At 38.5% G+C, this 144179-nt stretch overlaps 8 protein-coding genes and 2 long non-coding RNA genes across 15 annotated transcripts in view; 6 read left to right on the top strand and 4 right to left on the bottom strand.

Moving 5' to 3' along the window:
• Positions 1 to 40979: 40979 nt before the first annotated feature.
• Positions 40980 to 41458, top strand: LOC147503507 (uncharacterized). Its single transcript, XR_015220200.1, has 2 exons — positions 40980 to 41069; positions 41161 to 41458. It is a non-coding gene; the product is annotated as an uncharacterized LOC147503507 (long non-coding RNA).
• Positions 41459 to 48936: 7478 nt separating this feature from the next.
• On the bottom strand, positions 48937 to 49294 carry LOC147503506 (uncharacterized). Its single transcript, XR_015192750.1, has 2 exons — positions 49155 to 49294; positions 48937 to 49031 (listed from the first exon to the last, which is right to left on the bottom strand). It is a non-coding gene; the product is annotated as an uncharacterized LOC147503506 (long non-coding RNA).
• XERICO (RING/U-box superfamily protein) lies at positions 49012 to 51257 on the top strand. 2 transcript variants are annotated; one of them, XR_015192749.1, is made up of 3 exons: positions 49027 to 49330; positions 49991 to 50937; positions 51243 to 51257. XR_015192749.1 is itself a non-coding variant. In XM_086556817.1 (2 exons), exon 2 carries the CDS (start codon positions 50154 to 50156, stop codon positions 50622 to 50624), a length of 471 nt encoding a protein of 156 aa, XP_086412943.1. In that variant the 5' UTR covers positions 49012 to 49330; positions 49991 to 50153; the 3' UTR covers positions 50625 to 50844. The 2 variants fall into 2 exon arrangements, 1 of the variants encoding a protein (XP_086412943.1); XM_086556817.1 differs by lacking the exon at positions 51243 to 51257 and having other exon boundaries at positions 49012 to 49330; positions 49991 to 50844.
• Positions 50934 to 62591, bottom strand: LOC147503504 (Phototropic-responsive NPH3 family protein). Of its 4 annotated transcripts, none has more exons than XM_086556813.1 (7): positions 62100 to 62591; positions 55495 to 55606; positions 53944 to 54106; positions 53799 to 53868; positions 53284 to 53682; positions 52425 to 53159; positions 50934 to 51620 (listed from the first exon to the last, which is right to left on the bottom strand). In XM_086556813.1, the coding sequence occupies exons 3-7, from the start codon at positions 54000 to 54002 to the stop codon at positions 51099 to 51101; spliced, it is 1785 nt and encodes a 594-aa protein (XP_086412939.1). In that variant the 5' UTR covers positions 54003 to 54106; positions 55495 to 55606; positions 62100 to 62591; the 3' UTR covers positions 50934 to 51098. The 4 variants fall into 4 exon arrangements, with proteins under 4 accessions (XP_086412939.1, XP_086412941.1, XP_086412938.1 ...); XM_086556815.1 differs by lacking the exon at positions 62100 to 62591 and adding an exon at positions 55824 to 56351; XM_086556812.1 differs by lacking the exon at positions 55495 to 55606 and having other exon boundaries at positions 62100 to 62590.
• Positions 62592 to 66028: 3437 nt separating this feature from the next.
• LOC147503503 (uncharacterized) lies at positions 66029 to 71787 on the top strand. The gene is made up of 2 exons (XM_086604868.1): positions 66029 to 66053; positions 71243 to 71787. The coding sequence occupies exon 2, from the start codon at positions 71245 to 71247 to the stop codon at positions 71785 to 71787; it is 543 nt and encodes a 180-aa protein (XP_086460994.1). The 5' UTR covers positions 66029 to 66053; positions 71243 to 71244.
• Positions 71788 to 87809: 16022 nt separating this feature from the next.
• On the top strand, positions 87810 to 95711 carry LOC147503502 (uncharacterized). Its single transcript, XM_086603964.1, has 4 exons — positions 87810 to 87933; positions 88544 to 89103; positions 95037 to 95111; positions 95461 to 95711. Exons 1-4 carry the CDS (start codon positions 87867 to 87869, stop codon positions 95560 to 95562), a joined length of 804 nt encoding a protein of 267 aa, XP_086460090.1. The 5' UTR covers positions 87810 to 87866; the 3' UTR covers positions 95563 to 95711.
• A 634-nt stretch (positions 95712 to 96345) lies between these two features.
• On the bottom strand, positions 96346 to 107038 carry LOC147503501 (SMAD/FHA domain-containing protein). Of its 2 annotated transcripts, XR_015192748.1 has the most exons (3): positions 106214 to 107038; positions 96896 to 97882; positions 96346 to 96673 (listed from the first exon to the last, which is right to left on the bottom strand). XR_015192748.1 is itself a non-coding variant. In XM_086556811.1 (2 exons), exons 1-2 carry the CDS (start codon positions 106630 to 106632, stop codon positions 97048 to 97050), a joined length of 1254 nt encoding a protein of 417 aa, XP_086412937.1. In that variant the 5' UTR covers positions 106633 to 106761; the 3' UTR covers positions 96346 to 97047. The 2 variants fall into 2 exon arrangements, 1 of the variants encoding a protein (XP_086412937.1); XM_086556811.1 differs by having other exon boundaries at positions 96346 to 97882; positions 106214 to 106761.
• Positions 107039 to 129304: 22266 nt separating this feature from the next.
• On the top strand, positions 129305 to 129841 carry LOC147503500 (uncharacterized). Its single transcript, XM_086604867.1, has one exon. The coding sequence runs from the start codon at positions 129305 to 129307 to the stop codon at positions 129839 to 129841; it is 537 nt and encodes a 178-aa protein (XP_086460993.1).
• Positions 129842 to 129869: 28 nt separating this feature from the next.
• Positions 129870 to 130802, top strand: LOC147503499 (uncharacterized). The gene is made up of 2 exons (XM_086604865.1): positions 129870 to 129954; positions 130075 to 130802. Exons 1-2 carry the CDS (start codon positions 129870 to 129872, stop codon positions 130800 to 130802), a joined length of 813 nt encoding a protein of 270 aa, XP_086460991.1.
• Positions 130803 to 142791: 11989 nt separating this feature from the next.
• The window catches only part of LOC147503498 (uncharacterized), a 2607-nt gene continuing 1219 nt past the window's right edge, over positions 142792 to 144179 (bottom strand). Inside the window, exon 3 of the mRNA XM_086604864.1 lies at positions 142792 to 144179. This exon is cut by the window's right edge and continues 210 nt beyond it. Within this exon, the coding sequence (XP_086460990.1) occupies positions 142792 to 144179 (1388 nt within the window).

Genomic DNA, 144179 nt, shown 5'->3' with positions numbered 1-144179 from the left:
CTACTTATTATCACACCACCCTACTCCTAATTGAGCTAGAGGTCTTTATTAGGTATTGTGGGGCTTAGGTGATAGTGTACAAGAAAATGGAAATGGATAATTAAAATTTATGAGTATGAGAGAATAGGGTCTTCATATATTTACACTAGAGAAATCTTTGTTTTCTTTCCTTCTTCTCACTGAGTTTTCCAACCTTGTTCTTAAGCCTCTAATGGGATTTTTTTTTTTTTTTTTTTTATAACTGGCTTAAGAACATGATTCTATTTTTCTTTCCTGAAGCAAATAACTGACTTTTATTTGGGACAAGTCTTTCTCTTTATTCTTTCCACATTTCATCCTATTTCTCATACTAATCACTTAGGTAGGTTCTTTTATTTGGTTTAATAGATGGGCAAGAAATTTTTTTGGTGAAAGTGAAAGGTTTGATGAAAGGTTCAGTGGAGTGACTAGCGGTAAAATTTGTAATAGGTAAGAATTTTTAGCTATATCAATCCAAAGATGGCCTAAATTCTCCTAGGGTTCGGGTGGTGATCAAGTAAGTAGATGCGTGATTTTCTCTAATCGGGAAAACTACTCCTTTGTGTCATCACACACAAATCACTCATGTCAAGGTTTTTGGTTAGATTCTCACAGGATTTATAGTTTAAGTAACTAACTGTTGGTTCCATAAACTTACTGCTATGTACAATCGATGATACTCAGTACATGAATGTTCATGAAAAGATGTATAAACTATTGCATACATATTATCTTAAGTTTCTTAAAAACAACTCCTAATTCGGATACTAATGTGAGATTTCTAGACAATTTTCATCATTGAAAAGGAAACAAGACTTTGTCACTAAGTACAATTATTAACATGAAAATAAAAACTATATACAGGTTACAATTTGCCTAATATTTGCTCTGAGGGTTAAAGCACCCCAATGAGAATGATGCTTAGTCCTCGAAGTATCAATAATTAAAGAGAGAAAGTACCTGAGAACCGTGAGCAAAATTAGGGATAGATTGCTGGAACAGAAAGGTTGGAGAACATAATATATTATTTAGAAAAAACAAGAAAATGTTCAATTGCACACTAAACATAGCACACGAAATAAAAACAATAGCATACGAAACATGAAAAATAATAGCACACCAAACATAAGGTTTAGCTAGATATATGTACAATGACAAGCTCAAGTTTACCATCCAGCAGGATGTGAAGTTCTGGCATCCTCTTGAAGGAAATGCATTTCCTTAGCATCGCGCCAAAAGATAATAGTCTGCCAAATTTCTGCCCAGTCTTTGTTTCCAGATTTCCTCAAATGTGTCTTCATATTTTCATCCTTCGGGTAACAACGAACATGCCTCAGGTACCGAGCGGGACGCTTCCATTGTCGAAACCTCAATGAACGAATGATTCTGTTTGCTGGGCACATAGCATCTACCTTAACCCAGTCATGAAAAGTAGCTGCAAAATGTGGGAAATGTGTCTTAATGATTCGGCAAGCGGTGACCGGTAAAAGTATATACTGATCCTGAAAAGTGCGAGCTCGTTTCAGGTTGGAGATAACACAACCTATGATGTTAAACAATGTATGACCTTGAGCTAGGGCACCGAATACAACGCAAGCAGCCTTATTGGCAGTAGAAAAATGCCAATCTCCCATAATGTTCAGGAGTACAAATAACATCGCAGTCCCCATGTTCATGGTCATGCTTGCTAAGGGAATGGTGACGTCACGCCATGCCACATGGCCATTTCCTTCTCGTTTAATCTCAAGACCATCACCGTAAGTTTCACTCTAAACGCTTCCCAATTGAAAGGCACGGTAAAAATTATGATAGATGTAATGCCATAATGTAACAGGATCGTGATATGGAAGATCCAAAGTTAGTGCAAGTTGTTGTTCAGAAAAGATATGAGGTATGTCACCAACTTGGATTGTGAACCCGTCTAAGTAGAAACCATGCGCATGGTTGAATGCTGGTGTGTCTTCCATATTAGCATAAAAGTATGCAGCCAAACTCGGAGAACAAGTTTAGTCAGGTTGAAGAATTAGGGAAGACCATCCGATGTTCGTAATGTAGTCACGGAAGAGATGGGCATAGGTATTGGAATCCATCATAGACTGAAAGGATTGCTCAGGAATGAGTTTGGGAGGTACCATGTTTGATGAAGATGCAATTGATGAAGACGCCATAGTGGATGAAGTATGTAAGAGAATAGACCCTCCTGTAAGCACATGTTAAATTATATTAGTCACAACGCAAATGATGACAATCCTATTAAGCATTTCATACAAAAGAAGACACAAAAGTAAGACAAAATTCATAATACGATGAAAAATGTAATAACATATATGAGTATTTATTTATGGACTTAGTAATAGTAGAAAATTATGGATTGTTATGTTGATCTTGGAGACGCATATCGTGCACCGTGATGTTTAGGTCTTCCATTTGTTGGTCGAAGTTGCATCCGAATGTCCCCTTGGCGGGCAGAGAGTACAGTTTGATTTTCCATTAGAGAGGCGTGATTTTGCAAGGATCGAGAATGATTTTTCAAGATCTCCTCTGTTCAACATCATGCATTGCTTGACGATCTTGGAAATCTGAAGAGTTGTGATGATGATATTACGACGAGTGTGTAGTTCCCTCAAACCATGATGAAGAAGTTTAATGCTTTCCATGGGATTAATAATGTTCAAAGATGGCATTTTCATCAAATAAATGGTCGAATTTGAGCTTGGGTCGATTCGTTCCTCTATCGAGTATCGGGGAGTCAAAACCAACGGAGTAATCTGTTTGGAGTACTTTTATTTGTGCTCTTTGAAGGGGTGTCTCGGAGAAATTATCTTGGATAACCCCAACGCGATCATAATCTGCGTTACTAAAGTGGGTAGTGGGTGCTGACCTTCTTGTTTTCTTGGTGATTACGTTCCAGAGGTGTTGGATTAGACAAAAGTCATCTCTTTGAGTCTGCAAAATCCAAAGTAGGTGAAGTTGAGGCTTTGTGACTTCTGATTGGTGTAATGTACCTACCACATTGTGTCCCAACCAGTGGAGCATAACACGTTGATTATGTTTCAAAGAGCGTTGAAGAACAATGTGATGTGTATTTCCGACTTCATCATGAGATACGGTAGCTCATAGTAAAGTTTTGGCGGAATCAAATGATGACTCTTGAAAAAGGGACCCCTAGGTATTCACTGGGATTTGAAGTATGTCGGAGATCATTTCCTTAGTCAATTCCGAACGTTGTCCATAGGCATTGAAGTAGAATTTTCCATTTTCAGATCCGCTAAATTGGTAGAACATCAAAACCAATTCTCGGGAATAACCAGCTGCTGAATGATATAGAAGAGGAGTCCATCCGCGACGTATCATTTCGGTGTCAAAATAAGGAGAAAACCGGCCATCTTCGAAAGTTTTCAAGTAGTCTTTCTCTACCGTTATTTTTCTTGGTTGATCCATTGGTAGTATTACCGAGGGAAGGATAGTGAAAATTGTTTGAATAAGAATGGCTGAAAAAGAAGAGATTTATAGCCAATCTATGAGTCTGTACCAATCTGGATTCCAAGTGTAGTTAATGACCCATGTGATTATGAACAGTATCATAGGGGATCCACAGTAAGTCTTGTCATGTCAGATATCCAAATACAATTAATGAGATGGTTCAATGTTAGAAAATACGGAGGAAAGTTTCACAGGGTAGTTAGACTTACACGTAATTTCAGAAATGATGATCATAACTCAGTAATAGAATATGGATAGAATAATCGAGCTGCATGTGTGACAAGTGTTATGCGTACCTTGTAGCGTACACGATCTTCTCTGAACACCATATGTAACAATTAATTATTTTGGTGAGTTTTGGATGGCCTTTCTTTGTTATGATTTGTTTATTTATTTACTTATTTATTTTATGATTATTATTATTATTATTATTGTTTTGTTTTGTTTTTTTTAGAGAGGAAAAGACAACTAATATACACAAATATTTAATACGGAACTTCTCCATTTAATACATAACCCGTACAAATGTGTGAGAATTATTTAACACACCATACTAATATACAAAATGAAAATCAGAAAAAGAGATGGTTACATAGATCTAGATGTTCTGGATCATGTTATGCATGAGTGACAGGAGAATAATGATAAACATTGTTATCATGAATACTGTGATAGCCCATTCGCGTTGCTCCTTTTCCCATCGCTCTATTTGATTCATTATGTTCAAGAAATTGAGAATATGTGAAAAAGAATTTGTGAAGAGGGAGAGAAGGGAATGAGTGAAAGTGGAAAAGGAGAGTTGTATTTATAACTTGATTTCTGACCGTTGGGCATCTGACCGTTGGAATCAGTCCATTTGGTTCTGACCGTTGGGCTTTGAGAGTAGGCCCAATGCATCAAGGGACAACTAATACAGTAGGAATTACAATAATTGCATAACTTAAATAATTTCTCATTCAAACCGTCTGGAGATACAAAATTATGAGAAATCAACTGATATATAATATTTTTATCACAAGAAAACTAAAAATGCAATGCATAAGGGAAATAAACAGCTACTGGGAATCCTTCGGGTTAGTAGAAGATGAACCCGGATTTCTACGTCGTCGGCTACGATGAACTTCTGGCTGAGCTAACTGGTCTGGAATATGGCCTATAGACTGTAGCAATCGATCTTGGAATTGCAGCTGATTTGCCAACATCATTCTCTGGAAACGGCCTTGGCGATTGCGCATTTCTTGCTTGAAGTCATTTTGGGAAGTAATCATCTCTTCCTTACGAAGAAACATCCTGCGCATACTAGTGTTCATGTGTCTCAAGGCTTCCATGGGAGTGTTGATTCGGTGTATGGTAGCCTCATTAAAACAGTCGGGTGGTGAAAGGGGAGGAGGAGGTACGTTATCACACTCAATGTCATCTCTAGCTACTGGGTCCTAGTGGTCCAGAACACAAGTCTCGAAAATTCCGAAATTCTCGAAAGACCTTGTTGGAATGAAAGGAGTAGCGGACTGGAACCCTAAATTAAGCATAAGCTGAGTAACAAGTACAACAAGAGGAGTTGACCTGTTTGACGCGGTGTAGATGATATTTTGAGGGTGGAAATAGCTAGTATTCTTGGAGGAGATGGTGCTGGAGGAAGGGGATTCAATTTGGTGGAGTTTGGCCAGCGGCGCTGGGTTGAATTCACTCACTGTGTGTCGGAGCGTCTTGTGGGGAGTGTGAGGGAGACCAAGATCCGGATTTTTAGGGGGAAGAAATGAGAGGGTTGGACGCATGGGTGCCCCGCGTGTGGGTTTTTGTAGCCGGGTCAGTGATTTTGGGTTAGGTCCAATTTTTTTTTTTTTTTTTTGGATTTTATTTATTTACACTTTTATATACAAATGTACAAGATGAAAGGAATGTGTCAATAACACCGAAAATCCAAATAAAACAACACATCACAACAGCTTAACTCAGGCAACTTTCATGTCGGCTCTGGGCGAACCCAATCCAGCTAGACTGTGGCTCAACCTTTATGTTATGGGAGCCTAGGGTTCAGGACGGTACCATCCCTGACCAATGTGCAATGGTCTAGTAATAATATTACCCTTAGTACATATGGCATAGCCTCAAACCGCCCCTTGATACAGTCACATAGAAAATCGATCGGGGTTGGCCTGGTGGAATCCATTGCCCGCACGAACTAGGAAATGTCCGATGTTGCATATCACGACTCTCTTTGGGCACCATGCTTGGTGCTAAGGGAAAAACGATTATATACATGTTGAGTCTTTTAACGTCAGATCCTCAAGACGAATGTGAGTTTTTTAACATCAGATCCTCAAGGCGAATCCCAACCTGTGGGAACAACGGGACGACGACGAAGTTTATCCTGCTGAGCTTGTGTTAGACAATAATATACCTTATACCGGCTCATCTCGGATAGAAGATCAAGACCTGGACAGAAAGGAGTTTGACAGTTCATACACCACCCCATCCTTTTCGCTCGTCGCTTTTGAGCAAAAGTACTACGACCATTACCTATTCGAGATGGGTGAGATTTGGACCAAATGATGAGTTGGAGTTCGCGAGGAAGAGAATAGAAAAGGGAGGAGAAAGAAGGAGTTGAAATTTTTGGTACCCATTGTTTTCGGGAGGCACGCGTTTGCTCGATTATCGAAGACATTTATACTCGGTTCTGAAGTAGAGTTTTTGTGGACTATGGTTCCGGCGCTTGCAACCACACACTCTAGGGATTTAAAGAAAAGAAAATAGAAGAGCGCACGGTGATAAGAGCCCAAAACTGTAGTTTTAACCCTGCAACAGTCATACTTTTAGACCAATTATGTGAGTAATAATTAAGAGTTAACACTGATTACGTGTTTTATTGCATTTCAGGTTTCAAAGTTCATTATGTGCAGAAATGTGCCACTTTAGCGATAAAGGAGCTAAGGTCGGTTACTAAGGAGTTCCATGATTAAAGGCCAAGATTCAAGAAGACAAATCCTTTCTAAAGCCCGGTCAAAAGCTGAAAAGTCGACGAGGGTTGAAACAGCACACAAGTCAGCAGAACTTCCAAAAGCCGTATCTTTGGACTCAGACCTCGGAATGGGGCCTACCTTATGTCAAAACGACCGGCTCGGAAAGAGCTTTCCAATGGCACAAGCCTTGACTCAATCAGAGGAGCAAAAGTGGACGAAAAGTCTGTTGAAGCCAACTGCAGCAGGGAGAGGCCTTTTTGGACTGAAAGAATTGGGTTTTGGGCCTGATTCTCTGGCCCAAAACATGGCTCCAAGCCCATGCACGATTTTTGGATCTGAAAGTATAAAAACCAAAGTTTAGCTCTTTGTTAGGAGTAGCTAGTTAGACCTAAAATAATATAGATAATTCTAGATCTGTTTTCATTAATTAAATTAAGCTTTAGTTCTATTTTCAATTCTTGTTTTAGATTAAGTCTTTGAATCATTGTTCTTGATTGATTAGATAAAAAAAATAGTTGTTTTCTCAATTTCGAATTGTGTTATTTCAATTTATAGATCTGATTTTAATTCCTGTTGATTATTGATAAGAGCCCAAAAATGTAGTTTTAACCCCTTAATAATCATACTTTGTTAGACCAATTATGTGAATAATAAGTAAGAGTTAATATCGACACGTGTTTTATGCATTTCGGGCTTCAAAGTCCATTATATGCGAGAAATGTGCCACTTTTAGCGAGATAAATGAGCAAAAGTCAGCAGAACTTCCGAATGCCATATCTTTGGACTCAGACCTCGGATTGAGGCCTACCTTATGTCAAAACGACCGGCTCGGAAAGAGCTTCGCAATGGTCTAAGCCTTGACCCAATCAGAGGAGCAGAAATGGACGAAAAGTCTGTGGAAGCCAACTGCAGCTGAAGAGGCCTTTTTGGACTGAAAGAATTGGGTTTTGGGCCTGATTCTCTGGCCCAACCCATGGCTCCAAGCCCATGCACGAATTTTGGATCTGGATGTATAAAAACAAAAGCTTAGTTCATTGTTAATGGTAGATAGGGTAGATAGTTAGGTTAGAAAATAAATTAGATTAGTTAGCCTCCATTAAACCTTAATTCTAGATCTAGTTTTCATTAGTTTAATTAAGTTTAATTTCATTTTCATTCTTGTTCTAGATTAAACTCTCAAATTATTGTTCTTCATTGGAGTAAATCAAATAAGTAGTATTTGTTATCAATTCCGATTTTGTTAATTCCAATTCTAGATCTAATTTCAATTCATGTCCTTAGTTCAATTTAGTCATTAAATTAGATTTCATTATTGTTAAATTAAATAAATTTCAATGCTTTATATTATGTTTAGTTTTAATATAAATGGAAATGATTATGAATGATTCAAGGCTAAACCTCCATTAGAGGGGTTGTGAAGCGCTTGATGAAAGCTTGATTCGATTATCGTAGAGTCGCCGTAATTTCCATTCATTTCTAGAAATGATTAGTTCACCATGAGAATGGGTTTAATTGTTCACATGCTAGTTATAAATTGGTAGAAATGCCATGTATAATTAGGGATTAGGAATAACCAATTGTTCTCGCGATTTGATTCAGATTCTGACGATTCGTCGTTAGTGGATTAAGTTGAGTTAAGGTGGAATCAATCCCCCTCTAACTCCTTATCATAGAATCAACGTAGCATTCCCTTAGTTGACTGATAAGCGACTAGTTGCATCTTGTGGGTAGTTGCATCGTAGTATAATTCCCTTCAGTAAAACTTCTGCATAGACTTAAAAACGACTAGTTAGATTAGAAAACATCCATGCTAGAGCACTAGGAGTGGAACGAACTCTATCTACTCCACTATACCTCAATTGGTTGAGAGTAGAATAAATCTTTGATAAACTTGTAGCAACATTAAGTTTAGTTTTACTTGCGTTGAGAATTCATCGTTCATCTCGTAGGTAAAAGCTAGTCATTTTTGAGTTTATCAAATGGCGCCGCTGCCATCTTAGTTGCACTTTATCATTGTTTTCATAATAGAATTAGTAATTTTTAAGTCCCATTTCACCCACCCACCCTTGTTTGATTCATACTGTGGTTGCCGTTTCAGTTTTGGAAAAATTCCGCGAGAAAACGCACTGAGCGCGCCCGCGCCCAAAGAGAGCGCGACCCGCGCTATCTTACTGGACTTCTCGTTTATACACTGAGCGCGCCCGCGCCCAAAGAGAGCGCGACCCGCGCTATCTTACTGGAGCTCGACTTTGCCTTGAGCGCGCCCGCGCCCAAGATAGAGCGCGCCCGCGCCCTTCTCTGAAAATTCAGGATTTCCACAGTTTGATTCGAACTTCGAGTTGTCAAGTTTTTCAGTGTTCTATTCTCTTATATACACTGAACACGCGTAAACAAGACGCTATTCAAACGCGTAGCAAGGAGGCATTCGGTACTCTCCTTCTTCTTCTCCTCGCGTCTTACGTCGGAGGTTTTAATTCTAGTATAATCGGGCCCGTAGAAATAAATACAACACGCCTATCTAGAATTTCACACACTACACCTGATATTATGGCTGAAGAAAAGAGACTCCTCTCTCGACTTTTATAAAGCTTTGGCGATAGCCCTAAATCTTGCATCGTTCTAGCGGACCAACGGGATTTTTGAATTCCCCAAACATATTTAATCGTTACCCGTTTTCCATGGTCTAGACCATGAAAAACCTTACCAACATCGTAGGATTGAACAAGTCCTTACAACATTCCATCATCCTACCGTTAGTGCGGGCATTAAAAGAAGGGTATTTCCCTTCACCTTACCCGATAAGGCGGCGTCTTGGTTAGCGCCTTGGCGCTAATTACGTGGACTCGTGGGCCAAACTTGTTGTTGTTTATGGAACATTTTACCCACCCCTAAAGGCGGATGAGATGCTTTCCAAGATTCATTTCTTTCGAGAATCCTCATGAATCATTTTCTCGAGGCTTGGAATCGTTTCACCGATCCGCTTATAGAGTGTCCACACCATAACCTAGCAAAAGACACGTTAGTTCGGTGCCTTTTTCAAAGGACTTCAACATCATCATAAAGAAGTCCTTGACATAATGAATGGGGTAGTTTCCTAAGTAAAGGAGCCATGAGGCTTACAAAATTTTAGAGGATCAAACTAAAGCGAAATAACGGCCCCGGGGGTAGTGGCGATTACTCCGCTCGCTAGTTCTTCTTCCACGATTAAGGCTACCGGTATGTTTGAGGTTAAACCCGATCTAGAACTTAAAAATTTAATCGAATCTCTAACTAAAAGGTTGAGGCCATTTACGTACAACAAAAGCCTATCCCGTCATGAATGTAAATTCAAATCCATGTAGTTTCGATTTGGAGTCACGAGCATCGACTCCATCGTCGTCCTATAGCCTATGAACATTCTTGTTCAATTAATAGTGAACCTAAGCCCTTGGAGACAAAATCCCAACCGGTTGGAGAAATAACCAACAAGTCACACCTCCGAGGTACAATAATCAATATGTTAGGCCACCACGATTACAACCAAGCTACACGGGACAAGGGGCGGTCGGGGGTAATTATAATAATTATAACAACCAAGCACAACCTCGACAAGGTCAAGCACAAGGTCAATATAGTTATAATAATTATAATACTAATAAAGGTATCGTTAGGTAAATAATAACTATCACAATCCGCCTATAAATAATCAACGCGACATAGTTCGATCCACCACCACCGTGACTATTACACCCACACAACCGGATCGTCTTGACACCTTCATACAAGTGAGCCAACAACTCTTCCAAACCATGGCTCAATCTAACCAACACATTCTACAATCTGTTAATAATTTAAACCAACAGTTAGCCCAAGAGAAAGCCCAACCAAAGGTGTGTTTCCGGTCAAAAGCGATACCCAACCCTAGAGCAGCAAACCGCCTTTGGGTAAGCGGTAATACTAGTGCGGAAACTACAAGCGTGGGTGAGCTAAATGCCATCACCACTCTCCTCCGCGGAAGAGTGGTTGATAACAAAGTAACTATGCCTATAGTTACCCCATGATACTCCTACAGCGGATATCGAACTAGATGCGAAATAGAAACCTGAAGAGCCTACTGTTGTAGAGGTACCGGTTAAACCACAACCTAAGAAACAAAAGCCAAGGTTAAACATCTGTTGATCCATATGCTAATTATAGAGAGAAAACACCGTTTCCCCAAAATTAGCCATGTTAACTAGGGATACAAATTATGAGGAGATTAGGAGCGTTTTCAAAAATCTAACTATAAACCTTCCCTTTCGAAGCTATTAAAAAGCTACCACACCATGCTAAGTTTCTTAAGGAGTTGTGTACTACTAGGCGTAAGACCAATATACCAAAAGCGCCTTTTAACGGAACAATTCAACGCTTTATCGAAAATAATGGAATTGTTAAGTACAAGGACCACGGTAGATCTCTTGTCTGACAATGCACCTTAGGAGATTCTCACACGACGATTTATTATTAGACGGGGGCTAGTGTTAACTTACTCCCATTTTATTTGTATAAACAAATAGGTCTAGAGGAGATGCAACCTACTAAAATGGCGTTGCAATTAGGCGACCGGTCTATTAAGTATCCTAAGGGTGTGGTTGAGAGCGTCTTTGGTTAAAGTCGAAAATTTTTACTACCGGCCGACCGTTATCCAAACCACGAAGTCACTAACGACTCTGTACCTATCATTTTAGGGCGTCCTTCCTTTCTTGGCTTGCCAGCGGCTCATAACCTGCCCGATGGTTCGATGTCCTTGTCCTTTGGCCATCTTTACGTTGAGGTAAATGTTTTCAAAACGAGGACCGCGATATCGATTCACCTACAAATGGAGAGGTTAGCATGATCGAGAGCTTAGCTCAAGATTACTTCAAAACATGTTTTCGAGAAACAAATTTTTAACAAATTCCTTTCCCGAAATTCCGACTTTAACAATGACTCCACGGTAGTAGGCGAAATCGAAGAAGAATTCACGCAACTCTTTTGCACCACTTCTTTACCCTTCAGCGAGTCCCCTTGCCAACAACCATTCATCCCTTGATGCTATGGCCGGAAGATGAATTTTTCAATCTTTATCCCGGTGATCCTTTTGACCCACCTATTGAGGAATGTCTTGCATATATCAAGATTTCGATGATATGGACTTGAGGCTTAGGCGAGAATCATTCACCTTCCATCACCAATATCCCCACCCTCCACCTTTTCAAAGGAACCTCGAGTTTGCACTTTCGATCCTTTAGTTTCTCCTGTGCTTCATGATTTTTTAAATCCACCTAGTAAACAAATACTTCCCAAGGATAAACCACTAGACACCTTCATTTTAGACTTGAGGCGGGTCCCTAACTACACCATGAATGAGTTTTGTGCTAAACCCACATCCTCATTTTTTCCATGCTTTTCTCTAAAACTTATCCCAATCCACCATATCTTCCACAACCATTCACTTTTCCACACTTATTCACTAGGACACCCTCTCGTTCAAAGATGAAACATAAGGTGCATGCTCCGTTATGTTATAGGTCTATTCGATTTAAGCTTTCATTCCACTAGAATTGCGTCGTAGGAAATCTTGGTGCTTGATTGTGTTTGGATATGTTTTCTGTGATATTTATTTATGGAGCGATCCACAACTATTTGGTTGTTGATATATGATAAACTGCATGTTCATACATATGTTTAGATAAAGTCTCGAGTATCGATCAGAACGACTCAATTTCTGTGTTTGGTGCACTTCCTTTCATTTCAATATATTATTGAGTGCACCATTCAGGTAACCGGGCCCTCCCTATGGAGTGTGTGGCTGTAAGTACGGATCCTAAGTCCACGTTTCACATAATTCACGTTTTCCACTCTTGCATGTTTTCTCGGTTTTTGAGTCATGTTTCTCTATGGTGTGAATTATGTCTTTACTGCTTATTGTTTTCCTTTATATTAAACCTAATTCATAAAAAGTAAAAAAGTGTAAAGATATATAAAAATAGTAATCTAGCAAGTCTCGGGAATCTGACTTTAAAAGACCCACGTTTTAAAACAAATTTTTACAAACCTGTTTTCAAAAATTTGTTTGGGGGTGGGGTGTTTGGTTTTTCCATTCTTGATCACTCAAATTCCTATTCTTACCCCCACCTCGCTCCCTTGAAGAGTAGCTAGATTTCTACTTGTTTGTTGTTTTGATGTTGTCTTTTATTATTTTTTAGTAGATAGGATGTTACGTTGTTAAATTCGTAGTTAATTTTGACTTTTGTAGTGAAATGTTGTTTGAATGACAATATGAATATAATGTCGTTATTTTCATTGTCGTGATTAGTTAATGTTGATCCCACCTTCCCAAACTGTTTGGGGGTGGTGTTATCTATTCGCATGATTTTATATAAACTTCATTCATTCTACACTCACAACCCACACTACACCTAACTTCCATCACTCACCTTTCACTCCCGTTTCGTCTCATTTTTCAATTTTCAGCAACTCGGCGCTTTTCTACCTCTGCTTTTCGGCATCTGTATATTTTATTCTGAATTTTGCTCGAGGCGCCAGTTTTGCAAGCTGAGCGACCAGCCGCCCTCATCATGGACCTAAAGCGCCAGCATAGAAGTTGGCGACCAGCGCTAAAACAACTGGAATTCTAAAAATTTCAGAGCGACTCGCGCCTATCTGGCAGCGCCAGCGCGACTTCCGTGGACCAGAAAAATTCCAGTTTTCTCACGGATAGTTTCGAGATCATTCATAGCTATTCTAGAGCGTAATTTTGAGATGACATCTCCTATAATAATACCGAGAACAGTCTTTCAAAGATTTGTTCCAAAGCACTACTTATGGTGCTTGGTTTTTGAGGTGATCACACCGTAGGCTAGGAACCTCTTATGGGTCTTGCTAGCAATTGTTCTTGGACTTGCCATGCCGGCTGAAATACAAGACCCATGATGCTATTGGGTAGATAATATGCATGTCCGGGAGTGGAGGTAAGTTTTAGTTTACGTTAGTGTATGCGCTTATGTCCCAAGCAATTTTAACATTAACCCCATAATGGGTGGAACTCTTATAAGCGTTCGTCGGTTTTTATTTCCTATATTGATGCGTTCTAACCTTGTTTTGCGGATGTTCCACAATTTTGGCGTTTCCATGGTATTTTCCTACCCTCTTTATTTAAATGCTTTGAGGACAAAGCATGCTTTTTGTTTGGGGGGGGCATAGAATCACGTGTAATTAAGACATCTGCTAGGATATAAATATATAATATGCATTTGTTTTCTAGTTAAAATTTCAAAAAATTTAAAAATATAAATAAATAAGTTATGCTATACACTTAGGAATATTGGTATTGTTTATTTCTCCATGCTTTTAACAATCTAGAAGTCTCACATAGTATTTGCATCGGAATAATTGTTAGAAACTTAGTTTAATCGTAGGTAATAATCTTTGCATCTATCTATAAATATATTACATGAGTATCTATGATTGTTAGCAGTAAGTTCTGAAATCTAGGCTAGAGTACTTATTCTACAAATCCTGTGAGAATATAGCCTAAAGCCTTATATGAGCGAAACATTTGAGAAATGACACAAGGGAGAAGTAAAATCCGGATAGAGAAATCACACGTCCACTTGCTTGATCACTAAACCATATCCTAAGTGAGAATTTAGGCCGCTCTTTGGATCGATATAGCCAGAAATTCAAACCTATGAATTATTTTCCGCTAGTCACCACTCTGAGCCTTTTCTTTAGCCTTCCATACACCACAATTCCTTTACCCTGTTACAAAAACAAAAACAAAATAAAAAAAAAAAAAGAGAATAAATCAACCTACCCAATTTAGAATAAGTCTGAGAATAGAATGAGTGAAGAAAGAAGAAGAGAAAAACCTGTGTAAACAAAAAATTGTTACTTGCTTCAGAAAATAAAGAAAAGAAGTTTCCATCCAAAGAAAAGAAAAATAGAAATAAAATAAAAACTCAAAAAAAATAGAGATGAAAAGGAGTCAAAAGCCAAAGAAAAAAAAAAAGAAAAATATGGCTAAGGATGGAAACAAAAGTATAGAAGCAAAAAGAAAATAACAAGGTTTTCTCTAAGTTACATAATCTGAAGACTCTATTATCTCGGACTTGTCCTTTTGAATATCCATTTCCTTCCTTCTTAAACCATCTCCTAATCCCTGTAACACCTAATAAAGACCTCTAGCTCAATTAGGAATAGGTTAGTGTGATAGTAAGTGGCGGATGTGTTTGATTGACCCGGCTTCCTTGTTGTCATTGAGATTGTAAGGTAAGTGTGCCCATTTGTACACTTTGGAGTAGCTTAAACTTGAGTGCAAAAATCAGAGTGTTGTTTCTTGACTATTATTGTGAGAACCTACTTAAGGGACTTTATTCGGAGTTTTGAGAAGCGGACTGCTAAACATTTGATAGTACTACTCATTGTATATATGTTTATTGTAGATGATTGATTATTATGCATATATTAACTTAGGGTTTTGACTGGTTATTCTTATTCAATTGCTAGAGATGTATAGATAGTTGAGCATGAATAAAGGAAACAATAGTTTTATTTTCTTAGTCGTTGTAGTATAGATGAAGTTTGTGAGTACCTTCACTGGAAAACTCTCACGAGGCTATAACTTCGTCCACTAGGGAATTCCTAGTGGTTTAAGGCCTTGTTGCATATGGTCAATGCAATCGCGACTTTCAGTAAAAGCGAGAGTAGTTAGAACTCCATTTTGGTCACTTATTCTAATTTCTCATATTTGCTTGAGGACAAGCAAAATCTTTGTTTGGGGTGGTTTGATAAGAGCCCAAAATGTAGTTTTAACCCCTTAATAATCATCTTGTTAGACCAATTATGTGAATAATAAGTAAGAGTTAATCTTGATTACGTGTTTTTATGCATTTCGGGCTTCAAAGTCCATTATATGCAGAAATGTGCCACTTTAGCGAGATAAATGAGCAAAAGTCGTGAGAACTTTCGAATGCCATATCTTTGGACTCGGACCACCGGATTGAGGCCTACCTTATGTCAAAACGACCGGCTCGAAAGAGCTTCGCAATGGTCTAAGCCTTGACCCAATCAGAGGAGCAGAAATGGACGAAAAGTCTGTGGAAGCCAACTGCAGCTGAAGAGGCCTTTTTTGGTAAAAAGAATTGGGTTTTGGGCACGATTCTCACGGCCCAACCCATGGCTCCAAGCCCATGCACGAATTTTGGATCTGGATGTATAAAACAAAAGCTTAGTTCATTGTTAATGGTAGATAGGGTAGATAGTTAGGTTAGAAAATAAATTAGATTAGTTAGCCTCCATTAAACCTTAATTCTAGATCTAGTTTTCATTAGTTTAATTAAGTTTAATTTCATTTTCATTCTTGTTCTAGATTAAACTCTCAAATTATTGTTCTTCATTGGAGTAAATCAAATAAGTAGTATTTGTTATCAATTCCGATTTTGTTAATTCCAATTCTAGATCTAATTTCAATTCATGTCCTTAGTTCAATTTAGTCATTAAATTAGATTTCATTATTGTTAAATTAAATAAATTTCAATGCTTTATATTATGTTTAGTTTTAATATAAATGGAAATGATTTGGAATGATTCAAGGCTAAACCTCCATTAGAGGGGTTGTGAAGCCTTGATGAAAGCTTGATTCGATTATCGTAGAGTCGCCGTAATTTCCATTCATTTCTAGAAATGATTAGTTCACCATGAGAATGGGTTTAATTGTTCACATGCTAGTTATAAATTGGTAGAAATGCCATGTATAATTAGGGATTAGGAATAACCAATTCTTAGCGAGATTCATTCGATTCAGATTCTGACGATTCGTCGTTAGTGGATTAAGTTGAGTTAAGGTGGAATCAATCCCCTCTAACTCCTTATCATAGAATCAACGTAGCATTCCCCTTAGTTGGTGATAAGCGACTAGTTGCATCTTGTGGGTAGTTGCATCGTAGTATAATTCCCTTCGTAAAACTCTCATAGACTTAAAAACGACTAGTTAGATTAGAAAACATCCATGCTAGAGCACTAGGAGTGGAACGAACTCTATCTACTCCACTATACCTCAATTGGTTGAGAGTAGAATAAATCTTTGATAAACTTGTAGCAACATTAAGTTTAGTTTTACTTGCGTTGAGAATTCATCGTTCATCTCGTAGGTAAAGCTAGTCATTTTGAGTTTATCAATTATCATTCCGTAGTTTAAATAGATTGAACCATTGTTAGTTAATTTAGTTAAGTTAGAATTTTAATATGATGTGTAGTTATAATGAAATGGGAAATGATGGTTTAATGATTCAAGGCTAAAACCTCCATTAGAGGGGTTGATGAAGCCTTGATGAAAACTTGGTGGTATAGTGTAGAAGCATTGTAGAATCTATTCCAATCTAGAAGGTCATGATTCGCCATGAGAATGGGTGGACGACCTCACATGCTAGTTAGTACTCGGTAGAAATGTCATGAACACTAGGGATTAGAACTCGAATTTCTTGCCGTAAGAACGTAAGAATCGATATACAAGAATCTATACTAGGTTATTAAGTTGGATTCGAGGTGGATTCAATTCCCCTCTAATCCTTTATCTAGATTCAAAACAATCATATTTCCATAGCATTCGTAGTTAAATTCAAGTAATCAAATTCAGTAAGTATCGTAGTATCTCACCTTCGTAAAGCTCTCATTGACTTAAGACCGACTAATTGGATTAGAAAACATTCCATGTTAGAGCACTAGGAGTGGAACGAACTTCCTACTCCACTATATCTCAAGGGATTGAGAGTAGAGAAATCTTTGATAAATTAGACACTTAAGATTAGTTTAGTTTACTTACGTTTTGATTTCATCGTTCATTTCGTAGGTAGACTATTCAATTTTTATCTTTATCAAATGGCACCGCTGCCATCTTAGTTGCACTTTAGCATTGTTTTCATAGTAGAATTAGTCATTTTTAAGTCCCATTAAACCCACCCACCCTTGTTTGATTCATACTGTGGTTATTCGTTTCAGCGTTGAAAAATTCCGGGACGAATTACGGGCCTTGATCGCGCCTATAAAGGAGCGCCTCTATAGTTCGGACTCGGCGAACGCCCGCCATCATCTTCGCGACCGCCCTCACTTACTGGACTTCGAGCGTGACCCGCCCTCATACCAAGCGCGACCTGCGCTCACTTATCGGACAAGAGGCGTGACCATTCTATGCAGGCTTAAGCATACTCTATACAAAATTTTGCGGATTTCTACTGAGGTTTGTTTTGAACCCGATTTTTAAGTTTTTTTCAGTGTTCTAACTTGTTATTTACTTGAACAGCGTAAACAAGACGCTTATTCATAAAGCGAAGCAAGGGCGCTATCGGTATTCCTTTCTTCCATACCTCGCATCTCGGTTAGAGGTTCATACTAATATATCAAGATTGTTTGGATTGTTTTCGTGTTTAGACTTAGACTTGCATGAGATTAAGGTCTGGTGGGAGAAAAACACGAAGCGTAATTAACCGTCAACAAACAAACATATCGAGTATACCAATCACAACACCTCTAACTACTATCCCACCAACCATACGACATAATGGGTGAAGAAAGAAAGACTCCTCTCTCCGACTTCTACAAAGCTTTTTGGCGATAGCCCTAAATCTTGCATCGTTCTAGCAGACCCGGTGGGGATTTTTGAATCCCCAAACATATTTAATTTGTTACCCGTTTTCCATGGTTTAGGCCATGAAAAACCTTACCAACTTTCGTCGTAGGATTGAACAAGTCCTTACAACATTCCATCATCCTACGGTTGGTGCGGAACAAATTAAACCGAGGGTATTTCCCTTCACCTTAGCCGATAAGGCAAAGCGTCTTGGTTAAGCGCCTGGCTGGCGCTAACTCTGTGGACTCGTGGGCTAAACTTGTTCAGCTATTTATGGAACATTTTACCCCCCTAAAGACGGATGAAATGCTTTCCAAGATTCATTTCTTCCACGTAACCCTCATGAATCATTTTCTCGAGGCTTGGAATCGTTTCACCGATCGCTAATAGAGTGTCCACACCATAACCTAGCAAAGACACGTTAGTTCGTGCCTTTTTCAAAGGACTTCAACATCACCATAAAGAAGTCCTTGACATAATGAATGGGGGTAGTTTTCTAAGTAAAGGAGCCTCAGAGGCTTACAAATTTTTAGAAGAACAAACTAAACGCAATAATAATTGGGGAAGTGATGATATCCCCGCTTCGCTAGTTCGTCTTCAATGATTAAGGCCGCCCGGTATGTTTGAGATGAAACCCGATCCGGAACTTAAAAATTTAATCGAATCTCTAACTAAAAAGTAGAGGCTATTTCTATTCAACAAAAGCCTATTCCGTCATGAATGTCAACTCCAACCCATGTAATTTCTGTTTGAGTCCCGAGCACACCGACTCCTATTGTCCTCTAAGCCTATGAACAACAACAATTAGAGCAAGATAATGTTTGCTCCATTAATAACTATCCTATTCCTAATGCCCCATGGAGACAACATCCCAACTTTAGTTGGCGAAACAATCAACAAGTTACAACTCAGGGGTTTAATAACCAAAATGTTAGGCAAACAAACAACTATAATCAAGCTCCACCTAGCAAGGGCGGGGGACAAGGTCGAGGGAAATTATAATAATTATAACAACCAAAGCGCAACCACGACAAAGGTGTAGCACAAGGTCGAATAATTATAATAATTATAATACCAATAGAGGTATCGTTAGGTTAACAATAGCAACTATCAAAACCCACCCATAAATAATCAGCGTGAGATAGTTCGGTCGCACCACCTGTGACTACTACACCTACAACCGGACCGACCGTATCGGCCTTTATACAGGTTACCCAACAACTTTTCCAATCAATGACTCAATCAAACCAACGGATATTACAATCCATAAATCGGGGCATACAACAGTTAGCCCAAGAGAAAGCCCAACCAAAGGCGTGTTTCGGGACAAAGCGATACCAAACCCTAAAACAACAAACACAGCCTTTGAGGTAAACGGTAATACTAGTACGGAAACGACAATAGTAGGTGACCTAAATGCCATCACCACTCTCCGCTCTGGAAAAGTGGTTGATAACAAAGTAACTATGCCTATAGTTAACCCATCAGTACTCCCTACACGAATATCGAACTAGATCTTGAAATAGAAACCCGAAGAACCTACTACTGTAGAGGTACCAGTTAAACCACAACCTAAGAAACAGAAAGCCAAGGTTACACATCAAGTCGAGCCATACGCTAAATATAGAGTGAAACCACCATTCCCTCAAAAATTAGCCATGCTAACCAGGGATACCAACCCGAGGAGATTAGGAACGTTTTCAAAAATCTAATGATAAACCTTCCTTTTCTCGAAGCTATTAAAAAGCTACCTAATCACGCTAAGTTTCTTAAAGAGTTGTGCACTACTAGGCATAAGACCAACATACCTAAAGACGCCTTTTTAACTGAACAATTCCCAACTTTATCCGAAAATAATGGAATTGTTAAGTACAAGGACCCTGGTCGTCCTACTGTAAAATGCACCTTAGGAGATTCCCACACGACGACCGCTTTATTAGACTCTGGGGGCGAGTGTTAACTTACTCCCATTATTACTTGTATAAACAAATAGGTCTACAGGAAATGCAACCTACAAAAATAACGTTGCAATTAGCGGACAGTCTATTAAGTATCCTAAGGGTGTAGTGGAAAACGTGCTTGTTAAGGTTCAGGATTTCTACTATCCTGCTGGATTTTGTTATCCTCGATGCGGAATTGCTAATGACTCTGTACCCGATCATCTTAGGGCTTTCCTTTTTTAGCAGCCGCCAACGCGACTTATTAATTTCGCGATGGTAAGATGTCCTTATCTTTTTGGCCATCTCACGGTTGAGGTAAATGTTTTTAAAATGATGAAACAGATTACCGGATTTCGTCTATAGATGGGGAGGTTAGCATGATCGAGAGCTTAGCTCAAGATTATTTTAAACAACATGTTTCTGAAAACAATATGTACAAATTCCTTTCTTTTGGAAAGTCAGATTTTGTAAATGACTCCTACTTAGAGGAAGTCAACACCATCCTTGAGTCCACACCAATTGTAGACACTTCGGTTGCTCCACATATTGAGTATGAAGACTTGCTACCTAAGCAAGTATTCATTATGCAAAATGAGGACCCCGACAAAACTTCTATTGATTTTCCTTCCACCCCAGTGCTTAAACCCCTTCCCCCGGAGTTAAAATATATTCAACTAGATCCGGATGGTAGTCATCCGGTAATTATATCTTCTCTGTTATCTATGGATGAAGAGACACGTTTAATCCGGGTGATTAGGGAACATCGGTCTGCGATTGGTTGGTCCCTAGCTGACATTAAGGGAATTGACCCTAATGTTTGCACTCATCGTATCCATTTGGAGGATAACGCGAAGACTTCTCGCGAACCTCAGCGTCGCTTGAACCCTGCCATGAAAGAGGTGGTTAGGGAAGAAGTCTTACGATTACTCGATGCGGGTATCATATACCCCATCTCTGATAGCGAATGGGTAAGCCCCATTCATGTAGTTCCTAAGAAATCGGGAGTTACCATGGTTAAGTAGCGGAAAGGGTGACTATGTTGTCACACAAGGTCCTATGAAATGGAGGATCGTATTGATTCATGGGCGTTTAAATGCTATGACACGAAAGGATCACTTTCCTTTACCTTTTTATAGATCAAATGCTTTCGAACACCTAGCTGGTCATGCTTTTTATTGTTTTTTACGGATGGCTACTCGGGCTATTTTCAGATTATTATTGATATTGATGACCAAGAAAAGACTACCTTCACATGTCCCTTTGGAGCGTATGCCTATAAAGCGAATGCCTTTTGGCCTTTGTAATGCTCCCCGGAACCTTCCAGTGGGTGTATGCTTCATATATTTAGTGACATCGTAGAGGCTTTTATGGAAGTTTTCATGGATGATTTTTCTATCTATGGAGACTCCTTCATTGTGTTTGTCTAACCTATCTAAGGTTTTGACAAGGTGTGAAGAAAAGAGCCTCGTTTTTTAAACTAGGAAAAGTGTCATTTCATGGTGAAAAGGGCATAGTACTAGGTCACATTGTATCTAGTGATGGCATCGAAGTGGATAAGGCCAAACTAGATAAGATAGCGACTCTACCCTAAACCACGGATCCGTCCGGTGATATTAGAGCCTTTCTAGGCCATGCAGGTTTTATAGGCGATTTATTAAAGACTTCTAAAATAGCTAGGCCTTTAACTAATCTACTTTTGAAAGATAAAATCTTTGATTTTAATTTTAACCGTGAAGCAGGCTTTTGAAACTTTAAAAGCCCTAACCTCTGCACCAATTATACAAACCTCGATTGGTCTAAACCTTTCGAACTCATGTGTGATGCTAGTGATTATGCAGTTGGTGCAGTCTTGGGACAAAAACTAGATAATAAGTCCATTGTCATTTATTATGCTAGTAAAACATTAAACGATGCTCAACGAAATTATTCAACTACAGAAAAAGAATTCTTAGCCGTCATTTATGCTTTAGATAAGTTTCGTCCTTATTTGGTTGGTTCTAAAACTTTAGTTTACACGGACCATGCGAGCCCTTTAAGTACCTTCTTGCAAAGAAGGATGCTAGCGTAGATTAATCCGATGGATCCTTCTCCCGCAAGAGTTCACATTAGAAATAAAAAAGACAAAAAGAGGGTCGAAAACGTAGTTGCCGACCACCTATCTAGACTCACAAACGACGATCGATCGATTCGAGTCCATACTGGGACTCTTTTCCCCGATGAGCATCACAGATGCCATTTTTCAAACACCATGGTATCGCGACATTGTAAATTATCTAGCGGCTGATGTAATGCCTTATAATTGGCCAAGGAATGAACGTAAAAAGTTTTTGGCGAGTTAAGTTATACACTTTGGGATGAGCCCTACCTTTTTAAGTATTGGCGGATCATTATTCGTCGTTGTATTCCCGGTGGGAATATAATGAAGTTCTATCGTTCTACCATGACAAAGAGTGTGGTGGACATTTTAGTGGGATGAAAACAGCCGCTAAAGTTCTGCAATGTGGATTTTATTGGCCTACCCTTTTAAGGATGCCCAAATGCATTGCAAGACGCGTGTATCGTTGCCAACAATTTTTGGGCTTAATTTTTTAAACATAATATGATGCCATTAAATCTAATCTTGATCGTAGAAATTTTCGACGTTTGGGGCATTGATTTCATGGGTCCTTTCCCGGTTTCCCACGGTTTCATTTATATTCTAGTTGCCGTGGACTACGTGTCTAAATGGATAGAGGCCCTAGCTTGTCGTAGCAATGACCATAAGACCGTTGTATTTTTTATTAAAGAAAATATTTTCTGTCGGTTTGGCATTCCTAAAGCCATCATTAATGATAGTGGAACACATTTTTGCAACAGAGTTATTGCATCCCTAGTGAAAAAGTATAGAGTTACACACAAAGTAGCAACTCCTTATCATCCACAAACTAGCAGACAAGTAGAAGTTTCTAATAGGGAAACCAAAAAGATTTTAGAAACAACTGTAAACCCTGATAGGAAAGACTAGTCAAAGCGTCTATCGGATGCCTTATGGGCGTATAGAACTACTTTCAAAACTCCTATAGGTATGTCTCCCTTTAGACTTGTTTTGGGAAACCATGTCATTTGCCCGATTGAATTAGAGCACCGTGCTCGTGGGCTATAAAAGCCTTAACTTCAATATTGATGAGGCAGGTGTCAAACGCAAGTTGCAATTGAATGAGCTTGAAGAAATCCGTAGCGATTCGTACGATCTCATGAAGGATTATAAAGCTAACATGAAACGTGTTCATGATAAGCATATCTTGCGCAAAGAGTTTGTGGTCGGTCAAAAGGTTTTGCTTTACAACTCCCGTCTACATGTTTTCCCAGGCAAACTAAAAACCCGTTGGTCTGGCCCTTTTCTAGTTACTGAAGTCACCCCTTACAGGGCAATCATCTTGGTAAATCCAAATGACAACAGTACCTTTCAAGTTAATGGTCAACGGTTAAAACATTTTCCGCGAACTTACGTCCACGATGTATGAGGAAGTCCTTTTACAGGACTTATGTCTATGAGGACTGACCCTTGTCATTTGGTGTACTTACTTTCATTTCCATATACTGATAAGTACACCATTCAGGTAACCGGGCCCTCCCTATGGAGTGATTGGCTGTAAGTACCGGATCCTAAGTCCACAGTTTACATAATTCACGTTTTCCACTTTTGCATGTTTTCTCGATTTTTGAGTCATGTTCCTCTATGGAGTGAATTATGTATTTATTGTTTTTTGTGTTTCTTATAATAAACATATAAAAATAAAATTAAAATTCTTAAAATCATAAAAATAGCAATCCAACAAGTCTTGGGAATCGACTTTTAAGCGACTGACGCGTTGTAAACAAATTTTGTGTTTTAAAATTTGTTTGGGGTGGGCGTCGATCTTTCCATCGGGATTGTTCGAACTTTCCATTGGTTTTGTTTAGGCCCATTAGTTCAATTGGGTTGACATATTCTAAACTAAGATTTTCTTCGTTCGCGATAACTTACGTCACACACGCGCGCCGAGGCGTTCTTCCACCCTCTTATATGTCACCCATGGTTGGAATTGAGTGTTTTATGGATCATTGGATTGGAAATTCTACTGATCATTTCCATAACTCATTCGCCAAAATCGGGCCGAGAACGAAGCGGCAAATTGAGTTTGAATTTTGCGAAAAAATCGGAAAATTTCGAAATTCAAACCGGGCTTGGGGCCCAACCCACGACGCGACGTTACGCGTCTCCTTCCTTCCCACCCCCGCACGCAGTGTTTTCCACTTCAATCCCAATCCGCGGTTACAAGTTAAATTAAATTTTGGAAACCAAAATAAAAAATAAATATAGAGAGAGGGAAGAAAACCTAACTACACCTACACCAAGGAAATCAAATCCACTTAAATCTTCTAAAAACAATCATCACCACCAACCCAACTTGAAAAACAGCCAACAATTATAGTTTCCACCACCACCACCACCGCCACCAACGCCGTTTTAGTAGTTTTCTTCAAAACTCGCCTCCCCACGGTCTACAAACCATTAGTAGTCTAAGAAATTTCAATGGCTTTACGACGTAGAATTTTTCTTAGGAACAGCGTTTGCTTCCGAGCCGGTTTAGCCGCCATTTTCTGACGCGGAGATGTTCAAGAGACATTGGAACGGTGGTGGTACTCAACTGAGGAGTTCTATCACTATGATTTGGTAGAACAGGTTTTATAAAAAGCGAGAATTGGAAGGGGATAGGATTTTCATAAAGTTAGGAGGAACGCGGAGAGAAATGCTTAGCGGTTGTTGTTTTGAACTGTTAGGAATTACGCTTTGAAAGCAACCTAGTAACAACAATTCAGGAATCGATTATCTTTGGAGTTCCCGCTTTGATGAAGGATACCGTCGTGGAGGGTGAATACAATCCGACATCCCATTCGTCCCGCGGACCACCTCGAAGAACCAATCAACTGGCTGTAGCTCAGTGGATTGGTAGGAACGTCCTTGGGAAAGACAAAGTCAGTGATATCGGCCTGCAATGTCTGCACGTTCTCTGGATTTTGCAAACAAAGAAGTATAATTTCTGCATCCTTGATTTAATGTTTAATGTGATTCGAGGGTGGGGAAGAGTCTAGCGCCTCTTCCCGTGTATTGATCACTAAGATCATGCTCTCCTTTAGAGCTATCGCAAGATCTGCTCCTATTAAGATCAAATTGCATTCTAATGCAAGTATCTATACGGATTGCATCCAAGAGACTTGGCCGTTGTCTGAAGAAAAAATGGATGAGTCGGAGGATGAAAGGGAAGATATGACATGGATGGATGAAGATGCATTAGAAAAGTGTAATTCTAATGTAGAGCGCATGCAAGTGTTGCAAAACCGCCTTGCGGTCGCGTTTATGGTATTTGTGGAGATATCCGAAATAGGCGGTAGTAGTTCAAAAGAAGCAAAGGAACGGAGGAGATTTGAAATGCTTTCGAAGGGTTCCGGACGATATCTTGTATAACATGGAGACTATCCACCAAAGAACAACAAACCCATTATCGACTTCGATGCGAGATGGAAGCCCAACGCTTGTTCGAATAGAGATGCTACGACGCATGCCACCCGTGGAGGACTCTGTTTCATCCGAGTCCGACCGGGCATGAGCGTCGTCGCCAAAGGACGAGGGTTCAAGCCAATCTCCATCTCGGGGTCCATCATCATCACAAAACTAGGTGTTCACCCGGTTGGAGTTTATTTGTTATTTCATAATTTCGCTTTTTATTAGAAGGATTTTAATTCAGTAGTTAAATTTAAATAGTAATGTGTTTATTTAATGTTGTTTGGATTTATATTTTATTTTATTTTTAATATAATTGGTTATTTTCGAGTATTGCTTGTTTTATCATTTATCCCACCTTCCCGACTTGTTGGGGGTGGAAATATTTAGACCCAGAGCATAAGTCGTTATATGATCATATATATGTGAAGTTGTCTTGGAGGAAAGGTTGATAATTTGGCCGATATCGGCATATCTATGACTTGTGTGGTGGTAGCATGAAATCTAGGAGAGTTTAGAAGTTCCTATTCTAAATCCAGTATGAAAGATACCAGGATTTTTAGGAAATCATGAAAATGGCTTGTTTCCGTTTTCGGTTTTGGGAATTTTCCTATTTCCGGAAATTGCGTTCAAATAAATAGGGAACTTCCCGATTCGTTTTGGAAGCTCCTAACCTATTTAAACTCCATCCTTTCTACACTAACAAACCACAATACATCCCACTATCATCCCGCACCATCCACTCCAAGTTTTACCTTCTTTTTGCTCTAAACTCCGGTTTGGCGGTAACTACTAGCGCGCTAGCTTTTTTTTTTTGAAGAATTTTGTCAGAGCGCGACAGCCCTCATACTGAGCGCGACCCGCCCTTAGCTACTGGACATAGAGCACGACCCGCCCTCATACCAAGCGCGACCCGCGCCATAACACTATGTAATCGTTTTACTGAAGCGCCGCGGCATACGCCTTCAATGAACGCGGAAATTTCCAATTTTCACGGGGTCATTCCAAGATTTTTGTGGAACTGTTCAAAGAGTAGTTAAGATGACATCTCCGTAGTCATACGAACAGTCTTTCGAAGATGTGTTGGGCACCGAGACCTATGGACACCGGTTAACCACGGGATCCCCGATTAGGATGGCGTCATCTATCGGTAAGTGATGACGAGTCATATTCACCACAACTTCTTGCTTATTTCTATGACCACATTAAATTCTATTGTAATCGGGATGGAGATCAAGAATTCTCCGTCGTGAGTCGATGACACGACACATGAATTCAATAAAAATTTGGTCGCCTTAGTTTTAGGAATACCAATACCGATCCTGTTCACACATGGGCATATATGGTGATAATGCATATCTTTATGATTATACATATTTCCATGATTATTATGGGGAGGGTATTTCGAGTAATGGACCGTGGGCGATATAGCATGGCCCTTGGTAGCCTTTTCCCTAAGCGTAGGCACCACCACCATGTTATTCATCGATGAATATTTTGGGGAATGGCGGTTCATTTCGCAAAACGATCGCTGGTGACATTTTCCTCGCTTTAGGCGGGGCGTCGCCGATATGACATCCCCAGAAGTTTTAGTCGCTAGTCTTAAGAGAGCCCAAAGCATGAGGCATAAGTATCTTCTTATGCCTGTTTTGGTAAGCCGCATCATGCATAGTTGTTTACGAATTATGTGCACAATTCCACAGATTGGAAAAGGGTTGAAGTCATGAGACCCACCAATAGGGTGGTTAAGCTCATTCGCGAATAATGACTTGGCTGGGATGGCGGTGCAGCCTCATTTGGTAAGCCCTGTACATCCCATCGGACATAATAACACTTAACGAGGTTAGCATTAGTAGATGATAAATGGCGGCAAGCTTGGCAAATTACAATGGTGGCGGGGATCGAAGGAACCTCATATCTTTAATGAGGAGGAGGATGTTTAAAGCGGGGAGATAAGGTAAGTTTTCGATAAAGTGTGCGCTTATGTCCCAAGCAATTTCATTTTTGTTAACCCCATAATGGGTGGAACTTCGTATAGAGTTCGTCGGTTTATTTCCTATAGTAGAAATGCGTTCTAACTTTGTTTTGCGGATGTTCTGAATTTCACACGCGTTTCAATGGTATTTTTCCTACCCTCTTTATTTACAATACTTTGAGGACAAAGCATGATTCTTGTTTCGGGGGGGGGGCATAGAAACTCATGTAATTGAGGCATCTGTTAGGATATAGATATGTATAATATGCATTTGTTTTCTAGTTAAAATTTTAAAAAAAATTCAAAAATATAAATAAATAAGTTATGCTATACACTTAGGAATATTGGTATTGTTTTCTTTCTCCATGCTCTTAACAATCTAGAAGTCTCACGTAGCTTTTGCATCAGAATAATTGTTAGAAACTTAGGTTAATATATAAGTAATAATCTTTGCATCTATCTATAAATATATTACATGAGTATCTATGATTGTTAGCAGTAAGTTTTTGAAATCTAGGCTAGAGTACTTATTCTACAAATCCTGTGAGAATATAGCCTAAAGCCTTATATGAGCGAAACAATTGAGAAATGACACAAGGGATAAGTAAAATCTGGATAGAGATATCACACGTCCACTTGCTTGATCACTATGCCATATCCTAAGCGAGAATTTAGGCCCTTTTTGGATCGATATAGCCAGAAATTCAAACCTATGAATTATTTTCTGCTAGTCGCCCCTCTGAGCCTTTCTTTAGCCTTCCATAAACCACAATTCCTTTACCCTATTACAAAAACAAAAACAAATTAAATCAACCTACCCAATTTAGAATAATTCTGAGAATAGAATGAGTGAAGAAAGAAGAAGAGAAAAACATGTGTAAACAAAAATTAGTTAGTTGCTTCAGAAAAAGAAAAGAAGTTTCCATCCAAGGAAAAGAAAAAAAATAATATAGAAATAAATAAAAACTCAAAAAATAGAATAAAATGGAGTCAAAAGCCAAAGAAAAGAAAAAAAGAAAGATATGGCTAAGGATGGAAACAAAGTATAGAAGCAAAAAGAAAATAACAAGGTTTTCTCTAAGTTACATAATATGAAGACTCTATTATCTCGGACTTGTCCTTTTGAATATCCATTTCCTTCCTTCTTAAACCATCTCCTAATCCCCATGACACCTAATAAAGACCTCTAGCTCAATTAGGAATAGGTTAGTGTGATAGTAAGTGGCAGATGTGTTTGATCGACCCGCTTCCTTGTTGTCATTGAGATTGTAAGGTAAAGTGTGCCCCGCATTAACCTGGAGCAAATAAACTTGAGTGGAAAAATCGAGTGGTTTTGTCTTGACATTTATGTGAGGACCTACTTAAGGGACGCTATTTCGAAGTTTTCATAAACGAACCTCGCTAGGCATTTCATAGTATTACTCATAGTATATATATTTGTATCATAGATGATTAATTATTATGCATATATTAGTTTAGGTTTTTGACTTGGTTATTCTTATTCAATTGCTAGTGAGATGTATAGATAGTTGGGACATGAATGAGGAAAACAATAGTTTTATTTCTTAGTCGTTGTAGTATAGTTGAAGTTTGTGAGTACCTTCTTTGGAAAAAACTCTCACTTGAGGCTATAACTCGTCCACTAGGGAATTCCTAGTGGTTTAAGGCCTTGTTGAATAGAATCAATGCAATCGCGACTCAAATAAGCAGAGAGTAGATAGAACTCCATTTTTGGTCACTTATTTTAATTTCTCATCTTTGCTTGAGGACAAGCAAAATGCTGTTTGAGGGTGGTTTGATAAGAGCCCAAAACTGTACTTTTAACCCTGGAACAGTCATACTTTTAGACCAATTATGTGAGTAATAATTAAGAGTTAACACTGATTACGTGTTTTATTGCATTTCAGGTTTCAAAGTCCATTATGTGCAGAAATGTGCCACTTTAGCGAGATAAAGGAGCTAAGGTCGGTTACTAAGGAGTTCCATGATTAAAGGCCAAGATTCAAGAAGACAAAGCCTTTCTAAAGCCCGGTCAAAAGCTGAAAAGTCGACGCGGGTTGAAACAGCACACAAGTCAGCAGAACTTCCGAAAGCCGTATCTTTGGACTCAGACCTCGGAATGGAGCCTACCTTATGTCAAAACGACCGGCTCGGAAAGAGCTTTCCAATGGTCCAAGCCTTGACCCAATTAGAGGAGAAAAAGTGGATAAAAAGTCTGTTGAAGCTAACTGCAGCAGGAAGAGGCCTTTTTGGACTGAAAGAATTGGGTTTTGGGCCTGATTCTCTGGCCCAAAACATGGCTCCAAGCCCATGCACGATTTTTGGATCTGAAAGTATAAAAACCAAAGTTTAGCTCTTTGTTAGGAGTAGCTAGTTAGACCTAAAATAATATAGATAATTCTAGATCTGTTTTCATTAATTAAATTAAGCTTTAGTTCCATTTTCAATTCTTGTTTTAGATTAAGTCTTTGAATCATTGTTCTTGATTGATTAGATAAATAAAATAGTTGTTTTCTCAATTTCGAATTATGTTATTTCAATTTATAGATCTGATTTTAATTCCTGTTGATTATCATTTCGTAGTTTAAATAGATTGAACCATTGTTAGTTAATTTAGTTAAGTTAGAATTTTAATATGATGTGTAGTTATAATGAAATGGGAAATGATGGTTTAATGATTCAAGGCTAAAACCTCCATTAGAGGGGTTGATGAAGCCTTGATGAAAACTTGGTGGTATAGTGTAGAAGCATTGTAGAATCTATTCCAATCTAGAAGGTCGTGATTCGCCATGAGAATGGGTGGACAACCTCACATGCTAGTTAGTACTCGGTAGAAATGCCATGAACACTAGGGATTAGAACTCGAATTTCTTGCCGTAAGAACGTAAGAATCGAGATACAAGAATCTATACTAGGTTATTAAGTTGGATTCGAGGTGGATTCAATTCCCCTCTAATCCTTTATCTAGATTCAAAACAATCATATTTCCATAGCATTCGTAGTTAAATTCAAGTAATCAAATTCAGTAAGTATTGTAATATCTCACCTTCGTACAGCTCTCATTGACTTAAGACCGACTAATTAGATTAGAAAACATTCCATGCTAGAGCACTAGGAGTGGAACGAACTTCCTACTCCACTATATCTCAAGGGATTGAGAGTAGAGAAATCTTTGATAAATTAGACACTTAAGATTAGTTTTAGTTTACTTACGTTTTGAGTTTCATCGTTCATTTCGTAGGTAGACTATTCAATTTTATCTTTATCAGTACACTCCCAGATGAGCATACCAAGGCCAGGAAGGTTCCGCACCAGGCACGTAGCCATTGTTTGGTAAATGACAGGTTATTTCGCAAATCCGCTGGGGGACCTCATCTAAGATGTATTAGTCCAGAACAAGGTCAGTTAATTTTTGTTGAGATTCATGAAGGAGAGTGTGGAAACCATGCTGGAGGTCGCTCATTGGCCCATAAAGCTATCTCCCAAGGATACTTCTGGCCCCGTATGCAGATCGATGCCAAAACATATGTCCTCAAGTGTATCAAATGTCAAACATTTGGGCACAACATCATTCAGCCAGCCCGCGAACTGATCAACATCGCGAGCCCTTGGCCGTTCCACATGTGGGGCATGGACATTATGGGACCATTCATCCCTCAGAAGAGCACCGGCTTTCGCTTTGTCTTGGCTGCCACAGATTATTTCACTAAGTGGGTCGAAGCAGTTCCGTTGGCACACGTCAAAGAGTCACATGTCAGGAATTTCATTTAGACTCATATCATCACCAGATTTGGCTTACCGCACACACTGGTGATGGACAATGGTTCCCAGTTCAAGGGCAAAACAGTCAGAGAGTTCCTAGCCAAGTGGAAGATCGTTCATGCATTCTCCACTCCCCAGTACGCTCAAAGCAATGGACAGGCGGAGGCCAGCAATAAAGCCATTTTAGAGAATTTGAAGAAAAAGATTGAAAAGAACAAAAGCCCGATGGCCAAACCAATTTCGAGAACATCCTATGGGGCTCGCGCACCACTTCGCTCCAAAGAAAGGCGAATCACCATTCTCCTTATGTTATGGCACAGAAGCTGTCATCCCCAACGACCTGACAATCACGACAACTCGATCTGAGCTTGTCGAATCAGGGCATAATGACTCAGTACTAGCTCGGGAGGTCGATCTGCTGGAAGAACGGCATGACCTAGCAGCTATCAGAGTAGCATCTTACCAACAGATCCTAAAGCGGTCCTACAACAAACGAGTACATCCTCGATCTTTTCAACCTGGGGATCTAGTCTTGAAAAAAAACTCAAGATGACTCTAAACTAGCACCAACGTAGGAAGGCCCTTACATAGGGGAACGCGTCGTTAGCAATGGAGCGTACTGGATTAAAACACACGAGGGGAAGTTATTGCCACGACCTTGGAACACGTACTTGTTAAAGAAGTTTTATCGTTAGTATCATTATGTTGTGTAATTCATGTTTCCATTTGCTAAAAATTCAAGTATAGGTTACTTAAGTTTGTTATTATAAGATACGGCATTTACTCTCATCTCCAAGCCAAGCCTTTCGCGACATGGCAAGCACCATCAATACACCATCGATCGACAACATATCTAGTAGCCTCTGCGAGTCAAGCTAGTTGAGGACCTATACTCCTAGGATCAACTTCTGGCGAGAACGCCGAGAGCATAACGCCCTTAGGGGCTACATACGCTCTCAGCGAGCAGAACGCTCTCAGGAGCTTACAGGCTCATCGCCTCTCCAAGTCTCGCTAGTTGAGGACCTATACTCCTAGGATCAACTACGCGAGAATGCTCTCAGGAGCATAATGCCCTCAGGGGCTACATACGCTCTCAAAGAGCAGAACGCTCTCAGGAGCTTACAGGCTCATAGCCTCTCCGAGTCTCGCTAGTTGAGGACCTATACTCCTAGGATCAACTATGCGAGAACGTTCTCAGGAGCATAATGCCCTCAGGGGCTACATACGCTCTCAGTGAGCAGAACACTCTCAGGAGCTTACAGGCTCATCGCCTCTCCGAGTCTCGCTAGTTGAGGACCTATACTCCTAGGATCAACTTCTGCGAGAACGGCTCGGAGGCAAAGACCCTCGGGGGCTACACGCTCTCGGCCGAGCGTAGCGCTCTCAAGAGCTTACAGGCTCATAGCCTCTCCAAGTCTCGCTAAGTTGAGGACCTATACCCCTAGGATCAACTCCGCGAGAACGCTCTCGGAGAAAAGACGCCCGGGGGGGGCTACGCGCTCTCGGCCGTAAGCGAGCGCTCTCAAGAGCTTACAGGCTCATAGCCTCTCCGAGTCTCGCTAAGTTGAGGACCTATACCCCTAGGATCAACTCCACGAGAACGCTCTCAGCGAGCAACACGCCCCCAGAAACTTGTAGGGTCATGAGCCCCCTAAGTCTAAACTAATCGGACACTTACATCTCAAGATCGCTCTCCGAGCAATACTACACAAACATAGCGGCTTTTACGAGTACATCTCAGAAACAAGCCCCATAAACAGAGTAATAGCTACAAGTAGTCAAGCAAAAGATAACATTAAGCATACATTTACCACGAAGCTACGACCCGGTTTGGATAATCGGTTCTAACCGCGTCTGGCGGGTTTACCGAGAAAAATCCGGATCGGACCGGTCAACAAAGGGAGAGAAATTAACGAACTGCCACTTTCGTGGACACCAGTTCTCTGTATCAACAAAGGCGAACTGCTCAGGCAAGCCTGAAAACACAGCTCTAATGTTTAACCTTCGTAGGGGCGAAGAACAGACACAATAATTACCAGATGAACCCAGTTTCTTACCAAGACAAAGAAGAGAAATCACCATCAAGGAGCCGCGACCACATGTTTGTCGAGGGAGCGATCTTTGGTCGAAGGAACGTGCCTCGCAGCCCAGCCAGAAGAACAGCGTACCATCCGTCCCCGAGCCCGTGCGCCTTTTTTAGCTGACAACACTTCTCGTCCAGCTTGGCATACTCGCTACAGGCCGTGGTATACACACTTTGAGCTTTGCGAGCAACCCCCTGACATCGCTTGGCGTACTCAGTGACTTCCGCTACCTCCATTTGCAGCTCAGCCATTGCAGCCACCAGTTTAGCGTTCTCATCGAAGAAGAAAAGACGGTACTTCTCGTCATCGCATCCGGCTTCCTCTTGTCGGACCCCATGCAGCTTCGCAAACATCCATTTCGACTTCGGGAGTTGGCGTCGATATCGCCACGTTGAGCGGTGTTCTTGACTTGTTATACCCAGCCAGAAACTACAAGGACAAAATCATAATCAGAATCACTTAAGAAACAAAGCGGCAAAGCTGAGGATAAACACTCACCAAACAACTAGCCATGTCCATGGTCCCCAGCAACGTCTCCATATCTTCATCCTCGACTTCAGCTTTGTCCCCGTCTAACACGGTCCCCTTCAGCAGACTAGTCGCTATGGGCGCCGAGTGGAAGCTGCAATCAGAACGCTTTACAACACGCTTCTTCCCCGTTTTCCCCACATAGTAGAATTCACTCCCCACGTCCCCGACACGAAGGAGCGAACTCTCACCAGCAATGTGATGACCTTGCTCCAGGTCGTCGCTTCCATCAGCAGCACGATGGGTACCATCCGCCCGCTGAAGCGACCTAAATACAATGCCGCCAGTCGAGCGACCTGCTCTTCTGGATCGCTTGCTCTTCTTGACCCCCGATGCCACAGCTTTTCTTTTGCCACGATCCCCATGCATATGAGGACGAAACTCCATCTCCTCCATGAGCAGAGGGGAATTCTCTCTTAAACTCCCTTCTCCCCTAACGTACGTAAAGCACCTAGCCATAAGAGAAGCTGAACACAGAAAACAAAAGGAAGCTGGTTAGAGCGGTTAGTAACCGTCTTCATAATCTAAAAGAAGAAAAGAGAAACGTACCTGAGTAAACGGGAAGGGAAAGCGAAGCAAAAACAAGAGGGAAGAGAAGCAACCGAAGCAGGAAGAACAAGAAGAGCAAATGCCATTGCTCTCCCAAGACCAGTCATATTTATGCCCACGAAATGTCTCTTCCCAAGGCATACCATTATGGCATCGAGACACCAAACGCCAGCCCACCTGGCAGCCATCATTTCATATCTCCCGACCGCCCACATTCCAACACGTGCCACGCACACACTATAAATCAAGTAGCTCCAGAGTGCAGAACGCCCTGGCGACCTCATAGAGACGTGCGACCTGCACCGTTTAAATTGTGACAGCATGCACATGCTTACAAATGCAAACAACATATCATACACAAGACTAAGTATAGAAAGCAAAAGCAACAAGGTTCACATTCATAAAAGGAGCTACCTAACGACATCAGGGAAGCCCCAGTTCACAGACTAACCGTGCTGCTGAGAACACTCAGGAAATCGAACACAGTTAGTTACTAGTTATCATAATCAATGGCAAAGCAGAAAAACGAGCTGGCCAGGTCAACCCAGGAAACCAACTCTATTGTTTACGGCCAGAGGCCCATTACAACCACAAACAACAACAAGCTTTCTACACAATATCATCAAGATCTTCCCCAAGAGCGACATTCAACATGGAGACGAAGCTCGGATCACCAGAGGATGCCACAACTGCCTCAACAGCAACCACGTTGAGCTCGCCGGACCCCTGAAGCTGCTCACTCACCACACCAGTGAGGGGGGATGGCACGACTGCAGGAACAGTGCCAGCATCTTCGGGTAGTTCGCCTTCGAGTTCTCCCGAAGTTTGGTGTTCCCGCTCCTCCTGTAGGTCGTCCAACTTCTTCTCCAGTTCCTCCACCTCAGCACGGATGGTGAGATAGGCCTCTTTCGCTTGCAGGGTGGAAGTCTTACATCGTTCAGCATAGGTGTTCGCCGCGACTAGCTGGCCCCTCAACGCCTCCACCTCATGTTTCAGCCCGATCGACTCATTCACTGCAGAGGTCTTCTCGAGTCAGGTGTGTGGAACGGGGCCTCGGCGCATCGATTCGGCTTTCACCGGTTGCCGCATTTCGTCCCTCAGCGACTCAACCTCCACCTTCTCCAGGTCAGCGATCTGCGCGGCCGTCTTCAGCTTCTGGTACGCAGCGATCAGCTGTGACAACTCGCACAACATATCACGTAAGTATCAAACAACAGCATGTAACGCGATAAACACAGTCAAGTTGAGCGCAAATGTTACTTACCAGACACATCGCCTTATCCATCCCCCTCAGATTCGACTCCAGCTCCTTGGCATCCAAGTCCTTCCTATCACTGTCCAGGGTCATACCCTCTAACAAACAAGTAGCTATGGGTGCAGACTTGTAGCTGCAGTCCGACCTCCTTACATAGCGCTTTTTCCCAGTCACCTCATCTACGTACATCAGGTTGCGTTCCAGCTCGTCTTTTCCAGTACTGGAGTGCCCCTTACCAGTCTCCCTCACACCAACCTTTCCCTTCATCTTTCCAAAGGGATCTCCAACAACCCTGGGTTGAGCGACCTCCGGGGCAACCTCCGGGGTGTCCTCACCAAGGACGCTGAAATCGGGCATCGGTCTCGCCCTCGAGTTGCAAGCCGCCCTTCCCCCAGTTCGCACCTCACCACCCCCCGGTGCGACCTCAGCCACCCTCGCAACCTTTGCAGTTCGAGACTCCGGGACTTCGAAGAGAACGTCCTCCACATCGAATGGAGCGACCTCTCGGCCCTTCCCCGCTCCAGACCCAGAGGCCCCAGCACCTCCAGCGGATCGCTTCACCCTAGTACGACCGCGGTTCCTATCTTCCTCGTAACGGATCACTCCTACGCTTCCTCCATCCGCAGTCTCTTCGGACGTCCTCCGCTTCACCTTATCCCGCACTCTGGTCTTTTGCACTTGCCTTCTCTCCCTAATTGCAGGCCCTCCACGTTCTTCAAAGAAATGAGCAACTTCCGGTAGCTTGGCTCATTTCTCAGCTCGCGTCAGCCTAGCGAACTTCTCGATTACATGTCGGCTCGACCCCTTTTCCAAGTGGATATCTGCACAGACAACAAAACAACAGTTTCAGTATAAGATCAACCAAAGCAAGTTTGATATTATCAATCAGCGTACGGGTACCCACCAGTAAAGTCGCATATCTTATTGTCCACACTGAACCCGCTAGCACAGTAGTTTCCAACAAGCAGCAGTGGTCGTTTATCCCACACCTCGTTGCTCTTACCATCCAGAACGCTCGACAGCGTAGCTCGAGTTTGCAAGCTAAAGTTCAGCGACTTAGATCGCTTTACGAGGTAGTGCTCGATAACATCAGCGACCTCAATTTGGTACTCACCGCTTACGTTCAATAGGTCAAAAACCTTGAACAATTGCCACGTGTTATCCACAAACTGAACAGGCGCCTTGCCACAGCGGTTCAGGAACTCACAAACCAGCTTGGAGAATGGTATCGTCATGAACTCCCTCAGCTGCCCCTCACAGATGATCACCCCATGATTTGGTGGGGTGTACCTATCGCTATAGACCAGAGCGTTCTAGTCAGGCTCATGGATCTCCAGACCGCTTACAGTTATCCCATATTTCTCTCTCAGATATGGGAACGCCCTCAAAGCATGTCTATCCACAGCCCTAGGTGGCAGGTCGCTCGACGACGACCTCTCGCAGCGACCTAAAGTGCTAGCTTCAGCAGCTACAGACGCAGACCGAGCCGCATCTTCCTCACTACTAGCCCCCTCAACCGCATCATCTTCATCATCACCCTCAACCACCCCACACACAGACTCATCTTTCTCTTCCTCTTTGTCATCCCAGCCAAGAGAAACTTCACGAACCTCATTAGATCGCGTGTCATCGGAGTCAGACATTTTTCTTCTAACCCTAACAAGTCTAGCCACTAGTAACTAACAGGGTATCCTAACAACTTTAGAACATAGGCAAAGCACGAAACAAGAAGCAAAAAGTTCAACAATGGCAGAGAACTAACCTGAAGGATGATGCGGTAATGAAGTAGTTTCTACCAGACGAAGCAGCCAAATGAAGTTTCAAAAGAGCAAGCGAAATTTTTGAGCAACCGCCCCTCCAGTTTCCAAGGCATCATGATTACACCCCAGCCCTAGCTACCCACGACTTCCAACCAACTGTCCTATCTTTTCACATCCCGAAAAAGCGGGCGGCATTTTTTTCTGCAGAATCGCCGGATCCTCGCCACTTGGTCGAACCGCGTCAAACGTCTGCACCACCAGCTCACATGGTTAACACGAGCCGCTCCTCACAGATCGCTGGAAATTTCCACCTCTAGCATGCTCCACGCGCGCTACCGATCTCTCTCAGCAGGTCGTTTTCACAACCTACTGAGAAGGGGCTGTGTAGGGGAGTGATATTCGCTATCCAACACGCGCCTAACATGGTGGAAATGACGCATCGACCTATGGATCCAGGTCGCATCCATGAGCTAATAGAACACTACGGACAGGTCGCAGTATCACGCGAACTACGCTAGGAAGTGACTCAGATACCCCTTCCAGAAGCAATCATGACTAAAGGTGTACTTGCACAAATCTTGGCGTCCATCGGTCACCGCCGCCAAGTAAGCTACTTGTATAGATCGCCACTCCACATCATTCACAGGACCTATGAGGGCCGGTTCTCACATGCTATCCTGATGTCCACCCCTCGTTTGGGACACCCTTTACACATGGTGGGCAAGGATACACTCTCAATGTCTATAAGTACCTCTCCTATGAACTACGCCAGACCTGATTCTGCTCTCCCCCACAAAAACCAAGAGCAAGATCGTGGCGGTCGGGCTCCCCAAAACTAACTTCGGTCCATCCAATAACCCATTCCAGTCCCCAATCGACTGTTTGTAAGGGAAAGCTAAATCACACCTTTACAGGTTGAATCATTTGAGCAATTGAATTGAAGAAAGAGCAGCAGGGTTTTGATCAATTGAGAAAGTGGTTTTGGTTCAGACCAATAGGTTTCACTTTGAAATTACTTGATGTACCCGTCCAAACTTTGTTGTTTGCTTCCATTTGGATTATATGGGAATTAGGATTCAAAAGGTTTATTCATTTATTGGTAAAGTTTTATTATTGTAATTCTTTTTGGACAAAAATATATATGTTTGATATAAAAAATATATATTTTTATACAAATTAAATGCCGCTCCGCGGACGCTCTAGATAACGGAGCTTCTCAACTTGGGCGCTTTTGTGCTCCTGTTTCCGCTCTCGCTCTCGCTCCCGCTCGACGATTTGGTGACACTAGCATGCAACAAATACTTGATGAGCTTGCAGCAAATACTTGAGTGTGACAGATGAGAGGGAGGAGAACTAATAATTTGTAGGCTTGGTAAAGAAGACGAGATGTTTCTGTGTGTTCTTGTTTCTTTCTGGGTGCTCATTTGTTGATTAGTTGAACTGGCCGGTTCATTGGTAGAACCCGAAAAAACCAATTTGAGAACTTAGTTGCTCAAATTCTTTCCAAACCGTTAGATCTAGAGAGATCCAAAGGCTTAAATCTTGAGTGACTTTATGTGTTTTATATGTCTCTTGAACCCTCCCTTAGGCTAAGTCCAATGGTTTGGTGTAGCAAAACACCAAACCACAATAGTACAGTGGATACCGTTAGTAGGATAGCGAAATCAAACCCAATGGTTTATTTTTTCACCACAAGACATCGGGCGCAAAAGCCCAAAATATTTAATATAATATCGACTTTTGTTACCCCGCCATCGTGAGCAGGCCAAGCCAAGAAAAAAACCAAATTTTTTTGTACGCCACTCCCACAGGCGTGTAGCTAATTATCTCCCCATTTTACCCTTTCAAAAAACACACCCGGAACACACAAAAAAAAAATCGCTCTCACTCTCACTCTCACTGTTCAACACCACCGCGCAAGAAAAATAGAAGTCCAGAAATTGGCGCCAAATTTTGGATTTTTCATCGCCACTTCCCACAAAAATGGTTGGAAAGAAAGAGGGAGGCAAAAAAACTGCAGCACGTAATTCTACAAGCTTGTTTATAGTACTCTTGTACTTTACATTGTTGTAAATGTGAATCAAGAAATCCCTTTGTTTTGATTTATAGTTGTTTTTGTGATTGCACACCAATTGTTTGGTCAATTTCCTTCAAAGCATGTTTTTATGGTTAGAATAGACACTAGCATGTTTCCTTCAAAACATGTTACCACTCTGAAAGTAAAACATGTAGAAGAAAATAGACAGTAGCAAAATCAAATGTAAATTTTGCTTATTTAAAATTTAAACTAATTTTCAGATCACAAGAATAGTGCAAAAATCTCATGCTATTTAAGGGAGTGCATATACATTCTCTTGCAACATTGTACATATAAATGCGTGAAACTTGGGCCAACTTAAAATGAGTGAGTGAGTGAGTGAGTTGACTAGTCGGCGATGCATCTTGTTTGGACCGTTAGTAAATGTTTGGTATTTAGGAGAGCGTTGTCGTCGCCAAGTCATTGGCGTTCCTTCAGTTCCTTGTGATCCCCCTTCGCATATGAATCTTAACGGATGCCAGACTTATATATTGCTCCAATGGTACAACAGTGGCGGCATTTCTGCTGATGCCTTGATTAGACAGGTTAGTGAGCAGCAATGCACTGACTATTGGGCTCGTGTCTCAGTGGGGATGCTTCTACCCCCAACTTATAGAGGTGTGAATGTGGACTTTGTTGGTGCATCTAGTCTTAAGGAAGATGTAGGTATCTCACAGCCGATGGGGGCAACCCTTAATCACTCATCATATCCCCCATTGTCACAAGTTGAGGCAGTTGTTACTCATGAAGCCAATTGGGTTATCCCTATTACTTGTCGTAATGGTGAAATCTTTAATTTACGTGTTCCACCAATTGACAAAGATTTGGTGCCACATCTCCCTATTGATGCCAACTTGACACCAGTAAGTAAATTAAATAGTTTATTTTATTTTATTTTTTGTATCAACATTTAATTTATTTAATTATGGTATCAATTTTTGAAGACGATGTTAGAGGACTACATGCATGCCACGGCTTCTATGGCTAGTCTTATTTGCAAAATGAATAGTGGGTTGCTCCCTAATAAGGATGATATATTGGAATGCGCTCATCAAGAATTGAATAGTCAGGACATTTCATATTCGAATCTGTTGAAGTAGTTCGCGACTCGGATGACTCCCACAAGTTCAGACTCGGCCATCTATCTCAAGGGAGAATGTATATGTCCCTCATTTTGTGGGTGAATCAACTGATCCATCCATGCGTTACTCGAGCTCACAGGGAGAAGGAAATAGCAGTTATGGTTTCTATTAGTATTTCATTGTGAGTAACTTAATTTATATATGTTTTTGTATTGGTTGAACATGTTTAAGATCATATTGATTATGTTGTGTGATTGTTGCATTATGAAATTGAGTGGTGCACTGATGTGATCAAGTCTAAGTTTACATTTTGTAGTCCAAGTTTGCATCCAAGCCATTTTGGTTTGTTGTCATGCACAGTGAAAACAAATGATATGATGTTGGTTATCTATCTTTTTTCACTGATTAGAAGTGTGGTTGCTCTCCACAACCTAATCAACAACAAGGTAATGCATGTTTCTTTACTAACTTTAATCATGTGTTCTTTATTATTCACTTTCTATGTAGCTGATAATTGTGATGGTTGGTTCATCATAGATGCTTAACAAAGAACACGAGAAGGTTGAAGATGCGAAACCAAGCGCTGTACCAGCTGCCTCAGGGAGTTAAAAAGGGTTCCCAGCTGTTGGAAAGTTTTGTGCTATGACTTGAAATCTCAAGTTTCTGATGACAGCGTGAAATGCATGCTTGTCCATGAGTTCTCGCTTTTGAGAATTTTGTATTCTAAGAATGGGATGTAGCAGGTCTCTCTAACTGAAATCAAAATGTTTCCATATATATTCTGACATTTAAGAGTGTTAGTTTAGTCCACAGTTAATGCAGTTCAGTTGCTCAACTGATTTGTTGAAATTGCTTCCATTTGGTTGCCTTCGAAAAGTTATTTTATTTGATAATGTATTTGTGCACTCGTGATTCTATGGAAGCACAAGTTTTAGATCTGTTTGCAATGTGCATTGTTTACATAATGAGATGTTTGAAGCCTTTAACACGTGTTTTTGCCCAATGTATGGTATATTCAAATCATAGAGGAGATTTCTTCTGCTTGTAACCTGGAAAAAGAAAGGTGGGTTAAAAAGAAGAGATTAATTGCCTTTCCTCTAGAACTTACATATATGATGGGGTAATGTATAACACCCATATGGTTCATACTAACTACCGAAAATGTTTCAAGAACTGTCATTGTATTCTCCGATAAAGACTAATAAAAGTGCACTCAGATAAAGGAAATGTGCACTCTGGCTGTATCAATTAAAAAAAAGGTTTAATTATTACCCATTTGACTTCGTCTAGCAATATTGTGTTGTGGTAAAATCAGTAATCAAGCATTAGCTATTATATTCATGTGTTGCAGCTAAAATACATGTGGTCTTCCGGCCCTTGTCACAAATCAAAACACCTTGATCTTTTCCAACCCCCAAGGATGTCCCAAAAGCTTTTAAGTTACTTTAATATGGTACGAACAATTTCCTTCTCCTCTAGCAATTCTATTATTAAAACAGGAGCGAAAGCTTCCAGACCACTTCTAGACAAAGTTGGAAAAATCCCGGCTACATATCTAGAGACGCACTAAGTTGGTATAAGCAAGTTATTTCTGGGTATCCCAGCATTCTCTGACTTCTTTCCAAGCACTCGTAGTTCGAAGTTTGGAACAGTCCCACTACACTAGGCAAAATATCCTTAATTTCTTAAGCTGCTTGTATTTCTTAAGTGCAAGCTAGTGTTGTTCATGTTTACTTATTCTTTGTTATCGAAAAAAATATATATATATTCTTTTTCAAAAACTAGCACAAAGGAAAACAACATATTACTTGAATGGAGCAGGCACTTAAAATGCACAACATAAAAATACTACCATTCCCATAAACGCACGAGTAAATATACACGAGTAAACGTATACTGGAAACATATAAGAAATGCACGACATAAAAACATCTTAATTCTGATCACGCCATCAGACGCTGCTCTAATTCCACATGCTCGTGCCTATTATGCACATATGCCACGTGTTGCAAGACTCGGCGAAATTCAGCAGAATTGGGATTTCGGTCGGGAACAATTTCTACTATATTAGGATTTTCAAAGTAATCATGGTTAATAATAGGTTCAGAGTCTCCATAAACGTAAGTGTTCAAATAGTTATGTCGTTCTTCCTCAACAATCATGTTATGCAAAATAATGCACGCCGACATAACATCATGGAACACATCTTTGTCCCACAAGCGAGCTTTGCCTCTAACAATTGCAAAACGAGATTGAAGAACCCCAAATGCTCGTTCAACGTCTTTTCTATAAGATTCTTGCATCAGCGTAAAAAATTTATCTCTTCTTGATTTAGGATTTCTTTTCGCCTTCACTAGTGTAGACAACTGAGGATATATACCGTCAGCCAAGTAATAACCGACAATATAGTCCTTATCCATGAGAGAATAGTTTGCCGAAGGGGTTAAACCTAATGTTAGTTTGTGAAAAAGATTAGAGCACCACAAAACATTAGCATCATTATTAGTACTTGGTAAACCGAAGTAAGCATGTCATATCCACATGTCGAAATAAGCAACTGCCTCGAGTACAAGAGTTGCTGATCCATGTCGTCTAATATATTGTCCTACCCATTCCATTGGACATGCTTGCCACGTCCAATGCATACAGTCTAGACTGCCAAGCATGCCAGGAAAACCTCTTAACTCAGCAACACGGAGCAATCTAACAATGTCTTCTTCATTTGGAGATCTCAGATATTGTGCACCAAATCTCTCCACCACATGTTTGTTTGCAAAACATTTTAACAAAGGAGAGTGTTGTTGACTGCGCAATACAAAAATACTGATCCATTGAATCAGCTGGGCTTTCGTTTGCTAGCATTTGCAACGCACACATTATTTTGCCGCGTGATGACAAACCGGGTTTATTGGCTGCATCATATTTCTTCATCCAGAAATCACTATGCTCCTTAAGACCACTCCTAATCCTCGATAATAGGTGACTGCTCATTCTGTTGCACTTCCGAAATAAAACTTCATCATATGTGGGATTGACACCGAAATAATCGGCCTTTAAGAAAGCATTTCGTCCTGTTGCCCTATTACGGTTCCTATAAGCGCGTCCTGGGACAGACCCAATACGGAGAGTTGGTTGATTAGAGTTTTCAATGATATGAGCTGCTGTAACAAGATTCATTTGAATTGCAAGTGCAGGTGTTGTCAACACTTCTTGTTCATGCATGAAGTGTCTTTCAATACGTCGTCTTCTCTGGGAATCAGAATCATAATCATTATCACTATCAGAATTCATTTTGCTAGTAAATAAATTATGGAACAAAAATTGAAAATATTAAAAATTGTGTGAAATAGCAAATTGGTTTACTTTCTTACGGAGAGTTATGTTATATATGTTGGTGGAGGGCCAGGAGAGTACACATGCAGCATGCGTACTCTAGATAGATTCCATGCATTTCTTACACAATTCTTTATCTTGCACACACCCCCAATAAATAGATTCCATGCATGCATGATTCATTTCAATCTTGCCCACAATTCTTTATCTTGCACACACCCCAATAATTTCTTACATAATTCATTACAATCTTGCCCACAACCCAATGACCCTAATCAATAGCGTACAGACCACAAGAAAGTAAAATCCAATAATTCAATCTGACCCTATAAAAAGACTGTCTTTTCCTCTCTCAAAGGCACATTCCCGTAAACATCAGTAATTTTTATTTTTGTATTATCAATAATACTGTCTTCATCTCTCTCTCTTTCAGTAACAATGTCAAGCAGGGGATCATCATTTAGCATTGATGAAGACACAAGATATACCACCAAGTATGGTTGGATAATTCAATTGATCCAATTTACGGAACAAATCAATCGGCAACATATTGTGGGATAAAATTAAAAGACAATTTGAGAATCGAGGATGATACGGGGTTTTCTGAATAATCGAACTATGAGAAGTGTTACAAGTCGTTGGCAACTTATAAATAAAGCGATTACTTTATTTCGTGGATGTTTGAATCAAAGTCGAGGATATTAACAGTCGGGGAACTAACAAAATGGACATTGTAAGATTATATATATATATATATATATATATATATATATATATATATATATATATATATATATATATATATATATATATATATATATATATATATATATATCAATTATTTAGCTAGAATATAATTGATTAAACTCAAACTAATTTTTTTTTTCTTTTACAGATAGAGCAAGCAAAGAAGTTGTATGTCACCAGGTCTTTAGATAATAAACCCTTTAAATTTGATCATGCGTGGTTTATTTTGAAAGACTACGAAAAATGGGCACACCATTCAATTCCAACTACACTTGGTTTCTCTCAAACTAATTTTCATAATGGGTCTCCAACTCCATTAAACGAACAAGATGGCATGGGGGGAACACCTGATTCTAAAATGCAAAGACCTGGTTCATCAAAAAGACCGGATTGTGGAAGAGACAAATCAAAACAAAAAAAAAAGTTGACAGTCAAAACAAAACTTCTCTCAAAGAATTGACGCGACAATCTCAACGGGCGATGGAGGCCATTGAGGCAGCAACTGACCGTGGGAAAAAATTATATGAAAGTGAAGCGTCTAATCCTTTAAGGATTAAACTTGCGAAAAAAAAAAAAAATTTCATGAGACATTGGCATGGGAAAAGGAGATCATTAGCACAAATACATTGACTATGACACCTCAAGGAAAAGAATGGTACAAAAACGCAAAGAAACAAATTTTGAAATATCAAATTTTTCGCAATGCACGGACTCTTTCAAGAAATTTGCACTTTGAAGAATACGGAGAAAGCAATTGATTAATTTGATTAATAATTTTAAATGTTTCGTACTTATTTGATACATTTTTAATGTATTTCCTTTTAATTTGTTGTTTTTTTTTATTTTCAATAAATATTTTATTTAAATAATTAATTAAGTTGTTGCAAATCGGAATAAATTTAATCTTAAAATTGAAATTATAACAAAGAAATACAACTAAATCAAAAAAAAATTAAAAGGGTAGGATAAAATGGTAATTGCATAAATTAAGTTATTAAAAAAACAAAAAAATAGGAATTAATTCTAACCGCTATTGGGAGTGGCGGATGGAAATAATAATTGAATTCTAACTGCCATTGGGAGTGGCGTGTAGGTTATTAATTGAATTAAATCAAATTTCTAACCGCCACTGGCTATGACGTGCAGAGTTATTTGGATTTTTTTTACTGGCCGCCACTGGCTATGGCGTACAGAACATATGCTATAGCGTTAAAATTGACTGCATAAATAGAGAAATTTATAAAGATAGCGTTGGCGGTATAACGTTTTAGCGTACTATTGGATCACATTTTACGTGAAATTTGGTGTTTTGCCGCATTATTGGACTTAGCCTTGTCAATAACTTATTATGAGTTTTGTCGTCTAAGGAGAGAAGCCGGAGAAAAGAAAGTACTTGAATATCTATCCATTTAAGATATTTTTTCATAGTTAACATTCGAAATAAGAAAATTGAAACTAAGGATGCCTTGAATTTAAGCAGTAGGTGATTGAGGACATAGCAAGTGGTTCACCAAAACTTCGTAGAAAGAAAATGCACGGTTAAATCCAGGAAAAAATTTTGAACTTTTTTCAACTGAATTTTTTACAGATCTCTTGTAAGGATTTTGGTGGTGGAACAACCTACTAGCCCACGTAGACAAATTTGACCATGAAAAAATTAAAGTAAAACAAGCACATTAACTTTGTGGTCTTACAACCGAAGTTAAAGGAAATATCTCCATCTCAACATTCGTAGTTTGCCATGTCTAGTAGATTGTATCGAATGGACTTTGAGTTATCAATTATCAACTGGGACCAAGTCAGGAATCTGAGATTTGGGGTAAGTAGTACATTTTCTTTTTAAATAAAGTTGGAAGGGCGAAGTCCAGGCCTTGTTGTTCATAAACTCTTACCAAAATAGGATTTTCGAAAGGGGAAGGGGTTAATAGTAATGACTAAGAGAATTTCTAATGGAGAGTGTATATATACACCACATAAGTGTTATATAGGTGCCACTAGGATTGTATGACCCCTTTTATACACTAATAGTTTTCACACCCAAAATGGTATTTGAGACAATAAATTTTAAGAGTTTGTAAAATTAAAAAATTGAGAAAAAACGACGGTCAAAGAATGACTGTCAAAGTCCGTCGCAAGTGGTTTAACTAAAAAAGAAATAAAAAGCACGTCACTTTGAATAACATCTATAGTTTACTTAAAACTGACCCAACCAATAAATAACGGTCTTTGTCCGTTGCAAACATTACAATTCTCAAAAAAAATAAAACAAGCGTGAGTTTAAATGAGGTCCGAAATGTTTATTAAATAATAGCCGGATGGGAAATTCCCCACCCTCTCTATTAAATATTAGTTTATCACCTGGGATTTACACCCTCCATTGAAAACATGTTTTTGACATTTAGAGTATAAATTTTACACTTTAAACAATTTACATTCCCATTGGAGATGCCCTAATGAATGGTAGTTACAACCTACGGGTAGCTTGAACAAATTTGCCGGAAGCTCTACAACTCATTTATATACTTGATTTATACTTCTATATGGTGTAATGGACCACCCCCTACTATTGCTAATCTAGTTTTGAATGATATGATATTGACTGTTGTATGTACTTTCCGCCAATATTTAATAAATAAAGAAAATGCAGTTACAAAAAAAAAAGGGGGTATTGGGGCTCCGACAACCACGTAATAACTTGTCGTTGAGCAAGAAATCAACTGCAAATTTTTTAAAGATTTGGAAAATATATCGATGTATAGTGATATCACTCTAGTCTAAATTCGAAATGGTCATTTGGAGTTGATTATTCAATTTAAGTTTAGGGTACTTGTTCAAGTTTTTATCATATACAATCAAGGAGTTTTGGATTGGTGGCAGAAGGAAATATGAGGTGGTGTTCCTCACTTTCTCTAGTTATTGTACTTCTCAAGCTAGTATTTTCTGTATGCCATTTGTACAAAAGGACATACTGAATGCCCATTAGTCTATTTATTTTTAGATTCCATTTGAGGTATCTCTATCTCTTTCCTTGCTATCCAAAGGCCAAAGCACCCCACCAACAACCGTACCATGTGTTTCCATAATTTCATCTGGGCATGCATTTGTTGCTTTGTTGGTAATTTGGTTATTTTGGTATCCGTGACACGTCTCTAAAGAAAGTGAAACACATGGGAGGGGGGCAAAATTCTGAATAGTTAGTTTTTGGAGCTCTACAGGACTAGGTGTCATGTAATACGAGGGGAAGGGGGGCAATTATTGTTCAGATACAAGTTCAAATGGCTACAGCAATGTGCCACGTGTCAGATAATTTGCTTGTGTAAAAGTTAGGAACTCAAGATTTAGGTACATCACTGTCATAGTCCAGCGACTGAACTTTGGATGAGTTCCAGCTCACTATCGCATCTTTCAGAATCTTTACTGAATGTTGGTACGAAGACGGTGAAGATAAGTGCTTTCCTAATTAGTGCTTTTCATATTTTTGGGTTTATTGTCAGAACTCAGAACTCTCTTTTGATCTGGAAAAAAAGGTCCATCCATGGCCAAAGGGTTTACGAGACACAAGTCTAGTGTCTAGAAATGACAAATGACACAATCCTATACGAATAATAATAGTCAAAGTAGCAAAATTGTTTTGGTCTAATCTCTAGACTCTAGCTAGATTCAGTGTTTCCTAACACATTGGAGCAGTGCCATGATGCCATCACAATATCACATTCATATCTATCCCCCATACCTTAAAGATGTGGGGATTCTTCGGCTGGGCGGTTAAAGTTTCTTGAAATGAAATCGTTTGAGCGCTTAAAAGTTAAGGGAGGGGTTCTTCTCTCTGTCTCTCTATAGTATGCTAGTGTTGTAGTTGGGACTTGGGAGGATAACAATTAAATTCTGAACCGGCCGGTTAATTAGTTGAACCGGTTTAATATGAGAAAACCAGCTTGAGACCGTTAGATCGAGAGAGATCCAAAGGCTCACATCTTGAGTGGATTTATGTGTCATTTATATATGTCCCTTGAACCCCTCCCTATTACTAATCCCCTATAAATCTTATCTTGAACTGAAAGGCGGTGATACTATCTTCGTCTCAAGGCATGCAAATGATAATTAATGGCAAGGAAAATATGCTGACTAGTAAATCTATTTTCCATTTCAAAATATTAAATAAAACATTATCCTTGTTGGTCCACTTGTTTTTTGTGTATAGCATTTTCTAGTCATCTATTTGCCAAGCAAAAAAGAAAGAAAGAATAGTATACCACAGTCACTCAGGACACAAGCGCCTAGTATGCTCTAACATTCTCTTGACTATCCAATCGGCATAACTAAATCCACTGTCATACAAAAATACAATGTATTGGTAGAGAATCATATAAAACATGAACAATGATAATGTTATTTGATTAGGAGAAATCTCTATTGTTTATACTTTGAAGGATGGTTAAGTCAGAACTAACCATGGTCAGATAGGTGGCTGGCTCTGTATATAACGGCAGAGGAGCAAGGCATCAGAACAATTCTTCAGTAAATATCTTGGATCCAACAACACAAACTTCAATCCCATCTTCAGCAAGGCCACCTCAGATTGCAAGAAGAACCTAACCATCTAGTCCAGATCTTTACATCTTGCATTGTAAGTTTCTCTCATGTTTTTTTCTCTTCCTTTTATGACTTTTCTTTACTGTCCTTTTCCTAGTTTTCTTTTTTCTTTTTTGTTTTAAATATTTTCTTGTCTTTCAAAGCTAGTGATCACAGATCTTTTTGTTGATATACAATTCTAATTCATCATTTCTTTGGTGGAGTACTGTTTTTGCTTATTTGTCAGAGTTATATCCTTGTGTTGTATGTTTGAATTGTTCAGGTGACTACTATTTTCTTAGTATGTTGCTAGTTCCTTTTTCTTTCGTTGATTTGATTCTTGATCGCGTTCGTTTAAGCTTTTGTATAATCATTTTTAATAGCATATTACATTCCCCTTCATTTTCTAAAACTTTTGATCATTTGTCATAAGTTTATAATATCATTCATATTACTTTCATCATGTATAAACTTTGTTTATTTTAATCTTATTCATGGACCTAATAAGGATCTCTTTCTGTGTATTTTTTTTTGCTGAGGGTTAGTTGATTATTGCAATACTATATCTGTTTCAAAGTTGTACTACTTGTCTGTCTTGATGAATGTACCTTTGGGCTTTAGAAAATTTAGTCCTAGTGAAACTTCTAATGAAAATTTAGGACTTGTGTTTGTCTTTTGAATGCCATCTTATGGATGTTTGGTTCTAATTTTACAGATATCTTCTAATGATCCGAAACCCCGTGGTAGAAGGCGTATACAGTATCTCTCTCTAGCATTTCTTTCCTCTGTTTTATCCTGGTTTGCAAAGTTTTCTCCACTGTTTCCACAACAAGGCCTAGCTAATTCAAACTATTTGGAGCTGCATAATTTTTAAGAACATGGGTCTCTATAGTCTCCCTACTCCAGCGGAAGGAGTCCTTTGTATAATATTAGTGAACACAGCCATCTCCATCTCTATCTTCAAAGGCATAGTTCGATCAATCCTTCATATTGTTGGAATTCATCTTTCCTCACAATCTGAATCAGAGGAACATTCATCAGAATCGTGTGAACTCATTCTACCTCCTTCAGACTCCTTTGCGGAGGAATTCAGGAACCGAGTTCCAGCCATCCGCTTCTGTTCAGTTTTTAACTGCAACAGTTTCAATCAAGAATGCCTAGTTTGTCTGACCTGCTTTGAACCCGATTCTATGATAAACCACTTGTGTTGTGGACATGTTTTCCATAAGGTATGTTTGGAGAAATGGTTGGATTATTGGAACATCACTTGTCCTCTCTGTCGATCTCCTCTGATGCCTGAAGAAGAAGTCCCTTCTGTAAGTGACACTGAGTTGGTGGGATCTACATGAATTACTAGCTTTGAGTTAGTGTACAGACTATTGTAGTCTACAGGAGTAAATACTAGTAGTGCCATACACATTTGGTTGATGCATGTAGTAGATAGAGCGTTTTCGTAGTTGTACGCCTTATGCATGCTGTTGACTAGTTTGTCTCTCACAGACATTATCTTGTAAATATTCTCTGTTCCAACTTCTTTTAACATGCCTTCTGGCGTTTGCCATTGACAAATTTTTTTTTTTTTTAAAGTAGTCCCAAGTAACACAACCAGATACATTTTGGTAAAATTCATCTCAAAGATCAGAAAATACAGCAAGAACTGAGGTAAGGTTGAAAGGCAAAATCCATTGAATGTGAAATGTATGATCAAACATTACTTTCTGGTATAAATGAATGCTTATGAACATGAGTACATGACTTATTCCTAACTGACCAAATAATAAATTATCCATCCATAGTAAAAAAATCTGCTGATATTCCTTCTTCTAAGTATATCCTCCTTTTTTATGGCTCTGTTCTGATTTGTTTTTCCTCTTTATTTCCGGCTTGCTACCAGATAATCCTTCTTCTGTAATCTCCATGTCCTTTGTTTCTTTCCTGATAATGTTTCTTTCTGGTTTTGGTGGTAGCTCTTCATCCTGCTTCCTTATTGTTCTCTCAGAAACTTGTGTGGTGTCTTTAACTACACTCTCAGCTCTACTAGATGGCTGCCCATGTGTTCCTTGAGACCCTTGCCTCTGTGGACCTCTTATTGGAATACTGAGATCTTTTTTTGTGGTTACTGGTCCATTATGTTCTCTTTCTCGGATGGTCTCACTATGTTGAATGAAGTCGTGGCTAGTCATCTTGGAACGTCTCTCTTGATCAAAGTAAAGGACTTGCACTACAGTTCTCAATGGGAGTCGCTCATTCTTTATTGCATGTGCACATACCTCATGTGACAATTTCTGGCAGTCCAAAACTCGACACAGTTGTTTCTTCTCTGGTTTACTGACATCTGGGTGCTCCTGGTGTTGTTGGTATGTAAAGATCAAAACATCAAATTAAATTATAAATAAAACACATAAAAGTAATATGAAGCAATATAGATGTAAAGCGAAGACATCTAATTATGGACGATGGTGTAATGTAGCAGCAAATGACGGTAGGAAATTATCACTGAAACATATATGGATTATCCAACTGCAAACAAGGACTTATAGGGACATGTATGAAGTAGAAGTCTCTACCTAGAAGGGTGCTGTTAATAGTGTCTATAGATCAACTCTGTAAAGCCAACATATTTGCTCAGGGACCCAAATTGTCTAAAGGAATGGGTCAGAATCTGATTATAATGTATTTTATGGTAGTTGGAAGAACTATGGGCTTAGGTTCTTTGAGACGTCAGAACTTCATGCACTATGGTCTGAAGATTGTTTAAAAAAGATAAATGAAAAAGGAAGAAACTAAAAGGATGGTGTATGAGCAAAATGAGCATCAGTGAAAAATATCATAATCGTTGGAGTCTAACTTGACTTCCTCATAGTAATTTATTCTGAAAATCAATTATTTTTGTACGTTAGAATGACCAAATCAGCAGAGTTTCCACTTGTGTCCACCCATATATTGATCTGTCGGAGAGATAATCTGGATTCATTTTATTAAATTTGGGCATCCAACTCAAAACCAATTGGTGATAAGTGGAGTGGCCCCATGATTTATATATTGACTGGCTAGGCTTTACACTCCCAATAAGGGGTTAATAATCTCAACAATAGTCTTTGTGCCTTGTGTATGTTTTGAAATCTCATTTAGTTTTAAGAAAGATTCACCTTAAGATAAGTGTTGATAGCCTTGTAAAGATCATCATGCTCCTGTCGGGCAAATTCTGGCAAGGATTCAGCAAGGCCAACTATCTTTGAGACTGGCATGTTTATATCCCTAGCAACAACTTGCAGATAAGAATCAATTAGCTTGGCCACCGTTCTCACGGATCTCTGTGACTCTCTGTCTATAGGAGATGTCTGTCTACGCCACTGAAGCAAGAAACTCTCTAAAACCGACTGCAGTAGGTCTATATCATAGAAGAACTGATCTGAAGATGAGCAAGATGGAATGAGCAAATCATTCGTCTTTGCTTCAGTTAATTGCCAACTTGATCTTCGTATAAGTTCAGCTTTTGTTGAGTGAGATGCACCTAGAAAATTTGCAGTACTGAGGAGCCTCAATGAGAAACCAACTGAAACTGATCCATGGTCGGGTGGAATCATGGTCACAATGATTTCAAGCACCCTCTTCAGCTTCCCCGCATCTTCTTCTGTTTGAGAGACTGAACTCTCTAGGGGGCGACCTTTTGATGTGTCTGGAAGCCAATGATAAGCATACACGTGCAAAGCCTCACCTATTAATGGTGGAGGTAGTATATTTATTGATCGCAGAGCAGATATTATACATCGGAAAAGATCAATGTCAAGGTCTGCTATGTCCTCTGTCCACCAATCCTTTGGGACTGAATGGTCTCCTTTTTCAGTATATCCTGGTCTAGTGTAGGTATAGGACCATGTTACCTACAAAATAATATGGTTACAACTGAAGGAGGTTATATGTAAATCCCCTTTTTTGCAGAAAGTTTCTCAATCTTCTTGTTGGAAATAAAGATACTGCAAAGTTGATACATATTTTCAAAGTTACCTTTGATGGGTGTGTGAGAATTTTCTCTACTATCGAGTCGGTGCACCTTCTGATGATTCCAAGACTTTCTGACCATTCAGGTAGCTTTGTGGTGGTTTGCAGTGTTAAAATAGAATCCTTCCAACCTTCAAGGATGCATGAATTGAAAAAAGCTTCGAGTTTTTGTACAAAGTTCCCCTTCTCGACTGATTCAGTCATCCTGAGGTACTTTGCAGCACAAAATGCTGGCACAAAACTGGTTGCACTTAGGTTGATTGTAATTCCATAACAAAATTTAGCGCAAAGCTCGAAAGCTTCTTCACCACCAGGGATGTCATGAAGTGCAATTGAATCATTACTAGAATTGTCAGAAACAGCACAAAGGCGTTGGACAAGGCCGCACTTTGGAAGAAGTGGAAACTACAATTAAGAGATCGGCATTAACAATGATAAAGTTCATTCAACAGGTGAATATATAGTTGTATCTTCTTCATTGAGAAGACAGAAGAGCAGTGAATAGTAAAGTTGCAAGTTACCTTGTGAAGAAGATACTTAGTGTTGTTGATTTGTATAACAAGGTCACTAGGCACATCTGATGACACAGATCTGCACAGTTGAATGAAATAGCTTAGATTTGAAACTCATCAAAGTTTATGTTTATTTGCTTATAATGAATATTACCTGGTAGCCTCTTCTGTGTAGAAGGTGTCTGGCCTGGTTCCAAGTTTCATAAACTTCATTTTTGTGTTTGTTTCTTCCCCTAATAAATATCATATATACTTTCAATTTCTTTTGCCAATGCTCTATAGATTTTATTCATCCGGTTCTACCACTACAAGTTCCTCTGTAACACAAGTTGGTCATAATCAATATTTAACTTGCAAAGTAAATCCACACCAATTATCTGAATTATGATCACAAAAGCACCTTATTTGAAACAAAAAACACACCTAATATTAATCCTTTATAACACATGCAGAAGAATGCACGGTCGCCCTTATGAGATAGTGCATCAAGTAACTATAGTTAGATATAGATAAAATTACTGTATCCAGATAAAGGACTTAAATAACCACTCTAGATTTCTTCTAAGGATAATTCCGTTCGTATTTGAAAAATCTTAATCATCTGGAAGATCTATACTGCTGCCATTGTGCACAATGGAAACAGTGAGCAGGAACTCAAGCCCGGTTTACAATCCCTACTTAGTTCACTCGCAAATATAGCAAAAGTTTGTTGGTCAAATAAGGAGGGAAGTCGAGTATTTCAGAGCTTTGGTTTTCTAGGAAGAGATTTTTTTCTACCTCAGTAGAAGAGAATTTTTCTACCTCGGTAAAAAAATTTAGACAGATTAGAATATATCTTGTTCTTTTAGTTACGACAAGCTGTCATCATGGAGCCCAAAGGGTAATCAAAGAAGGAGCCATTATTGGTCTAAAAACTTCTGGCCTACACACTAAATTATTATGGTCATTCCCACCTAAGCATCCAATCTCACTATAAATGACGTGTTTACCTTTAGCATAAACGACGTGCAGTAGATCATCAGTAGTTGTTGCCAAACAAATTAACTACAAAAAGTTGATTGATTTTATATATCAAGAACAGACCACAGCCTGAGTACGTTGAAGCACTCTTTTCATAGGCAAATCTTTGTCTCCGTGCCAAGTGGATTTTTTTTGTAATGAAAGGCTCTGATAATGACTGTAAGAGTTCGGGAGCAATGCCAAGGCAATCATTGCAAAAAAAAATAAAAAATCACCCATTAAAAGGTTGTCTTGGATTTTGAAGTACTCATGGACAGAAGACTCTACGACGAGTAAGGAAATAAATTCAAATCTGTTTTCACCAACCATATCGACTACAACAACCAATTCTAATAGGCTCTTGACGCCTCATTTCGTTAGAAAATATATATCTAGTTAATGCGCCGACAACAAACATATGGCAGTTTCTGATCGAACCACAACAAAAGGAGCCCTAGAAATCATCTAGAACTTGTTTACAAGGAAGAACATGCATAATTCAGGATTTAAAATGCCTACTATATAAGTTCCAAGAGAGTTAAACTTGATGTCTAAACTTAAAGCTTGCGATTGGGTTTTCTCACAACATTGGTACAAAACCAAAGAGTTTAAGAAAATCATCAAAACCAAACCAAAGAAAAATATAAAAACAACTATAAAGAATATTTACAATACCATATTGATCTCAAACTTACAGAGTACATACTTGAATTTCAAATGCTTCAATCTCTACAAAGCATGCAGGAAGAAAGTGGAAGCTCAAAGCGATTTCAAAATCTTTAGAAATTAATTGAGGGCGACGAAGGATCAAATGTTTGCTGCATTATGCCACAAAAGGGATATGATGATATCTTTCCAAAGAATATTACTAGGAAACTGAAATAGAAGGCTAAACATTTTTTTTTTTACCAAAGAGTTGTATATATGAAAAACAAGAGAAGAAGATGGTAGGGAAAATATCATGATTCGTCAATCCATAAGTGTTACACACAGGCAACTCATTAAAACATCTACAAATGAGAAAACAGTGCTTACCTTTCATCCAACAAGGATTCCATCATCTACAAATGGGAAAACAGTGCTACACATACAAGTTAATATGATTCCAAATATGGGAAATGATCGAGAAGAAAATTGCTTAGTTTATTTCTTTTTTGGGTTATTTTGCAACTTGAGACAGGTTCTGCTATCTTGCAGAAGAGGGTTGGAGAAAAAGAAAACAAGAAAGGGTACTACTGTTACAACTCTCAGTAGCCTCTCTTAATCTGTCTCAAAAGGGGATGTACAGTCTTTGTGCATGCAACAGGCAGCCTTTTGGATTTCTCCAGACACAATCTGTTTTTTTTCGGTAACACCAGAGACAATCTGTTGGTGTTTTGAAATAATAAAAAATAAAACAGAATGATAGCATTTAATAGTTAAATATTTTTGGTGGTTTACAATAATCAACCAAATCTTTCAGAAAGCAAAAAGTAGAGTATTTAATAACAATCTCCATGAGCATTATTTGCAGAAAAAATAGGTGTAAAATTCACCTTTAATTTAATCATAAATAGTGAAATGATCATAATAAGTTAATAACAACAACATAATAAGTCACATTTCCATTTTTCAAAATAGTCACATTGTCCACTTAACTTCGCGTATTCGTGTGGAGATTTGAAGCATATTAAATTAAAGTCGTTTAAGGAACAAGAAAAGAAAGTGACTTTTGTTTAATGTTTCAGTCGAGAGAGGCTCTTAGCCAATGTGGAAGAAGCAAAACATGGACATCAACTATTCGACTATATATCATATCTATAGCTGATGCCCAAAAAAAAGATATTCAAGGATACTTTTTTGAATTATTTCATAAAAAAAAAAAGGAAAGTTGTTTCTATCATTCAATTATTATTATGTTGGACTCGAGATCTCTACAACCGGGTACAGAGATCATTTCTATAACTGTGTTATCTCGCCGTTGATCCGAATCCAAGATATGTATGTGCCTCGATACATGTGTGTGTGCTCCAAAATGTGTGTGCGCCGAGATACAAGATGTGTGTGTGGTACCCGGTTATAGAGGACCGCACTCTATTATGTTTACGATCTCTTCTTCTTGATAGTTGATGCTTCACATTTTCATTTATAGCACACAACACTACATCACAGCTCATCTTTAAAGAAATAAATAGGATACAATAATAAAAATCATCAGTTATCAGTTGAACTATTTGCAAGTAGGCTACATTGTCCTTGTGTTTGTTTGTGGCTATAGCAAGTAGGTGTGCCTTTGTCCTCAAGTTTTATGAACATCCTTCAATTTGTCTTGATATTCAAGTTTTTAAGCATTTTCCATCTAACCAAGAATCTACCCTGTACCCACACATGATTTGATTGACCACCTTTTATGATTTTTACTTGATTTCAGTCATGGATGAATTCAAAAAATACAAAATATAAAAGAAATATAAATATAAAAAACAACTGTTCACATTGGGACAGTGGGTGGTATGGTGATTCCGAAATACATATAGACTCCATGATCCTCTGGCCCATAATTTGCAAAATGGGCCGTACATTTGGACCATTAGACTTAGTAGACTATTTGAGAGAAAATGTTTATCACATGACATGGCCCATTGAGGATTGACGTATGCCTACCACGGGAGCAGTCTACCACTACTAGGAAACATGGCATTTCCAAAAAGTTGATTGATGGAACAATGTGAAGACTGAAGACATTTGAATCAACAAAAGGCAAAACGTGGAGAATAAGTTAATGTAAAATTAGAGTAGGACTTAATTTTTATGTGTGTCTGTATTGTAATGGTTTTTCTTTGATGGAATTCATATTAGCCACGTGATCAGATAATTAAAATCAGCTCCAAAATCTAGATGACTAAAACCAGCATTAGCTATATCATATCAAGAATTCAAGATCAATAGTGTGTATGAGCATATTTAGCAGTGATATCAACCTAGCATCAAACACCAGAATTTGGTGTTTTTTCAACTTCAGCAGTACTACATGTTGATAAAAACACCAAACCAAATACCAAATCGACCAATATTTTGTTCCAAGTTTGATGTTGTATCAAATCACTTACGCGGTTTGAGAAACACCGCACGGTTTTGCCAAAACCGCGTGGGCCTGCGCTGCTAAATGGGCTTCCATGGCGCGGTTTTCCTAAAACCGCGTGCTCTCAATTACACCAACGGGCAAAAAACGGCTATATCTTTCTAACCCTATAAATTGAAACACTCACCCCATATTTTTACACTCACTTCTTTTTTCTATTCTCTACTCTTTATTCTCTACTCTTTACTCTCTATTCTTAAAACAACAATGAGTCAATAACCAAAATCAAAATCAAGAGGGGCTTCATGGATACAAGAAGAAGATATTGCTCTCACCAATAGTTGGCTACAAGTTAGTCAAGATGGTGTAATAGGAAATGAGCAAAAGTCGAACGATTTTTGGGCTAGAATTATAAATGCATTTCATGCAAATTTAGGAAGAATGACCGAACGCAACTTGACGGGTATGAAACATCGCTGGTCTATTATTCAAGCTAATATCAACAAGTTTCATGTTATTCTTTCTAAAATTCAAGCATCTCCTCCAAGTGGCTATAATGACAATATGATGGTAAGTATTTACTTTTTATTTGTTATTTTGATTAACAAATACATTTTTCAATTCTAATTTAGTTTTTGCTTAATTGGTAGGTTGAAGAAGCAATAAGTGCATATGCGATGCATAATGGGGTTTGGAAGTGGATGCAATGCTATAATATGGTGAAAGACTCACCCAAATGGAAGAGGCTACAGTTGAGAAATGATTTGCATCCCAACAAAAAGTCGAAGTCAAATAGTGGGGAAGGAGGTTCATCAATTCCAATATCAATTGCGACAACTCAACCAATGGATTATGATCCACACCAAGTTCATGGGCTTGAGGATAGACCTCTTGGAAAGAAAGAAGACAAAAAAAGAAAGCAAAAAGAGAAAGAATAAGTTGATTCTAAAGTGGAGGAATCCATTTAAGAAACTTGATGCTTTTTCTCGATAGAACTTTCTAAAACCACCAAAGAAGACTATGAATTGGAAGCTCAAAGACAGTTGAAGAAAGACGAGATGGAATTCGAAAAACTTCAATTGAAGAAAAGTTCGATGGATTGGAAGCTTCAAATCCAAAAAGAAAAACTTCAATTGAAGAAAGATGCGCTCCGAGTTCGAGAAGATGAAAATGATGCGAAAATATTATGAATGAAATTAGAAGGATTACCCGAAGACGAGCGCGAAATTTGGCAACTCAAAAGGGCAGAAATTTTACAAAAAATGAAGAATCGACTTGGCAATAATATCACTGGTAGTAGTCAAAGTAGTGCATAGTCTAAATTTGAGTTTATATGTCTTTTAATTTGAGTTTGTATGTTTTTTAATTTGAGTATTTTAATTTGTCTTTTAATTTGTCTTTTAATTTATGTCTTTTAATTAATGACGTACTTTAATTTTAGTTTGTATTTTAATTTTAATTAGAATGTACTTTAATTGAATATTTTCTTTTAATTTAAAGTTGATACTTTTTATCATTCCAAAAAAAATTTGTATTTTCAAAATTCTCATATATATAAATCCTTTCATAAAACCACAAATACATAGAAATAAACTTGGAACACAAATACATAGAAATTGAAACGATAAATAAACACAAAGTCTAAATGAAGTGCAAATAAAAATAGAAATCAAGTCCGCCCACGCCTACTCCACAAATGCTCGATCAAGTCATTCTTCAATCTATCATAAACAACTTTTGAACGAACCCTCTCGACGCCAGATGCCCAACGAGATAGAACAAAGTGGCGTTGATCTTCAGGAGCACCTTCTCTACTTAGTATTTCCAAATCAGGAATATACTGCGGGATATCTGTTTCGCGTTCATCTTCCACAATCATATTGTGTAAAATAATGTAAGCCTTCATAACAGTAGCCATGTTCTCCAAATACCATAACCTGCACGGATTCGCTAAAATAGCCCAACGCGACTGTAATATACCAAACGCCCGCTCTATGTCTTTTCTAGCAGCTTCTTGCTTCTTTGCAAAATGTTTGTCTTGTGCAATAGTCGGTTTAGCAATCGTTTGAATCAAAGTGGCATAATTAGGATAAATACCGTCTGCCAAGTAATAGCCCATATCATAATGATGGTCATTCACAATATAGTTACAAGAAATAGCTTCATCATTGACTATATCATCAAATATTGGTGAGCGGTCAAGTACATTAAGATCATTGTGAGAACCTGCCATTCCAAAAAAAGCATGCCAAATCCATGCGTCACGATCGACAATTGCCTCCAAAATCACTGTTGGTTTATGCTTATGGCCAGTGTGAGACCCTTGCCACGCGGATGGACAATTCTTTCATTGCCAGTGCATGCAATCAATGCTTCCTAGCATTCCAGGGCATCCGCGTTCCTCAGACTCTTTAAGCAAACGTTGAATATCTGCAGCATTTGGTTTGCGCAAGTATTCACCTCCAAAAATTCTAATAATTACATCACAGAAATAGCGTATGCATTCATGAACGATTGGCTCAAGAACATGTAACATATCATCTACTAGATGTGGCAAATCCCATAAGCAAGCATTCGTGATAGCAAAGAATTACTTTTATTTTTGGGTTAATCCCAAACTTACCCGCTCAATTAATCGCTTGTTGAAAATATGGTACATTATGATTAAGATGATTGAAAATACGAGTAAATAATGATCGACCCATACTGAAATCGGCGGCCGAAAAGTCGTGGGGTCACTTAAATATAGGATTTCATACCAAGTAGTTAGCATTTACACGAGCGGTGTTGCCTCAGATCGACGATTCTTATATTTTCTTCCTTTCTTCAAACCACCATGTAGTCTATAAGAAGACTCCGCTTCTTGCTGACGCAATAAACTCAGACGATGTCGAACCAAAGGTAGAGCAATAGCCACTGATTTACGAGTTTTAACTGCAGTGTTATCATTTGAAGAGCTCGAGCTCGAACTCGAGCTTGATGAAGAATCAGAAGAAGATGAATAAGAAGAAGATGAATGATCCATTGAAAAAATCTTCAAGAGTTTTGGTAGTGTTTTTTTTTTTTTTTTTTTTGGCTCAAGGAGATGAGTTTAGATGAGAGGGAACATGAAAAATGAAGAGAACATCGCAAAACCAAGGGAGTTAAATGGTTATAGCACGCGGTTTCTGGAAACCCACGCGGTTTTGGAAAAACTGTGTGGGCTTGGACCTGTCAGATTTACTTTAGTGGCGCGGTTTTGGCAAAACCGCGTAGTTGCTTGGTGTTTTTTTGATATTACTTCTGAAGTTGCTTGGTGTTTTTTTGGTTTAGTATTTTTTTGGTTCAAAATTTTAGTGTTTTTTTTGTTGCACTGCCAAAGATGTTCTAACCCTATTCAACAATATCAAAGGTTCAGTTATATGATCCCATTTTGTGAGGTCCCATAGATGTTTTAACAGTTGGATTCATTTAAGGATGGGCCTAATGGCCTATAATTGGATATGACCTTCCACCTAATCAAATGAATTCGTTTGATGATACGCTTGTAGTTACTAGGATGCTGGTTTAAGGAGGAAAGGTACGCCGACCTAATGGCTTGTAAATTGTAATCAAATGTCTAATCATCAATGTCATCATTAAGTGGTTGAATACAATGAATTTCTGTCTTGGTGAGTGTTTTATTTAATCAGTCGATGGTAATAAACGAGCCACATTGCTAAAGCGCAGCTTTGTCGGTTCAAAAATATGGATAACAAAGATAAAAAGAGATAAAGAAAAAATCAGAAAAAAAAAAGTTGATAGGTTCTAAAGGTTGGTTTTACATCAGGTTCCTCTCAGCCCACTAGTAAAGTAGTTTTACTGGCTCCCACAGTCCCACACCGTGGGGGCAATATTCATATGACCAATCAGAGAAGGCATTGGTCATGCCATCATGATGACTAATTATGTAAGATGAAGTATAAGATCGAGACGATAGCTAGGACATTAATTTGGTAATCAAATATATTAAGTTCGCCTTGAGCTACCACGATGATCTTACAAATTTTTCAGAAAGAAGTTTAGATATAGTCCTTAATTAAAAGTATGGTTTTCTCCAAATCGTATGGAACATTTGCATTATCACCTTTTCTCAAACAAGCTGTAAGTATGGTACACAATTCCAGCTATCATCTCCCTATACTATACATCTTCACACGATAAAGGAAATGGAAAAAATAGAGATATTTCATAATATGTAAGAAGAAGCAGAAGAAGAAGAAGATGCATACCACAAACTTCACCCAGCTGGTTCCGTTCGGGTTTGCTCAAAGTTGAGGAAGAATCCCAACATCTATACTAGCTACATGTTCAAAGCTGAAAATCTTTCTGCTCACAACTCCACAATAAGAACAGAGACGACAAGAGACCACCTTAACCAAGACCAGCCGTGCCGCACATATAATATTATGTATTCTAGTGGTACATTGAGTATCACCTCTTCATTAATTCATGAGAGGAAGACCAGCAAAAGATGGTAAGCTTACCAAACAAAATAAGAGGCTGCAGAAATTAAACTCCTAGAGCACGTTTTTGTTCTACAGTGATACACAGGATAGAGCCTGACTTATAAATAGTATGGAAAGGGACATGAGGACGGGAGTGTTGGTGTTAGTCAACATAGCAATGTATGGATCGTGCATTATTTGCATACTCATTATCAATGGCAAAAAGCAACTCTTAATTTCTGTTTCACTTTTGCATTTTATTTAGTGTTATATGATTGAAATTGGAAAGCATGTAAGTTGGATCTACACACCCTTACTACTACTAACTAAAGAAGTGGGGATAACGACTAGAAAGATCCCCTGCGCACACCCATCATAATGCTTGCTCCCACTAACTCGAAGGTATATTCTTGCTGCTTCAAGGGTCTGTGGTGGTTACTCTTGATATTTTGTCGCCTATGTGTCAGGTTTTCTATGGCTTTCCATTCGTGCTGGGAAGCAATATGAAACGGATTGGGCCAATGAATTGACGATGGAACTGATTGGGCCCATCCATTCCTCGTGGTCTTGTACAATATATAGACAGTAGTTGACATGGAGTGCATTCGAATCAATTTGATTGTTGGTTAGATAGGGAGCCAAATACAGGCAAGGATCTTTCAGTTTGTGACTTTGTGTCATCAATCACTAGTGTCAAGAGTGTCAAAATGAACCACAACCGGACCGACTCAGTCCTTATAGTTAACTGAATAAGCTTTCAAAAGGAGTGCTGTATTAGGCGCCACTGAAATTAGATTGGGCAGCCTCCAGCCTAAGTCCAAACAACAAAGTCCAACTAAAAGCCCAGTACACCCCCCACCAAATCGCCGAAACCGGAAAAACCCCTTCAACCGGTCATCTCTATCGCGCAAAATTCTTCGACGTTATCGCGAAACCCTAACAAAAAATACCCAAAATCAATTTCGTGAATTGAAGCAATCTAATCCATAAACAATCGCGAAATTACAACCTCACAACATAAACAATCAAACAATCTATTGTTTATTATAAGAACTTGAGCAGGTTAGTTCGAAATTTGATGGATTGAAGAACTTGAGCAGGTTGGTTCTTCGCGATTGAACTGATTTAGTTCTTCTCACAACAACAATCTCTCGAAATTTGATGGATTGAAGCCCAAAGAACAAAGTTAGTTCTTCGCGAAATTTGATTTAGTTCTTCATCTTTCGAGACCTGCATAGTGAATGCAAACACGAAATTGACTGTTTTTTATGGATTAGAAGGAAAAAAAAACACGAAATTTGATGGATTTGATGGATGCAAACACGAAATTTGATGGATTTGATGGATTAGTTCTTCATCTTCTGCATCTTATTTTCTCTTAAATTTCACGTCAATTAGAAGGAAAAAAAAAATATGTAGAATGTTTTAAAGTGTTGGTTGTTTTTTGTTTATGCAGTTTGCATTTTTTATTTGGGAAGAATTTTGAGCGTGCAACTAGAATAGTTGATCAAAGAGGTGTTAAAAGAATTTCTGATGAACCCAATTGGTCGATTGCGCTTTTTTGGTACATTACATAAATCTTAACTTTTGTTTTCTCCAGTTTTGTTGTTTGTTTATGATATTATGATGTTTGAATCTTTGTGTTAAGGAGAAGTAGTTGGGTTTTTTTACAGTTCATGAGCTTTTACTTCCTCCTTTTCTTTATGACCTTATTTAATCCTATATTTTGCTGCAAGAACCATATTCCAAGTGATGTTGTACACTTGTACATATTTCATGATCCCAAGTATTCCAGTTTATCATGTTAGGCCATTCCAATTTGATTAGACTTAGAGACTGTAGATGATTGTCTAGAGCATCGATGATAAGAGTGTATATAAGTACCTAGAGTTCTGTTATTAGGTACTTATGGTTTTGGCTTTAATAACACATAAAAGATAGCAGCTATAGCATTTTGTCAATGTAACCTAGTTTCAAGCAAATAAGAGAGGGAAACTTTTATTGGCTTGACGTGATTGGATTGACCATGCTACCTCCATGTAGAGATTCTGGATTTGAGTGTTCAAATGAGGTAACAGGAAGGAAAGATGTTCTCCGAACCTTAGGAATAAATATCTTGGTAAGAGATGATATCCTTGACACAATAGACTTTTCTCGAACTCCCGCAGACGACGCACCTACTGACAAGATGGCAGCTTTTTCTATCTCTGAAGTAGTATTCCTGAACTTGAAACTAAGTCGCGGCAATAAAATTTTTATGGATGATTTAGCTCTAGATGTGGAGGGGGCAGGGGACTCACTTAATCTAGCAGAAGTAGGATCTGAAAGGCTGGGGGGCAAATTACTCTTTCTTGTGGCATTGTTGGGCTTCTTTGTTGGGGCATGTCTATTTTCATAAACTCTAGAGACGAGACACCCAAAGTTCTTGGGGGTATATCTAGGTGGAGGGTTTGTTGTCTCTGTTGTTGACCCAATCTTCTTTCCTCAGTTATTCTAGTTATATCTTGAACCTACCAAAGAAAAATAAATGCAACAGAGAATTAATAATATATAGAAATAACACTACAGCTTTTCAAAAAAATTAGCAAACCAAATCATTAGGCGAGTCACACTTTGTCCCTACACACTTGGTGGAAGTGGTAACCCCAAGTGTTATTAAAATGTTATAGCTGCTATCTTTATGTCTAGGCACATGCATGTAAATATTTTGTAATTTCTAACCATACAAGATGTGGTCACCAATTATATTTAGAGGTCACCAATTATATTTAGAGTACTCTTTATGTTTAACAACTTCTAAAAGGGGTAGAGGTATGCAACTTGGTTGAGGTATGCAATTTAGTTTATCATAGATTCTACTTAGGAGATCATGCCTACAAAAACCAACCGTATCTATGCTTTTCTAATGGGACCAATTCAACGACAATGAGTTTGTTTATATGTCAACCTTCCACTAGCACTGAGAACTCTTCCCTGAGTCCTTGATGACAAAAATCGATTATTAATCCTTGTTATTGGCCCAAGAACTCCATTTCAACGACCTTGGATTAAACTTCCGATATTGTTCTAAACTTAGTGCGTAAACACAAGTTCCATTAGAAATTCAGTTAGGAAGAATTTGGTCTAAAAGTACTGGAATGTGCCGAAAAGTGTAGGAATCACTGAAAATTTAGGTCTTTCTTGTCGGAATATAGAGACTTTTGGAAATTTTGTATCTGAAATTTTGAACTTGCACCTTAAAATAGGATGGCATTCATGGTATCAATGTATCATACATTATTGTAAGTCTTTATTAAATGTCTAGACTCTGAAAAGAGAATGGCTACATTTGAGCTTTTTGTCTCTCCTTGATAATACAAGTAGACCCACTTTGATTGAACTATTGAACACCACTAGGCAAGACTACAAAAGATTTTCCCTCAATTGATGTAATTCTACTGCAATCTTTTGATTCAATAGCCCTAGCAATCTTAGCATTCTACCGCAGCAGGTTAAACTTTTATAGTGCTCATCTTTCATATATACCTAGTATTTTCCTTTAGGGCCTGATGTTATAAGAGAAGATACTTTTACCATTTTATGATTAGTGTTTATGTACATTCTGTTACTCACCTTTCATACTGCTTATGTTCTTGAGTCTTGACTAATGAATAATTACCTTGATCACATGCAGCTTTTACGAGTACTTGCTAAAGGTCCGGATCTGAGGGAACAAACCGAAGCGGTAAAGCATTATAGGTGAGAAGCTCTTTCTTTGGTTATCAAATTTACTGAATGTACAATCAAGGTGGTTTTGGGTGGTTTTCCCCTATGCTTGACGAGGGGACGAGTCAAGTTCATTTTGTTGTAGAGAGAGTCCGGTTATTTTGTTGTAATACTTGATGTACATAAATGGCCGGTTCATACGTAAACTTGATCTTGTATATGCGGCTAGAAATTGTATTGTGGGTTGAATATTTTATAGGGTGTTATGTACATATGGTTGTTGGAAGGATGTCATTATTGATTTCCAGGTTATGACAGGTTTAAGTATACGAAATGTTGACTAAACAGAGGAAACTCTGCCCAAAATTCGATAGAATTTGGATAGTGTAACGCCTCATTCTATTTCTTCATATATACTTGGAGTTATCATAGTATAACACCCCGTTAATTTTCTTTATTTTTCCTTATTATTAGGATTTAAAAAGTAATAATAATATTAAAAAGAAAAGAAAAGGATAAAGATAAAATAAGATAAGATAAAAAGGTGGGAGAGTTAGAAGGGTTTGGTTACAACCGAACTCTCCCCTTTTGTTGGGTTTTTCTGGTTTTTGAAAAAAGGAAAATAAAATAAAAGAAAAAAAAAAAAAAAAAAAAAAAAAAAAAAAGAGAAAAGGAGAAGGAGGTTTCTTGCTGGGAGAGTTGCTGGCAACAAGAGCGTATCACGGGTGAGTAGATCTTATATATACGGATTGAAACGTGATTTAAACTTTATGGATTATTCGTTGGGATTTCAAAATATATGATCCATCGTTCTCACGTTTTTTTTATGAATCGATGTGCATGATAATACATAAGGCATTTGTAGTGTTGTTAAGCTGTAGGAGCCGTTTTTATCGTGATCTATATATGAATATGGGAGCTAGCCCCTTCTTAACTTAAAGGCTGATTTCTCTCGAGGCACGTTTGGAATAACTAACTCTATTATAAAGTGTCACATTAGATACTTAAAATATAGGTACTTGCATGGCGATTGCAGTCCTTGTAACATCTTGATTTATGTGTTTTGTCTTTGCTGCAATTTGATTGTTATATTGGATGATGGATATTATTGTACCTGTTTTTGGTTGTTGTGTGTTGAGTCCCGCGTCGAGGGGAATTATTTTCAGTATTAATTCATTATCTTTCCTGAAAAAAAAAAAGAAAGAAAGAAAAGAAACATAATTCATTTGGTTTCCAATTATCTCTTGGTGTGGACTTGGTGGTGATAGGCCACAACCAGTTCATGCTCTAGACTAAAGCCATTCTTCCTATTGTAGACCGCTTCATATACTATGTTGATAGACAAAAGAAGGAGGATATTATGTAACCCGCTTTGCAGTGAGAACAGTTTGTCTTATATTGTTTCCATAACATTGAATTATATTATCTTTAAACGAAGATGTAGATTAATGAGAGTCTATTGGCTTGTGGCCATTGCTGTGATTCAAATATTGTAGCGAAAGATTCAATGTGTCCGTGGTCATTCTTTTTTTTTCTTACAAAGTTATCAGCCCTCCCGTCCTCAAGCATCGGGTCATCCAAGAGACAGCTTATTTCCAACTTATATATCGTCCAAGAACATGAAATGCTTGGCCATAAATAGTGGGAGACAACGTTTCCAAGATCAAACATCTTCCCTTTAATGGAAAAGTCAGCTTTTAGTCAAAAAGTGAAAAGTCAATCTGATGGTACTGAATATCAACCTTCTTTCTGAGATAGGCCCTCCAGTGATTCTTGATATCGTTTTCTGTTATCCCCGGCACTGTACCTGTGTACAAAAAAAAAAGAAAAGAAACGAATTCATTAAGGTAAACCGTGAGAGTTTTGTCCAAGTTAAAATTCAGTAAGATGTAAACTTGCATTGGGTAACAAGTCAACTATATAGTTAGAATTCAAATAAAAGAGTTTGGGCCAGTTTGAGTGTTATAAAGTTTGAACTAGTTTTATTTTAAAACACGAAAAAGTAAGGTCTGGAAGTCTGCTTTCCAACCCAATCGACCTCGATGCATTCCGAGGTTTGTGGATATAGTTACGGTGTTCAGAAGTTAGCACGTCAGAATTTTCTGACTGTAGAAATCCGGATCTGTGCCTGTTTTCGAACCACGTTTTCATATAGTTAGGTTCGGATTCAAAACCTTGCCAAAACATGAAAGAGTGATTTTTCTGAGTCTTCTTTCCAACCCAATTGACCTCGACGCATTCCAAGGTCTGTGGAGATAGATATAAGGTATGGAAGTTTGGTTGACAGAAAACAGTGCGTCAGAAATCAGTTTCTATGCACTGTGATCAAGTACAGTTTTAAAATAGTTAGGGTGAGAGTTAGAATTTTTATAAAACATAAAAGAATAAGATTTGGAAGTCTGCTTTCTATTCCAATTGGCCTCATCGCATTCGAAGGCCTGTGGAATTAATTATGGCGTTTGGAAGTTTAACTGGTAGAAAATAGTGCGTCAGAAATCAGTTTCTTCACACTGTGTTCGAGCCTAGTTTTGGCACATTTATAATGAGATTGGGTATTTTTGTAAAACATGAGGAAGTAAGTTATGTGCGTCAGCTTTGCCACACAAAAAGCCTCGATGCGTTTGGATACCTGTGGAAAGAGTTGTGTCATTCGGAAGATAGTCCGTCAGAAATCTAGTTTGCTGAATATTAGGATTTTTACCGTTTTCGACCTAAGTTTTCTTCTAGATGGGCTGAGGTTAGGAGTTCGAGTTCTACTTTAAAAAGTATGTGTACATACCTTAGTTCTAAATAATTAAGTTACATGTCATTTGAATGAATGTAGGAAAAACTATAGCATTGACTATGTGGCTAATAAGAACTACGAAGGCTTGATTCCAATTTTGAAAGATTTGGATACGTAGGCAGCTTTGAGCAAAAGTGCAGCCACTATACTATATTAAATATTATATATTAGTTATTGTGGTAACTATATGTGAACGTGATTGTGTACGTGATTGTGGTTATTTAAAATGTATTCACGGAACATTTAACTAATGTGTTATTCCTGATTGAACCTTTTGATATTTATGATTTATATAATTGATAATAAGGTGAGTTGATTAGTTATTGTGTTTGGAATCTTTAGTAATGAATTATTGTTTGGGATGATGTTTGTTTTGTAATAAAAATATTATAATAAAATGAGAACTCATGAGTGTTAAAAATCCGGTGTAAAAGTGTCCGGTGAAAGTTTAATGTGTCGCCCACATCTTTAGAACTCTCCACGCCTCAGGATTTGGTAATGAAAAGAAATGTTTATGACTTGTGATGTCATGTGATAGATGGGTATTCATTGAATGTGCCATGAATGACCCGGGTATTCATTGAATGTGCCATGAATGACCCAATCGTTTGGACTGCCCTAGAGAGAAACTAAGGTATTCGCCTTGCGGGTTGGTCGTATTCCTTGAATGTACGGGAATGTAGGTTTGGGTATTCCTTTGAATGTATGGAATGACTCGGGGCATTCATTGAATGTGTCATGAATGGCCCGTTAGTGTTATGATGGGTATTCCTTGAATGTGGCGGGAATGACCCAAGATATTCATTGAATGTGCCATGAATGACCTGATGTTTTGTTATGCCCAAAGAAGGCTTTGTGATTTTGTGTATGGAAAGCCCAGAGATGGTGTGGACTCACAAGTTACGAAGTTTACAAGATGAAAGTATGTTTCCTGGAGGCGATATCCCGCTTGGGACATATGTCTTGTAGTAATTTTCGGTGTGAGTGAGGCACACGGATATGTGTGATTTGGCAAATGTGTGTAGTGCAAATCGTGGAGTAGGAACTAAAGGTTGGGCTGTGGTCTTTGAATAAATGAGTCAACGAGATAATTAATAAGCAAAGTAAAATATTGATTTTACGTGTGATGGAGTTATTGCATATGATGTATATGATTTCTTATGATAAATGCTTACGTGGTTTGTATGAGTTGATACTCACAAGGGATGAATGTACTCCTTGGTTGTGACTTTTCCTCGTTCTCATAAGTAGACGAGTGATACTAAAATAAAAGTATATGAATTGTGTAATGTTATGGATATGAAGTGTAACAGTAAATAATATTAGTAAATGATTGTGATTTCTATGTGACTGTAAAATGACTATAACTTGATATGTTATTACGAAACTATTAATGACTTGTGATAGTCTGAGATCTATGGTTATGCACGCAGAAACTTTATGACGTAATGATGCCATATGAATGACTACCCTTGATGAAGGTATTATGATAAGTGGTATTCCCCGAATATGCGGGACGAACCAGATAATATCAATTAGACTTAATTGTCTTAAATGAGATTTGGTTATGAATGGAATTTGACTGGCTGAGATAAATCATTTTATTATGATGTCTAACTCTGTTTTGCAGGAGGGTAGGATCTATTAATCTTTTCTGCAGGGACGTAAATATCCTACCCTAAGACGACGTGTTGGCTTAAAGGTAAGGTATACTAAACTCATATTTAATTAGGTTATCATATGTGCAGTTAATAAATGGAATGTAAGTGGTATTGTATTGTGAGTTATTTTGGAAAGTGGGAATGACGAGTACTATTATATGAGATTCTTGGAATTTGTATGTTGGGGGGTGAAATCTTACTTGGGAAGAAACTACACGCCGTTTTTGGAAAACGGAACTATATTATCTTCCAAGTTGATATTGTTTGTAATGTTATATTAATCATTTGAAAGATTATTATATATATTTTGTTGTTAGTCTACTTATACCAGCAAATTCAATTTGCTGACCCATGTTTGCTTTGTTTTGCAACGTGGGTGTGTTCTTGGGAACATAGATGGTGGAGTGCAGTGGATAAGGACACGTGATTTGGAGTTGCTCTTGGAGTCTTCTGGTTTAAGATTTTCTGAAGAGTTGGTTAGTTTTTTTATAATTTAATAATGTGATTTAAGAATTTTTCCTTTTCGTTTCTTTTGATTTCAGTTTTTGTATATATCGTGTTTGATAACAGGGTTTTGGGTTTTGTTTCATCCCGGGTTTCCAGATAATTAAATATAATTGTTTTATATATTGTCTGGAAATTTGGGGTGTGACACATAGCAAGCTTATAAGTATATTAGTTTTACGACTGGGATGATCTCTTTTTTATAGTGGTTTTCTTTGTACACTGTTTATTTAAATATGGTTTACTAATACTTGTTTTATTTTTCTTTGTAGCGATGGGTCCTCGATCAAAGAATGTGAAGAATGTAGCGAAAACTACATTCAAGGGTGTTAAGAAATTGTTTGGTGGCGGTTCCTCTAGCGGTGACGCAGTTGGAAGAAAAAGACAAAGGGCAAACGGCTTAACGGCATCAGCGCGTAGAGGGGACCATTTGGAAAAAGAGGTTCATGAGGTTGATTCGTCTAGTGAAGATAGTGTAGATAGTGTAGATAGTGATACTAATGTAGGTTTAGATGTAAATATGGACAAAGGGAATAGTATAGTAGAAGAGGAGAGTGAGGAGAGTGAGGAGGAGGGTGAGCAGGATGATGAGCAGGATGATGATGTTGAAGAATATGTGGTAGAAGACGTACCACCAGTGGAAGAAGCACCTCCGGTATTGGATTTCGTAAGAAAATCCAATGATGATTTGGAGTTTCAAAGAGGTGTATATGGGGGAAGCCCGTATGAGTCAGAGTTGTTGTATGACTATGCGGTGCATGTCGCTCGCGATGTTTGGGAGAGAAGGGTAATATTTTGTTTTTCTTGTGTACTTTGATTTTCTTTTACAAAATCTTTTGTTTCTGTTCATATATATCTAATGCGTGCTTTCGGTTGTTTTCGTGAGGATCGCGGAGCGTTGAAGTGTGTTTCACACTTAGTGAAGTTATCCCAATGGGATTTCAAAAATGAATGTGAAAGGTCTCCGAGATTTGCCGTGCAGTTGAGAAGGACTGGGTTGTTTGATCTCATGGAAGGTTATCACGAGCATATGGATCCACCATTGATCTCTACGTTTGTAGAGAGATGGCATCTGGAGACCAACACCTTCCATATGCCAGTTGGGGAGATGACTGTGACTTTGGACGATGTTGTCCAAATATGTGGAGTCATAGTTAGAGGAAGAGCGGTGCAAGGGGACAGTGAGCTGAACTTACAACAATCGATAAATCTCCTACATCTTGGTCTGGGGCTCCTTATTGATTTGATTAGGGCGGAGATGGAAGCTAGCAGGTTCACTTCAAAAGTAAGGCTAGAATTCATCTGGAAGCATTTTGCGAACAAGGTTCATGATAGCCCTATATGTGACGCTGCTGGGAAGGTGGTGGAGAAGGCCTCGAGTTTTCAGGATGTTCAACGGACTGTTAGAGCTTTTATCCTGTTTTTCTTTGGATGTGCCGTTTTTACTGACAAGTTTGGGACTGGAGTGCCTATATGTTATCTGAGGCCGTTGTTGAAATTCAGTGAGATAGAAGAGTATGCATGGGGTGCAGCAATTTTGGCGTTTTTATATAGAGGTCTCTGGAACATACATGCGAAGGTGAAAGGGGTTACAGGCTATATGACTCTTCTACAGGTAAAACTTGAGTATTTTAGAGTTTTTTTTTTTTTTAATGTTAATTTTATTACTCTATCAATATGTTAACTATTTGTGTATATCTAGGCATGGATCTATGAGTATTTTCCGGTATTCATGACAGTCCCAAACTTCAACTATATCTCGTCTCAACCGCGTGCTCATAGACACATCCCAGTCGCTCCACATTATTACGATACAATGTATGCATTGCAGTTTTATCGAGCGATAATTGATGATTTGAATGAGTTCAATGTAAGTATTAAATTCAATGACAATTTGGTATTTAAGTTTGTTTATTTTTTTTTTTTAGTAATTGATCATTGGAGTTGTTAATGACACATTTGATTTTGTTTCAGTTGTTTGGCATCCCTACAAAAATATCAGAGATACAAACCCGATCGATGACATTGCATTTTTTTAGGGATTGCTATGTTTTTTCAACATTGTCGAGCTTTACTACGCCGCAAGGGTGGTGCGTCGGTTGGGTCACACGCAGCTTGTACCTAAAGATCCTCCAATACCAAATTGGAGAACAAGAACTGCGGGCGTGACGCCGGGTATGAGGTGAGCCGACCAATATTGGGCCACTTTACTAGGAGTCGTGGCAGAATCACGTGATCCAGCCCTGCAACCGAGGACCTATTTCGTCTTATCCATGGGAGTGTCATCAAAACTACATGACTTGGTATGTGAGGAATTCTCATGTAGTTTTGGTGAATCCTGAGCTTCTTCCTATTCATCCCTCCCTGGAGACACTGCCTAACTGTTCACCGATTGTAAGTATTATGATTTTTAATTGAGTTTCTCTAACTGTGATTTTTTGCATTCGATTGATAACTTATTTTGATTTTCCTTTTTTCGACAGAACGACGTCATCGATGAAACCAGTCGTTTGCTAGAGAGAGGTCTGCAATTGGCTGGGAATGATATGCCAGAGGAAGCAAGGTCCTCCTTCGAACAGGCGTACAACTTGACTAGGTGCAAGTACATTGGTGGGCACTATAGTTGATTTGTTTCAGTTTAGGGTTTTTAACTTTGTAATTTGTTTGATGGATGGATTATTTGAAACTTTGTTAACTTTGTTTCAGTTTTAGTTTGATGGATGTAATTTGTTTCAGTTTAGGGTTTGTAATTTTGTTAACTTCGAATGAATGGATGGATATGATGTTTGAATGAATGTTGGATGTTTGAATGAATGAATGATGTTTTAATGTTTGAATGGAATTTGATGAATATGAATAGATGAATTTGATGAATGAGTGTTTGATATTTGATGTTTGAATGGAAAAGTGGAATTTGATGAATATGAAAGTGTTGTAAAAACAAAATGAATTTTGAAATTTTTTTTTTCCAAACAGCCCAGCCGCATCGTTTGGCATAAAGGCCAAACGACCTCAGCAGATCGTTTTCCCTTTATACCAAACGACTTCGGCAGATCGTTCTCTTTTAATCCCAAACGACCCATTCACATCGTTTGGCCTTTATACCAAACGACATTGCCACATCGTTTGGTCTAAAGGCCAAACGACTTCGCCATATCGTTTGACTTATATACCAAACGACATGGTCACATCGTTTGGTATAAAATACAAAAGACTTGTTCATGTCGTTTGGCTTTAATCCCAAAAGATGTGGCTGGGTCGTTTGGGATTAAAGCCAAACGACTTGACCGTGTAGTTTCGGTCATTATTGACAACATACGAACATTATTTCAAATCACTCGATTGCCATCCGAATCAACTAGTCGATCACTTGATTGTCATCCGAATCAACTTAGTCGATCATTCGATTTCCAAATCACTCGATTGTCGTCCGAATCAACTTAGTCGATCGCTCTATTTCCAAATCACTCGATTGCCGTCCGAATCAACTTAGTCGATCACTCGATTTCCAAATCAAATCAAATAAAAGTCCTAACATTATTTCCAAATAACATAAAAATAAAATCAAATTACACTTGTTCCAAATTACATCAATATATCACTTAGTCAATCGCTCGATTTCCAAATCACTCGATTGCCGTCCGAATCAACTTAGTCGATTACTCGATTTCCAAATCAAATCAAATAAAAGCCCTAACATTGATAACATAAAAATCAAATCAAATTACACTTGTTCCAAATTACATCAAAATACAAATTATATCAAAATATCATATCGACAACATACAAACAACTTAGTCGATAACATGTTGGGTCTTCAACGAGTTCCTTTTCCCATATTAAATTGGGAATGTTCAATGCCATAAATTGCAATTGCCTTGCTCTCAAGGCCAAATTCCAACTTTCAGCAATATCATATCGAGCTCTAAGCCATTGGCGCATTACTGGAGGAACCGAACAATCTTCAACAAGTTCAACATTGACAAAATGATTTCCACCAACATATGCGCTACCCAACACTTGGGTCACTCTCTCATAATTTGCTTGGGTTCTCAGTGGCATGAGAAGGAAGCACTGACGAGCTCCTAAATGCATAAGGACAACATTAAATCTTGAAGCAAATAAGTATCCAGCAAAAGGCATGCTCATCCACTTATTTAAGGGTGTGTAACCTTCTTCATGTAGGATTTCCTTCATCGAATAAAAAACCTCACTTTGATTGTACAAAGTACAATAAAGGGGGAGGTTGTCAGTAAGCTCTTCGTACAACTCCCTTCTCATCTGTGGCCATTCTTCTTGACTTCTTCCTAATGCAATGCAGAAAGCTCTATAACCGCAGTTGTCATCGCCAATAGGGTCATGGACTCTAACAATGTATTTATGCATTTCTTCAGGAATATCCAACCCGTAATCCTTAGAATCCCTCGTCTTTCCAAAGTCTAAGCCATCTCTCACATTTCGTTGTGTGACTGTTTTTGGAGAAGGCTTATTTCTTGGTGTGGTTGTTTTTGGTGTTTTGGGAGAAGGTTTATTTCTTGGTGTGGTTATTTTTGGTGTTTTTGGAGAAGGCTTATTTGTTGGTGTGGTGTGGATGTTTTGGGTTGGTAGTTTTGGAGAAGACTTCTTTCTTGGTGTGTTGTGGGTGTTTTGGGTGGGCGTAGTGTTTGGTTGTGACGAGACCCACTCTTCATGGTCACGTTGAGAATGTTCAAAATGAGATGGATCTCGCTTTGAAGAGTTATCATCTCTAGTTGGAAGCTTTCTGCTGCAGCTACCTTTCGGCCGACCTTTGGTTTTTGCTTCCTCACGAGGCGGTACTAGCCATATACTTTATGGTACGGCAATCTCCATAAGCTTCCTAATCATAACCCTCTGCTCTTCTTCAGAAACCATTGCAAACCTATTCATGAACAAGTTCATCGAAGGTGCAACATCGGGACCAACACCCACTGACATATTGGGAGAAGCAGACAATATTTTCCAAAAGGGGTCGATAGCAATCAAAGGGATGGACCGCTCTTGCTCTTCAAACTCAATTAATTCATGAGCACATGGCAGTCCATGGCTCGTGCGCAAATAACACCAACACCTTATCTCTCCATCTTTAACACGCTTTACGCGGGTATCTATTTCTTCAAATAACAAGTCCAAACACTTGTGTGAGACAAGGCCTCTGAGTTCACGAAACAAAGGAATCCGGTGGTGGTGCTGAGTTACAATCATACTTCTCTCGAAGGTAGCTCTAATCTCGGACATCTGGATCTCTAGAATCGGGTGGATTAAGCTAAACATACTCAAAAAATCATGACAGTTTGCATTTCCTAGTACACGCTTCACCGAGCATGATGAGACCCTTCAACTCTATTGGTCGTTGTACTTTAAAGTGAATGTGTTGGTCAGTCCAACAACATACGAATCGATCCTTGTGAGGAAACCAAGTTTCTCGCAAATAACAAACAAAATTGGAGTACTCAACCCTGTAATATTTTTCCAAAGCATCCCATCTACGCTGGAAAATAGCCTCTGTCTTCAATTTGACTACAGTGTTCCACGAGAACTGGGCCTTCTCTACAAGTTCTGTAGTTGGAAAAATATCGTAACATTTTGAAAGGATGCACGTAGCGATATGCCATCTACATAGATGCCTGTGTGCGTTAGGAAAAACTCTGTCAGCGGCACTCATCAAGGCTAAGTCCCTGTCAGACACGATCACAGATGGGCTTATGTCACCAAGCAAGCCACTAAAATGATGCAGGGCCCACTCATAGTTGACTGTTGTTTCAGACTGAAGTAGCACCTGACACACGGTGAAAGATTTCCACGTTGAAGTCACCCCAACAAACTGTACGAAAGGCCACCGATACCTGTTAGTTTTGTAGGTAGCGTCTAACATGAAAACTGTTGGAAAAGTCCGAGCCAACTTAACACCTTCTGGATGGGCCCATAACAATCCCGTTATCTCCTTGGTATTCTCATCCTGTCTCAACTCCTCAAAATAATGTTATTTTGCTAACAACTCACGCAATCTCTGCAATTGTGTGAGACCGTTCATATCCAATTTCCTCACCTTCTGCCTTGCAGTGTAGACTTGGGATATACTAGAGATGTTATCATAATACCTATTCTTGATGGAATCCAATATTTGTTTAGGTTTTATTCCACACTTACTCATCTCTGACAAATACTCGAACTCTGGAACGGTTAGTCGAGTAGCAAATGCATGTCCTTCAAGGGTCTTCGCCAATGGATGGTTGTGAACACCATTAAGAATCCGACAATTTTCCCAACTATTTAGCGGCCGCGTTGGAAAACACCTTTTAACTTAAATGGACATCCCGATTTCTTGGTTCCCGACCTTCTCTTATTAGCCCTCTCTTCGCCTTTCTTTTTGTGTGACCGATACACACCCGAGCACTCGCAAGCCAAATTCAATCTTGCTACTCGGTTTCCTTTGGCACACTCCGACTTTTCAATGACTACAACAACATTAACTTGTCTTCCTCTAGCAGTTGCCCAACCGATTGCCTCGCTACGTGTATGAAAGACCTAAACACATAAAAAACAACAACTATTATTAATACACTAATAAAATTATATTAAAAAAAAATTAAAAAAAATGAAATCAATATGCCTACTCAATCATACCTCTTCCGTAGTAAAAATTTCTATTGTATCACTTAAAATCGGTTGACAATCCACATCATTCGAGTTTGCAGAGGATTGGTTCCCGGATAGCGGCAAAGAATTCTACATATAGAAGAATAAAACAAGAGTCTCAAACAATTTGCATTTAGTTTCAAAGTCACAAAAAAAAAACTTTTAATTAAATTTAGTCCAAACGACCCAGCCATGTAGTTTCATAGATGGTCCAAACGACCCGGCCATGTAGTTTTATAGTGTCCCCAAACGACCCGGAGAAGTCGTTCTATAGTTTTACCAAACGACCCAGCCATGTAGTCCTATAGTGTAATCAAACGACCCGGACATGTCGTTCTGTAGTGTTCTCAAACTACACCGCTATGTCGTTCTGTAGTGTTCTCAAAAACTACACCGCCATGTAGTTCTATAATGTTCCCAAACGACCCAGCCATGTCGTTTGGGCTTGGGTTTTGCATTCATTCATTTTGCATCCATTCATGCATTCATTCAATCAATCAAGTATTTTGTATTCATTTTAATAAAGTGTTACCTCATTATTTAGGTTTGCACTTTGTCATCGACGATTTCTCGGCATTTCATTTGCTCGACTTGTCGCATCTTCAAATTCTTCACCTTGACCTTCAACATTTTGTTCCACTTCTTCACTTTCAACATATCTTCTATTTTCTCCTTCTCTAATTTGTTGTTCTTCTCTAATTTGTTGTTGTACCTCAAACATTACCTCAAATACTTCTTCTTCATCTTCATGTTCCATTTAGAGAAACTTAAGTATTATAATATGTAGAGAAACTTGAGTATGTAGAGAAACTTGAGTATTCTATGTAAACCCTAAACTCTAAACTGAGTGAATGATTATTCTATATATATTTGAAATTTTGATATATTTCAAATAATTGAGTGAAATATATTTGTAAACCCTAAACTCTAAACCCCCCAAACTAGTTTATTATTTACAATTGAATAAAAAAAAATAGAAAATAACAAGTTTATATATAAAACAAATTATTATTTTAGATTTGGATAATTGAGTGAAATATGTTTGAAATTAATTTTTTTTTTATGTCGGTACGAAATTTGTAAACCCTAAACCCAAACCCCAAACCCCCAAACTAGTTTATGATTCAAAATTTGAAAAAGAAAATAAAAAATAATAAGTTTATAAATAAAACAAATTATTATTTTGAATAATTAAGTAAAATATGTTAGTACGAAATTTGTAAACAACTCTAAACCCTAAACCCTAAACCCTAAATTCCAATCTAGTTTATGATTCACAATTTTAAAAATAAAATAAAAAATAACAAGTTTAGATATAAAACAAATAATTATTTCAAATAATTAAGTGAAATATGTTGGTACGAAATTTCTAAACCCATAACTCTGAACTCCAAACCCCAAACTAGTTTATGATTCACAATTGAAAAAATAATAATAATAACAAGTTTAGATATAAAACAAATTATTATTTTAGATTTTAGCATGTTTGATTACATGTAGCATGTTTGATTACATGTTTTAACTTGGTTATAAAGATAAAGAGTGCATGTAGTTTTATTGATATAGTTTTATTAATGTAACAGATAAAGAGTGCAGAGTGCATGTAGTTTTATTGATGTAATTGTGTTGTTTCTAACCCAATTTTTTAAATCGGATTTCAATTTTTCTAATTCAATTGAAATCATTTAAGTACGTTTGGAATCGTTTGAGTGCATGTCCGCGTCGTTTGAGTGTACACTCAAACACGTGACCAAGTCGTTTGAGTGTATACTCAAACTATATGTCCAAGTCGTTTGAGTATACACTCAAACTACATGACCAAGTCGTCTACATGACCAAGTCGTTTGAGTGTATACTCAAACTACATGGACAAGTCGTTTGAGTGTTACTCACACTAACACTCAAACTACGTGGCCATATCGTTTGAGTGTATACTCAAACGACTTGAAACGACGTGGTCATGTAGTTTGAGTATACACTCAAACGACATGGCCGCGTAGTTTGAGTGTACACTAAAACGATATGGCCGCGTAGTTTGAGTGTTAGTGTGAGTAACACTCAAACGACTTGTTCATATCGTTTGAGTATACACTCAAATGACTTGGTCATGTAGTTTGAGTGTAACTCAAACTCAAACTAACACTCAAACGACATGGTCATGGTACACTCAAACGACTTGGCCAAGTCGTTTGAGTTTACACTCAAACGATGTGCTCGCGTAGTTTGAGTGTGCACTCAAACGACATGACCATATCGTTTGAGTGTAAACAGAAACGACCCGGAGGGTTCGTTTTGGCGATACCGGTTGAATTGGTTGCTGGGCTTGGGCTTTGATGGCAAACTTGTAATATGACAAATTTGTAAAATTTCTTTTTTTTTAGGGGTTGCCCAATCCAATTTGATGAGTGCCCGATGGAATCACCTTCAAAAGTCCGGCCGGTCATGCTCTCAAACTGATGAATAAGAAAATTGTATTTTAGATTTTCTTATAATATTGAAGAAATCATGGTTAAGCTAAGATGGTTGTGAAGTGAATATAGGAAAACCTTGTGGTGTGAATAATGCTATGAGTAAATTAAGCTACTATGAGTAAATTAAGCCCTATGAGTAAATTGGGGATGTAGCTCAAATGGTAGAGCATCACAATCGCATTGCAAAGGAACGAGGATCGATACCTTGCATCTCCATTTTTTTTTCTTTATTTTTCCAATTTGAGCATGCCTAAGTTCATATATGGTTTTAGATATATCACAACTTGGTTCATATGTTCTTTAAGACCATCTAACGTACCCATAAATAAATTTCTAGGCCTATTTAGGAAATTCAAATGCACAAAAAATAGGACTTGAATTATCTTTTCCCTTAAAAAAAAAACTCGCCGGAGGCATGCGTGTGTTGATGTAACTTAAACCTTTCCATTGGTAGGGTTTGGGAATTGAGTCTTTGAGGTGAGAGAAGCAACTAATAGAGCAACAGCAGAGAAAATTGAGAAACACGAGGAGGCTTGTAGAGCTAACCAGCATTGTTTCATTCCTTTCAGTTTTGACACTTTTGGTTTCTTGGCACAACAATCTGTTGAGTTCCTTAAGAGATTGCAGAAAGTTATGGACTGCAACGTAATGACAGGTTCTAACGAGTTTGTTTTTAGGAGGATAGAATTTGTCATTTATAAAAGACTTGTGGCGCAGCTTGTTGCACGCTTGTCCTAATTATTTGTAAAATTCGTTATCATTATTAATAAAATTTCCACTTAAAAAAAAAAAAAAAAAAAAAAGTTTAGACACAAAGCAATCATTTGTTTTTGTTTCTCTTTTTTGTCTTTCAAATAATTATTAGTGAGAAACCGTATGTGGAATTTTCATTAGTACAAAAAATATAATTGATTTTGGAAACATAAGTTATTAATAAATTTTATTGTTTAATTGGAGATGTAGCTGAAATGGCAGAGCATCAGAGCATCATCAACGCGTTTTTAAATTTCGTTGTGACACATCATCATTTTTAGGAATCAAAAATTTCTAAAACGAAGGGTTGAAACAATGCGGGTTGGTTAAATTTTGTTAAAAAAATTTGAACGGGTCAAGTTGTCCCGTCCCACTCCAAATTTTTTTTGAAACGGGAGTAGTTGTCCCGTGCACTCTATTAGCCCATTTTATTTGAAAACGCGCGAACAATGTTCCAGTAACATTTGCCCCGCAAGAACTCACCAACATCTCAAAATCCAAACCTTCAATCACCCAATAAAAATTCGATTTTCAACCAAATTTGTTTCTGTTTTTTGCAATGGATCAACGTCGTCGAGCTGGACGTAAGAAGACTATTATGCGTGGCTCGGGGAGTTCAAATCCTCCGGAAAATGAGAGTGAACTCGTACCGGAAAATGATTTCAATTTTCCACAGAGATTGAGTATTGTTGATCATCCGACATTGGCTCCCGATCCAGACATGCATGTTTCGTGTTTATATAACACTGACGGAGTAAGTATGAGTTTATGAACGTTGTTCAATTGATTTTGATTTAAAATCGTGTTTAAAATTTAACGTATACTAACTGTTTGATTAAATGCCTCAACGTATAGAAAATGAGTTCGACGAGATGGAGATCGCTAATGCCGAAAGTATTAAAGACTTTCGGAGTCATCTAGTGGAAAGAGGGGAGGAAATGGAGCACGTAAGAGCTCGAATTTTGGGAACACCTTTTGGTCCATTGATATCGTGTACGAGCATTCGAACTGATCGTCCACTGATATTTGCATTGGCGGAACGATGGTGGCACACCACGCACACTTTTCACCTTCCATGTGGTGAGATTGGTATCACACCACTTGACTTTACAATGCTAACGGGTTTAAGTGTGGGCGAGAAGAAGCCAGTTTTGTTTGATTCAAGTATCGAAGATGATTTTGAAAGGTTGAAGACTCTACTGCCTTCGTTGTTTGATGTTGAAGGTAGACTTGTTTCAGAGAATATGGATGGCAGATACATTTTGAACCTGTACATCAGATAAAAATTCATGCACCGATTGAGTATTGAATATTGTTTAGAACATGAAGTTGACGCCCTATATTTGGACCCAAACTCTGCGGAGGAGGATGAGTTTATCAGGATATTTTTGTTATATTTTTTGGGCCAAGTTGGTTTTACAACAGGAAAATCTGGGGTTCGGGCTGGTTGGTTAGCATCTTTGGTAGACCTTGATAGCTTGGAAGATTTTGATTGGGGAGGTGCTTTCATGGCACATTTATATACAGGGCTTGATTTGTTTGTACAAACAAATCAAATGGGGAAGCAATGCAACGGAATTACTTGGATACTACAGGTAATTCAATAGGATTTAACTTTTAAGATATAAGTTTTTATTTTGTTAGTTAAATATTATATAATTTAAATTAATTAGATACACTTTCATTTGATTATTTCAGTACTGGTGGTATGAGTATTTGGCTTGCTTAAACCCTATACTGAAAGAGGATTGGGTTAAGGACTTATGGCCTCGCCCTCAGGGATGGGCTGTTTTTGGTCATGCTAGATTAAAAGATGAGGTCCATAATGATCTTCAAGCTGCTAGGATCCAAATAGAGACGAAAAGTATGAAATCTATTGTTTGGAGTCCGTGGCAAGATTCTCAATTTGAGAATATGCATATCTGTCAGCATAGTACTCTAATGTCGTTAAAAAGATTCATATTGCAAGCCCCTGATATACGTGCTTGGTTCCTTGGAGATAGGGTGACTATGCAAACCATTGGATATACATATATTCCTGCTCCCCCACCCACAGATATGCGTGCCATGGATGTTTTAGAGAATTTGATTGAACGGTATCGCGTTGAGAGTGCGTGGTCGTGTTTTACAGATTATGTTGATGTGAACTCCAGTCTTGATTATGAGACTTATTGGCGGAAAGTTTTCTAGGGAAGCCTATCTCATGGGTCCATGTATAGAGGTGCAAACATGGATGTCGCGAACTAGTCGAGTTTTAGGCGAGACGCCCAATTCCCAGAACCCGCAAGTTCCACAAGAACATCCGAGTATATCATGGTTATACACCCCACCTAGTGATCCATATGACCCATGGTCATACCGCGTTGTTAGTTCTCGGGGAATGGAGACCACATTTCACTTGGGCGTCCGGTGCTTGTGCCGATCTACAACAGTTTTAATGAGGTATATTTATATTTCATTATGTTAATTTAAACACACTATGTATATTTAACTTATATACAATATTGACACAATGCAGGAAACGGATGAAAGGCAAATCAACCGGGGCTTCGAGCTAGTTTAATTGAGCACACTCAAAAGATATTATGGCTATTTAGACGAAGAACGAAAGCAAAGAGCAAACGCTGAGCGTAGGATGGCTGAGATGACAAACGAATTGGAAGCCTTGGTAATTTTATTATATGTTTTACATTTTCATTTTTTTTTAATATATATTCAATTTTATATTTTAATTGCATTGTGTTGATGTTTCAGAGAATTGCTACTGATATCATGCAACAAAACAGTGCTCCTAATAAGAGAGGGCGAAAACGGAGAGGGAGTGGCCAGAGCAGTCAAGTGCTCCATAGTGTTATATTGCACTATTTTGTAATAATTTAGTTATGTCATTGTTTTTGTTGTTGGTTGTTGGTTGTTGTTATTTTTTAGGGTTTGAACAGGTTTTTGAGAATCTTAACAGGTTTAGGTATATGAATTATGTTGATTAAACAAAGGAGGCTATGTCCAATTTTTTTTATGCATTAAATTAATTATTACATTACGTTAATTTAAATTCAAGACATTACGTTAATTATTACTTAGAATCTATACATGCTTTTTATTATGTAGACAAAGAAATTCTCATGTGAACAATCAAGCCCATGTGAACGTGACTAATAAGCCCATGGGCCTCAATTTATTATTCTTCCAATCAATTTATATCCGTTGGCATTATTCCCAAGGGGGGATCAATTTATATCCGTTGGCATTTATTCCCAACGGATATATTTCTATCCGTTGGGCCTTTGCATATATATTCAAAGTCATTTTCATTCCTCACTTCACTTCTCATTTTCATTCTCTAATCTTTCTCAACTTCAACTACCAATATGGGCGGATCAAATATTGTCCACATTTCTACACTTGAGATTTGTCGGTGGTGTAAGGAAGTTGGTCATTCGCTTACTTCATGTCCATACATTAACATCAAATGCCCAAAACCCCGAATGCAACGGCATGATGATAGTGGTCATAACTATCAATGATGATGGAACATTGGAAGACAAACTTCTAAAGTGTGATGTTGATGATTGTCCCTCAAATATCAACATCTATCATTCAAAAAAGGTTGACATACCTGTATGTCATTTTTGCAAGAAAGCAGTAGATTTCTGCCCTAGGTGTGGCTTGTGCGATCAATGCAATCCTTCAATGTAATATTTGTATTTTGTTTAATTCCCTAGTGTATTGTCTTTAATTGTTTTGCATGTGTTTTAAGTCCGTAGAATTTTATAAGATGTTTTGTGTTTTTATTTCAAATTAAGTTGTAATGTTTTTCATTTCTAGTTGAGTTGATTTGTTTTTAATTTCAACTTATAAACAAACACATTTTTTCAAGAAAATATACTTTCATTAAAACAAAATACAATTTTATTTAAAGAAAAACATACACGTAAACAATAAAAATAGATTACAACATAAAATTTAAATAAATTAGTACGCTAAAACATAATCTAATACCACCCAAATACATGTTCAGGCCCAACGGTACAAAAGCGACACGGTACAATTTTTGCAAATCTTCTCAAATCGTTCAGGCCCAACCCAACGGTACAAAAGCCCAACAGTATAATTTTTGTAAATCTTCTAAAATCGTTCAGGCCCAACAGTGAAAAAGCCCAATGTTAATAAAGCCCAAAGGTACAAAATCGAACTGTTTGAATTTTTTAATAAAAAAAAACAAAAAAAATTTGACGACTAAAAGTAGTCCCGCCCCACTCTTGGGACGGGTCAAGTTTTCCGTGCACACCATTTCTATTTTCTTAACCAATTTGACTCCAGTTTTGACAATTCTTATAATAGAAACGATAATTTGACAACGCGTTGGTGATTAAAATTGCTATAAACATTGTCAACTGTCACATTGAAAATCAAAAATAGCAACGCGTTGATGATGCTCTCACAATCGCAGATTGATACCTCAATTTTTTATTATTATTTTTTTCTCTAATTTGAGCACGCCTAAATTCATATATATGATTTAAAACCAACAAACATACTACATACCCAAAGCTTTTTAGGAACACTAACGTAATTACAGAACAACATACAGTCTCCATTGACATACCCATAAATTTCTAGGCCAATTTAGGAAATTCAATGTAAATATAAAGAAAATAGGACTTCTTTTCCAAAAAAAAAGAAAAAAAAGTAAATGAGAAATATCAATACAAAGCAATCATTTGTTTTTGTCCCTCTTTTTTGTCTTTCAAATAATTATTTGAAATAATTAGTAGTGAGAAACCGTATGTGAACTTTTCAATAATGGTACAAAAAAATATAATTGATTTTGGAAACATGAATTATTTATAAATTTTATTGTTCAATTGGGGATGTAGCTCAAAGAATTGAGCATCACAATCGCTTTGCGAATGGACGATGATCCGATACCTTGCATCTCCATTTTTTTTCCTTTTATTATTTCTCCAATTTGAGCACTACCTAGAACTTTTCAGGTTCTAGCACTTTCAGAAATACTAGTGTAATTAATATTTTCAGTCTCCATTTTTTTCTCACTTATAGCACATCTTAGTTCATATATATATATATATATACACGGTTAGGCTATAGTGACACCCTTATTTTGCCACCCTTATCTCATACCCTTCCTTGTCCGTGAGATCTAATCTAAGATGATCATATCTAATTCTTCTAAAAAATGCGAAATTTTGAAATTTCAAAATATTTCACATGGGAGTATTCACGTCATTTCGTAGCTTCTTCTCAAATCCAAAATTAGATTTCGTAGCTTCTTCTCCAGCAAATTTAGATCTGAATATTTGAAGAAGTTGCCACCAGATAATCGGAAGGCAACAATTTGAGATGGCCAACGAATAGTTTTTGTCAAGTTTGCAATAATTTCCTCAACAGATGCTGAGATGGTTCCAGCATCATCAATTCACCATTTTAAAGATGAAAAAAAAAACATATAAATATCCATTTTAAAGAACAAGAAAAAGGTGAGTCGGAAGTCTACCATGTTCTTACAATATATAATATCCATGCTCTGCATCTGGATTATATTACTCGATTCACTAAAGAAGGCAACTCTCTGTCTGGTGAAGCATGAGCGCGTGCGCGCTCTGGATGGATGTTAGAAAAGCGTGCACGTGCTTTTCTAACACCAGACGCAACTCGATACTCATGCTTCATGCTTCACCAGATGCAATTTTTCGAAACCGTAATGCCCTCATACACAGCTATTACACCAGATGCAACTCGATTACTGATCTTACTTTAATAATCCTTCAACTGATTTTGGAAAGTTTGTATACTTGGGTTTCGAAATGAGTTATCTGCTTGCCAAATTCGTCACAATTTGGTTTTATAATGTAACTGTCATTATTCTCGAGTTGTTGATCCTCTTAAATATTATTCTCGAATTGATCCAAATCTGGTTTTTTTTTTTTTTTTTTTTTTTGTTTTGAGAAGATGAGACATAAAAGACATTTTTACCCCCACTTTGTTGCTTGAAATTTGGAGTGTTAGATCTTTTGAGAGTTAGATTAGATCGGACGATTCAGGAGAGGTGTGAGATTAAAGTGTCACTATAGCCAACCGTATAATATATATATATTCAATAATTAGTTCATATATTCTTTAAGACCAGCTAACATACTGATGCCCGTAAATTTATAGGCCAATTTAGGAAGTTCAATGTAATTATAAATAAAATAGGACTTTCATTATCTTTCCCAAAACAAAATAAAGAAAAAAACAGTGTTATCCCGACTCACTTATTTGACCTACTATTTGAACATACCTACTACTGATGTGTACTGTCAAAAGTCATAATCATTGATTTGCATAGAGATACGTGTCAGCGTGTATTGCAATGCAAACCAACGTTATCCAAATAGTGAGTTGCAATAGTAGGTCTAAAAAGTAAGTCCGTATAGCACGACTCAGAAAAAAGAACATTAAAGAGAAAATCAATACAAATACGTCAGCCATTCTACATATATTTAGACACAAAACAATTATTTGCTTAGGTTCCTCTTTTTTGTCTTACAAATAATTATTAGTGAGAAATCGTATGTGAACTTTTCAATAATGCAAAAAATAGAATTGATTTTGGAAACATAGGTTATTTATTAATTTTATTTTTAATTGGGGGTGTAGCTCAAATCATAAAGTATCACAATCGCTTGCGAAAGGACGAGGATTGATACCTCGCATCTCCAAATTTTTTTTTTCCACTTTCAAGAATACTATTGTAATTAAAAAAATTCCTATACATTCAATAATAATAATAATAATCATAATCATAAAGTGGTCCTCGGACAAATTAAGAGTTAGAACGTTTTAATGCATGCAACAAGAGAAATACTCAATCTCAACTACTGAAGCAGTCCTCACCATCTGTTGTGAATTCCCCTTATACTTCTAAATCTCCCTATCTCACAAACACACATGTCTATGCTTCAATGATATAAACAACAAAATTGACAGAAAGTAACGTGAATATAACTCCTGCATGTTTATGTTGAATTTCTTTATGAAATCAGTCATGAGTTCCTCTGGCTCAGAGCACGGAAATGAAGGTCCTCTCTCTCTCTTTTTCATTCTCATTGTTGAAGTTTGATTTCTTTTAGAATCAGTATCTCTCTCTGCTAGATCGCTTGCATGATTTGAAAAGCTTTAGTTGTAGTATCATTCATCTCTTGTTTTCTTCGCAAGACTTCTATGATATGGATTCTCATCAACAAATCTTGAGAACCATATATGATAGTCAATTCCTCCACTTCAACCTTGACTAATTAAACAACATCAAGTCACAACTTTGAAATGCTGTATTTGGTATTCAGTTTTGTTTCGTAACTACTAAAGCTAGTACGTGATTTATGTATTTGGTTCTATGATGATGCATGTCCTTATAGACTAGTCTAGTTTGTGGTTTGCCTCTCTCTTGTGAAGAGTGAAATCTAGCTTTAATGACATAGTTTTCATGAACTATCTGAGACTCTAACCTCGTATTAAAATCTTCAAGATCGAGTTCTTTGAAGACACATAAATATCAAACAACAATTACAACATTTTGCCTTCATAGATCTCAAATTTTGTTTCAAAATATGGTTAATAAACTAAAACTTAAATGTGTTTGTATGTTGTCAATTCCTTGTTTGTTTAATTACTATTTCTCATACATACCAGGAATGGATTTGGATCTTCACTCTGATGCCCCATCAACTCCTTCAGAAATGGACAGCATGTTTGATCCAATGTTCAAATCCTTAGAGGGAGAACTTAAGCCTATGCATGTCCGAATGCCAACTACTTTCGACATGAACATGCAAGGAGAAGAAGATTTTGAAAATCGGTTGTTCGATTCAATTCCAGTGAAGCCTGAATTGCTTCCACTTGGGGAAAGTCCAGAAAACTGGGAAGTCAGTGGCGGAATTGCAGAAAATGGTTTTAGTTTCTCACTAGGCAGTAATGGAAGTCCACGTTTTACCCGAGGCGGCGAAAGTTTTGGTCCATATCAATTTCAGTTGAATGGCGTGGAAAATGAAGTAGAGGCTGGAAGAACTGTTAGCTATGGTGTGGATGATGGAGAAGGCATGTACCCATATTATCCTCGGCATCAAACATACAGAAATGTTAGTGTTGGAACTCGGAATCGTGCTCCTAGGCCTCAAAATGTGACTGAAAGAAGACAGAAAAGGATGATCAAGAATCGTGAATCTGCTGCAAGATCTAGGGCTAGGAGACTGGTATGTATCTTTCATAGATTTTTCTATGTTTTTTTCTGTCTTTTTACCATCTAAAAATTACACACTATCTCTGTTTATATGCACAAGAATTTAGCTTGATTGGCAAGCAAAACAAAACCAATTTTAAGTTGAACTCCTAGCTAGTTAAACCTTAAACAAGTAGCAATTTTATACTAAGCTACGATCATTGGGATATGCTTTAAGATTTGTTCTTTCTTTATTTAAAATTGTACAACTCCAGATCTGGCTTTTCGTAGCTCAGTAATAGCAGATGTACGTTCTATCTTTTTGGCATAGAGCAGATTGTAAGAGTGTGGAAAAAGAAAAAGAAGAAGAAGACATTAAACGCGGACTGAGGAGCAACACAACAGAACAACCTTGAAACTAGTTGCAGCGAAACTAATCAACGAACCTAATTTAGTCGGACTACACCATGGCTGATCTTCCAAGTGATGGTAGAATATTGAGCTGCATGTATAGAAAGGAAACTGATTTAAGATCTTAAACGTTTCATACTCCAATTAAAATCAAGACGAGCTTCAGATTCCGCCATACTTATACTCTATACTCCATAGAGGTGTATTACCTACCATGTACAATACTAGACTCTGGATAGACTTCCTTCTTCATATTCACTCACTTGCTACGTACTGCTTTTTCAATTGCAAGTTCTTATTGATTGTCTCACTCTTGCCCAATAACGAACACTACTAGCAATAAGGAAAAACTGCTGTATAGGATTTCATGAAAAAAGGAGCGAGCCTCAGCCTTCAGGAATGTCTAGAACACGAGGATCAACTTTAAACTGGTAAATCATGAAATATTTTCTAGAAATGGAGAATATAACATTAGAACGATTCATTAAGCCCCCTGAAACAACCTCATGAAAATAAAACTTGTTGAAGTATGTAGTGTCGGTCTCACACATTCTATAAGTGTGAGACCATACCTTATTTAGCTTGTTGCGGGCTATTTAGGTTATTCCATCTCTAGTATAAATATATGAATTGTAGGTTAGAGTAAATATACTCTAAACCGTACCTTCTTGTGCGTCCATCCTTTCTTCTTCTTCTTCTACACACTCAATCCCTTTAACCTAACAAGCTAACCACCATATGTATCTCCTAGCATAAATAACATGTCTCGCAGTTTTGCAGTTTCGTATTCTTTTTCATCAAGTGAGTTTTTCTTCTCTTTACAATGACTGATGTTGTTTCAAAATCCGATGAATTCGGTAATACTATGGAGAAAGATGTTTGTAATACTGTGCGGTTTTTTAAAACCTCGAAGGAGATTTTGGAGTATCTACAAGAATCATACTCTCAATCTCAGAATACTTCTCGTATCTTTCAGTTGTATGAGAACATCTTTGATCTCACTCAAGGAGATATGTCTATCTCTGAATATTACAATTCTCTTCGTAGCAAGTGGGAAGAACTGAATATATATCACCCACTTACTACAGACATAAATCAGTTGAAGAAACAAATAGAGGAATTTCGAGTCTCCAAATTCCTATCTGGGCTACGTCCCGAGTTTGCTAATGTGAAAGCCCAAGTTCAAGTTTGAATCTAAGCTCCCTACTGCATGCCCCGAGGCTTACTCTGCGTTTGTCTCAGATATTCGCGCACCTCCTCCAAGGCACAATGACAGTGCGGCTTTATTGATCCCTCCAAGCAGTAATAACAACCCCTCTTCTGGTCGTGGTAATGGCAGTAGAGGAGGTAGAGGTGGTCGTGGCCGTGGGGGTGGTCGTACCCAAGGGAGTGGCCGTGGTCGTGGTATTGGCAGTTTTGAGCCTTGTGAGCATTGTGGGCGCACAAATCATAGTGCTGATTTTTGTTGGGATATAACAGGACGCCCACCTTTGCACAAAGCCAACAATGCCACAGTAGTTTATAAGAAAGTGACTGATTTTCAACGCGTTCAAGAAGACTTTTGCAATACGATGAAGCGGATACAAGCTATATTCGGTTCATCGAAGTTTGTCCGACTACCCCATGCGACCCTAGCCGATTCGGGTAAAACATGTCTTCATACAAGTGGTAACAACTCTTGGGTTATTGACTCGGGGAGCTTTCGATCATATGACGGTAATCCCTAGTTGTTTTCTAGTCTTTGCGTATACTCACACACCATCATATGTCACATTAGCAAATGGGGCTAAGGCTAGTATTCTTGGTCGGGTACTATTGGTTAACTTCGTAATATATCACTTGTCTCAGTCTTGCTTATTCGAAATTTCCCCTTTAATCTATTGTCTGTTCATCGTCTCACCCAATCTCTTCACTGTAATGTCATGTTTTTTTTCCACTCATGTTGTGTTTCAGGATCTACAAACAAAGACACTAGTTGGTGGGGGGTATGAGCACGGGGGCATCTATTACTTTCAAGATGATTATGGGCATTCTCACCAGAAGCAGGCTCTTACAGTCTTAGTCTCTCCTGTTCAGTGGCATAGACGTCTTGGTCATCTTCCTCTGGCTAGTTTGCGAAGTTTAGTTCCCAGTATTTCTTCTAGTATTCAGTCTTTAGGTTGTGAGGTTTGTGAGTTAGCTAAACATCGTCGTGCTACTTACAAAAATAGGTTAAATAAGTGTTCTAGTGCTCCTTTTCAGTTAGTCCATTCAGATGTCTGGGGTCCTTGTAGAACCACTGGCCTTTTTGGAGCCAAGTATTTTATTACATTTATAGATGATTTTTCTCGTGTTTGTTGGGTCTATATTATGGAAAATCGTTCTCAAGTATTCTCTGTTTTTCAAAAATTCTATGATGAGATTACTAATCGGTATTCTGTACACATGCATGTTTTTCGAACTGATAATGCCAAAGACTATACCTCTACAATATTCCAGAGTTTTTTAGATGACCATGGAATTACACATCAAACCTCCTGTGTGGATACACCTCAACAAAATGGGGTTGCTGAGAGAAAGAACAGACCCATTCTTGAAGTCGCCCAATGCTTAATGTTTCAAACAAATCTCCCAAAGTTTTATTGGGCAGAGGCAGTCCTTATTGCCACATACTTGATTAATTGTATGCCCTCTTCAGTATTAGGGGGAAAAACACCACACTCTGTTCTTTTTCCTGGTCAACCTTCTTTCCATCTTCCCTCTCGGATTTTTGGTTGTGTCTGCTTTGTTCATAATCTTCAACCGGGTCGTGATAAGTTAGACTCTCGTGCTATTAAGTGTGTTTTCCTTAGGTATTCACGTACACAGAAAGGGTACAAGTGTTATAGTCCTCATCTGCGCAAATCATTTGTCTATGCTGATGTTACTTTTTTTGAAGATGTCCCGTTTTACTCTTCAGAAGGGAAGATGTCCTCTGAACTATTTGAGGATTGTGTTATGCCATCTGGTGTTACTGGATATGATCTTGGTGAAAATGAGGGAGCTCGTGAAGAAGGAGCGCGACTTGCGCCCATATATGGCCTTACAGAGCGCGACCTGCGTTCCCTTGATGGTCTAGTTCCAGGCGATGGAGCGCACCCTGTGCCCATTATTGGCCTTCCTGAGCACGACCTGCGCTCCCTTGATGGTCGAGTTCCAGGCGATGTAGTGCAACCTGCGCCCACTGATAGCCTTCCAGGAGCGCGGGCGCGCCCAGTACCTTCAGTTGCCATTCCAGATGTTGAGGCCGAAAGTTCAACTGCTCCACTGCCCCGACCTCTGCCCACTATGTCTGTGGATCCTATTGCCATTCCATCTGACCTCGATGTTCCTATTGCCCTCCGAAAACTTGACGTCCACCTACAAGTATGCGTTTTCCTAGTAAGTATGCTCAGTATTCTATGTCTAAGTATGTTTCCACTGATCATTTACCACCATCTGTCAAGTCTTTTGCTACGTCCTTGTTGTCTGTCTCTGTCCCGTCTAACTACAGGGATGCTCTATCTCATCCTGGCTGGAAGCAAGCAATGGACGAGGAGTTGAGTGCCTTGTATTCTAATGACACTTGGGTTCTTACAAATCTTCCTTCTGGGAAGAAAGCAGTTGCTTGTAAGTGGGTTTTCACTATTAAGCATAATCCGGATGGTACTATTTCTCGTTTAAAGGCTCGTCTGGTTGCAAAAGTCTTTACCCAGACATATGATATTGATTACTCCGAGACGTTTTCTCCGGTTGCAAAGCTCGCCTCTGTGCGTATTGTGATTTCTCTTGCTGTTCATCATCACTGCCCTCTGTTTCAGTTGGATGTGAAGAATGCCTTTTTACATGGCGATCTTCTGGAGGAAATCTATATGGTTCAACCTCCTGGTTTGGTTGCTCAAGGGGGGAAAGTATGTCGATTAAAGAAGTCTCTTTATGGGCTCAAGCAATCTCCTAGAGCTTGGTTTACGAAGTTTAGTCAGGTTTTGATGGATAATGGAATGACTAGGTGTGAATATGATCATTCCGTATTTTACCAAAAGACCCAGCAAGGGATTATTGTCTTAGTTGTGTATGTTGATGATATCATTGTCACAGGGTCTGACAAATAGGGTATTGATCGACTTAAAGTCAATCTCTCAAGACAGTTCCAGACCAAAGATCTAGGAGAACTGAAGTATTTCTTAGGCAATGAAGTTGCCAAGTTCCCTGGTGAAATTCATCTCTCACAGAGAAAGTATGTATTAGACCTGCTCAATGAGACAGGTAATTTAGGAGCTCGCCCAATAGAGACTCCTATGGATTCGAACGACAAATTCCAGTCGGATGTTGGAGAGATGTATGCCGATATTGAGGGATACCGTAGATTGGTGGGAAAGCTGATCTATGCTACTATTACTCGCCCCGATATCTCCTTTGCAGTCAGTGTAGTATCTCAGTATATGCATGCACCACGGATTCCTCACTACCGTGTTATTATTCGTGATTCGAGGTATTTGAAAGGTTCTCCGGTCGTGGATTGGTCTATCGTTCTAATGGAAATTTTGATGTTGTTGGATATTCGGATGCCGATTATGCGGGGATCGGTTCGGATAGGCGTTCCACCACCGGTATATTGTACTTTCCTTTGTGGAAATTTGGTGACATGGAAGAGTAAAAGCAAAAGCGGTTGTGTCAAAGCCCGAGAGGGTGAGTATAGAGCTATGGCTCAAGGGACCGCGTGAGTTAATGTGGATTAAGTAATCGCTACATGAGTTAGGTTTCGAGGTACGACTATCGATCCCTCTTCATTGTGACAATCGTGACCATTTATATCGCGTCTAATCCAGTATTTCATGAGAGAACTAAGCACATAGAGGTAGATTGTCATTATGTCAGACATAAGGTTGAAACAAAAGAGATAAGTACTCCTTATGTGGCTTCTCGAGATCTGTTAGATGATATCTTCACCAAACCGATTGATTCGTCGGTTGAAGTTATATTGGTAACAAAAGTTGGGCATGGCGATATCTATGCTCGGCTTAAAGGGGTGTTGAAGTATGTAGTGTCGGTCTCACACATTCTATAAGTGTGAGACCGTACCTTATTTAGCTTGTTTCTATTTAGGTTATTCCATCTCTAGTATAAATATATGAATTGTAGGTTAGAGTAAATATACTCTAAACCCTACCTTCTTGTGCGTCCATCCTTTCTTCTTCTTCTTCTACACACTCAATCCCTTTAACCTAACAAGCTAACCACCATATGTATCTCCTAGCATAAATAACAAAACTGATTCACTATATAATTGGCCATGACGATAATGCTGCTGCAACCACAAATTCATACCCTCATGACCTTGATCTGAGTAAGAACAAGGGCATCTTGGTGGACTTAAGCACCATGAGCAGCCACCAAGACAAGAAAATTTAAAACTGAATCTCCCACTTAACGAACAAGTACTGCGAGGTATCTACATTGCATAGTCTTGTATAATTCAGTCCATGGAATCATGGACCAGTAACACCGGTACCTTGAATCAATGTTGCTCACTGTTTGCTGTATATTTTTATTTTTTAGGCATTCAACGCTCAGCAAAAGCTAGAGATTCAGAGGCTCAAAGACGAAAATGAGTTTCTGAACAGGGTGTTACGGGTAACTATGATTTCTTCCTTCTCTCTACTGTTGTTCTTTTTGTCTCCCCTCTTTATGCAGTTATGCCTCTTTAGTGAACCTTCCCATAATTCCATCTCACACAAAGGCTCTACAGTTTGGATAGTGTGGTGAGTAGGCGTGTAGGGAAGTACTTCACTACTTAATCGAATTCTTGTTCCCAGAGTATGCCAATGGCTTCTTCATGAAGCCCAACACCCAAGACTCAAAGCTTTATATTGTTCTGCAACTGCAAGCTCTTATGTATGCTGTCATCATACTTCTGTTAAAATTGTAATATTCAGTTAGAACATACATGTCATATGCTAATCGACTTTCCATATCCTTGTAGACTCTTATGCACGTAGTGCAGATGAACATTGAAGAAGAGCTTCAGATGAAGGGAATTCAGAGGACCTTCTCGGCGCCATTACCACTGGAATCTGAGTTATAATTATTTATGGATGATATTAGATAATCGATCCTCATAAGACTGGTATGGGGACACAAAACTAGAGAATAACCACTAGTCAGGAGTCTGGTGTGGTGTGTTTATGAATAGTGCTTTAATTGTGTCTAAGCATGTATTTTTTCGTTACTAAATTAGAATATCTTAATTTAAATACATAGTAAAGTGCGTTGTTGCATACCATTTATGTGTTCATTTTTATAGCAAAGAAGGAGACCTTAGATTAGCAATTTGGTAAATGGCGGTCTTCCTTCAGCATAACGTTGCAAAGGGTTAAAGACTAGACGCAATAAGTTTATGCGAAAAGGAACACCAGTTTCAAAATTGCAAATTTGTTTTCTTATAATTTGATGTACCCAGAGTTGGCAGCTCGCTAATAGTTCACCTAACCCCGAGTCTAATTGGCGTAGCAGTAGAGGACCTCTCCTTCCCGGCAGCTCGCTAATAGTTCACCTAGCCCCCAGTCTAATTGGCGTAGCAGTAGAGGACCTCTCCTTCCCACCACACCAGGCACTAAGGCTTATGAAGTTTCACAGTAAGGTGAGATTTCAATATCACTAAGTATGACATTAACAGCTTTTAGTTGACAAGACCAGTTCATTGGCTAGGTACTTCTGCATTCTCTTACAATTATATCGTGCAAGAATGTTGAGTCCTAGATGTCACTGTAGTTAGTGTTTCCTCGTATATTAGTGGCTTGTTAGTGCCTCCTACTTTTTTTTTTGTGAACATAGATAAACAGACCATTTACCTCTCCACACAAAAACAAACAAAAAAAATATTAGACCGAAATGGAATTGGTACAACTCTTTCAATGAGTAGTTTATTAGCACGTCTCAAAAGATTACAACTTTCAGATTTCAGCTCAATCTCTCACCTCAGTGACATATCACATACCACTTTAGAAATCAACCTTGGGATGCTCAGACTCCAATATCATCCCAAACCCACAATATAGTTGCCAGACCACGATGCATCAAGCTTAGGGGGTCTCCACGTTTTGTCCTTCAAGTTTGCAAGACTCATTATAATGCGCCATAAGTACAACACGCACACCAGCTTCTAAACTTGTCTTCAAAGCAAGCTTCTGACATCGCTACAAACAGAACCACGTGTACAGAGGATGACATGCCAACTAAAAGCACTAATCATAAAAAGAAGCCAAAAAAAGCATGGCTGCATGCGCCATTTGAATTTAACTCAAATCTGACTTGAAAGGTATTGATACATCACAACTAACAACGGCTCCAAAAAGTTTCCTACCAATATTTAACTTAAAAAGTGACATTGGATTGGACATGCAACCTCAAAAATTTACCTGGTTACTGGTTCAAGTGGTACATGATCTTGAGAAAGTATTTTTGCATGTCCAATATGAAATCCTCCTGAATGTTCACCGTAATATGCTTTCCACCTCCAAACATCAGATTGGCAATTACAGACAACAAAGATGGCTAGAAGGTTTCTTGTTCAGTCCAATGAATCTCCAAACAAATCGTCGTTGTCATACCCCAGACTAGCATCTAGCGTTCCCCTTGATACTACATAAGACTTGTCTTCCAGGGCATTGGCTGAAGCCACTTGCATGTCACCAGTACCAGCAGAAGCATATGCCCAGGAAGAACCTACTTTGTTAGGAAGTGATTCTCCATAAAGATCGTCATAAATTCCACCAGTCTTTGGAGCACCTTTTACCTTGTTTAAGACCTGCTGAAGCTTATCGGTCACACCTTTTGGAGTTGCATTCTCTTCCCTCATGGAGATTGCTTCCTTTCCTTTGGGTATAATAGTTGTCTGTACAAGGGATTCATACTTGCCAACAAGACTGCCTTCTTTTACACCAAGAGGACCAGGTTCAGTACTGACATCTGCACCATCTGATACCCCAACGACTTCAACCAACTCTCCCCCAGCTTGATCCCTGAAAGATACTCTTAACTTCTTTAACCTCTTAGTGGGTCTCTCTGACAGCCTACCCTTGTTGCTGCCTCTTGACGAATTGCCAATGCTATTGCCGGATATAGATGGTATATCCGATCTGCTAATACCGTAACGATTGAGAATTGTGTTATAGGCCAAAACAGCTTCTTCATCAGAAGGATCAGGAGGGGGTGGAAGATTGACCTCTGCGAGCAATGGAGGAGGAGGGAAAAGAGCTGCATTGTTCTTCCTTAAAATATAACTTCTTGTTGATGCAGCAAACCGCAAGGACTGGCCCACTTCAAGCTCTACAGGGCTTTCTTTAGATAGCCGTTCATTTGCAACAAATGTTCCATGTACAGAACCCAAATCAATTACGTAGACACTGTAGGCAGACACGAACAACTATTAACACAAGCTCACTGAAGATCCATTGACCAAACATAAATTAATAAATACAGTAAGGGTGTTTTTGGACAGACTAGAATGTTCTGATTTTGTTGGAGTTTTATTAATTTCTGTGCATACTCTCCTTAGTGCCTACTAAAATATGTCACTTAGCCTCAAAACTCTACAGCTTGAAATTTATATTATCATAGTAAAAAGCTGAAACTGTTAGAGACATTGTGACAGCTTGTAATGAAATTGAGTGCTAATAAGCAAAGCGTTAGATGTAGTATATAACAATTAAATATCATGGTTTAGAATGGTTTCTTAGCTCAAGTAATTGTTTTCGGTTCCATATTACTTGTTTCAATGTTTTTGTTGCTAGAGAATATTTTAGGAAGAGAGCATAATGTCCAAAGGATCACTACAGCATTAAAGAGCTCCAACACAACAGCTAATTCAAACCTATAACATTCATAAAAAGCCTCCCATCATATCATATTCCCTTTCTCAAAATAATAGTGCAATATCTAGTTTGATCAGATGAGGACAAACTGATACTCTGAGTAAAGAAACCTAATCCTAGCAATCCTTTTGAAAAGTAAATAACTTAAATTAAGCAATAGATTAAAACATGAGACAGAACAGTCAGCTGTTCCAGATCGCTTATTCAATCCACGATGATCTTGCCAATTTGTATTTTATATTAGGGAAGGGTTGCAAGGACATAAATTTGACATGTAAGCAAACTCATGATCGTTAGTGCACTTAAAGATTTCCGATTAATGTAATTTTTAGTAGATATAATCTCCAAACTATATTAAACATTTTCACACAAAAATAATTAAATCCGAAACTTCTACATACATCACATTTAGTTGACAAATTGAAGCATTGTGGACAGTTCATTTCCACAGTTGGTGGAACTGTTAGAAGTTTCAGAATAATTTAATTTTTTGTGGAAATGTCTAAAATAGTGTAGAATAGGTAAGTCTAAAATATATAAGTGCACTAACGATCACGGGTTTGCTTCCATGTCAAACTTATATATTGTAAGTGCCGAATTTGTACTATTAACTTATGTAGTTAATCCAACCTTTTAACAATTAATGGGGCGATGGAATTGGCTTGTTTGTCCAATTTCAACATGGTGCCTAATTTGAATTAATACACAAGTAAAGAGAATATAAGAAGAGTTACCCTGTTCGGCTATATACCTCCGTCCACAAACTAATTATTGCTCTAACTGTTCTCTTGATCTTTTACATATCACTCTTCTAATCTCTAACCTTACTCTTACTCTTCAATAATTCTTTTCTTTTGTTGGAGTGAAGTCTCTCTCATTAGTGTTTTTATACATGTATCTGTTGCTCTCTCTTTTCCATAGCTTTCCTTCCTCCTGGAGGAGACAATCCTATTCTACAGACTACTCTTTTTACTTATATAGTTTTATTTCTCTGAACCCACCACATGCTCACCATGTCATCTACCTCATGCTTCACAAGCCACTTCATGTATTCTCTTCCTGCCATATCATGCTTGCTTTCCACCTCATGCTCAAACAAATCAACATGTGTTACCCATTACTCAATTATTCTGCCGCAACTAGCTCTTTGCCATGTATTGCAATTTAAAAGGTTTGGTTTACCTCCACACCTCTGTGGGATAAAACTCACCTACTTGAGAAAAAGTGATACATAGAAGCAAGTGGTGGACACATGACCATGAGGTGGAAGTAAGGAGAGATTTTCAATTCTAGAGAAAAGTAAGGCAGCAAACTCCCAAACTTTTAATCCCACTGGCTTAGCATGAGTTGGCTGTTGGCATGAGGTGAAAGTGTGAAACTATAGCATGATGTGGCATGTGAAACATGAAATGGAAGAGTGAGGTGGCATGGTGAGTATGAGATGGAATGCGAGAAAGAAAAATCTATAAGGAGAGAGTAGTCTTTTAGAAAAGGATTGTCTCCTTCACGAGAAAGAAAGAAAGGTATGTAAAAAAGAGAGCAAGAGATACACGTATAGGCTTACAACTGTTTATCATATTTTTTTGGTGTCACAAAAGGAATGAATTGAATTATACCGATAAAAAAATATATGCATATATATAAGATTTACATGTATAGAAAGATTGATTAGAGAGAGTTCACTCTAACAAAAGGAAAGAAGTATGTAAAAACCAAGCCAAGTAAGGTTAGAAATTAAAAGAGTGATAAAAAAGAACAAAAATCAAGATAAGAGTTAGAACCATAAAAAGAAACAAGTTAGTTTGTCGACACAGGCACAATGCCAAACCACGTCAAATCCTTGCGTAATCTGTTTACTTTTCTTTTGTATTAATTCAAATTGGCAAGAGTCGTATTGAATTGGACAAACAAACCAACTCCGTCGCTCCATTTAATGTTGAAGGCTGGCTTAACTACTAACGTTAATGGTAGAAATTTGGCATTTACAACTGGCGCCGTCTATGGGGATCGCAACAAAAAGGTTGTTCGAAGTTGAAAATATTAGAGTGGTATGGCGCATACATGACTAGCCATATACGCACTACAGTAACTATATCACCCTAAAATCTTCAACTTGGAACAAAACTTTTTGTTGTGATCCCTACAGACAACGCCAATTATAAGTGTTTCGGCAAAATTTGCCAAAACACACCAGTTGAATCGGAAGTGATCTTTTCGGAAGGGATTACAAAGGAGATGGTTGTTAGGGAGAGTTGAGACTGGACTTCGGTTTTGAAGTTGCCTATGTACCCAAATATATTGTTTGGGATCAAGTCTCGATAGCGTAGTTCTAGAGAATGACAAATATTGGATTTTATAGGTATGATTGGTGATAGTTACTTCCTCGTTCTCCAATATTCCAATCGTGGGATGAAGTTGGAGAACTGTCACACGATGTGAAGTTGATGGAAGTTTTGCGAACGAATCTTGAAGGTGGGAAAAGTTGTGGAAGTTGTTTGAATTGGTCAAACAACTTCCTCATCCAAGTGAAGACACGTTTAATTGAATATCAAATATATAAAATTTGCGATGTGGTAGGTAGGGTCAAATTGGGTCTGAGCGTGGGCTTTTTGGGCTCTGGGCATAGGCATTATTGTAAGTAGGTAAGTAGGCTGGTTTTGAGTGTGGGTTTATTGTAGATAGACTCTGAGCATGGGCTTTGAGTGTGGATTTGTATTGGGGTGGAACATCGCCCAATAAAAATTCCAAGTTATTTGGTAAAATGTAATGAAAATTTGGTAAATTGTGGGTAGGAAAAATTAAAAGATTGAACCCTCAATTTTACTTGAGTTATCCCCAATTTTATTTTCCCTCTTTTTTGGATGTACTTTTCTTTTCTTCTTACTAATATTTTCTTGTCCACTATTCTCAGAGTCATCTCTTTCTACTTCTTTGTCATTTTCACTATTTTCATCTACAATAACACTTTTTCTCTTCTTTGAGCCACAATAAGGTGCTAATTCCCTAGGCTCATTAAGCAGCCCAATTTCTAAATCATGATAATAATCTACAATATCGTCTGGAAACAACAAATCATAGACATCTGCATTCTGACTAAACAAACTAACAAATTCCCCTTTTATCTTCTCACTGCTAAAAAATGGTATATTTGAAAACTTCAGAATATCACCTATAAAAAAGAACAACGTAATCAAAATGTGATATCTAACTAATAATAATAATTAAATGAATATTGAATTAACATCCTTACTTGAAATATTGTTAGGATAATCAATATTCTCGAACCTCCAATTGCCTTTGATCTTAAAACCATACAATTTCGCGTTCTTGTAGTTCGAAGGCATCCCATAAAACCGATAATCCTGGTTGTGACGATTATGATAGCACAACTTTTAAAATAAGCATTGTTTTGTCTTATAGGCTTCAATAACTAAATCAAAATGTCTGATGAGATACTCCTTTGATAAACCTTACAAATCCTCGCGACACGGGCAAAAATAGCCCAATAACCAGAAAATAATTGTAAAGGATGTAATATCCATCGAGCTAATAACTCGGAAACAGATTTTCAAAATGAAACACCACACCCAAGCCAAAAATGGAAAAATAATAAAATTATCTCATCTTTTCACAATTTTGGTCGATATCGCTTCCAACATATTCAATAGATATATCAACACCAATATCATACGCTGCTCTCAAACTATCTACATCAATACCCTTCGCCACCCAATTCATATTAATATCCCCTTTATCACCCCATCTCCTCTCCAGGTTATAAACTCTCTCCATTAAGCAAACAATATTGATTTTTTATTGGAAGAAGAAAATTAACGGTAAATGAGTCTCAAACCTTCATTGACGCAAAAGAACAAAAGCAAGATAAAAAGGAGAGTTATTGTTTTTACAGAACAAACTGTCTCCACAAATGCCCGATAAAAAGGAATTCTATATTTCTATTGTCATGTCAAAAATGTCTGAGAGCATTTGTTGTGCATTTGTGGAGACATTTTGTTATGTAAAAACAATAACTCTCCTTTTTATCATGTTTTTGTTCTTTTGCGTCAGTAAAGGTTTGCGACTCTCGTTTACTGTTATTTTTCTTCTTCCAATAAAAAATCAATATTGTTTGCTTAATGGAGAAAGTTTATAACTTGGAGAGGAGATGGGGTGATAAAGGGGATTTTTATATGAATAAGGTGGCGAAGGGTATTGATGTAGATAGTTTGAGAGCAACGTATGATATTGGTGATGATATATCTATTGAATATGTTGGAAGCGATATCGACCAAAAGTGTGAAAAAGATGAGATAATCTTATTATTTTCACATTTTTGGCTGGGTGTGGTGTTCCATTTCAAAAATCTATTTCCGAGTTATTAGCTCGATGGAGATTACATCCTTTACAATTATCTTCTGGTTATTGGCTATTTTTGTCCGTGTCGCGAGGATTTGTAACTTTTATCGAAGGAGTATCTCATCAGACATTTTGTTTCAGTTATTAAAAACAATGCTTCTTTTAAAAGTTATGCCTTGCTATCACAATCGTCACAACTAGGATTATCAGTTTTATGGGATGCCTTCGTACTACAAGAACGCGAAATTGTACGGTTTTAAGATCAAAGGCAATTGGAGGTTCGAGAATATTGATTATCCTAACAATATTTCAAATAAGGATGTTAACTCAATATTCATTTAATTATTATTATTATTATTAGTTAGATATCACATTTTGATTACGTTGTTCTTTTTTATAGGTGATATTCTGAAGTTTTCAAATATACCATTCTTTAGCAGTGAGAAGATAAAAGGGGAATTTGTTAGTTTGTAGATTATTACCATGATTTATAAACTAGGTTGCTTAATGAGCCTAGGGAATTAGCACCTTATTGTGGCTCAAAGAAAAGAAAAAATGTTATTGTAGATGAAAGTAGTGAAGATGACGAAGAAGTAGAAGGAGATGACTCTGAAAATAATGGACAAGAACATATTAGTAAAAAGAAAAGAAAAGTACGTCAAAAAACGAGGGAAAATAAAACTGGGGATAACTCAAGTAAAATTGAGGGTCGATCTTTTAATATTTTAATTTTTCTTACCCACAATTTACCAAATTTCCATTACATTTTACCAAATAACTTTGAATTTTTATTGGGCGATGTTCCCGACCTCCACAAATTTTTACCCACATTTGTATTGGCCTTTAATTGTAGATCGGCGCATATTATTGTTGCAACGAGGACTTGCAGTGGCTTGCCTACCCTTCCTAAAGCTTGGGGTAGGAGCTTCATTGGTTCTTCGTGGGTTGTGTAGTCTACCTTGCCGACCTGTATGGATATTTGGCCGATCTCCCTTAGTATGGTTCGAATCTTTCGTGAGTTGGCAATCCCTCACAGGGTGGTCGGTATCAAGATTGGCAGAGGAGTTTTGTGGATTCGCTCACGATTACATTGGAAAGTGTTGGCTTTCGGCGTTGCACATGCTGCTTGCACGAAGCTTTTCGTAAGCGACTCGCACGGTTTCTCTTAGTGTGGGAGTTTGTGTTTGGAGTCTTTGACAAAGATGCATCGGAATTCATACGAACCCAAACACTTTTTGGATGTTTAGATGTTGGGGTCGTTGATCCTGAATCATCTTCAAGAAGTCGACACATCTGTTTCATCATATTTTTGTTTTTGTTCTCCAACTGTCGAAGACGATGATCAACCTGAGTTGTTGGATCTGCAATATGAATACCCACCCTCTCAGTCGCAGATGGTTGAGCACCATCGGACTTGGAAAGTGAATTCTCATTCGCAAAAGTTGAGTGCCGAACTTAAGCGGCAAGAGGGGAATTTTCATCATTGTTTGTTCTTCGTGAAGCCATTGACGTAACATTTTTGTGGTTGAGGATAGGAGCACAGACGACGCCAACTATATTTCGGCAAGATTTGTCAAAACACACCAGTTGGGTCGGAAGTGATCTTTTCAGAAGAGATTGCGAAAGGGATGGTTGTTGGGGAGAGTTGAGACTGGACTTCAGTTTGAAGTTGTCTACGTACCCAAATGTTGTATTGCCTTGGGATCAAGTCTCGATACGTAGTTCTGGAGAATGACAAATGTTAGATTTTATAGGTAGGATTGGTGATAATTACTTCCTCGTTCTCCAATACTCCAATCGTGGGATGAAATTGGAGAACTGGCTAGAGAACTGTCACACGATATAAAGTTGATGAAAGTTTTGCAAACGAATCTTGAAAGTCAACAAAGTTGTGGAAGTTGTTTTAATTGGTCAAATGACTTCCTCATCCAAGTGAAGACACGTGTTTAATTAAATATTGGTAGGTAGGGTCAAATTGGGTCTGAGTATGGGCTTTTTGGGCTCTGAGCATAGGCTTTATTGTAGGTAGGTAAGTAGGTTGGTTCTAAGTGTGGGCTTTATTGTAGATAGGCTCTGAGTATGGACTATGAGTGTGGATTTGCATTGGACTTTTATTGGGCCACATTTGTGGGGCCGGAACAATAAGTGCCAAAATTTTAACCTCAACATAAGTTGGTAATTTTAGCCTTACAATACGCAAGAGTGACAAAATTGGCTTGTTGGTGCCCGTTGATGCGGTACTAGTTATATGGAAATATAAATACGAAAAGTAAGGGAATAACGCAAATTTTTAAGTGGTTCGGCTATGTGCCTGCATCCACAAACTTATTTCTTTGTAATTTCTCTAGTTCTTCTCTTGCTCCTTTGTTCTCTCATTTACATGCACTCTCCCAATATGTAGCATTATTCTTACTCTATACATGGTTCTTTTCTTTTTTGTAGGATACAACTAGGGGTGTCAATGGTTCGGTTTGGATTGGATTTTGGAAAATCAATTACCGAACCGATAAGATAATATGATATCCGAAACCCGGATTGATAAGATAATATGGTATCCGAAATCGAACCGAACCAATAAGATAGCAACCCGAATAGACCCAATCCAAAAACTATGAAATCAATCAAATCCTAAATTATATCAATTAATTTTAGGCACACAATATATATGTATAAACCTTATACAAAATTAATCATAAATATTACTAAAATGTCATCTTAGCGGTTTGGTGGATGGCAAACCTGGAACCAAACCAACTTATCATAACCCATTGACAGCCCTAGATACAACCATAACTCTCTTTTGGCCTTTCTTTACAGTTGTCTCTCTTTACTTAGGTGGGAGCTCTTTTCTATTATACTGTTTATATATAGGCATATGCTCTTTCTTTTTGGAGCATAGAGTCCCCTTCTACATACTACTCCCTCTCCTTACGTACTTCTCTCTCATCCCCCTCATACTCATCATGCCACCACACTCTTCCATCTCATGCACCTCGTGTGTCCACCACTTTCTGCCATGTGTCACCTTTTCTTAACTAGGCGAGTTTTACCCCACATATATGTCCCCAAAACCCTTAAAACCTTGCTTGTTTGGAAGAGTTAAACTTTAAAGCATCTAATGAAACTTTCCAAAACTTTGTTCTTCTTCACTTAAGAAATCAAGAATGGGTCAGTTTAAGAATTAAAGCAGTGAAAGATATGAATTAGAAAAACAAAACCAAATTGTAAGTTGGTTTCATCTATAGCCATTACCACTCTAGTTTCACTCCACACTCTTGGATCCACACGAGATAGCAAGAAGGGGACCTCTAGTCCCCAAGTCTTGTTAGTTACATACAACTTGACTTACAATCAAAATAAGAGTTCCAACTACAACATTGCATCACAAGGGAAAACTAGTTGTTTTGTTGTTCAAGTTTTTTAGAGTTAATTTCCACAGTAACATTGCAAAGAGCATTTCTTCAATGTACAGCTCAACAGACTAAACTAAATCAAGAAAAAACTAACCTCCCATTTTTATGTGGAACAACAGTAGCATGTTGCCTAGAAACAGACTGATGATCCAGCACAAAATCACACTGATGAAACTGTCTACCAAATACATGACGCCGTTTATCCAAATTAATCTTATCAACAACTTCCCTATCTTTCATTACTTCCAAGTAATAAACTCCTCGTCTCGGCTCAATTGCCCAATCTGGTGGCTGCCACGTGGACTCCCCACCTCCAATCTGTGTACCCTTTTGTGATTCATTTTCCTGTTTTGTACTAGGGACATTATTCTTTTGTTGTTGTGACTTGTTTTGCAAGTTTTGGACTGCCACCGTGGATGATGGTTTGTTATTATTATTATTATTTAGGGTGACTGAAAATGGTTCGACTGATTGTGCTTTTTTGAATCTGTCTAGACCTGCTCTACCGTACATTTTTTTTTGACTCTCAAAATATCAGACCTTATAAATATAATATAAAAGGATTTATTTAAATTGAATAGGTAGTGGATTCTAGGGTTTCATCTGAATGAGCACTCAATACAGAAGAGGTTAGGAACAGCCAACTTTTATGAGCTAATAGGCTTAGGCCGTTGGATCACTTTGTTTGGGCCTGAGCCCTTTTATTTTGGATCCAACCAGAGCCGTTCTTCCGCGATAATATCGGCAACAGGAGCCGGCTGAAAGTTTGCATTTCACGCTTTTCCTACCGGCAGATTCCTGTATTTTTCGACTTGCATTGACTAACAGTTGACCTAATCAACCAGTGAGATTGGGGTGAAGGAGTCCTATTACTGACAGACCCTGGCCCAATTTTGGGGTCTGTACTTGTGTTGGGCGCAGCCCACCAAATCAAACACCCCCACTAAATAAAGAGAAACCGAGAAAGGCCCCTTCGCCTCCTACCCTTCGTCTACTTCAATTTCTATTGAGAGATTCTGTTGTTCTACGTAAAACCATGGCCATGGCGGTTACTTTGTTTTCAGTTGTCAATCCATCAGAGCCGGCTCTAGCCAAAGCGAGGCCTTAGGCTAAAAACAAAATTCAAATTACCACTACTACCATATTAGAAAAGTACCATGTTTCATTGTACGAAAATTCAAATTACCAAATAATTAAAATCAACTATGTAATCGTTATACATAATTGGAAAATAAAACACCAAATTTACCATAGTGTAGATCCAAACAGAAAAATTAGAGAAAAATATATATACTTTTTTATTATTTGAAAATGATGTTGAACTCAAAAAATAAAGTACAAACAGTGAAAATATATTATAGAAAGAGAGGGGAGAAGTGATGTAAGACCCCCATTTATTTTTACATTATTTCATACAACGTGCTAGTAATGTGGGTTAGGTTTGACTTTTTGATAGAAAGAGAAAGGAGGGAAGACAAAATAGTAATTTCGAAAAAATGTTTACCATAAGAAATTAGTATTTTGAATTTTGAATGTTGCGTATAGATTATCTTTAATATTCTGAAAGTTTTCAAATAAAAAGGAAACAAGATATTAATATATGGAACATGATAGATATACTACTATTAATAGAAAATAATATTTCCATTGTTATGAATAGGGATATTTAGTAAAATCAAAAGTTTCTAAAAAAGTTAAGCCAAATATATGGCAAGTAAATTCTTTAGAATGGTTTCCGGAAAAAAAAATAAGGTTTTTCTTAAAAACAAACAAAAACAACACACACAAACTAAAACGAAGAAGAACGACGGATTGTGCGAGCTAGCTTGGGATTGGTTCTCGCGTAGTTTTCTTCTATATTTCTTTTTCGCGATAACAGAGAGGTGAGTAGTTTAGTTTTCATTTCACATCTATACACAGAGGTAACTTTAATGTAGTACAATGTTTCCGTTCATTTTCTTCTCATTCTCTCCAGTTATTATTCTTCTCGTTAGTGTTTAAAACTGGTTAGATTGTAGGTGTAAGACCCCAATTATTTTTTCCATTATTTCGTAACAATATTTAATATTTCGAAATTTGATATTTATTTCTTAGTCAACGGGCTAGTAAATGTGGGCTTGACTTTTTGATAGAAAGAGAAAGGATGGAAAATTAGTATTTTTAATTTTTAATTTTGTGTAGCGATTTTTAATTATTTGGAAAGTTTTCAAAAGATATAGTAATATAAGGTATGTAATAAATATAGTACTTATAATAGAGAAAAATATTCTATAATTGGGAATAGAGATAGTTAGTAAAATAGGAAGTTTTTAAAAGGTTAAACATAATATATGGTAGGTAATATTATTTAGAAAGGTCTCCGGAAAAGAAAAAAAAAATGTTTTCTTAAAACAAGAACTAAACAGCTAAAACACAAAGAAGAATGGAGACACGGATTATGCATCGGAATCGATTCTCTTTCATTTTCTATATACTCTGTTTCGGCGATATGAAGGTGAGTAGATATTTTATGAATTTCTTTTATATAAAAATTATCATTATTATCGATTTCACGATGCTGAAAAATAGTCTGTGCTCATACTGTGTTTTGATTCAGTTTTAGTACTGGTTTTAGTACTATATTCAATTTAGTGTTAATTGTGTTTATATCTTGTTTATGGATTGAAGAACCAACTCTGTGTCCGGAAAACTTGTCTCAATCCATTGAAACAAAACGAGTAATCAATTGATTAAGGGTTTCTGAAAATTTTGTGGTCGATCTATGTAATTATATATGCGTTTTTTTATTTGAATTGATTGTGAGTTGTTGGTATGGGTGTTGTCGAGATGGAAATCGGTAGGTAAACTGTTGGTGGTATGGGAAGATTGTTGGTTTGATGTTTGGTTGATGTCGGGGGCTGTTGGAGCTTGAAAGGGTGTTAATGGCGGCCCAGAGAAATTGCCCAGTAGATTAGATTAGGTGAACTTTTGTTGTTGTGGTTTTTGGTTGATACTTGAATGATGAGTGATGTCAAGAGATTAATGGTTTGATGGTTGGGTTGTTGTGCTGGAGAGTGGTGTGGTTGAAGCATGGAACAGGCGTTAATGGCAGTCAAGATCTAGATTTAGGGAGTCATCTCGACAGTTAATAAAAGGGTGTGGTGTGTTAATTAAAGTTGTAGGGGTTTTGGTTGGGATTAATTTCGGTTAGGTTGGAGTGCCGGTGGGTGGAACTCACGGTGGCTGATCCGGTGGTGGAGGAGAGGTTGTTGGTGAGGTGAGGAAGATGACCTCTCTGTTGGGCCTTGGGCCGAAATCTATTTTTGGTTTAGGCCAGTTTCTATTTTTATTTTGGGCCGACCCATTTGACTTAAGATGGGTCAGTTTGAGTCTTTAATTGTTTAGACTTTTGGGCCTTGGTTTTGGGGCTTTGTTTGTTTAGTTAGATTAGGACCATGGGTTGAAGTGTTTTACGTACGAGTTTGCTTCAAGACCCGTTTAGATGAACACCGGTTTGGGACTGTTGATTGTTGGGTTTGACCTGTTGACCAGTCAACCCTTTGACTATTGACCGTTAACTGTTGACTTTGTTGACTTATATATATATATATATATATATATATATATATATATATATATATATATATATATATATTAAATTCTATGGACTAATCCAATGGTAGCATGTTGTAGAAGCCTGTATAAACTAGATTGTCATTATCTAAGAAAGATTTGACGTTGATATTGTGTATTTTTGACACGTGACGAGATTGAAGTTTTAGGAGACATAATATTCCTAAAACGCTATAAAAATGTTATGCGGTACATTTGGAGTAATTGTGACATTATGTGGTATGTTGAAATTGTGGTTCTGTTAAATGAGATAATATGTTAGGATGTATATTAAATGTAATATTTTTGGATAAATAATTGTAAACGCTCCATTATTATATATGTTAGATGCTACTATGAGGTTGTATAATATTTATGGATATTTCCCACGAGATTGTGGCTTAATGCAATAATGTATTTGGCATGCACGTGATAAAGTGAAATGGGGTTTGAAGCTAAGGTGCCTCAGTGGAGGAACTACCTGCCTTAATTATTGTAATTGAGAATGTTGTATTAGTCGTTGGAAGTTAAGGCGCCTCGGTGGAAGAACTAACTGCCTTATAGATTGTGTATATATATGTATAAGTATATTTTGTATTTTAGGGCTACTCATACCAGCATTGTTTATAATGCTGACCCGATTTGTATGTTTGCTTGTCAGGTGTGTTCATAAAATGAACCCAGTTGATAAGTCTTGACATGATTAGTGTTGAAGAAAGTTGATTGCTGCTTGTGGTTCGCTTTAGCGTCTCATTACAGGATATGTTTTGTTTTCCCTTGAGGTGCAATAAATTTTCAATTGAGACAATGTTGTTTTATAATTTTAGTTGTAATTATAATTAAAGAATTGTTGAAAGGAAATTTGTAACTTAATCATATTTGTGAATTTTTGAAATGAAGAGGACTTTTATTTATTTAAAATTTTTAATGGTTTCAAATTATTAGAATAATTAAATAGATTATGGGTTTTTGGAAGTTGAGAGTGCATCACACCTCGAAAATCGAAGAGTCGGGAACAAATATTGTTTTTCCGATTTTGTCGAAATTCGGGGTGTGACAGTAGGACTGTCGAAACTCTTAAGTGGTTGTTAATGGAGGCGCTAGCCCCAAACATCCTCCTCTGTCCTGTATACTTTTGAACTGTGATACTGTGGTAGTGTTGATATTTTATTTTGAACTGTTATTTTGTATTATGTGTTGGTTGATTGATGATTGGTGGTGGTGGGGGGTTTGAGTGTGGTTGAAAGCTGGAAGGAGACGTTAATGGCGGTCGGATCTATGGCTGGGGATGAATTTCGAAGTTTAGGTATTAAAGTTTTGGGTTTATTAAAGTGGTGGGGTTTTTCACCAGGACCAAAACCGCTGGGTTGAAAGGGGAGGAAGAGGAGAGGTGGTGGTGGCCGGAATTCGCGCTGGTGCACTGGTGAGGATGAAGGGGATCGGTATCCAATGCTCCTGATTCTTTTGTTTGGTTTCTATTTTGGTTGGGTCGGACCACAGCAATGTTCACTATAAGAAAATGGGCTTTTTGCCACAGATGCCCGGTATTTTTAGCCACGGATTCGAGCTGTCGAATGTTTTCCCATGGTTTTCATCCGTAATTTTTTCTTAGTTGGGCTGTGGCGTGGTTCTGCAACTTTTACCTACGGCTGTTCACAATTTAGGCCGTGGCTGCTACCCACAGTTTTATCCGTTGGATTCTTGTGTGAAAGCTTTTCCACGGCTTAAAGTTATTTTTCGCCCCTGTAAACCGTAGGCAAAGATCGATTGGAATATAGTTCCAAGATAAAGTTCGACAACACAAACACACCACCAATGGCAGCCACCACCTCTCCCACCTACGGGCCACAGTATGTGACTTTGGTTCATGCTGTAACTGTTATCGTTGCTCTTCGTCTTCCGGCACTAGTACTTCACTACTTCATCCTCCTCCTTTTCTTCTTCTTAGTGCATTCTATAGTTTTGTTTGGGCTTGAAAACCTAGGGTTTCCTCTTTATGTTGTTTTCTTCGTTTAGATTTAAGCGCTAGGGTAATGTTTAATTACAATAATTTCTTTAATTTTTAATTTTGGGCATTTTTCGGGTGCATAAAATATTGTTGGGGTTCCTTCATTTCAGATATGGCTTTCTTAAACTGGTATAATCATACCCTAACTTAAATATAAAAACAAAAATTAATTTAATCAACTTTTTTCGGTACCACTTCACTAAATTATTTATTCGTCATAAAAAAAAATGCTTCTTCCTATTTTCTTCTTCTTTAATTATCACCAAATAAAAAAGCAAACGTTCAGATGTGGCTTTCTCTTTAACGATCTCAAGTGTTTTTTCTTTGTTTAAAGTATTGCTTTTTACAGTTCATTCCTTGTCATCATTTCCGAGTTGATTTCTTCTTCTTCTTCAAAGCAAAATATACACAAGTTTGATGTTGCCCATTCATCAAATTCAGGTAATTCAACACACTTCCTGTTTGTGTTTTTTTTTAAAAATTTATCGAAGGTAGATCTAGTTGTTTATTAAACTAGTGTTTCTTTTATCTTAAATTTATGCGCATTTTGTTTGTTTGGGTCTTTGTTGGAATTGAGATCAGACCTAGCTTAAATGATAATTTGGGTTTTGTAAGAAGCTTGGAGTGTGTGTAATAAGTTTAAGTGGTGCTGAAGACATTTTTAAGTTTTAAGATGGCGTCTAGAGAAATGAGGCGTCATCCTAATCTAGTTCCTTTAGCTGCTTTGATTACTAAGGGGTTGAAAAGTGAGAAGTTGGAGAAGCCCAATGTGAGATATGGTTGTGCGGCTCAATCTAAAAAGGGTGAAGATTATTTCCCTGTGAAGACTGATTGTCAACGAGTTCCGGGGAATTATTCATCATCTTTTTGTGTATTTGGAATATGTACCATTTTACTTTTTGTCTTAATGTTTAGTTTGTTAGAATAATTTGTCTGTTTTTGGTTATTGAGTTCATGCATTACTTATTTTCAAATCTTTGATGGGCACAATGGAAACACTACAGTCGTATTTACAAGATCGTGTTGCTTCATTTTTCGATTTTCATCATTCTCGTCAGGTAAGAATTTGGTAAAAATTTATCATTTATACTTTGAAATTCAAAGTGTTTTAAATTCTTGTATGGCAAACCACTGAATGTTTTTGTATTTCACTTGTACTCAGCTAATGTGTACACCTATTCTCTCACAGAGAGGGGGTAGTGTTGGAGATGCGGGAGGTGCTGTTGATAGAGTTTTGAACCAACTTCTAACTGAAATGGGCGGAATTTATGTAAAGAAAACTGTGTTTATTATTGGTGCTACCAACAGGCCTGATATAATTGATTTTGCATTGCTCAGACCTGACCGTCTTGATCAGTTGATCTACATCCATTTGCCAGATGAGGCCTCTCGTCTTTCCATCTTCAAGGCCTGCCTCAGGAAGTCCCCTGTTTCTAAAGATGTGGATTTGAATGCCCTTGCAAAGTATACTCAAGGCTTTAGTGGAGCCGATATCACGAGATATGCCGAGCTTGCAAGTATGCCATCGGGGAGAACATTGAGAAAGTAAGTTTCCTTCTTTTTTATGTGTGAATTGCTTCTTTCTATTATGTACTTGCATTATCTTAAATGGTAAATGGATGCAGTTTATTTTAAAATTGAAATTGACAAGTCTTTTCGATTATGATGCGGTTTATTCGAGAAAATATTCACGAAGTCTCCGCCAACTCGACCCGGATCTTTTCGCAAATATTACATTGTACCATGTTTTGTCTTGTTTGATAAAAGTGCTAAACTTCGAATCTTGTCTTGCATCGATGGTATCATCAATTGCTAAGATTAGAACAACATTTCCTTCTCATCATGGCAGCCTATCAAGACTTGATCGGTCAAATAGAATTAGTGCAATTGCTTATATCCTTCTTATCATGCATAAAGATGTGAAGATGCAGCCTGGACTTTCTTCCTTTAAGGATGAAATCAGACATATTTTGGTGGAACTGACCCGTTTTCAGGTAATTATTCATATAGTTATAAATTCCTCTACATGTTTAACTGGCCTGAAGAGAATGCAAATAGGTGTCCATCTTTTCATTTTTTGTTAATATGAAGATGTTCATAAGCATATTCTATATTAATATGTATGCTTTCGGTAAGTGGCACTACATGTAGGTAAAATAACTTTTGTTGTCATAACTGTACTTTGAATTTCAGTATACGGTTCCTTTTTTGATTGGTAAATGGATGTGTTATATTGATAATATAAAAAGTTTAAGGATGAGGTATCATATTATGTACATGAAGAGAAAAAGAAAAGAAAAACAAACAACATAAAAAAGAAGTTAGTGTTTGTTTGAGACGTTCTCATCATGCATCAATGAGATCTTTATGTCATCTGTTGGTCCTATGATCATCCGATTCTTAGAGAATTTTAACCATATATAGTACTCTTGTCGATCGAGATCGAAAGCGAAAAGATGTGAACCCAACCACCGAATTCAAGGTCGTCATATACTTAGTTGTCGTTTCTCTTAGTGACATGAACCCCAATTTCTTTTGTTATGGTCGTAATTGATTTGTATTTTAGCTGGAATCACTTTTATATTGTAAATTTTGAATCAGATTTCTTAGTACTCTTCTATGGCCTAATACTTTGTAATGGCGTAAGAAAATTTGGTATTTTCTTTTATAGTCTGAAATCATTGATATTCGACATATTAAATTGTTAATTGTATTGTTAGTAACTATGTGGCTGGTTGGTGCTAGCCAATAGTTTTAGGTGGCTATTTGGTTTGGTGATTACTAACCGCTGGTGGTGGGCTAGCGTGCATTTGATTTCTGTTAGGGGGCCCTGGCCTGGTCGGTGCTAAAGGTGACCCATTACGGTTGTTTTGCCGGTTGGTCGGTAGGCTAGCAAGCATTTGATATTTGGCAAAAGTTTTATTTAGTAAGAACTCACCTAGTCTAGTGGTTGTACTTTTACTTTGGAGTGAGGAGCTAGTCTCCTTTTACGAATTTGGTAATGTTCAGTGGTACATTGCTTAAATTGTACCATTTTATCATTAGTTCTGTCGTTGCCACCGCGTAACATCTGCTTTATTTATTTTCAGCATATTAGTTGTGGAAATTGATAATTTAGAGGTTATACAAACTACTTACTGAGCGTTGAAGTCGCTCATTCTATTATTTTCCTCTTGGAATTTTAGATACATATTTAAGGTAGGGTTACTCTCTTGACGTGGTGTTTAGCATTAACTGGCATGCATGGATGATTAACTTTTATATACCTAGTATGCATGTTTTCAAGATCTTGGTTAATTCAATCTTTGGCTTTGCGAATTTTTTTTTATATCTTTTGGGATAATTAATGAGGTGTAGGATGGTTATGGTGATTGGTGGCTATTTGGAGGTGTAAAACCTTTGTTAGGTGATTGGTGGTTATTTGTAGATTGTGGGTGAAAAGATAGAATTGAAATATCAATTATTTTTTTTTAAATAACTTTGCCACGGTCTAAAGCCGTAGCAAAAACATCAGATCCCACGGCCCCAAACCGTAGGAAAAACTTATCTTTTCCCACGGACCAAAACTGTCGGAAAAACTGACCTTTTGCCACGGGTTTTCACCGTCGCTATTGGTATGCTTTACCCACGGTCATGACTATTCCGGCGACAAAAAGACTATTTCCCGCCCAAAAAAAGCCCTTTTCCCACGGTTTTGGGACGGCAAAAAATCTGTTTTCTTGTAGTGGTTGTTTCTTTGGGCCGAACCACAACAATTTTGTTGATTTTTGCCCGGTTTTGGACCGTGGGCAAAAATCTGTTTTCTTGTAGTGGTTGTTTCTTTGGGCCGAACCACAACAATTTTGTTACTTTGGGCCATACCACAGCAGTTTTGTTTCTTTGGGCCGATTCTATTTTCTTTTGTTTGGGCTGGGCTCACACGATTTAAAGTGGGTCAAGTTGAGTCATTTAAATCTGTTTAGACTTTTGGGGCCATGTTATAAAGGCTTAGGCCATGGTTTTGGGCTATGTTTTGGTTAGTTGGATTTGAACCATGGGTTGCAGTGTTTTACCTACAGGTTTGTGATAGGACCTGTTTGGATGAATACCGAATTGTTGACCATTGAGTATTGACTGTTTATTGTGTTACATTGTTATATTAATTTTTATGGACTAATCCCATAGTAGAATGTTATGGAAGTCAGTATAAACTGGTTTGTCATTATCTAAGAAAGATTTGACGTTGATATTGTAAAATTTTGTAACACGTGACGAGATTGGAATTTTAAGAGACAGACATAAATTTGAATAAATTACGTAACGAAAATCTTATAACCTAACTACCACAACTCATGTGATTTGCCCCTTGTGTAGGGCGTACATAATATGATTGGCCCTTGGATAGGACATATAAGATGTTGATTGACCCATGTGTAGGGCAATCATAGTCGAATAGTGGTTTGATTATCTCGTTTGCAAAACTAGAACGAGATGCACGATATTTTATGCCGAATAGTGGCAATACCGACATAATAGCGTTCGTGTTGGGGTTACCTGGTATGCGATATCCTGCTTAGGGTAACTACGCACGGAGTGGTTCATTATGTGATGGGAGGCATGTGGATGTATGATAAGTGCTTAAAATTGTATATTTTATATATAGTTTTATAGGCACTTTTTATAATAACATTTATGCTTAATTGCGTATTTTTAACGTAAAACCATACATTTGCTTTATTCCATGACATTATGCATATTTTTTAGTCATAAAGGATTATTTGTATATATGTGCATGTCTTTGGAAAAGTCCAATGCAAAATATGTTTTATTAATTTGGTTTAATATTTTTTATAGGAAATAAAGATGTTGGTCAAAGCCCAATCAAAGCCCGAGCCCATGAACCAAAAATGATCATTTAAAGAATCAATAAGTGGGAGCTCATAGAATAAATTCTTCTATCAAGAATGGAAGAAAATGTTAGAGAATTGATAATTATGGAAGGAAATCAAGAAAGGATAATCACAACTACCGCTATATATCCTTACCATTTTCACCCCATTAAATATCCTCATTTCCATTAATCATTTATTCCCTTGATTTTATCATATCAAATCATTCCTTAATACCTTATATTTTTGCCACCATATATATTCCCCTATATCCTCCATATTCTTGCCAATCACTCCATTCTTAATTCAAAACCATATCATTTCATTTTATTCTTTATTTGATTACCAATTTATATTTCCTTCCCTCATCATGCCTTGAGAATATCTCTTCTATATTCCATTTCCAAAATTTCTTTAACTTATATTCTCTTCCTATATCACAAAGATTGTTTCCATTTCATGTGAAGATATTATGCAGCAAGATATTCTTTGTAAAAACTATAAATAGAGAAGAGAATTGACATTGAAGACATCCAAACTTGAGAGAAAAATACAGCAAGCTAGTTATTTAGTTAGTTCATTTTTGTTTTAAGGGAGAGAGTTTTGAGCGTGTATTAGTTTCTCTTGTTCTCGATCAACAATCAATACAATAATTCAAGTTTCAAGTGAAATGGTGGTATCTACTTCTTATCTTTTTATGTGTTCTAAACTCATGATGGGGTAAAATCTCTACCCTAATGGTGGAAGATGAATCCCCTATCATGAAGATATAGGCTTATTTTCTTGTATTTCCAATTTTTATTCTCAAGTATAATCTTTAACGTATCCAATGATTTTCTTCATATGATTTAATAATATTGAAACGAAATGTGCACGAGTTCTATCACCATAATAATTGGGGTATTTCTCATTGTTAGTTTCTTTCACCATTATTATTTTTATTAAAGTTTGTTCAATAACGTTTTAGTTGCCTATCCTTGATGACTTATACTACTTTAATTTGTTTGAATTGATTTGTCATGCTTAGATAGCTTCCTATAATGCTTGAAGAATTTGAGGATTTATTCTTTCAAAAAAATGTGACTAGCGTCCATAAAATGCATTTATTGAAAATCATCCATTAAACTTGCAATTTGCGTTGGAGTTTATTTGATAAACTTTATAAAATAGAAATGAGAATAAATGTTTGGAAATATATGAAATAATCTATTCTTTAAAAATAGGGGTGAAGTCATTCATCATTAGGATTTCTCATTAATTGAATTCTTGAAAACCAGACAAATTTAGTTTAATTAGTTGATAAAATAGAAGCAAAATTTCATTCTTAGATTAAATTAGGTTAATAAAATCAAAATCCAAAAATTGTTTTAAATCTCACGTACCTAGTTAGTTATTGGTTTATTAATTCTCTTCGCTCTAATTTCTCCATTTCAAGGTGTGGTTCGACTCTAACTTGCCACTATTCTTTTTAATTGTTGTAGGTTTGAAAATTATATTAATTGATTTGCAAGTTCTAAAAGACAAGAATTTGTGTAAATCAAATGGCGCCGTTGCCGTCTTGAAGTGTGAAGAAAAAGAGGTGAAAGAGTTAATTTTCCAGAGGAGGTACAATTTTTAAGCCCTCCTCGAATCCCCTGTCAGAGGAGTTCTTTGTGTGTTCAAATGCATATTGTGTGCTGGGTGTTTTAAATTTCGCGAGTCAATTTAAATTTCCAATTTGACTAAAGGCAGACCTAGCCTACAAGTGATCACCTAATTCTGACTTGTTTGAGTTTTGGACTTGGACTTAAAATTTGACCAAGATTTGAGCAAATTAATTAGATCGGTGTTCATAGGACCCCAACTAAAGGGTAGAGTGCTGGGAAAAGCCCACTATTGACTGTAAACATTTTTCAAGTTCTTGGAACACATGGTTTCACTTCAGTGACTACTGGTGCAACCGCCAGAGAATTTCAGTGGAATGCGGAAAGTTCAGTGAACTTAGAGTATCCATAGCCCCACTGGAGTTACCATTGACCACTTTGTGGATGTGAGCGGTTATTCATAGTGGTAAAGCCCAGGCGACACCCCTGCTCTTGGTAGGAACACAAACTCACTTGACGGAGATTCAAGTGTAGACCATTTAAGTTAGACTTTAGGATTTATTGCATTTTTCTTGGCATTTGTATTGTGCATCTAAAAAAAAAAAATTGTTTGCTAGGTGAATGTTTAGGAAGTGTGTGTGCATCTAGGTTAGAATTTGCATTTGTTTATGCCCCATTGGAAACGAGTTAACAAACGGCTAACTCGATCTTGGACTCCATACGGTAAGTCCGAGCGAAATCCACCTTTTTCTCCTACAATCATAAGTTTCTCTCCACCAGTTAGTCCAAGACCATTCATCATGGCTGCAAATAATCAACCAGCTGAAAAGCAACTAAGGGACTACTTTGCCCCTATTGCTTCAAACCCACCCTCAAGCGTCCATTACCCACCCGTGGAGGCGGCTTAATTTGAGATTAGACCGCCCATCATTAATATGCTTGCTCAGCGCCAGTTTCATGGCTTGGATAATGAAAATCCATATGCCCATATAATCAACTTTCTCAACATTTGTGGTACTTTTAAAAATCAAAATTTGGATGAGAACAATGTGAAGTTGAGGCTTTTTCCATTCTCCCTTTCGGACAAAGCCTTTTTGTGGCTTAATTCTTTCCCGGACAATCCCATTAGCACCTGGGATGAACTGTTGAAAAAGTTCATGGGACAATTTTATCCCATTTCGAAAACTAATGCAATGAGAGCGGTGATAATGGATTTAATTTTAAGCAAGCTGAGAACGAGCATTACTATGAGTGTTGGGACCGCTTTTACATTCTCCTTTTGAAGTGTCCCTACCATGGTTATGAAAAGTGGCAATTAGTCTAATTTTTCACTAAAGGACTTTTGCAAGATCAACGCCAAATGATCCAATCCATGAACACAGGCAAGTTCACTTACTTGATCAGATCAGAGGCATTCACATTCCTCCAAGACTTAGTTAAGGATTCACAACAGTGGGGTATTAATACTAGTACCACCAGACAAACTAGTGAACCTAAGAGAGGAGGTATGTACGAAGTGAAGAGAGGCCCTGATGAGCTAAAAACTGTGTTGGATAGTCTAAACAATTTGACTAAGCAATTTGCTACTTTTGCCTTAACATCCAATAAGGCCTAGAGTCAACAAGTGTCGTCTGCTTCTAGTTCCGTGATGAGTGTGCACAATGAACCAAACACTTTTCCGTGCACAATTTGTTCAGGTCCAGACCACACTGCCCATTCATGTCCCATCTTTGTTCAACAACCTGAGTCCACCATGGAACAAGTGTGTGCCTTTAATGATTTTAGGAGAACACCCCAGGAGCTTTTAGTCTAACATACAAAAAGGATTAGAGAAACCACCCTAACTTCTCTTGGAGACAGAATTTGCCTCAAAACCAACAGTTAGGTCCACCAGGCTTTTCTAGTAATAACTAGGGTAGGCAACAAAACCAATTCCCCATGAACTAGCAGATGAACCCAGCCCAGTACAACCAGTACATACAACCCATCTTCTAGCTAGTTCCCAGTATGTTCCATCCCAACAACCACAAAGACAACCATGGGAAGAAGCCTTCCATAAGCTTGAACAACAAGTGAGCCAACAGTCTAACCAGATTAGTCAACTCATTAACCTTGTAGCCGTTAGAGAGAAAAGAACGTTCCCAAGTCAACCACTAGCTAACCCAAAGAGGAACACCAAGGAAAATGCCTTTGAAGTTTTAAGTTCCCAAGATAATACTTTTCCTAGGGAGATGAAAGCAGTCACCACACTAAGATCAGGGAGACAAATTGACAATCAGGTTAGGATGCCAAGTGAGTCCACTACTCCAGCCCCACCTAGTCAAGAAACTGAGTCAACTATAACCCCGAGTTCCAAGACTCCACAACAAAAGCCAGATGACTCACAGACTAATCCAGATTCCCAGATTAGAACTCTCATGCCAAAAGCCCCTTTCCCAGAGCGTCTCACTCAAAATAAGAAGGATAAATAGTTTTCAGAGATTATGGAGGTTTTCAAAAATGTGAGCATTAATATTCTCTTTCTCAGCGCAATTTAATAGATCCCATCCTACACGAAATTTGTGAACGACTTGTGCACTATTAAGAGGAACACCCATGTCCCTAAGCAAGCCTTTCTTGCTGCTCAAGCCACATCCTTAATCCACCAGAAAACTACAGTTAAGCTTAAGGATCCTGGGAGCCCTACAGTCACTTGCCACATTAGATACAAGTTCAAGGACAATGCTCTATTAGATCTTGGTACTAGTGTCAACTTGTTACCTTATTCTGTTTATCAGGAGTTGGGCCTACAAGATTTAAAGCCCACAAGAGTCACCTTGCAATTAGTAGACTGATCTGTTAAGATTCCGCGTGGTATAGTTGAGGACGTCTTAGTCAAAGTAGCTGACTTCTACTACCATGTAAACTTTATAGTTTTGGACACTCATGAGTCAGTAGATAATAGAATTCCAATCATTTTAGGCCAACCATTTCTAGCCACAGCCAATGCCTTGATAAACTGTAGAAATGGTGAGATGAAGATGTCCTTTGGGAATATGTCTGCAGATGTGAATGTTTTCCACCTTATGAAGAAACATAATGATGATGAGGATATTGGTGAAGTTTTTCTCCTCAATAGTTTGGTCCCTACCCCACAAGTGGATAACCCATTAGAAGCCTGTTTAACCCATTTTGCTTGTGATTTTGACATAGATGGATCCATTAGTGCTGTGAATGAGTTATTAGATTCTGCACCTATCCTAGAAACCGAAAACTGGAAAGCTAAGGTAGAACCACTCCACCTTCCTATTCCCAAAACAATTTTCAGTGTTGATTCCAAGGTTGAGCCTAGTAGTGAGCCCAAGGTTGATTCTACTCCTTTACCAGCAAGCCCAAAACTTAAACCTTTGCCAGCTGAACTCAAATATATTTTCTTAGGACCCAATGAGACATACCCTGTTATTGTTGCTTCTGATCTATCAGATGAACAAGAGATCTTGTTAGTTGAAGTTTTGAAAAAGCATAAGTCTGCCATTGGTTGGTCCCTTAGTGATATCAAAGGTATTAATCCTTTATTGGTTCAACATAAAATTCACTTGGAAGATAATGCTAAAATTTCTAGAGAACCCCAGAGGAGATTGAACCCACACATGAAAGAAGTGGTCCGAGCTGAAGTTTTGAAGCTCCTAGATGCAGGTATCATCTACCATATCTCAGATAGTAGTGGGTTAGCCCTGTACAAGTTGTACCCAAGAAATCCGGGATAACTATTGTCCTAAATGATGAAAATGAGTTAGTCCCAACCAGAGTTCAGACCGGATGGAGAATGTGTATAGATTTTAGGAAGCTTAATGCACAAACAAGAAAAGATCATTTTCCTCTCCCGTTTATTGATAAGATGTTGGATAGATTAGCAGGTCATATTTTCTATTGTTTCTTAGATGGTTTCTCTGGTTACTTTTAGATTGTTATAGCCCCCAGAAGACCAAGAAAAGACTATCTTTACCTGTCATTTTGGTACGTTTGCTTATCAACGCATGCCTTTCGGGCTTTGTAATGCACATGCGACTTTTCAAAGGTGTATGGTTAGTATCTTTTCTGACATGCTAGAGAGGTTTTTAGAAGTTTTCATGGATGACTTCTCTGTTTTTGGTTTTTCTTTTGATGATTGCTTGAACCATCTGAGTCTTGTCTTAGAAAGATGTGAGGAGAAAAACTTAGTCCTCAATTGGGAGAAATGCCACTTCATGGTGAAGAAAGGCGTTGCCTTGGGTCACGTTGTTTCTAGTGAGGGTATCCAAGTTAACAAGTCTAAAATTGATGTGATTTCTACTCTACACATTCCCAAGTCTGCTAAAGATGTTAGATCTTTTTTAGGGTTTTTATCATCGATTCATAAAGGACTTTAGTCAAATCGCTAGGCCTCTGAGTAACTTACTTGCTAAGGATGCTCCTTTTGATTTCACTGAGGCCTGTATTAAAGCTTTTGACTATCTGAAAAATGCTTTGACAACTACACCCATTATCCGACCACCTAACTGGTCTCCCTTTTGAGTTGATGTGTGACGCTTCTGATTACGCGGTTGGTGCAATCTTAGGTCAAAAGGTTGATAAACTCCCTCACGTCATCTATTATGCTAGTAGAACTCTCAATGATGCCCAACTTAACTACTTAACCACCGAGAAAGAGTTGTTGGCAATTGTTTTTGCTTTTGATAAGTTTTGACACTATTTGATTGGTTCCAAAGTGATTGTTTACTCTGATCATGCGGCTTTAAGACATCTTCTTTCTAAGAAGGATGTCAAACCACGATTGATCCGATGGATCTTGTTGCTGTAGGAGTTTAATCTTAAGATTCGTGATAAAAAATGAACTGAAAATGTAGTTGTCGATCATCTGTCTAGGCTAGTGACTGAGGCCATAAAAAATTGGCCTATTTCTGAAAGTTTTCCTGATGTGCACTTGATGGCTGTTGCTCAGACCCCATGGTATGCTGACATAGTGAACTTCCTTGTCACCACTCAATTACCCAATCATTAGAATAAGCACAATTGATCTAAGTTTTTGGCCACTGCCAAATATTTTGTTTGGGATGACCCCTACCTCTTTAAGTGTTGTCCAGACCAGATAGTATGTAGATGCATTCCTGAGTGGGAACATAGAGCTATTCTCTCATTTTGTCATGATCATGCATGTGGTGGCCATTTTGGCTCCAAAAAGACCGCTGCAAAAGTGTTGCAATGCGGATTTTATTGGCCTACATTGTTTCGTGATGCCCATACTTACTGTCAAGCTTGTAGTAAATGTCAGCACCTAGGGCGTATGTCTCGTAGACACATGATGCTTCTTACCCCTATTCTAATTGTGGAAGTTTTTGATGTGTGGGGTATTGACTTTATGGGACCTTTTCCTAACTCCCATGGCTTTGAGTACATTTTAGTAGCAGTTGACTATGTCTCAAAGTGGATTGAGGCTATTGCATGTATGACCAATGACCATAGAGTTGTTGTCAATTTTCTAAGGGAACACATTTTTGCTAGATTTGGTACTCCCCGCGCTATCATTAGTGACGAGGGAAAATACTTTTGCAACAAGGCTTTTGAAAGTTTAATAAAAAAAATATGGGGTTACTCACAAGGTTGCCTTACCTTACCGCCCCCAGACCAATGGCCAAGCCGAGGTCTCCAATAGGAAAATTAAGCAAATCCTTGAAAAGACGGTCCGACTAGATAGAAAAGATTGGAGTTTAAGACTCCCTAATTCACTTTGGGCCTACATAACTGCTTTCAAAACACCTATTGGTATGTCACCTTATCGTCTAGTCTTTGGTAAGCCTTGTCATTTGCTTGTAGAGTTAGAGTATAAAGCTTTAATTTTGACCTTGTCAAGGCTAGTGACCATAGGAAGTTGCAATTGAATGAGTTTAAGGAGCTTAGGAATGATGCATATGACCTCTCTAAAAAGAACAAAGCCAATATGAAGAGGGTTCACGGTAACCAAATCATGAGGAAGGAATTTTTCGTTGGTCAAAAAGTTTTACTATATAATTCCCGTCTTCATTTGTTCCCTGGGAAATTGAAAACTCGTTGGTCTGGTCCTTTCATAGTCACACATGTCACTCCTTATGGAGCAATCACAGTTGAGAACCCAAAAGATGGTAGTACTTTTAAAGTCAATGGTCAACATTTGAAGCCATTTTTGGAGTTACGTTCCTCAGAAGTAGAGGAAGTACTTCTGGAAGATCCTGTCTATCAGGATTGATCATCTCTTTGATCACCGCTGCGTCGGGATGACGACGCAAACCTTAGCGCTTTTTGGGAGGCAACCCAAAGTATTGTACCTATTCCAAACTCTAGGTTTGGGGGTGCACTTGTATATATAGTCGTTGTAGTATAGTTGCATTTCCTTGCACTTTCATTCTTATTTTATTGGCAAGAAATGTGATTAGTACATAAGCATCAAACAAGGTAAAATGTTTTAATTTATCTTTTTCCAAGCTTACGTTCATTTTGTCCTTAATATCATTATTGTCATTTTGGTTGCTTAGTTTTCAACATTGGGGACAATGTTTCATTTAGGTTTGGGGGTGTTGAAATTTAAAATTTTCTCTTTGATGTTTATGATTTTTGTTAAAAATAAAATAAAAAATAAAAATAGTGTTCTAGATTTCAACTATGGGATTCTTATGATAATAAAGGTTTGATACTCTTTCGATGATGAAATAGGTTTAGAAGTCTCAATTTGGCTACATACTTTGACTTGAGTCTTAGAAATCTGAGTTAATTAGAGTGTAATAGACCTTGCATTAGTTCTTAAGTATCTTTGCATGAATCTTGCATTGCATTTTATGAGTAATAAACTTCTGGAATCCAAGAGTCAAATGAATTAACTAGACAAAGCCTATAAGTCTGAGCCAAAAGCCTGCATTATGTGTGAATTTTCTTGAGTGATGACACCATGGATGAAGCTTTTTCGAGTAGAGAGATGCACACTTCTTCTTGCTAGATCACCACACGGACACCTAGGTAGAATTTATGCATTCTTTGACCGTTTGAGCCTGGTATATCCCACCTATATATATCATTTCCTTAGAAGCCCTTTTGAAGCCTTGCTCTTTAAGTCTTTTTCTTGTGAACCAAATTCCTTAACCCATATCTTTTAACCCATAATATAGCCTACCTAAGTTGTTACTTGAGAGTTAGGATGACTGTGAAGAAAATAAAGAAAGTGTACTCAAAGTCAGTTGCTTCCTTAATAGAAAATTCAGAGTTTCAAGACCTTGCCACAAGTCAATTAAAAATCAAAATGGCAAGAAGATGTGCCCACCTTCAAAAAAAAAGAAAGAAAAAAAGAAAAATCTTGGGCCTCTTTGAAAGTTACAATTTGAATTGAATAAGCACTAAAGTTCAAAGTTTCTCTAAGTAGTTGTGAAGACCCTATTCTCTCAAGTAATAGCTCTTTGAAATATCCATTCCTTTTCTTGTGGACCCTACCTAAGCCCCATTAGAACCCATTTAGGACCTCTAGCTTCCTAGGCTAAGTGTGGTGTGAAAGTAAGAAGATGATGTGATGATCGACCTCGGCTTCTTTGGTTAGTCATTGAGAGTGTAAGGATTAAGTGTGCCCTCACACACTAGAGAGACATTGATTTGGAGTGTAATCATATGAGTGATATGTGTCTATAACACAACCGGTGAGAACCCAAGTTATTGATTCTTTCTAAATGATACCAGAAGTAAAGTTACTTGTACATAGCATTGCATCTTTTCATAGCAGAGTGCTTATATTGTTTAATGCTTGTGTTTATTGCATTTTTATTAACTCTGGTGTCACGAGAATTAAAGTTTGTTGCCAAAAGAGATGAAAGGACTTTGCTGAGATAACTTAGGGTGATAACCTTGATAATCGAGTCTTTATAGTTTAATTTAGAACACCAGAATTTTGTGGGTATATTCTCTGCAAACCCTCACGAGACAAAACTCGTCCTCTAGGGGTAACCTTGAGGTTTAACGGCTTGTTGCACAAGCTAAGTGCAATCACGATTCCTGCGAAAGTGAGTTAGGATTTTCTTTTGTTTTTGTTTTGCTCGAGGACTAGCAAAATATAGGTTTGGGGGTGTTTGATAAGTGCCTAAAATTGTATATTTTAAATATAGTTTTATAGGCACTTTATAATATCATTTATGCATAATTGCGTATTTTTATCGTAAAACCATACATTTGCTTTATTCCATGACATTATGCACATTTTTTGGTCATAAAGGATTATTTGTATATATGTGCATGTCTTTGGAAAATTCCAATGCAAAATATGTTTTATTAATTTGGTTTAATGTATTTTTGTAGGAAATAAAGATGTTGGTCAAAGCCCAATCAAAACCCAAGTCCATGAACCAAAAAGGATTATTTAAAGAATCAATAAGTGGGAGCTCATGGAATAAATTTTTCTATCAAGAATGGAAGGAAATGTTAGAGAATTGATAATTATGGAAGGAAATCAAGAAAGGATAATCACAACTACCACTATATATCCTTACCATTTTCACCCCATTAAATATCCCCATTTCCATTAATCATTTATTCCCTTGATTTTATCATATCAAATCATTCATTAATACCTAATATTTTTGCCACCATATATATTCCCTCATATCCTCCATATTCTTGTCAATCACTCCATTCCTAATTCAAAACCATATCATTCTATTTTATCCTTTATTTTATTGCCAATTTATATTTTTTTCTCTCATCATGCCTTGAGAATATCTCTTATATATTCCATTTCCAAAATTTCTTTATCTTATATTCTCTTCCCATATCACAAAGATTGTTTCCATTTCATGTGAAAATATTATGTAGCAAGATATTCTTTGTAGAAGCTATAAATAGAGAAGAGAATTGGCATTGAAGACATCCAGACTTGAGAGAAAAATAGAGCAAGCTAGTTCTTTAGTTAGTTCATTTTTGTTTTAAGGGAGAGAGTTTTGAGCGTGTATTAGTTTCTCTTCTTCTCGATCAACAATCAATACAATAATTCAAGTTTCAAGTGAAATGGTGGTATCTACTTCTTATCTTTTTATGTGTTCTAAACTCATGATGGGGTAAAATATCTACCCTAATGGTGGAAGATGAATCCCTTATCATGAAGATGTAGGCTTATTTTCTTGTATTTCCAATTTTTATTCTCTAGTATAATCTTTAACGTATCCAATGATTTTCTTCATATGATTTAATAATATTGAAATGAAATGTGCACGAGTTCTATCACCATAATAATTTGGGGTATTTCTCATTGTTAGTTTCTTTCACTATTATTATTTTTATTAAAGTTTATTCAATAACGTTTTAGTTGCCTATCCTTGATGACTTATACTACTTTAATTTGTTTGAGTTGATTTGCCATGCTTAGATAGCTTCCTATAATGCTTGAAGAATTTGAGGATTTATTCTTTCAAAAAAATGTGACTAGCGTCCATAAAATGCATTTATTGAAAATCATCCATTAAACTTGTAATTTGCGTTGGAGTTTATTTGATGAACTTTATAAAATAGAAAGAATAATAAATGTTTGGAAATATATGAAATAATCTATTCTTTAAAAATAGGGGTGAAGTCATTCACCATTTGGATTTCTCATTAATTGAATTCTTGAAAACCAGAAAAATTTAGTTTAATTAGTTGATAAAATAGAAGCAAATTTTTATTCTTAGATTAAATTAGGTTGATAAATCCAAAAATTGTTTTAAATCTCACGTACCTAGTTAGTTATTGGTTTATTAATTCTCTTCGCTCTAATTTCTCCATTTCAAGGTGTGGTTCGACTCTAACTTGTCACTATTCTTTTTAATTGTTGTAGGTTTGAAAACTATATTTATTGATTTGCAAGTTCTAAACGACAAGAATTTGTGTAAATTAATGTACATGTTCGGCATAGGGAAGCGATTGTGGTAGCCAGGGAAACTAGGTAAAACATAGAAACGACGTGTTATTATGGACACTTGATAAATATTACTAATATGATACTTTCCTCCGGTGTGGTTATTGATTTAAGACTTACAAGTTAAGTTTCATTTTATGATATGATTATTACAAATTACTTTGCAGGAGAGTGGGTTAAACTAATTATTCTTGCAGAGAGAACCCACTCTGCGATAGAGCATGCATAAAAGGTAGGTACTAAGATACCATAAGTTTTATTTACTCTTAGTTAGAAGCTAAGGTGCCTTTATGAAGGAACTAACTACCTTAAGCTAAGGCGCCTCGGTGGAGGAACTACCTTCCATATAAAGAATGAAGTATTATGTATATCTAAATGGTTTTTCTAAGGCTACTCATACCAACATTATTTATAATGCTAACCCGAATTGCATGTTTGCTAATCGGGTGTGTTCTTATATGAACATAGTCGATCAGCCTGGATAGGGTTAGCTGATATTCGAGAAGGTGGCGTGCTGCTCGTGATTGATGTTAACATTTATTTTTAATAAGATGTCGTTTCATTTTCCTCAGAGATATAGTGGAATTTGTTAAGGACATATGTTTGAATTTATTTTTCTGAATTGTTAAGTGAAAAAGTTTGTAACTTAATTTTGATTGCAAGTTTTCATAATGATGAGTTAATTGTTTTGAGTATTCTATTATTTAGATTTTCCACATGTGTTATTATTCATTAGGGTTATGAAATAGATTGGGTTTTGAGGCTGTTGTCACATCTCAGATATCGAGGAGTCAAATATTATTTATAGTATCTAAATTATCAAAATTTGGGGTGTGACAGTTTAGTATCAGAGCTTAGGTTAGCTTAGACCCGGCAGGTCTAAATGATCCCCGGATTTGTGGTTATGGGTAAGTTGGAGTGCTTTCTAAGTCTTTTGATGTTTCTAATGTTGTGGCAATCTCGTTTGAAGGTTATGGCTGGAGGATACAATACCCGCCAAGGTGATGCCCAGGGGAATGAGAATATGGTTTAGGTGGACATGGGTGCTATGATGACTCAGCTACTGCAGGCTGTTCAGAATAATCCTGGGAACCAGAATGATCCTTTTGCTAAACGTAATAAGGACTTTGCCAACCTAGGTGGTAAGAGGTTCACATGAAACAATGGCCCTATTATAGCAGAGGCTTGGCTTCGGGCTTGTGAGATGATTTTCAAATGCATGGATCTGACGAAGGTTCAGGAGCAAGAATTGGCTGCCCATCAGCTGGATGACACAGCACAGTTTTGGTGGTTGTCTATTCTTCCACATGTTACTGCTGATACAATGACTTGGATCGAGTTCAAGGAAAAGTTTGAGGCTAGGTTTTTTCCCCATGCTTTGAAGGAACAAAAGGCAGAGGAGTTTCAGAGACTAAGACAGACAAGTTTGATGACTGTTAAACAATATGTTACCCAGTTCAACGAGTTATCCCGATTTGCTCCTTACCTGGTGGACACCCCTGTGAAGAAGAATAAGAAGTTCATTAAGGGACTGAACCCTTACTTGTCGAGGTCATTACTTTCTTTCGACAAAGACACATTTGATCGAGTGCTAAATCTTGCTTTGATGTACGAAAAGCAGAACAAGATGTTTCAAGAAAGTCGAGACAAGGGTAAGGGAAAAGCTGGTGAGTCCAGGCATTCTGGACCACAACGTGGTCATGTTGGGGACAGGTTCAGGCACATGCTGTATGATCAGGGAAACCGGGGACCCTAGCAGATCCAACCAAGGCCCCAACAAGGCAATGGTTTCCAGAGACAGGGAAATCAGTATCATAACCGCCAGGGCGGGAATCAATATCATAACAGGCAAGGGAATGGTAACCAGAGGTAGGGCTATCAAGGTCAGCAACAACATAACGGACAATTTAGGCCTCCGATGGCACCTCTTCCAGCTCAGAGGATTGCTGCCCCTATTTTTTGGCAATTGTTTTACTTGTGGGTGACCAGGACATCAAGCTAGTGCATGCCCTAATGGATTCAGGACCGAACAAGGGCGACAGGGACAAGCAGCTCCAGCTTGTGCCTTCACCGCCCTTCCAGGACAAGAAAATGTGGCAGGTACTTTTGTTACACCTAATAGCAGTCTTAGAGTTCTATTTGATATTGGTGCATTGGATTCTTTTATTTCTCGTCAGCTTGTGGAAAGAGAAAAGATTAAAATTACCCCACTCCCTAAACCCTTATGTGTTGAAACACCATTAGGAGGTTCAGTGACTTTGTATGATTACTGTAAGGACTTTGAGATCTCTTTTATGGGTCGTGAGTTTGTAGTAGACCTTATAGTTTTGGGTTTCGAAGGATTTCACTTCACATTAGGAATAGATTGGTTAAGTAAGAACTATGCTACCTTAGATTGTGTTGCAAGGTCCATTTCTTTTAGTAGCCCTGGATTACCATGTGCCACTTATGAGTGCGGTATTCGGGGAGATTCGGTGATGTCTAGTTTCCTGTATTCGATAGAAATACCGGAAAAGGACATTAGTGTGGTGGAAGTGGTATGCGATTATATCGACATTTTTCAGGAGATCCCTGAACTGCCGCCAAAGCGAGAGGTAGAGTTCCGGATAGACTTGTTACCAAGGACATCTCCAATTTCCAAGTCAGCATACAGACTGGCGCCAAAGCAGCTTGATGAGATGAAAGTTCAACTTGAAGAGTTGTTGCAGAAGGGGTGAGCCTTGTTGTTTGTGTTTGATTTTTCTTGTGGTGTGTTGTGTACTTATTATTTATTATTATGTTTTGATATAAGTATAAACCTTTTAAATTGTGTATGAACTGGGTTTATACGTCCGAGTAACTCGCCGTGGGCTGCACCAGCTATCTTCGTGTCCAAGAAGGATGGTACTTTGAGGATGTGCATTGACTATAGGGAGCTGAACAAGGCGACTATCAAGAACAAGTACCCCTTGCCCAGGATAGATGACCTCCTAGATCAACTAAAAGGGGTAGTGATCTCGCAGTTTGACTTAAGAACTGGGTACTATCAGATGGGTGTTGAAGAGCAGAGTATTTCTCTCACAGCTTTTCGTATCGCGCTATGGGGTTGTCTGAAGTTTCTGTTATGCCATTTGGACTGACTAATGCACCTGCATTCTTTATGGACTTGATGAATCGTGTGTTCCATCCGTATTTGGACAAGTTCATTATTATTTTCATTGTCGACATTCTCGTGTACTCCAAGAGTGTTGAGGAGCACCAGAGACATCTGCGGATAGTGTTACAGGTTCATAAGGAGCAGCAGTTATATGCAAAGTTCAGCAAGTGCCATTTTTGGGTGATGGAAGTCAGATTTCTTGGGCATGTGATATCGAGTAAGGGGATAGCAGTGGATCCCGAGAAGGTTGTAGTTGTTAAAGAGTGGAAGCAACCTACTAATGCCACTGAAGTGAGGAGTTTCTTAGGATTGGCCGGGTATTATAGGAGGTTCATAGAGAAGTTTTCTCTTATTTCTGTACCGTTGACACAGTTGACTCGGAAGAATATTAAGTTCTTGTGGACTAATGATTGTAGATGAGCATTCCAAGAGTTGAAACGAATATTGACTACGGCGCTGATCTTTGTTATTCCCATTAGAGGCAGGAAGTTGGTGGTTTTTACTGATGCTAGTGGTACTGGTTTGGGATGTGTTTTGATGCAGGACCAGAAGGTGGTCTCTTACGCATCTAGACAGTTGAAGCTCCATGAGAGGCGATATCCTACGCATGATTTGGAGCTGGCGGTGGTGGTATTTTCTTTAAAGGTATGGCGACACTACCTATATGGGGAGAGGTTTGAGTTGTACATGGATCACAAAAGCTTGAAGTATTTGTAGTCATAGAAGGAGTTGAACATGAGACAACAGAGGTGGATGGAGTATATTAGCAGTTATGACTTTGAGATTCTTTATCATCCTGGTCAGGGAAATGTGGTAGCGGATGCTTTAAGCAGGCAACACAGTGTGATGACTTCACTTATGGTGCAAGAATGGAAGTCATTTGAGATTTTAGCTTCAGTAGATTTGCATTTTGAGTCGGGGATGGATAAAGCTTTTGTTGGCAGTTTGATAGTCTAGCCTTCCTTGGTGAGTAAGGTTTTGAACCTACAGATTAGTGATCTTTCTTTAGTACAGCACTTGTGTGACTTAGTGATTGATCTTCTCGATGATTGCCCTACGGAATGGTCCGTGGATTCTGATAGTGCTTTGAGATTTCGAGATAGATTGTGCGTTCTAGATAATGCCGAGTTGAAGGGAGAGATATTAGACGAGGCTCATAGGTCTCGGTTCACTATTAATCCTGGGGGTACGAAGATGTATCATGACTTGAAGAGGACTTTTTGGTGAGAAGGTATGAAGAGGGATGCTGGAGAGTATGTGTCTCGTTGTTTCACATGTCAGTAGGTGAAGGCAGAGCATCAAAGGCCTTCAGGTTTGTTGCAACCTTTGGAGATTCCCACTTGGAAATGGGAACAAATCTCAATGGACTTCGTTGATGGATTACCTAAGTCCCGGCGGGGAAATGAGTCTATTTGGGTTATTGTAGATCGATTGACAAAATCTGCTCACTTTATTCCGATTGGGGTACGACGAAACACTGATAGTTTGGCAGTGAAGTGAAGTACATTCGAGAGGTTGTGAGACTCCGTGGCGTACCTGTTTCCATTGTCTCTGATAGAGATCCACTTTTTGCATCAGAGTTTTGGGAGAGCTTCCAGCGTGCTATGGGCTCGAAGCTAAACTTAAGCACAACATATCACCCTCAGACGGACGGACAAACAGAGTGGGTGAATCAGATATTGGAGGACATGTTGCGGGCATGTGTCCTTGATTTTGGAGGCAGTTAGAAGGAACACATTCCTTTGGTTGAGTTTGCATAATAATAGTTTTCACTCTAGTATTGGCATGACACCATTCGAGGCCCTTTATGGGAGGCCATGTAGATCACTGGCGTGTTGGGCCGAGGTGGGTGATGGTGTCTTACTTGGTCCGAACATTGTTAGGGAGACTGCAGAGAATGTTAGGGTGATACGAGAACGGATTAAGAGAGCTCAGAGTTGACAGAAGATCTACGCTGATCGGAAGAGGAAAGGAGTTGAGTTTGAAGTTGGGGATTATGCATTTTTTAAGGTGTCCCCTATGCGTGGTGTGATGAGGTTTGGGGAAAAGGGCAAGTTGAGCCCTAGATTTATTGGACCGTTTTAGATTGTTGCTCGCGTTGGCAGTGCTCGCGTTGCCTGCTACTTTATCCTCTATACATGATGTTTTCCATATTTCCATGCTTCAGAATTGTGTGAAAGACCCGACACAGATTGTTGAGCCGGGCGAGATCGAGATTAATGACGATTTGACACACCCGGTGAAACCTATCACCATCGTGGACCGTGACGTGAAACAACTTCGGTGGCGGCAAGTGAACCTGGTGAAGGTGCAATGGAGTAAAGATGAGAAGGACGTTACGTGGGAGTTAGAGGACAAGGTTAGAGTCGCGCATCCGGAGTTCTTCGCATAGTGTACTCTATCGCTGAATCTTGGGACGAGATTCCTTTAAGGTGCGTATAGTTGTAAGATCCCTATTTATTTTTACATTATTTCGTAACAATATTTAGTATTTCTGTATTTGATATTTATTTTCTAGTCAACGTGCTAGTAATGTGGGTTTGACTTTTTGATAGAAAGAGAAAGGAAGGAAGACAAAATAGTAATTTCGAAAAAATGTTACCATAAGAAACTAGTATTTTGAATTTTGAATGTTGCATATAGATTATCTTTAATATTCGGAAAGTTTTCAAATAAAGAGGAAACAAGATATTAATATAAGGAATATGATAGATATACTACTGTTAATAGAAAATAATATTTCCATTGTTATGAATAGGGATATTTAGTAAAATTGGAAGTTTCTAAAAAAGTTAAGCCAAATATATGGCAGGTAAATTCTTTAGAATGGTCTCCGGAAAAAAAAAATGATTTTCTTAAAAACAAACAAAAACAACACACACAAACTAAAACGAAGAAGAACGGCGGATTGTGCGAGCTAGCTTGGGATTGGTTCTCGCATAGTTTTCTTCTATATTTCTTTTTCGCGATAACAAAGAGGTGAGTGGTTTAGTTTTCATTTCACGTCTATACACAGAGATAACTTTACTATAATAGAATGTTTCCGTTCATTTTCTGCTCATTCTCTTCAGTTATTATTCTTCTCGTTAGTGTTTAAAACTGGTTAGATTGTAGAACTGTCGAAACTCTTAAGTGGTTGTTAATGGAGGCGCGAGCCCCAAACATCCTCCTCTGTCCTGTATACTTTTGAACTATGATACCGTGGTGGTGTTGATATTTTATTTTGAACTGTTATTTTGTATTATGTGTTGGTTGATTGATGATTGGTGGTGGTAGGGGGTTTGAGTGTGGTTGAAAGTTGGAAGGAGACGTTAATGGCGGTCGGATCTATGGCTGGGGATGAATTTCGAAGTTTAGGTATTAAAGTTTTGGGTTTATTAAAGTGGTGGGGTTTTTCACCAGGACCAAAACCGTTGGGTTGAAAGGGGAGGAAGAGGAGAGGTGGTGGTGACCGAAATTCGCATTGGTGCGCTGGTGAGGATGGAGGGGATCGGTATCCAGTGCTCCTGATTCCTTTGTTTGGTTTCTATTTTGGTTGGGTCGGACCACAGCAGTGTTGTTTCTTTGGGCCGAACCACACCAGTTTTGTTTCTTTGGGCCGATTCTATTTTCTTTTGTTTGGGCTGGGCTCACATGACTTAAAGTGGGTCAAGTTGAGTCATTTAAATCTATTTAGACTTTTGGGGCCATGTTATAAAGGCTTAGGCCATGGTTTTGGGCTGTGTTTTGGTTACTTGGATTAGGACCATGGATTGAAGTGTTTTTACCTACGAGTTTGCGATAGGACCTGTTTGGATGAATACCGAACTGTTGACTGTTTATTGTGTTACATTGTTATATTAATTTTTATGGACTAATTCCATAGTAGAATGTTCTGGAAGTCTGTATAAATTGGTTTGTCATTATCTAAGAAAGATTTGACGTTGATATTGTAAAATTTTGTGACACGTGACGAGATTGGAATTTTAAGAGACATAGACATAAATTTGAATAAATTACGTAACGAAAATCCTAGAACCTAGCTACCACAACTCATGTGATTTGCCCCTTGTGTAGGGCGTACATAATATGATTGGCCCTTATATAGGGAGTATAAGATGTTGATTGACCCATGTGTAGGGCAATCGTAGCCGAATAGTGGCTTGATTATCTCGTTCGCAAAATTAAAACGAGACGCGCGATATTTTATGTCGAATAGTGGCAATATCGATATAATGGCGTTTGTGTGAGGGTTACCTGGTATGCGATATCCCGTTTAGGGTAACTACTCATGTAGTGGTTCATTATGTGAGGGGAGGCATGTGCATGTACATGTTCGGTGTAGGGAAGCGATTGTGGTAGCCAGGGAAACTAGGTAAAACATAGAGATGACGTGTTATTAGGGACACTTAATAAATGTTACTGTTATGATACTTTCCTCAGGTGTGGTTATTGATTTAAGACTTACAAGTTAAGTTTCGTTTTATGATATGATTATTACAAATTACTTTGCAGGAGAGTGGGTTAAACTAATTATTCTTGTAGATAGGACGCACTCTGCGATAGAGCATGCATAAAGGGTAGGTACTAAGATACCATAAGTTTTATTTACTCTTAGTTAGAAGCTAAGGTGCCTTTATGAAGGAACTAACTACCTTAAGCTAAGGCGCCTCGGTAGAGGAACTACCTGCCATATAAAGAATGAAGTATTATGTATATCTAAATGGTTTTTCTAAGGCTACTCATACTAACATTATTTATAATGCTGACCCGATTTGTATATTTGTTAATCGGGTGTGTTCTTATATGAACATAGTCGATCAGCCTGGACAGGGTTAGCTGATGTTCGAGAAGGTGGCGTGCTGCTCGTGATTGATGTTAACATTTATTTTTAATAAAATGTCGTTTCATTTTCCTCAGAGATGTAGTGGAATTTGTTGGGAGCATATGTTTTAATTTATTTTTCGGAATTGTTAAGTGAAGAAGTTTGTAACTTAATTTTGATTGCAAGTTTTCATAATGATGAGTTAATTGTTTTGAGTATTCTATTATTTAGATTTTCCGCATGTGTTATTATTCATTAGGGTTATGAAATAGATTGGGTTTTGAGATTGTTGTCACATCTCGGATATCGAGGAGTCAAATATTATTTATAGTATCTGAATTAACGAAATTCGGGGTGTGACAAGTGAAGGGAAGGTGTGGGTAATATGGAGAAGAACGGAGAACGTGGGCTCTTTGGTTATAAAATCATTTTTTTCTTCTTTTTCCGTTTATTCTTTTTTGAGAAATTGATTAACTAAAGACGCATTCACAAAATACAAAGCTTATGACTTATTTATGATCATTGGATCCTTGATAAACTTCGAGATTAGCATCTTATAGAAAAGCACTAGAATGTGTACCATGGTTAATTAATTCTCTTCTGAAAATTAGTATGTGGAGTGAAAGGATTTAGTTACCTCGTAATGACATTTAATATTTATATCTACCATTTATTACCATAATACCACATAAAACAGAAATAAGGGGATTGCTATAAGGCTAATTTAGAAATTTGGAGGCCTTCCCAAATATGTGGCCTTAGGCGACCGCCTAACGGACGAGCCGACACGTACTGCAATCCATCATTAACATTGATATCCTTCTTGGTTAGAATAAACTCGATATTTGGGTTCCATGGGTTGCAATTGCTGATGAGGATCAAGCCTTCTTAAAAGAATTTCGGAGAGATTATTTAGATTTTCACTTTCAGGAACTCCTATCCATCTCTTCATCTCTTTGAAACTTATTCGAATTGACCATTTATCCAACCAAATCATATTATCATCACCTTCAGGAATCAATTGTCTATATTCCTCAGTGTCTTCGTCGTCTTTGTATTCAAACCCAAAAAATAGTTTACCAAGGTATCGAGCCACAAAGTAACATGGACCTGTGACAAGAAGTAAAGGTACAACAAGAAACATCCAAACCAGAAGAAGTATGGTCATAAGGATGGCCTCCAGTGGCTGGAACATCGCTATAAGTGGACCACTGGCTATTTTTGGCTGAAACACAGTGACCCATCTAAAGCTAGTGGCGAAACCTCCCACAACAATAGTTAAAATCTGTGTCATGATTATTATCCACATTGACCAATCATAGTAAGAAACCCCTCAACAAAACTCCAATCTAAGAGATCTAAATGTAGCTTGTATTAGTACTGTAACTACAAGAATTACACCCTAAGAAATTACTAGTCTCATTCTCTTACTCTTCTCTTCTCTTCTCTTTTCTTTTCTCTCTTTGTCTTTATACTTTTCTTCTTTCTAACCACCTCTCTCGTTCGTCCATCCACCTTGATCCTACGTGCATCAACTTGCCACCTGTCCCACAACATACACCGCAGTTCTCGGCAGTTAGGGTTCTGCGGCTCCTATCCGATGCACCCTGTAGTATCTTCATTACTCTGACTATTGCCCACTCACCACCCCTGCCATTCCCCGCAGTTCTCGGCGGGTATGGTGCCGCGGCTCAAATCTGCTGCACCCGGTCTTCTCTTCACTATTCTGTATACGGACCCTTCGCCACCAAAGATGTCACATGTCACGAATTTGACCCCTACAGATGCCCTCTCTCGATCCTATTGGTAGTCCGGGGACAACCGATGGGGCCGAGACCTAACGATCTCAAAGCATGGTTTATCTCCATTATTTTAAGATGTTCCATCTGTTGAATGACACGTGTTCCATCATTACTGTTGCGTGAGAACGACGCATGCGCCGTACAAAATCTGACCTCTCGATTCTCGAGGCCTACGTGTCCCGTGTCCCATGTCCCCTGGTCCCTCTCTTTGCAATTACGCTTTTGCCCCCTGTCTTTTCAAATCCTGCCCAAACCCTTCATTTTCCTCAACACCCATAAACCCCCAATTCCCCTTTTCATTTTTCATTTTTCCTCTTCCCCACCTCTTCAACTTCTACCCGTTGTTCCTCTTTCTCAAGGTTCCCTCCTGCTCCGTTTGCGTCTATTTTGGTCCCTCCACCCCCTTGGCTGCTGTTGTATCTCAGGTTTGTCCTCCACCCTCTCACTCCTTTTCGTTTATTGCTATACTCCAATTTCAATACTGTTTCCGCGTTCTTTTCTCTCTCATAACTTGGGTTCTTCCCCCATTCTTCACCTGTCCCCTCTTAGTGTCCATTGCGACATGTCGGGATCTGATTCGGCGGATTCCTCCGCCACCAGATCCGATGGATCCGGTGCTTCTCCATCTAGATCTAGCCACTCTACCGCGGACAGGTCGGACTCTCCAACGTCTCGCTCTTCCAGTCCAGCCGCTATACCATCTACCTCTGGGAGGAAGGCTTCTCTTCCTCCCCCTCCATCATACTACCGCCGCCCTAATTTAGAAGCAGTTAAAACTGCCTATATATGGCATCCCAGATGACGTGTTACTAGAGCACGTGACTGGCGTTACCCATTTTCCACACTTAGTAGAACCGCGGCCAAGATGTCTTGTCGCGACTGTTGGCCAGATAGCAGCCGGCTTGCACTTCCCCTTAACTCTTCTCGATATCGAGGTATGCAACCATTTTAATATTCCGCCTTGTCAAAGCATAGGCAACTTTTGGCGAGTGATGTACGCCACTAACCATTACAACGAAACCCACACCCCTAAAATCCAACTCCGCGACATAATCGCTCATTTTTATTTGAAAAAGAGCACTAAATTCGGAAATGTAAGGTACCACTTCTTTTGTACACGTCCGCGGAAGAAGTCTTTTGTTTTCCGCCTTACAACTTCAGACAAGGTGTGGCACCATTATCCCTTGTATGTGTCTGGAAGTTTTATTTCCACAGACCTCCCTTCAGAAGTTTCTCTAAGGCATCTCAATTTCCTTACCAGTGGTAAGTAAGACACTTTGGTCCCCTGATCTCTTGCATATCCTTCTTTCTAATGTGTCTTCTTTCTGTGGCCCAAGTTGGAAACCAGACTCTCGTTCTCAATTCTACGCCGACATCTCCTTTACAATTTTTCAAGAACTCCGGAATCTAGGGAGTAACCAGTGCGAGGTCCTCGGCATAGACCTCGACAAAGGCAACCCTCTTTTGCTTGACCCCTCTCTTAAAGATATAGGGAAATACCAAGGTCCCCTCTACCGCTTGCCGCCACCCAAAGAGCGCAAACCCAAACCCTCTCCTTCTGCCAAAAGAAGACACCCAACTCACCGATCCTTCGGCTATACAACCAAGATCTCCCACTCCAAGGCCGCCGCCCAACGAGCCGCCACGCAATCCCACCCTACCCCTACAAATACCGCCCCTTCTTCCTACTCTGGGTTAGCGGATTGGGAAGACGATTTTACCCATCCCTCTTCATCTACTCTCGCTGCGGACATGGCTTCTAGCAAACTCAAACTTTGGGACAGCGACTCCGAAGGTGATGAGCCCACTGAAGCCGCGGCCAAGAGCCCGCCAGCCAAAAAAGCCCGGACTGCTCCTCTGCCTCCATCAGAGCCACCAACCCAAATACCGCGGCCCACAGTTACATCCTGCCACCCTGGAAAAGAACAGTCTTCGACAGTCCCTCCTTCACCCGGCTCTGTGGAGATATGGCACCCGCGATTTAAGGCTCGAGACCACGATGTAAATATACGCGACTCCGCCCTTGACAATCCCGCGGTCGCTGCTTCTTTGTTTTTCAGCTCTCATCTCCCCCGAGACCAAGTATACGGCGACTCAGGCTCCTTCTCCTCTCATCGAACATCCATTTATACTGGCTAGGAAAAGGTATTCAAATTTTTTTTTTCCTAATGAATACCTCCTCAGCTGAGTCTGGACATCGGATATGTGGTGTGCGGGCTGACCAACACTTTGGACTCTTTGGAAGTCGCAAAACAAGAGATCAATGGCCCCAACGGATGGAAAGCCAAGCATGCCCAGTTGGAGAAGGACCACGATGATCTTCGGATCGTTGCCATGAAGGCCCAAAAAGCTCTCCAACAAGCAGAGGACAAGCACCGCGACTACGTCGCTGGGGTCACCTCCAAAATGGAGAGCCAAAGGGAGGTGGAGAAGCTTGCTACTCAGGCCGCGGTGGACAAAGCTGTGAAGGATGCAGCTGATCGATTCCGAGACCTAGCTGAGAAGAAAATTGCTCGTGAATTGAAGAGCCAACTCGAAGAGCTTGCTGCATCTGGTCGTCTGCTGCCCATTCCGCCTCTAGCCCCAGTCGCTGATGCTCAAACTGCCTCACCCTCTATTGCTGACCCTGAGGCTGCTACCGCTATATGCTTCCTGCTGGTACTTCCAGCGCAGTCACCTCCCCCATTGATGTGGATGTTGATTCGAAAACCGCGGTGGGAAGGGCCAAGGTTTTTTCCCAGGGGGGTTGAAGGGCCGCAGTAGCTTGTTTGAAATATATTTTTGTACCTTTGTGATTCTGATGTTCACTCTCTAACAGTATATTTTGCAATATGTAATTTGCCTATTTTTCTGGGTATGCCCAGCAGGTATTCAGTCAAATATAGTGTGTATTTTGTTATCACCTCCACTCATTTTGTGAAATCATTTTCCTTGATTCATATGCGCCCATCTGACTTTATTTTACTCTCTTTACAAAAGTGGGATCTCTTCATTGGTGCTTATATTATCTCTTTGCAAATAATTTTTAGTTGGCTGTGAAGCCTGTGGGGCTAGCTCAATTTGACCCTATGTTGATTCAGACATATAGTCCGCGAAGGGCTCTTCCCCCGCTGTCTTTGATCGGCTGTGAAGCCTGTTGGGGCAGCTCAATTTGCCCCCAGGTTGATATGGACTTATAGTCCGTGAAGGGCTCTTCCCCCCGCTGTCTTTGTTCGGCTGTGAAGCCTGTTGGGGCAGCTCAATTTGCCCCCATGTTGATTTGGACATAAAGTCCGCGAAGGGCTCTCTCCCCCCGCTGTCTTTGTTCGGCTGTGAAGCCTGTTGGGGCAGCTCAATTTGCCCCCATGTTGATTTGGACATAAAGTCTGCGAAGGGTCTTCCCCATTTGTCTTCTCGGTCGGTCGTGTGAAACTGTTGGGGCAACTAAATTTGCCCCCATGTTAATTTGGACTTAAAAGTCCGTGAAGGGATCCCCCGCCGCTATCTTTGATCGGCTGTGAAGCCTGTTGGGGCAGCTCAATTTGCCCCCAGGTTGATTTGGACTTATAGTCCATGAAGGGCTCTCTTTCCCCCGGCTGTCTTTGATCGGTTTGTGGAAGCCTGTTAGGGGCGACTCAATTTTCCAGTTGTTGTTGCTCTTCATTCAATATCTTATTTGTTTGGGGAATCAACACACTCCTTCTATTCAAGGAACTAAAATAACCAAAAGACAATATTTCATGTTCTCTCACATAACTTTATTCATTAGCATTTCTATTTTTACTCCGCTACAAATAGAAATAAAACTAACTAGAGACTGCCTTCGCTATGGAATTTTTTCAACATTTTGATATTCCATGGTTTCTCTATCATTTCTCCTGCCGAAGTCTTTAACCTGTAAGTTCCCGAAGTACCCTTCTCTATCATGACATAGGGTCCCTCCCAGTTGGGACCCAATTTACCATCATTCTCTTTCTTAGTGGCCAGTGTAACACGCCGCAGTACAAAATCCCCCACCCGAAAAGTCTGCGGCTTCACTCGCTTATCATACTGTCTCTGCAACTTTCGGTGATATTCCTCCAGTCGTATACGCGCTATTTCTCTTTTTTCAATTCCTCTATGAGATTCAACTCAGTGGCCAAGATCCTCTCATTTATTCCCAATTCCACAGCTTTGGTTCTTGTCGTTTTCTCTATCATATCCACCGGGATGACTGCTTCTACTCCATATGCCATTGCGAATGGTGATTCCTTAGTAGACATCCGCGGTGTGGTGCGATAAGCCCATAACACGTGATTCAACTTGTCCGCCCACGCACCTTTTCGATCCTCCAATTTTCTCTTTAAGTTATCCATTATAATTTTGTTCGACGCCTCGGCTGGACCATTTCCCTCAGGATTATAGGGGGCTGAGAACCCCTGCTTCTCCCTAAATGCCTGAAGAAACTCTCGTACTTTTCCTCCAGTAAACTGAGTTCCATTATCCGCGATGATTGTATGGGGCAGCCCGAACCTGCATATGATATTCTCCCATAAGAATTTCTTCACATTCTCTTCCTTAACCTGTTGCAGAGCCACACCCTCCACCCATTTGGTAAAATAATCTGTAGCAACCAACATAAACCTCCTTTTTCCGCTTGCCATTGGCAGAGGCCCAACAATATCCAGCCCCCACATGGAGAATGGCCAAGGGCTGAACACATTGTGCAAGGGCTCAGCTGGAGAATGTATGAACGATGCAAACCTTTGGCATTTCTCACATTTCTTGGCGTACTCTGCGGCGTCTCTCTTCATATGAGGCCAAAAATACCCCTGTGATATCAGCCTGTGGGTAGTTGTTCGCCCTGCGGAATGACTCCCGCAATCGCCTTCATGAACCTCTGCTAAAAACTCCTGCGCCTGCCGCGGCCCTATACATCTTAGTAATGGGCCGCTGAAATTTCTCCTATATAGGTCTCCCTCCAGCAATGTGTACCTCTGACTCCGCTATTCCATTCTTCGCCTCTCCTGTTTATTCTCTATCTCTACTCCCCTCAAGAAAGCCTTTATCGGTTCCATCCAACCCTGATCCCACTCGGTGGTGAGCCAAACTCCAGCCTCATCTGATGTACTTGGCTTGCTCAACACTCTAACTTCAATAGACCGACCCTCTGATCCAGGAAGAACCGCCGCTACATAAGCCAAAGCATCGGCATGTCTATTCTCTCCGCGGCCTAGGTGGGTAAACTTTATTTTGTCGAACTTGCTTGCCCTTCGCTGTAGGACTTCCAGGTATCTCGCCATCCGGGGGCAGCGAGCTGCAAACCCTCCATTCACCTGACAAACTACCAAATTGGAATCTGAGAACACAGATAACTCCCTCACCCCTAGATCTTTGGCCAAGTCTAATCCAGCTATCACAGCTTCATATTCAGATTCGTTATTTGAAGCCGCAAACCCCAGTTTCATTGATAGCTCAAGGCGATTGTTCTCAAGAGTTACTAACACGATCCCAATTCCATTCCCGGTATCCGTAGCAGAACCATCCGTGAAAACTCTCCACCCATTGCGCATATCCCAAGGATCTAAAGGATCGCGACTGACCTCCCCCTCAGATTCCATTACCATTTCCTCTCCCCAAGTGGGATCCTCTGCTGGGAATTTGGCCAGAAACTCTGCCATGGCTTGCGCCTTTTCAGCCGTCCTAATCTGGTATGTAATCTCATAAGAACTTAGTAATACCGCCCACTTCAACATCCTACCTGACTTCTCGGTCCTCAACGCCTGTTTGAGAGGCAAATTCGTCACTACCACCACAGAATGAGCTTCGAAGTAAGGCTTCAACTTAAGGGTTGAAAATATCAAAGCCAAAGCATACTTCTCAATCCTAATATACCGGGTCTCTACATCCAGTAGGGTTTTACTTTGAAAGTAAACTGGCTTTTCTATCTTATCGATCACTCTCACTAGAACTGAACTTATTGCGTACTCGCTAACTCCCAGATATAAATGCAACTTCTCGCCCTGTTCCGGTCGTGATAACAATGGTACCTTCCCTAAGTAATCTTTCAACTCCTGGAAGGCTCCTTCACACTCTGCGGACCAATGGAAATCAGGAGTTTTCCTCAGCAAACGATATAAAGGGCGACATTTGTCCGAAGACTTGGAAATGAATCTGTTAAGTGCCACAACCCTACCAGCCAATCTTTGTACTTCCTTCACATTCTGCGGAGATGGCATCTCAATCAACGACCGAATCTGCTCTGGATTCGCCTCTATTCCGCGGTGGGTGACTATGTAGCCCAGAAACTTTCCTGAAGTTACCCCAAATGTGCATTTCTCGGGATTGAGTTTCAGTTTATGCTTGCGCAGTATGCTAAAAGTCTCATGGAGAC

The sequence above is a fragment of the Coptis chinensis genome, chromosome 4 (assembly GCF_015680905.1).
Source record: "Coptis chinensis isolate HL-2020 chromosome 4, ASM1568090v1, whole genome shotgun sequence".
NCBI lineage: Eukaryota > Viridiplantae > Streptophyta > Magnoliopsida > Ranunculales > Ranunculaceae > Coptis > Coptis chinensis.
The sequence above is the reverse complement of the archived record's forward strand: the minus strand, read 5'-3'. Positions and strand labels throughout refer to the sequence as shown.

Bases quoted from the DNA above. Each gene is read 5' to 3' on its own strand.
- LOC147503499 (XM_086604865.1), top strand. From the start codon at position 129,870: ATGGTTTCCAGAGACAGGGAAATCAGTATCATAACCGCCAGGGCGGGA. The intron at 129,955-130,074 runs GTAGGGCTATCA...GTGGGTGACCAG, and splicing joins CAAGGGAATGGTAACCAGAG to GACATCAAGCTAGTGCATGC.
- LOC147503503 (XM_086604868.1), top strand. From the start codon at position 71,245: ATGGGTCCTCGATCAAAGAATGTGAAGAATGTAGCGAAAACTACATTC.
- LOC147503504 (XM_086556813.1), bottom strand. From the start codon at position 54,002: ATGAAGTTTATGAAACTTGGAACCAGGCCAGACACCTTCTACACAGAA. The intron at 53,683-53,798 runs GTAACTTGCAAC...TCTTAATTGTAG, and splicing joins CTAAGTATCTTCTTCACAAG to TTTCCACTTCTTCCAAAGTG. The intron at 51,621-52,424 runs GTGAATCTTTCT...CAACAACACCAG, and splicing joins CTATCAACACTTATCTTAAG to GAGCACCCAGATGTCAGTAA.
- LOC147503501 (XM_086556811.1), bottom strand. From the start codon at position 106,632: ATGTACGGTAGAGCAGGTCTAGACAGATTCAAAAAAGCACAATCAGTC. The intron at 97,883-106,213 runs GTTAGTTTTTTC...GTCTGCCTACAG, and splicing joins GTTCCACATAAAAATGGGAG to TGTCTACGTAATTGATTTGG.
- LOC147503502 (XM_086603964.1), top strand. From the start codon at position 87,867: ATGTTTATGTTGAATTTCTTTATGAAATCAGTCATGAGTTCCTCTGGC. The intron at 89,104-95,036 runs GTATGTATCTTT...TTTATTTTTTAG, and splicing joins GATCTAGGGCTAGGAGACTG to GCATTCAACGCTCAGCAAAA. The intron at 95,112-95,460 runs GTAACTATGATT...ATATCCTTGTAG, and splicing joins TTCTGAACAGGGTGTTACGG to ACTCTTATGCACGTAGTGCA.
- LOC147503500 (XM_086604867.1), top strand. From the start codon at position 129,305: ATGGATCTGACGAAGGTTCAGGAGCAAGAATTGGCTGCCCATCAGCTG.
- XERICO (XM_086556817.1), top strand. From the start codon at position 50,154: ATGGGTCTCTATAGTCTCCCTACTCCAGCGGAAGGAGTCCTTTGTATA.